At 38.2% G+C, this 134,137-nt stretch overlaps 3 protein-coding genes and 6 non-coding genes across 14 annotated transcripts; all 9 read left to right on the forward strand.

Annotated features, from left to right (window-relative positions):
* Nucleotides 1–12,317: 12,317 nt before the first annotated feature.
* On the forward strand, nt 12,318–12,532 carry LOC133570416 (small nucleolar RNA U3). The gene has a single exon (XR_009810184.2). It is a non-coding gene; the product is annotated as a small nucleolar RNA U3 (small nucleolar RNA).
* A 2,774-nt stretch (nt 12,533–15,306) lies between these two features.
* LOC133570444 (small nucleolar RNA U3) lies at nt 15,307–15,522 on the forward strand. The gene has a single exon (XR_009810211.2). It is a non-coding gene; the product is annotated as a small nucleolar RNA U3 (small nucleolar RNA).
* A 3,903-nt stretch (nt 15,523–19,425) lies between these two features.
* LOC133570419 (small nucleolar RNA U3) lies at nt 19,426–19,640 on the forward strand. Its single transcript, XR_009810186.2, has one exon. It is a non-coding gene; the product is annotated as a small nucleolar RNA U3 (small nucleolar RNA).
* Nucleotides 19,641–27,138: 7,498 nt separating this feature from the next.
* Nucleotides 27,139–27,252, forward strand: LOC133570317 (U5 spliceosomal RNA). The gene has a single exon (XR_009810093.1). It is a non-coding gene; the product is annotated as a U5 spliceosomal RNA (small nuclear RNA).
* A 4,340-nt stretch (nt 27,253–31,592) lies between these two features.
* LOC133570316 (U5 spliceosomal RNA) lies at nt 31,593–31,706 on the forward strand. The gene has a single exon (XR_009810092.1). It is a non-coding gene; the product is annotated as a U5 spliceosomal RNA (small nuclear RNA).
* Nucleotides 31,707–35,475: 3,769 nt separating this feature from the next.
* Nucleotides 35,476–35,690, forward strand: LOC133570305 (small nucleolar RNA U3). The gene has a single exon (XR_009810082.2). It is a non-coding gene; the product is annotated as a small nucleolar RNA U3 (small nucleolar RNA).
* A 5,636-nt stretch (nt 35,691–41,326) lies between these two features.
* Nucleotides 41,327–62,922, forward strand: vps37a (VPS37A subunit of ESCRT-I). Of its 4 annotated transcripts, none has more exons than XM_061922781.2 (12): nt 41,327–41,759; nt 44,509–44,586; nt 44,959–45,076; nt 53,336–53,439; nt 53,571–53,793; nt 53,874–53,944; nt 54,078–54,205; nt 54,296–54,354; nt 54,447–54,515; nt 56,846–56,989; nt 57,087–57,175; nt 61,614–62,922. In XM_061922781.2, the coding sequence occupies exons 1-11, from the start codon at nt 41,650–41,652 to the stop codon at nt 57,165–57,167; spliced, it is 1,185 nt and encodes a 394-aa protein (XP_061778765.2). In that variant the 5' UTR covers nt 41,327–41,649; the 3' UTR covers nt 57,168–57,175; nt 61,614–62,922. The 4 variants fall into 4 exon arrangements, with proteins under 4 accessions (XP_061778765.2, XP_061778767.2, XP_061778769.2 ...); XM_061922783.2 differs by having other exon boundaries at nt 53,574–53,793; XM_061922785.2 differs by having other exon boundaries at nt 44,512–44,586; nt 53,574–53,793.
* A 3,269-nt stretch (nt 62,923–66,191) lies between these two features.
* On the forward strand, nt 66,192–73,108 carry nsmce1 (NSE1 homolog, SMC5-SMC6 complex component). The gene is made up of 7 exons (XM_061922778.2): nt 66,192–66,585; nt 66,656–66,777; nt 70,261–70,338; nt 70,465–70,608; nt 72,539–72,655; nt 72,805–72,931; nt 73,014–73,108. Exons 1-7 carry the CDS (start codon nt 66,468–66,470, stop codon nt 73,046–73,048), a joined length of 741 nt encoding a protein of 246 aa, XP_061778762.1. The 5' UTR covers nt 66,192–66,467; the 3' UTR covers nt 73,049–73,108.
* A 2,590-nt stretch (nt 73,109–75,698) lies between these two features.
* Nucleotides 75,699–105,448, forward strand: caly (calcyon neuron-specific vesicular protein). Of its 3 annotated transcripts, none has more exons than XM_072916382.1 (6): nt 75,699–75,765; nt 83,557–83,731; nt 95,389–95,541; nt 95,884–96,009; nt 97,866–97,979; nt 103,206–105,448. In XM_072916382.1, the coding sequence occupies exons 2-6, from the start codon at nt 83,618–83,620 to the stop codon at nt 103,437–103,439; spliced, it is 741 nt and encodes a 246-aa protein (XP_072772483.1). In that variant the 5' UTR covers nt 75,699–75,765; nt 83,557–83,617; the 3' UTR covers nt 103,440–105,448. The 3 variants fall into 3 exon arrangements, with proteins under 3 accessions (XP_072772483.1, XP_072772482.1, XP_072772484.1); XM_072916381.1 differs by having other exon boundaries at nt 75,708–75,765; nt 103,203–105,448; XM_072916383.1 differs by lacking the exons at nt 75,699–75,765; nt 83,557–83,731 and adding an exon at nt 90,505–90,941 and having other exon boundaries at nt 103,203–105,448.
* Nucleotides 105,449–134,137: the final 28,689 nt, after the last annotated feature.

Genomic DNA, 134,137 nt, shown 5'->3' on the forward strand with positions numbered 1-134,137 from the left:
CAGCAAATAGGGTGAACGCGAGTCCCTACACAGCTCTGTGCATGCAGTACACCAGGCAGTGAGTGACTGACACAACGCCACAGTCAGCACAGTTCAGTATGTGAACCTGAATCACTTCTGCAGCAGCAGTTCTGTGTGCAGGTCGGCGAATCATGAGTCAGTCAGTAACAGCTTATCCAGCGGCAGATCTCGGTGTGTGTCAGTTAGGGATGTCCCGATCCAGGTTTTTGCACTTCCGATCCGATACCGATATTGTTTTTGCATTTCCGATCCGATACCGATACTGCCCTATCCGAGCATGTATTAAAGTTAATTAGCCAACTTAGTTGTCAGAATCATGTTGAAAAGGGTTTTAGTACTCTCAGGCCCTAACCAATCTGGCGCCCTAGGCAAGATTTTAGGTGGCGCCCCCCCACATCGGCAGTGAAGTGTATATACTCACAAGAAACCGAATAGCTTTGTCTTTGACCTTTTTTTTTTACTTACAACTATATCTAATATATAAAGGGGTGGAAAAGTGACTATTACCTGCATGGCAAACATTAGCTAACCAGAAGGCAATAACAATGTAAACAAAAAACACCTGCTTAAAAGATCTAATACAATTGTCCCTAACGTTACATTATTATTTTCCATAACAATTTAGCCCCCTCCACAATATTAACCCGACGTTTAAACAGATTATAGATTAGCAATTGCCGAATCATGTAACATTAGCTTAATGCTAAAAAGCCAGGTTACTATCACATTCTGTAACAGACAAATAATTTCATGTAGGCTAACGTTACCTACCTGCTACCTCTGTCTTTTCTCGTTTCTCCTCTTCTTTTCTCTTTTTTCTTCCCTGGGCACCTGACAGTTTTGACATCTTGTGTTGATTTTTTGATGTGGTGACGTCCAAAAAGAGTCATGATACGGGAAGGGAGGGGCGCACCGTGCGGGGGGTTCCCCCCGGTGTGGGGGGGAGGGGGGGGGGCGTAATGTTGTAACAAATAATATTTCTATTAAATAGGCTTTACTTTGCATTTTAATTAACGTGGGATTATTTTTTGTATTTAGAAATAATAGTACCAACTTCCGCCCGATTGTAGCTGAGATAGGCTCCAGCGCCCCCCGCGACCCCAAAGGGAATAAGCGGTAGAAAATGGATGGATGGATGGAGTACCAACTTTTATTTTATTATTTTTTTCTCCAACATTTGTGGCACTGGCGTGGCGCCCCCTGGTGGACGGCGCCCGTAGCATTTGCCTATACGGCCTATGCCACGGGCCGGCCCTGAGTACTCTTGATAACAACTAGCCAGCTGAATTTCGGGGAGTTTGAATAATACACAATGGTTGGTAACAAGAAACTGACCTGTTTATTCAAGGATAAACACAAAATAGACAAAATTATACATGACAAACAGAGATGGCATCATTGAACTAGGGCTGGGCGATGTGGCCTTTTTTTAATATTGCGATATTTTAAGGCCATATTGCGATACACAATATATATCTCAATATTTTGCCTTAGCCTTGAATGAACACTTGATGCATATAATCACAGCAGTATGATGATTCTATGTGTTTTGATTGATTGATTGAGACTTTTATTAGTAGGTTGCACAGTGAAGTATATTCCGTACAATTGACCACTAAATGGTAACACCCCAATAACTTTTTCAACTTGTTTAAGTCGGGGTCCACTTAAATTGATTCATGATACAGATATATACTATCAGATATATACTATCATCATAATACAGTCATCACACAAGATAATCACATTGAATTATTTACATTATTTATAATCCGGGGTGTGGAGGGGGGCGCCGGATGTAAGTGTCTAAAAGACAGCCAAAAGAGTTTGATATGAGAATAAAGTTAAAATATAGGGTAGAAATGCACCCATTTGCAGGAAATGTAGTCTTGATTTTCAAAATTTTCTTTCAAGGCTTGCATGTCTACATTAAATCATTCTTCTTCATACTGCATTAATATATGCTACTTTTAAACTTTCATGCAGAGAAGGAAATCACAACTAAAAAAATCACAAATTTTTTCTTACGGTGTTGATGTGGAAATTTTTGCCTTAGCATTTTGATGGTGTGGACGTGTGGCACCGAATGGAGATAAGCGTCTTGACAGACGTCACAATATTTGAACAATGATGACGAAAACTGTTTTCTCTGTCGTGTCGGTGTGTCGAAAATTGTTATGCGCTTATTTTTTTATTTGATTTTGTGCGTGGCATAGATTTGCTATGCGCAGAGGACGCTTAAACAGTGCGCAATTGCACAGGCGAGCACCTTAGAGGGAGCGTTGCTCGCACGGCTGCGCTAGCATCACAGTTAGCCATGCTGCTACCTCTCTGCTCGGGGAGGGCGTATACGTATGTGACGTATGTCGTGACAGTATGTGACGTATGTCGTGACAGTATGTGACGTGTGTAAGAAGGTGCACTTGCTGTCTGTGAGAGGGAGACACAGGAAAGAGTGAGAAGAGCCTGTCGTGTAATGCCAGCAGCTAAAAGCAACTGCGTGAGAATCCACAGACCTGTGGATGTGTTGAAGGTGTGCTGGAAAATGCGGAACGGAAATTAGGGAGCAGCAGAAAAGTGGAATGTATTATTTAAATCGGTGCATTGGAAAACACGGACCGCAGTATTTTTTAAACTGGATCTGGATCGGCATTTTCCCATGCCTTGCCGATACGCAATTTTTGGCAAATATCGGCAGCCGATCCGATCCAAATATCGGAGCGGGACATCCCTAGTGTCAGTTCGCAAACGACACAAGCCCGCAGCACCCAATGAACGACGCACACAGTGACTGAACGAGAGCCTCAATGTGACGTCCTCCTCCGCGACACAGTCAGTTCTCTGTGTCAGTAGATTCGCGAGTCCTGATTCTGTCGTTCACTGAGTGATTCATGTCGTTAATCCGCGGTGAACGAATCGTTCGCTCAGTCCCTCCCCCGCCCCCATGATGAGTAGCTGGCTGCGTCGTTCGCCGACGTCGAGGGTTCAGTGAGTCACAGAATGCGCCAGTTCCACTCATACCGGCATGGTCGCGGCGGAGCTCAACTGAACTGAGAAAGGAACGAATCAGTTCATGAAGTGATTCGGTTCAGTACGTTCACTCAAAAGATTCGTTCATTCGAACGAATCGTTCGCGAACGACACAACATCAGTTAGTGCATCTGCCTCACAATATGAAGGTTTGGGGTTCGATCCTGCGCTAGGGATCTTTCTGCGTGGAGTTTGCATGTTCTCCCCTCGACTGTGTGGGTTCCCTCCAGGTACTTCCTCCTACCTCCAAAGACATGCGCCTGGGGATAGGTTGATTGGCAACACTAAATTGGCCCTAGTGTGTGAATCAATCAATGTTTATTTATACAGCCCTAACTCACAAGTGTCTCAAAGGGCTGCACAAGCCACAACGACATCCTCGGTTCAGAGCCCACATCAGGGCAAGGAAAAACTCAATCCAGTGGGATTTGATTTGATTTGATTTTTATTAAGGATCCCCATTAGCTGGTTGCCTCAACAACCCACTAGTCTTCCTGGGGTCCACAATTCAATACAATTACAAGTAAAAACATATAATTATAACTACACAATACAGAAAAAAATAAAAGCATCTAAGAAAACAAGCAAACAATTTACAGTCACAGAATAATAATTACCATATAAATATAACTACACAATATAAAACCAAACAAATCATCAACGAGCAAACTAATTTAAAGACTTAAGTTAAGATTTAATGACAATGAGAAACCTTGGAGAAGACCGCAGATGTGGGGGTTAAATCACCAAAAATGATTCCCAGGCGCAGCCACCGCTGCTGCCCACTGCTCCCCTCACCTCCCAGGAGGTGATCAAGGTTAATGGATCAAATGCAGAGAATAATTTCGCCACACCTAGTGTGTGTGTGACAATCATTGGTACTTTAACTATAAGTAATGTTGTATGACATTAGTATAATCAAATATGTATCTAATTTAAGTTATGAGGTGGCGACCTGACCAGGGTGTACACCACTTACCCCCCCGAATGCAGCTGGGGGGCTGGGACAGGCTCCAGCACCCCTCAAGAGGGACAAGCAGTAAAACATGGATGGATGGATGTTAAAATAAATCTGTTGCAGAATTATGACATGATTCTATCATAAGTTCAGTATCATTGATGAATGTTCATTGCCCCCTTTTGGGGCTTTGAAGGAAGGGATATGTTCAGAGTGGATAGATTTAAAAGCTGTTAAATACAATGGTTCATGTTACTAGCTAGGGCTTGATTTTATAGTAAATTAAGACATATTGAGACGACCAGCTATAACAGGGGTGTCAAACTCAATTTAGCTTGGGGGCCACATGGAGAAAAATCTACTCCCAAGTGGGTCGGACTGGTAAAATCACTGCACGATAACTTTAAAATAAAGACAACTTTAGATTGTTTTCTTTGTTTAAAAATAGAACAAGCACATTCTGAAAATGTACAAATCATAATGTTGTTGGGTTTTTTTTACACTTACATGTTGTGGTTGATAGTATTCTATCTTTATTTGTCGTTATTTATACATTCTGAATAAATTATGTGATAATGTTCATCAGTGAAAAAATAATATCAAAATCAAATTACAGCATGTTATTTATGTAGTTTGCTCATTTTCCTTGACTGGTGCACTAACATCATGTGGTTATTTATTTTATTGTTTTACATATGTAGCATAATCTACAAAGATACAGAGAATTGCTATTGCGACATCTAGTGGACACATTTAGAAACAGCGGTTTCTTTCATTCCAAAACTTTGGCTCATTTTTGTACTTAGCAAACTCGTCACGCGGGCCGGATAAAACCTGTTTGTACGTTTGACACCTCTGCCTTAGATGAAGAATTAATCATAATCTACCCTGAGGTAAATAAATAAAAATAAAAAAAAAGGTGCTGCAAACTAACATCTTTCTGTGTCTTTCTCGATCGTCATCTACGGGTATAAATTGGCTGTCAAAGTCGACCAACTACTCTGTTTATGTCCAAAAACTTCTACTGTAAAAATGCCCCTGTGCCAACTTTTTTGCAATGTGTAGCTGCCATTAAATTCCAAAATAAATACAATATCCAATCTTAATGATTATTTGAAAAAAAAAAAAAAAAAAGTTTCTCAGTTTGAACATTAAATATCTTGTCTTTGCAGCATATTCAATTGAATATAGGCTGAAAAGGATTTGCAAATCATTGTATTCTGTTTTCATTTATGATTCACACAACGTGCCAACTTCACTGGTTTTGGATTTTGTACATGTCCTTTAAAACTGACTTTAAAACAACGTTTCAAAATATTAGTATTTATAAATTGAGACAACGTTGATGTCTAACGTCTCAATTTATGTTGTTGGTTGGGCAATGACCAAATTTCAATGGTCAAATCAACATCACAAACTGACATTGAATAAACGTTGTTTCAACATTGTATTCGTGTTGGAAAAAAATGGTTGGAAAATGACCAAAATTCAACGGTCAAATCACATCAGAAACCAACATTGATAAAAGAATGTTGTTCCACCGTTAGGTTTGAGTTGCTCAAGGACCTAATTGAACAAGTTCTCAGCGTTCTTTTAATGTCTTGTGCCTGCTGGAAGTCTCAGCGTCATCAGAGACTCGCACATGCGTAACAAGTAATCCCATTTAATAACGCCCACAGAAATTAATGCGCCACAATTTTAGAGGTAACAATATTGATTGAACAATTAAAGATAAGTTAATTTAGTCTTGATAAACTGCAGCCTTTATTGATTATATCCCCAGTTGTAGTTTTTGCCAACCACTCCTAATGTTATTTGAATGAGATCGCTTTATCGCCATTGCAGCATAAATAAAAGTCCACCTCTGATGTGACGGCAGAAGTGGTGCAACAGCGCTGGTTGCTGGTTAAAAGGTGGTTAAAAGGAAATACTTACAACTGTAAGGGGAGGGAACTGCACTTTTTGGGGAATTTTGCCTGTCATTTACAATCATTATGAAAGACATGACGATAGATGTATTTCTTTTTAAATGCATTCTAACTCGTAAGTAAAATCCCGATTACAACGGATGGTAGGTCCTCTATTCCGCCCATAAACCCCAATAAAAAAAACACCCAAAAAGCCCCAACAATACTACATTTACATTTCATGACTTGAATATTAACCCCATGCATCCATCCATTTCCTACCGCATTAGTCATATTGTTATTATACGCGCTATTAACGCAGATAAACTAGTTATAGCAGCGCTGGGATCACTAGCGTGTGTGGCGACGTTGACATCAACGGCTGGTAAACTTCTTTCTCGTGTCTGAGCTCGTGGAAGTGTATTCTAGATCACAAATTATGCCTCTCACCTTGATTGTAGAAGGATGAGGACATAATCCGACAAGTTGGTACATTTTGACAGCTGATTTAGACCCGGGAATGGCGAGAACGACACGAAAAGATGCCTGGTTCTCTTTTCCTCGCAAGGATTATGAGTCATTCGTCTTCAAAAAGGGAATATAACAAGATGCTATTAGTCGGCATCTGACAGCAGACATTAATACAGTAAGCGATGTTTTAATGTTTGTTGGCTTTCATGCAGTCTGCAGTGAGTAATATTCTGGGATGTTGTTGAAGAAAAAAGCAAAACTTTTCTAATTAATGCTCCGTGTATGTTTAAAATGAGCAAAATACGTAAATATTACATGTTATTATAAATGTTCATGTGACTACATTACATATATACTTGTAGCACTTATATAAAACCTCAATGGAGGCGTTTGGATTTTGTGTTAAGGGCTTTATACACAGAATAGTGCAATTCTAATAGGCTCAATTGTAAGCAGACATTTGATTGCATTTGAGTTCAAAAAACATATGTGGTCGTGTCTTAAATAAGGATTGTAAATGATAGCAAAATTCCATATTAAAGTGCAGTTCCCTTTACAAGCTTTTTGAGAGATTTCCCTGACTGACTAAGTTAATGGCGACGACAGTTTTGTGAGTGCTGATTCAGCAAAAAACTTGCGGGTTATGAACGATTCGTTCATGACCCACATCACTAGACTGTGTTAATCATCATGAAAATGTTAACCCATTTGAAAAATGAGATAAGTGAATTTGTCTCATGTTATCTATTTATTTAAGAGTATGTCATTTTTCATATATCCATCTACTAGGGGTGTAACGGTACACAAAAATTTCGGTTCGGTACATACCTCGGTTTAGAGGTCACGGTTCGGTTCATTTTCGGTACAGTAAGAAAACAACAAATTATACATTTGTTGGTTATTTATTTACCAAATTTGTAAACAATGGCTTTATCCTTTTAACATTGGGAACACTATAATAATTCTGCCCACGTTAATCAACATTAAACTGCCTCAAGTTGTTGCTCAGATTAAATAAAATGACAAAACTTTTCTTCTACATATAAAAAGCTTAATTGATTACAGCATTTGGGAATCTTGTAGTTGTTTTTTATTATGTAAATGTTACATTTTTATCAACATGTGATAGCAGAGACCCTGCCATTCAAAACTAGGCTGCTGCATTTCTAATGATGAATGTAACCAGCTGAAAAAATAGTACAATAGCAATAGGAGAGAATATTCATCCCTGAACACCATGGAGTTCATGTAGGCTTTATGATGCACTTACATTATTATATCAACTATCAGAGACAGAAACTCTTCATTTAACATAATGTCCTTTTTTGCTGCTTCAACACAGCTCAATCAACACAGAAAAAATTAAAGTGAAATAACAGACAGGCAGGGCTTTGCTGTCCGTAACACACACACACACACCGCAAAATGAGCTAACGTTACGCTAAAAGCTAATTAGCCTTCACCTCAAGCCAGGACTGCGAGCGAGCTGAGCTGCAGTTTGTTTCTAGAACGTCAACGGGCTCATAGTGATGTTACTAGTAGTTGACTGGGAGGTGTTTATTTTAATTCGGGGAGAGTCCGCTGCCTGATGCTCACCTGCTAAACACCTATCTGCTAACCCCACCGCAGAAGCACTGACTCCATGCGCTCTGAATACGCACTGCTGATTGGCTGTTACCGCTCTGAATACGCACTGCTGATTGGCTGTTACCGCTATGGTTGTAACTAATCAGATGGTTGTGTGGGTGGGACAATGCTGGGTGTTGTGTAGGAGACAGAGGCAGAAAGCAGAGCAGCTTGTTAAGACAGATTTCAGGATGAGTCATTGTTGGAATATGGAAACTCGTTCGGTACACCTCCGACCTGAACCGGAACCCCCGTACCGAAACGGTTCAATACAAATACACGTACCGTTACACCCCTACCAATTACCCATGTATGTATCTGTTTGTGTTGCAGTTTGAATACAGGAAGTGAACAAAGTCATGTGTAAGAAATTGCTATGAAAGAGGATTTGAATAAACTTCAATGGGAGTCGCCAAAAAGCACTCTAAAAATATCTGTCCATCATTGTTTTTTATGTACATGCTGTAAGTATATATGTAATGTAGTAACATTTATGATAACATGTAACAATTACCTATTTTGCTCATTTTAAGCATACAGCAGCGTATTAATTTCACAGGGGCATCACAACGTTCACTTTTCCTTCAACAACAACATCACTACTAATCATGACAGACTTCATGAGAGACAAACATGATAAAATAATCACTTACTGTACATTGCCTGCTCTCACTGGGATGTTCATATCTTCCCCTTAGATGAAGAATTAATTGTAATCTACCCTGAGGTAAATAAATAAAAAATAGGTGCTGCAAACGAACGTCTTTCTGTGTCTGTCTCGTCATCGCTGGGTATAAGTTGGCTGTCAAAATTGACCAACTACTCTGTTTATGGCCTAAAACTTCTACTGTACAAGTGAGAGGCATGATTTATAATCGAAAATGAACTTTTACCAACTCAAGCGATGCAGCAGCTCAATATAGCAGCATAAGCTAGTCAGCTCTCTGGGATCACGCCGCCGCTAAAAGTAGTTTGTCTACGTTGTCGCTTATAAAAAAAATATATTGCTAATACTTGGTTGATATTCATGTAAGGACATATAAATGGGGTATTGCTGATGGTTTTTAGAGGGCTTTATGGGCTCAGTAGAGTTCTTATATTAGCTGCATTGTTAGCCATCTCCTACTAGCCAAATTTTACAACTTAAAATGCATGAAAAAAAGAAAAACATTTGTGTCCTTGTAATTATGAATGGTATGGGCAAAATTGCTAAACAAATACAGTACCCATTTAAGTCCTGTCAGGGTTTATTTTCAAGTGAAATTCAGGGCTCCAAAGTAAGCACTGTCGCCTCAAGGTAAAGGAACAAGTACAGTCAAAATAAGTTGCGGGATTCATCTGTGTTTATGTTTATACATGATTGATGCAATAATGTTCTGAGAATAGTCCCACGATAACCTTGGCAGTTTTGATAATTATATTCAAAGTAATATACAACATTTTAATGAAATGATCATTAATAATATTTTTTTTCTAGTTGCCTGCCTACTGCCTGAAAGCAGCTGGGCTAGGCTCCAGCCAACCGTGCGACCCCAACAGGGACAGGTTGTAGAAAATGGATAAATGGATGGATAATCGAATCATAGCCTTAGAATGGTGAGTTGCCCAAAGATTTTTACATTTAGTCCATACTGAATAGAGGACCAAGAAAGTAGTGAAAATGAGCAACAGGAAACAAAAGATGACACACTAATGTCCATCTTTACTCAGTAGCAAAAACTGATGCCTGGATGCCCATTAATTAATATTACATTTGTTAATGTTTTGGTGTTCTAATGTTATTAGTTGGAAAATCAAAAATGACACAATTGGATTAGAGCTGTTTTTGTGTTTTCTTTTGTTGTTGTTGTTGCTATCTGGTCAATTTTCAGCATTTAATGACATAAAAAAATGTATCTTACTATATTTTCACATTAGTAATTCATTTTACACATTTGTAATAAATTAATTGAAATAACAACAAAGAATCTGAAGAGCCAAAAGAAGTGGCTCCCTTCTAAATTGTAGAAATTCCAATCGCTACAGTCGATCAATTCATTTTGGGGTTTTTTGGAGTTTGTGTCTTTGTGGTGTTATTCATTTTATACACCAAAAAAGTCTCCTTTTGAGTCGTGACATTCAGGACACAATCCAGAGAGATGATAGCGAACAGGAAAATGTGAGGATTGTAGAATTATGCTCTTGATCTTAGCTCCCCAGACTGCCTCAAGTACTATTTTGGATGTTTTCAAAAGATTGTGATGAATTTGAATGCCCACAAGTTAAGTTCAAAGATCCAGCAGCTGAAAATCTAACTATTTGCTTAATAGGTAAAGACTAAAAGCATTGTGATGTTCTCTACTTTGCTTTTTAGGTGGAATAGAGCGACTTCCATTGAAGTTTATTCATTCCTCTTTCATAGCTATTTCTTACACATGAGTTTGTTCACTTCCTTGAATTGTTAACCTAATGAGTCATTTTTTGAGAGCATCCATGATACTTCTGAGGCCAAGAGAAAGTTAGCTGGTGCATGTTAAGAGAAACAATACAGGTAGGAAAATGGATGACGAATATTGATAAACCAAGTCTGAAGTTTTACAAAAGGAACATTTCAACAGCTGAATAAAAACTGAAATATACTGTGTTTCAGTTATTGTCTATTGATGTTGTTTATACATATACTGCACTAATATATTTGCATTATAATCCTGCACGCAGTTTATTTCCTTATCCTATGTCATGCTCATCGCCATTTGTTTATACATTATCTTGTTTGCTTTTAATCTATTTTATGCACACCGTATGTTTAATGTTATAACAAATGTTAACATGTCATGATTGTGTGCAGTGCATATTTAATGGGACTATTAAACAGAAAAGTACTTTTTGAAGTGTGAAATAATATTTTCCAAGGTAATACATGAATCATAATATATTTTTACATAATAACTTTTATTTATTTTTTGTTTGTCATATTTGACCTACTTCAAAATATTGGACAATCAACATACATCTACAATGCACTAACATATTGAGGCCCTTCCAATACAATACAATTTAATATTTTTGTTTCAATATTTTAGAACAAGTTGAGCCATTTACATAATACATCAAATTAAATACAATATCCATACAAACAAAGCCTGTTAAAGTTAAGTAAATATGAGACAGTACAAATTAGATTAAAATAAAATATATATAAATATACAAATAAAATAAATTAATTAAGAAAAAAAAAACCGTAAGAACTTTTATTTTGGTGGCAAGTACAGGCTTTTGCGCATGCCCAGTGAACACCTTTATGTAACCTCTTCTTTGGACAGCCATTTTGGAGGTTAATTAACCCAACGTCCAGGTACATTTTCTTACAGGAGTTTGCATGTTGGTCATGGCTTTGTTATACTCTGGTAGGTTAATAATCTCCCTTTTTACTTGTGTTAAGTAAAGAAATGTTAGTTACAAGCGCTCTAGTATTTCTAGAGGTAAAAGTTCTGGCCTCGCTAACTCGAGCATTAATTGCACTAGTCAGTGTAGTAAACTTGACGATGCAAATGTCAGCTACGTCCCTTAAATTATTTGTCTTAAACATGTACTGCGTTTGTTTTGTGTTTTATTGCGGTGTGTTGAAAAATAATCGTATTGTTTCGTTGTTTTTATTCGCTTTTTAAAATGTGTTCAACTCTTCCGCGGTATTACCTAAATGCTGCCCTCTAGTGTCTGAGGTTAGCTCAACCTTAAACAACAGTCTTCGGTAGTATAATGCAATGTTATAATGTATTCGGTTTGAGGACACAGTCCGAATGTTTCCACGATGTTTGCTCAAACCTGGTCAGTCTAATGTGCACTTTGCAGGGTTCACAAAATGTTTTACCCACGCGGAACATTATAATGTGTTAATCTTGCATCGGAACTAACGCGCTTCGCTTTGTTTCTTTGGGAACATTTTAATAGACGGACCGTATATTCTGCCTGTTCACCGTATTTAACATATAGCGTCGTTTAAAGCCTGACAACTATTTGTGTAATTAAATGATTTTTACACTGCTTCGAAGTTGTCAAGCGTTATATAAGCGCGATTTCGTTTAAAGTAAAAACAACTATTAAAGCACTCCAGATCTCGCAATGCATTCTGGGGCGTACATGCACTAGCGTTCTAGATCATTATAAATAATATAAAGGGTTATAATCCGTCAATAATGACATACACGTACCTGCTTTGTTATTTGTGTATGAACTGTTATTTTACAGGAGTAAACAGCAAGAGCGCCCCCAAGTGAAAAAAGTAGCCCTGTAGATGACCTGCCGTTGAAATCCAATGTTAGGTTAAGACTATACTTTCAGGGATCATTTCTATAGTTCTTGACTTGAGGAATGTGTTTCTAAAGTGTTTGGTCTCGCTAACCACGATGAAGAGACGAGATATCCCTTCCTGAACGTGAAGCTGACTTCGAATAATGATTCTATCATACGTTCGATGTCATTGATGAACGTTCATCGCTCCCTTGTGGGGCTTTGATGGAAGGGGTATGTTCAGAGTGGTTATTCTTAATCTTGTTAAATGCAAATCAAGTCAAAATAGAAACTAAATCTAACAGTGCATGCTTCATGATGATCTGTTAACCAAGATACTAAGTAAGTTGACATAGTTGATGTTACCCAATTGAATCTGTCTTCCATCCATCCATTTTCTACCGCTTGTCCCTTTTGGGGTCACGTGGGTATGCTGGAGCCTATCTCAGCTGGATTCGGCCGGAAGGCGGGGTACACCCTGGACAAGTCGCCATCTCATCACAGGGTCATCGGAGACTTGCATTACATTAAAAACTTGTTAAATGCGATGCCCAGGGGCATTATAATTGTAATACAACTGTAAGACTTGCGATCATTGAGAAATTGTTACGTTTGTCTTATTTTCTTCGTTTTTGGCTTAGAAAAAAGGGAAATTGCACTTTTTTGGAATTGTGCCTATGATAATCATTATAATCCATTCTAAATATTAAATAAATTCAATCAAAAGTCCACTCTCAATGGAGCCTTTGGAAGCAGTTCAATTCTGCCTATAAAGCCCCTAAAAACATTCAAACACCTTCATTGGGGTTTTATATACGTGATGTAAGTATATATATACAGGTAAAAGCCAGTAAATTAGAATATTTTGAAAAACTTGATTTATTTCAGTAATTGCATTCAAAAGGTGTAACTTGTACATTATATGTATTCATTGCACACAGACTGATGCATTCAAATGTTTATTTCATTTAATTTTGATGATTTGAAGTGGCAACAAATGAAAATCCAAAATTCCGTGTGTCACAAAATTTGAATATTACTTAAGGCTAATACAAAAAAGGGATTTTTAGAAATGTTGGCCAACTGAAAAGTATGAAAATGAAAAATATGAGCATGTACAATACTCAATACTTGGTTGGAGCTCCTTTTGCCTCAATTACTGCGTTAATGCGGCGTGGCATGGAGTCGATGAGTTTCTGGCACTGCTCAGGTGTTATGAGAGCCCAGGTTGCTCTGATAGTGGCCTTCAACTCTTCTGCGTTTTTGGGTCTGGCATTCTGCATCTTCCTTTTCACAATACCCCACAGATTTTCTATGGGGCTAAGGTCAGGGGAGTTGGCGGGCCAATTTAGAACAGAAATACCATGGTCCGTAAACCAGGCACGGGTAGATTTTGCGCTGTGTGCAGGCGCCAAGTCCTGTTGGAACTTGAAATCTCCATCTCCATAGAGCAGGTCAGCAGCAGGAAGCATGAAGTGCTCTAAAACTTGCTGGTAGACGGCTGCGTTGACCCTGGATCTCAGGAAACAGAGTGGACCGACACCAGCAGATGACATGGCACCCCAAACCATCACTGATGGTGGAAACTTTACACTAGACTTCAGGCAACGTGGATCCTGTGCCTCTCCTGTCTTCCTCCAGACTCTGGGACCTCGATTTCCAAAGGAAATGCAAAATTTGCATGGTTGGGTGATGGTTTGGGGTGCCATGTCATCTGCTGGTGTCGGTCCACTCTGTTTCCTGAGATCCAGGGTCAACGCAGCCGTCTACCAGCAAGTTTTAGAGCACTTCATGCTTCCTGCTGCTGACCTGCTCTATGGAGATGGAGATTTCAAGTTCCAACAGGACTTGGCGCCTGCACACAGCGCAAAATCTGCCCGTGCACATTTGCGTACATTTTGGGAGTGAACAGAGTTGTTAGAACGCTGGTTTTTAATATATTATTAAAGTTTGACTGACCTATCTGACTGTTTTTTTGACATTCCTTTAGTGCAGTTAGATGCGGCTTACAACACCGGGCGGCTTATAGGTGGACAAAGTTTTGAAATATGCCGTTCATTGAAGGCGCGGCTTATAACCCAGGGCGCCTTATGGTGCGGAAAATTCGGTATGTTTCTTTTCTTCGTCTTTGGCTTTTTAAAGGGAAACTGCACTTTTTTGGAATTTTGCCTATCGTTCGCAATCATGACGACGGATGGATTTATTTTTTTAATCCATTCTAAACAAATAAATTCGATCAAAAATCCACTTTCAATGGAGCCTTTGGAAGCCGTTCAATTCTGCCTATAAAGCCCTTCAAAACATTCAAACACCTCTGTTTAATGTAGTAACAGGCACATTTATAATAACATTTAATTATTTTTGATAATTTTAAGCATATGCGGCACATTCATTTCAGAAACGCATCACAACAATTTTGCTTTTTTTTTCTTGATCACTGATTTCTGATCACTGCAGACTTTATGAAAGCCAACAAACATAATGAAACATCACTTACTGTTCAACTGTACAAGGTCTGCTGTCATTAGGATGCCGACTGCTGGGATGTTCAGATATTCCCATTTAGATGAAAAATGGGGGAGGGAGTTAAAAAAGGGAATTCTGTAGACAAAATAAAAACTAAATGTGAAAAAACAACCTGAACAATAGTGCAACATTTGAATAAGATATAACGGTGTAATATTGATTAAAATAACAGAGAAAAACAGGATCACACAGACGCAAACTGACTCACCGATGTTGATGGCCCCTTACGACCAGAGAATTTCAGTGATTCATCACAACAATCAATCACAACAAATAATAGCAATCCAGATCTTGCAATGCATTCTGGGTCATACATGAACTAGCGTTCTAGATCATTATAAATAATTTAAGAGTTCTTATCCGTCAATAATGACATACACGTACCGGGTTTGTTTTTTGTGTATGAACTGTTATTTTACGGGAGTAAACAGCAAGAGCGCCCCCAAGTGAAAAAAATAGCCCTGTAGATGACCTGCCGTTGAAATCCAATCTTAGGTTAAGACTATACTTTCAGGGATCATTTCTATAGTTCTTGACTTGAGAAATGTGTTTCCAAAGTGTTTGGAACTCGCTAACCACGATGAAGCGATGAGATATCCCTTCCTGAACGTGAAGCCGACATTGAATAATGATTCTATCATACGTTTGATGTCATTGATGAACGTTCATCGCCCCCATTTGGGGCTTTGTTGGAAGGGGTAAGTTCAGAGTGGATATATCTTGTCTACAATAATGAAAGACTAATGCTTTATTATAACTTACTATTGAAGTGATATACAAAGTAGGTATGTGTGTTTGCCATGATTAAGATTAGATAAGAAGACAAATGTAATTATTATCATTAAGGTTTTGGTGGGGCATTAGCACGTGTAACAACTTTAACAAGTAATAGAGTGTATTCTGTTAAAATAAATGAGGTGTCGACTTGTCCAGGGTGTACCCCGCCTTCCGCCCGAATGCAGCTGAGATAGGCTCCAGCGACCCCGAAAGGGACAAGCGGTAGAAAATGGATGGATGGATGTTAAAATAAAGGCCTTAATGCAGTGGTTCTTAACCTGGGTTCGATCGAACCCTAGGGGTTCGGGGGAGCCTCCACCGCAGAGTTCAAGACACACCCGACTCATCGTGTAAATAAAAACTTCTCCCTATCGGCGTATTATAGATACCACCAAACAATGTTCCCTCTAATTTTCCATCTGATTTGCAAGTGTGTAATTTGTTGTGAGTTCATGCACTGTGTTGGTTTTGTTCTTTGAACAAGGTGATGTTCATGCACGGTTCATTTTGTGCACCAGTAAAAAAAACAGCTTTGTCTTGAATTTGAAAAAAAAAAAGGTTTTATTTTTCACTAAAGATGGGTTCAGTGAATGCGCATATGAAACTGGTGGGGTTCGGTACCTCCAACAAGGTTAAGAACCACTGCCTTAATGGCATTAAAAAACTTAAATGCTTAAATGTAATACAATCTGGACATCATAAATGTAATACAATTGTAGGTTGTGGCCGATAGTCAACACGTCAATCCATCAAACAATGAATGAAAATTAACTTAAGAACTTTGCGTTCATTGATCAATTGCTACATCCATCTTGTTTTTTTCTTCGTCTGTAGCTTTAAAGGGAAACTGCAGTTTTTTGGAATTTTGCCTATCGTTCGTAATCATTATGAAAGACATGACAACAGATGGACTTTTTGAATAAATCAATTCTAAATATATAATAAATTCGATCAAAAGTCAGCTTACAATGGAGCCTTTGGGAGTCGTTCAATTCTGCCTGTAAAGCCCTTAAAAACATCCAATCACCTCAATTAAAGGTTTTATATACATGATGTAAGTATATGTGTAATGTAATAACGGGCACATTTATAATAACATGTAATATTTATGTATTTTGATCATTTTAAGCATACATTTCAGAAACGCATCACGTTTGCTTTTTTTTCTTGATCACTGATTTCTGATCACTGCAGACTTTATGAGGATGGCGTGGCGCGGTTGGGAGAGTAGCCGTGCCAGCAACCTGAGGGTTCCTGGTTCGATCGCCACCTTCTACCAACCTCGTCACGTCCGTTGTGTCCTTGAGCAAGACACTTCACCCTTGCTCCTGATGGGTTGTGGTTAGGGCCTTGCATGGCAGCTCCCACCACCAGTGTGTGAATGTGTGTGTGAATGGGTGAATGTGGAAATAGTGTCAAAGCGCTATACAAATATAACCCATGTGCCATTTATGAGAGCCAACAAACATAATAAACATCACTTACTGAACAACTGTACAATGTCTGCTGTCATTAGGATGCCGACTGCTGGGATGTTTAGATGAAAAGGAAATTCTGTAGACAAAATAAAAACTAAATGCAAAAAACAACCTGAACAATAGTTACAATAAGATTTGACGGTGCAATATTGAATAAAATAACTAGCTATGAAATAGAGAAAAACAGGCTCACACAGAGCCTGACAACTATTTGTGTAATGACATGCTTTATACTCTGCTTCGAATTTGTCAAGCGTCATATATATATATATATACGTGATTTTGTTTATAGTAAAAAAAATAATAATAATAATAATAATACAGTTTTTTCCATTTGCTTACACACAATTTTAATAACTGTGTGTCTTTTTTCAAAAGGATTTACACACTTTTCCAAACACCACATTAAATTTTCTTAATTCCTAGATTATTTGTAAAATGACACACTTCGGTCAAAACATATGCCCATTCATCAAAATAAAGCAAGCATTGGTAAAAATGCCGTTTTATTGTCATCTCACTCACACAGACTTCAAATGATAAGACACTATTGGAGTGAGTTACCCAGAACAGTGATAAATACAAAACACATTTGTAAAAAAAAACCTATTTTACGATAAGAAATCACATGTTTGGGGCATTTTGCTCGACCTTTTTAGCATATGTGATGAATGATTACTGTAACTTGACAAACTATATTGGCAAATCCACAGCAATCGTCATTGTTTACTTTAAAGTGGGCCTATATGTAAGGACCTAAAGAGAAAGTAAAAATATCCTGTTATCTTTTCATATTACATATCACAGTAGTCAACAATGACATGCAGTACAAATTAAAATCTGAGACAAATAAAAAGGTTTGAAAAAAAATTTGGAGATAAAGATGTGTGTATCACAATCCTAGTGTGTGTGTGCAAGATGTGAAAATGTGTGTATCACAATCGTGATGGGAAGGTGTGTGTAATATTTCGCAAAAACTGTGAAGCAGAGTCTATGCCTAATATTACAGTTTTTTTCCCAATTGCTTACACACTACATTTTAAATGTTGACACAGTTAACAAAGTCTACATACAGTAAACAAAACCACTGTGCAGATTTGCCTAATATTAGGCATAGACTCTGCGTCACAGTTTTTGCGAAATATTACACACAATGCTTTATACACACCTTCCCATCTTGCACACATATAAGGAGTGTGATACACACATGTTCACACTTTACACACACACTAGGATTGTGATACACACATTTTTACACTTTACACAAAGATAAGGATTGTGAAGTTACTTCCTGGTCAATCCAAAGGAAGTAACGACCACACAATTGAACACATTGGATAATCATATCTACCAGGTGTAAATACACACAGGTGACGAATTAAAAGTACAGCTTTCAAGTGGGTGCTACAGCTATATTGTTTTTTCCATTTGTAATTTTTATCTCTAGATTTTTTTTGCAAACCTTTTGATTTGTCTCAGATTTTAATTTGTCCTGCATGTCATTGTTGATTACTGTGATATGTTACTTTACCTGACTGGTAAAAATATATATTTTTAGTTTGCAGCATCATTGTTGAGCAGTTGTTTTGAAAAGATTACAGGTTATTTTTACTTTTGCTTTAGGTCCTTACATATAGGCCCACTTCAAAGTAAACAATGACGATTGCTGTGGCTTTGCCAATATATTTTGTCAAGTTACAGTAATCATTCATCATATATGTTAAAAAGGTCGAGCAAAATGCCCCAAACATGTGATTTCTTGTAGTAAAATAGGGTTTTTTACAAATGTGTTTTGTATTTATCACTGTTCTGGGTAACTAAATCAAATAGTGTCTTATCATTTGAAGTCTGTGTGAGTGAGATGACAATAAAACGGCATTTTTACAAATGCTTGCTTTATTTTGATGAATGGGCATATGTTTTGACCGAAGTGTCATTTTGCAAATAATCTAGGAATTAAGAAAATTGATTGTGGTGTTAGGAAAAGTGTGTAAATCATTTTGAAAAAAGACACACAGTTAGTAAAATTGTGTGTAAGCAAATGGGGGGAAAACTGCACAGTGGTTTTGCTTACTGTGTAGACTTTGTTAACTGTGTGAACATTTAAAATTTAGTGTGTAAGCAATTAGAAAACACTGTAATAGCACGCCAGATCTCGCAATGCATTCTGGGTCGTCAATGCACTAGCATTATAGATCATTATAAATCATTTAAGAGTTCTAATCCGTCAATAATGACATACATGTACCTGCTTTGTTATTTGTGTATGAACTGTTATTTTACAGGAGTAAACAGCAAGAGCGCCCCCAAGTGAAAAAAGTAGCCCTGTAGATGACCTGCCGTTGAAATTCAATGTAAGGTTAAGACTATACTTTCAGGGATCATTTCTATAGTTCTTGACTTGAGAAATGTGTTTCTAAAGTGTTTGGTCTCGCTAACCACGATGAAGAGATGAGATATCCCTTCCTGAACGTGAAGCTGACATCGAATAATGATTCTATCATACATTCGATGTCATTGATGAACGTTCATCGCCCCCTAGTGGGGTTTTGATGGAAGGGGTATGTTCAGAGTGGTTATATTTCTTAGCTGTAATTAACAATAATGTATATTTAGATACCTTTAATTAATTTTGAAGTTATTCACACAGTGTGACTGTCAATAAATATAACGATAGATTAAATGATGGACGAACCTGCTCTCATTAGTGGTCGGCAGGACATTATAAATTCATTAAGTGTATTATTATAAAATTAAGGCCTTAATGGCTCCAAAAAGATTCAAAGTGATGTCCAGAGGCATCACAAATGTTTTACAACTGTAGGACTTTGCCCATAGTCAACCCGCCAATCCATCAAACGATGAATGAAAATAAATTTAAGAACTTTACGGTCATTGGACGGCGTGGCGCAGTGGAAGAGTGGCCGTGCGGCCGTGCGCGACCCGAGGGTCCCTGGTTCAATCCCCACCTAGTACCAACCTCGTCATGTCCGTTGTGTCCTGAGCAAGACACTTCACCCTTGCTCCTGATGGGTGCTTGTTAGCGCCTAGCATGGCAGCTCCCTCCATCAGTGTGTGAATGTGTGTGTGAATGGGTAAATGTGGAAGTAGTGTCAAAGCGCTTTGAGTACCTTGAAGGTAGAAAAGCGCTATACAAGTACAACCCATTTATCATATTTATCATTGATAAATTGCTACATCCATCTGTATGTTTTTTTTCCTTCGTCTGTGGCTTTAAAGGGATTCTGCACTATTTTGCACATTGTTCGTAATCATTGTAAAAGAAATGACGACGGATGGGGCAGCACGGTGGAGAGGGGTTAGTGCAGGGGTCGGCAACCCGCGGCTCTAGAGCCGCATGCGGCTCTTTAGCGCCACCCTAGTGGCTCTCTGGAGCTTTTTCAAAAATGTATGAAAAATGGAAAAAGATGAGGGGAATTTTTTTTGTTTGTTTGTTTTAATATGGTTTCCGTAGGAGGACAAACATGACGCAAACCTCCCTAATTGTTATAAAGCCCACTGTTTATATTAAACATGCCTCACTGATTCGAGTATTTGGCGAGCGCCGTTTTGTCCTACTAATTTTGGCGGTCCTTGAACTCACCGTAGTTTGTTTACATATATAACTTTCTCCGACTTTCTAGGACGTGTTTTATGCCACTTCTTTTTCCGTCTTATTTTGTCCACCAAACTTTTAACGATGTGCATGAATGCACAAAGGTGAGTTTTGTTGATGTTATTGACTTGTGTGGAGTGCTAATCAGACATATTTGGTCACTGCATGACTGCAAGCTAATCGATGCTAACATGCTATTTAGGCTAGCTATATGTACATATTATAATAATAATAATAATACCTGGGATTTATATAGCGCTTTTCTAAGTACCCAAAGTCGCTTTACATGTAGAACCCATCATTCATTCACACCTGGTGGTGGTAAGCTACTTTCATAGCCACAGCTGCCCTGGGGTAGACTGACGGAAGCGTGGCTGCAATTTGCGCCAACGGCCCCTCCGACCACCACCTATCATTCATCATTCAATTCACCGGTGTGAGTGGCACCGGGGGCAAAGGGTGAAGTGTCCCGCCCAAGGACACAACGGCAGTGATTTTTTTTTAATGGTAAGAGGCGGGGAGCGAACCTGCAACCCTCAGGTTTCTGGCACGGTTGCTCTACCCACTACGCCATGCCGCCCCAATATTGCATCATTATGCCTCGTTTGTAGGTATATTTGAGGTCATTTAGTTTCCTTTAAGTCATCTTAATTCAATTTGTATCTCATGACACACTATCTGTAGGTAATATGGCTTTTAATTTTTTGCGGCTCAAGACAGATTTGTTTTTGTATTTTTGGTCCAATATGGCTCTTTCAACATTTTGGGTTGCCGACTCCTGGGTTAGTGCGTCTGCCTCACAATACGAAGGTCCTGAGTAGTCCTGAGTTCAATCCCGGGCTCGGGATCTTTCTGTGTGGAGTTTGCATGTTCTCCCCTTGACTGCGTGGGTTCCCTCCGGGTACTCCGGCTTCCTCCCACCTCCAAAGACATACACCTGGGGATAGGTTGATTGGCAACACTAAATTGGCCCTCGTGTGTGAATGTGTGTCTGTCTATCTGTGTTGGCCCTGCGATGAGGTGGCGACTTGTCCAGGGTGCACCCCGCCTTCTGCACGATTATAATCAATTCGAAATATTGAATAAATTCGATCAAAAGTCAGCTTACTTTGGGAGCCGTTCAATTCTGCCTATAAAGCCCTTAAAAACATCCAAACACCTCCATTGATATACATTAGCGGTAAATATATCCTGCAATAAATGTAACTGCGCTAAAAGGAAATAAAGACCCCTCAGTTGCATAGCAAGCAGCGCGTGCACTATCTGCGTAGACAAGGAGCCTATATATTCCTGCAAAAAGCATCAAAAAATCCAACTATGCAATGGAATAGATCCCTATACTTGATTAAAAATATATATTTTTCGCGTGATAAAGGATAATTCGTCGTCAAATATGTCGGACTATTGTGTGCTACAGACATCATTCTACACGACAAAACAGATGGAGACTTGGAAAAGCCCGGAGGTCTACAACTTCGTTTTGTGTGGCTGGATCAAGGACATTGGTATCAAGACTCTCCCACATTGATCGGCATCGTTTTTCCTCAGGTAAGGTTGCATTTCATGATTAAACTTTGTGTCTCCTGTCATGTTTGATGCCTGCCATTGCTGTTGCACGCCCCATTTACAAGAATGCGTGTTGTTCCCCGTCTTTATCAAAATATAACTATAAATGTCAACTTATAGCTTCATTTATGATCAGTGCCTTTGGTAAAAGCTTAACTCTGTTAGGTTTGCTCATATTTGATTTCTTTTATTTAGACTCACTGAGTTGGTGCTTAGGGGCAGCACGGTGGAAGAGGGGTTAGTGCATCTGCCTCACAATACAAAGGTCCTGAGTAGTCTTGGGTTCAATCCCGGGCTCGGGATCTTTCTGTGTGGAGTTTGCATGTTCTCCCCGTGACTGCGTGGGTTCCCTCCGGGTAGTCCGGCTTCCTCCCACTTCCAAAGTCATGCACCTGGGGATAGGTTGATTGGCAACACTAAATTGGCCCTAGTGTGTGAATGTGAGTGTGAATGTTGTCTGTCTATCTGTGTTGGCCCTGCGATGAGGTGGTGACTTGTCCAGGGTGTACCGCGCCTTCCGCCCGATTGTAGCTGAGATAGGCTCCAGTGCCCCCCGCGACCCCAAAGGGAATAAGTGGTAGAAAATGGATGGATGGAAGGAGTTGGTGCTTAACGAAACACTCGTAGCAACATGTGTCTTAAGGAATACAAATAATGTCAAGATAATACTTAAATTGGAAACAGTAGACATTAAACGTGTATCAAACAAACCTTTAACAAAGTGGTCACCACAAACTCGTGCCTTCTTCGACTCTGGTCCCTTGTACTGGAGTGTATGGTACTTTTGTCGTCTTTTTTAATAAAATCTTGCACTCTTTTGCCGTTCTTGATGACCTCTTGAGAAACTCTGAAGAAACGTTTATCCATTTCATGATTTAAACGGTTCGTACAGCTGAAAACAACGCAAGCATAGGGCATTTTTATTCAGGAAAAGGGTAAATGTTGCCCAGTACCTATTGAGAACAGACGCTGGCTTGACCACCACACATATTTAATTTAATGAGCCGGACGTGACGTCACATGAGAGAGAGTGCATAGACACTGAGACTTCACATGTAGGTGTGAAAATACAGAAAACTTAACTATTTCAGAAATCAGAGCAATTTAGTGTATGCATGGAAACGTAGAGAGTGATACCAATCAAATGTAATAATAAAACAAAACATTGTGTATATTTTATTTTCAAAGCTAATTTATTTCAAAAACCAAATCACAAATGTGAACTATCCAACAAACCTAGTAATCAAGTCCTATGATGCAATAAATAAGATGCAGATGGAAAAAGTATGTGGAAACACAAAGGCTGCAAGTGTCACTCAGTTAAATAACAAATGTGTACATCCCTTTGTTCAGCAGTCACAATGTTTATTTTCTTTAAATCACAGAAACCATTTTTTTTTTTAAATTATATTCTCATCCCTTTATTTTGTAGAATAATATAAGTATTACCTCTTGTTCCTTCCATTGCAGCTGCTTTCCCCTCATTATCTTAATAAAGATGCTAGCAGATGCTGAGCAGTTACTGCTGATGATATCTACTTAGTTATCAAAGCCACTGTTGGATTAAAAAAAGAACAATTAAAGATCAAACCTGCAGCATCAGTGCAAGCACACACTTAAAATGTCCAAAGAGTCTATTTAAAACAGTTGTTCTTAACCTGGGTTCGATCGAACCTTAGGGGTTCGATGAGTCGGCCTCAGGGGTTCGGCGGAGCCTCCGCCACCGAGGTAAAGACACATCTGACTTATCGCGTAAATAAAAACTTCTTCCTATCGGCGTATTATGGACAGGGGCGCCGAAAAGGGGGGTAAAGGAGACGGATTCTCGGGGCCCATGATGGAGGGGGCCCAGAGAGGCCCCTAATGATGATGAAATTATAATACAGAAAAAATAATGACACTGTGTTGGGGGCCCTGTAAAGATTATTTTCATAATCAGGCGCCCCTGATTATGGATACCCCCAAACAATGTTCCATCTGATTTGCAGGTTTTGATTGATCGATTGAAACTTTTACTCGTAGATTGCAAAGGACACAGTAGTACATATTCCGTACAATTGACCACTAAATGGTAACACCCGAATACGTTTTTCAACTTGTTTAAGTCGGGGTCCACGTTAATCAATTCATGGTAATGTGTGTAAGGTGTGTAATTTGTTGTGAGTTCATGCATTGTGTTGGTTTTGTTCTTTAAACAAGGTGATGTTCATGCACGGTTCATTTTGTGCGCCAGTTAAAAAACATATGACTTTTTCTTGAATTTGGAAAAAAATAACATTTTATTTTTCACTAAAGAAGGGTTCGGTGAATGCGCATATGAAACCGGTGGGGTTCGGTACCTCCAACAAGGTTAAGAACCACTGATTTAAAACTAAAGTAAAACTGCTTCAAAAGCTGAACTTCATCTATTAAAACTTTAGCTCAATAACTTGAATCTTCCTGATCAGAATTCCATGTTTGTGTGGAGATCCTCTGCAGGCCATCACATTGTAAAGATCATGTTTGTAAGATCAAGTATATTAAAGGGGAACATTATCACAATTTCAGAATTGTTAAAACCATTAAAAATCAGTTCCCAGTGGCTTATTATATTTTTCGAAGTTTTTTTCAAAATTTTACCCATCACGCAATATCCCTAAAAAAAGCTTCAAAGTGCCTGATTTTAACCACCCGTCCATTTTCCTGTGACGTCACATAGTGATGCCAACACAAACAAACATGGCGGAAAGAACAGCAAGCTATAGCGACATTAGCTCGGATTCAGACTCGGATTTCAGCGGCTTAAGCGATTCAACAGATTACGAATGTATTGAAATGGATGGTTGTAGTGTGGAGGCAGGTAGCGAAAACGAAATTGAAGAAAAAACTGAAGCTATTGAGCCATATCAGTTTGAACCGTATGCAAGCGAAAACGACACAACAGCCAGCGACACGGGAGAAAGCGAGGACGAATTCGGCGATCGCCTTCTAACCAACGATTGGTATGTGTTTGTTTGGCATTAAAGGAAACTAACAACTATGAACTAGGTTTACAGCATATGAAATACATTTGGCAACAACATCCACTTTGAGAGTGCATACAGCCCAATTTTCATCAATATATTCTGTAGACATACCCTCATGTCAGCAGGCCAGGGAAGCTAGGGTCGATATTCTTCTCTTGATCATCTTCGGGACGGTGTGAGCCAAGACATCCAGGGGGTTTAGCTCGCTCGTCTGCGGGAACAAACTGCCGCCATTGCTTGCCGTGCTACTGAGGTCCTTTGTCCCTGAATTGCTCACACACTCTGCCAGATTCAATGGGGGTCTGGCGACAGATTTCTTTGACTTTATCGTTGGAAATGCATCTGCTTTGAGTGTCGCAGGATATCCACACATTCTTGCCATCTCTGTCGTAGCATAGCTTTCGTCGGTAAAGTGTGCGGAACAAACGTCCAATTTCTTGCCACTTTCGCATCTTTGGGCCACTGGTGCAACTTGAATCCGTCCCTGTTCGTGTTGTTACACCCTCCGACAACACACCGACGAGGCATGATGTCTCCAAGGCACGGAAAACAGTCGAAAAAACGGAAAATAACAGAGCTGATTTGACTCGGTGTTTGAGAAAATGGTGGATTGCTTCCCGATGCGACGTCACATTGTGACGTCATCGCTCCGAGAGTGAATATTAGAAAGGCATTTAATTCGCCAAAATTCACCCATTTAGAATTCGGAAATCGGTTAAAAAAATATATGGTCTTTTTTCTGCAACATCAAGGTATATATTGACGCTTACATAGGTCTGGTGATAATGTTCCCCTTTTAAAAAAAGAATACTTGCATTAAAGTGTAGAGGAACTCTGTTCTGCATAAATGATCAACACTTTTTAAAGAAAAAATCTCAGGCAGGGTCTCGACTTAAAAGTGAATCCTGGACAATGTCAGCTGAGTAAAGAAATACTTTTTACTTAATATTTGTCTTGATTATAAAATACTTGAAAAAGTTGAAAGTGACTTAACTCGGTCAGTGGCAAATGTTTAAGTGTAAAAAACAAACATCAGCATTTAGGAACTAAAATGAGGTGAAAGAAGAAAAGGAAATACATTATAGAGCTTCAGAGAACGTTATACATAACTTCAATTTTCAGCTATCTGAAATATATACAAAATATATATGTTGATCTATGTGGGGATTTAGCGCGCCCCTGTGTTGTGTGGACACTCCTACGACAGTCCATGTCGAGTTCAGAAAATAAGTGTCTTAGTAAAGAGTTTGTTTTTGTGTTTATAATTATTATTTTTTTGTTGCTGTCTATTCCATGTTGAGCATATTCATAAAGCCATTTTAACACATTAATTTGATACAGTAAAAACTCATTTTAAACGTAATGTTGTAAGAAATCATTTTAAACAAACATTTGAGGAGTCGATTGAGAGCTGTATGAGTAGACTCTTTTCGGATGGCGAACCTACAGTGACGTCTTGTTGTTCCTGTCATTACTGATGGACGCGATCCATCAGATGTTTATTATGTCTGCTTATTAAACGCTAACAACAAATACTACGACTATTTAAGTATGTTAACACATACAAACGATTATAGGTGGCACTAAAACATCCATACATGCTATAATAGGTCTATTTTGAAATAAATTTAAAAAAGCACATTTAACCGATGCCTATTGGGTGTTGGTTAATACCCAGAATCCTTTGCGTCCAACCCACCAAATAGTAAAAATAGGGCTCGAAGTTAAGCGGCTAAAATGTGGTGATTTAAGGTGACACGGCGTTGACTGTGAATGTGAATGGATAACATCAGTGTTTGTTAGGTAAATAAAGTGGGCCACCTCAGGACCGTGTGTTACTTTGTTGTGGCCGGGAATGGCGTCAGCCAAAGTACTCTGTAATGTCAGATCACTCTTGTTTCTCTTCAGATCGCATAAATCTTTCGCCTTTTACTAAAGATTTCCGTGGGGAGGAACAACAAGAGTATAACTCAATTTTTTGATGCCCTGCGAAAGCGGGGCTTCCTTTACTTGTTAAAGAAAATAACCAATGCCTTACTTCTTATGACCGGCATGTGTTTGAATTGTTATGACGTCTGTACTAGTAATTATCATGCGGCTGAGACATTTAAACAGCCATGACTGCTACATACTTAAAATCCAACTTTTGATTGCTCTAAAGAAGTTAAACATGAAAAGTAAAACGCCAACTCTGAAGTGAACAACATGCGTACCGTAAAGCACTGATAGCTGTCGCAGATGCACATGCTCTATAAAGCCAGCTTTCCCAGCGTGCGCAATGTTACATGATACAAGAAGACTTAAAAATATATGTGCAAATAAACACAACGGGGTACCTACCGTGCAATGTACAACCATGTGCACCAGGGGTCATAGTAACCCAGCAACACAGTTTACGACAGTCGTATTCATAGTCTTCACTACGGGTGCTTCCGGGGCCCATAAAGCCTATTATGTCACAGAAGACGTCAGTAGTTTCATAAGAAAATACAATCATGTGTGCTTACGGACCGTATCCCCGCTGACTGTATTGATATATAATGTAGGAACCAGAAATATTAATTACAGAAAGAAACTACCCTTTTGTGGGAGAGGGAGGTTTTTGGGGTTGGTGCACTAATTGTAAGTGTATCTTGTGTTTTTTATGTTGATTTAATAAAAAAAATAATTTATTTGTATTTTTGTTAATTTCTTGTGCGGCCCGGTACCAATCGATCCGCGGCCCGGTGGTTTAGGAACACTGTAGCTATTAAAATTGACCCATTTTAACTTTATACGATATACTGTGTTCAAATATGACATATATATATATAATAACAAATATTGCAATGTCAAGGGCAAGCAAATTAAAATGTTCTTTGACTGAAGAGAAATTATACTTTTTCACACTTCATTTAGTTTGTTCTTTAAACATAATTTTGGTGGATGATGTCATTATTTATAAACATTAAATGCAAACTATTCTTTAGAATGTTGGTTTAGTTTAGTTTAGTCTTTATTTGAAGGGACAATGCACAGAAACATTAATAAGCTCAGAGACAGATATGTTCTGTACCAGATTATAGCTAAATAGCTCATTTCCAGCTACAGTCCCTGGCTACCTAAATTAAAAGGATACAAAAATCATGGAATAAAACTAGAACAGTAAAATCATACTATAGCATGTAATCAAATTAAGAAAAGTCATAAATGCTCTTTCATTGACACATACTTATTATGTATTACAACCACACCTCATTTACATCATAACACAGACAATACATGCTTTAGAATGTTGGTGTGAATGTGTAAATAATTGTGAAAAATATAAAACATATACATTAAATGTGTTACTATTATGAATACAAAATATTATTCATATTTCAAGTAGTTGTGCTATTAGTATAATAATACAAAACTGCATACTTTCTAAGACTTTATCACTATAATGATGAGTTAAAGTGTTAAAAAATGCAGTTGCGCTCTAACAATGTCTGAATGCAACATTATTATCTTTGTAAAGGCTAATTTCCACTAGGCCACATTAGAAAGTGTATCTAATGACATGTTTCGGTGTATATTTCCTACTTGCAGTTCCTAAATTAGCCACACCGTGAAACTGTTTCTCATAATAAGTGCGTTCTGCAGCATTGAAGCAAATAATAATAAAACAAGATATTGTGGATATTCTATTTTTAAAGTTCATTAATTAAAAAAAACAAACCAAAAACGTGAAATAACCAACAAACCTCGTAATCAAGTCATATGATGCTATCAATAGGATACACATGGGGAAAAATATGTGGAAAAACAAAGGTTGCAAGTGTCACTCAGTTAAATAACAAATGTACACATCCATAATTAACATTTGTTCAGCAGTCACAATGTTCATTTTCTTTAAAAATCGCAGAAACTACATGTGTTTTAAATTATATTATCACTCCTTTATTTTGTTGAATAATAGTAATATTACCTCCTGTACTTTCCTGGATTGCAGCTGCTTTTCCCCTCCTTGTCTTAATAAAGATGCTGCCAGATGCTGAGCAGTTAGTGCTAATGTCATCTTCTTAGTTATCAAAGCCACTTTTCTGTGAAAAAGAAGAACAATTGAAGATCAAACCTGCAGCATCAGTGCAATAAAACACTTAAAATGTCCAAAGGGTCCAATTAAAACTAAAGTAAAACTGCTTGAAAAGCTGAACTTCATCTATTAAAACTTTAGCTCAATAACTTGAATTTTCCTGATCAGAATTCAATGTTTGTGTGAAGATCAACTGCTGGCCATCGCATTTTAAAGATCATGTTTGTAAGATCAAGTCTATTAAAAAAAGACCTGCATTCAAGTATAGAGGAACTCTGTTCTTCATAAATGATCAACACTATAATATATATATATATATATATATATATATATATATATATATATATATATATATATATATATATATATATATATATATATATATATATATATATATCAGGAAGGGGGCGAGACTTAAAAATAAATTCGGGACAATGTCAACTGATTGAATAAATACTATGTACTTGAAATATTTGTTTTGATTCTAAGTGATTTAGAAAAGTTAAAATTAAACTAACCCAGGCAGTGGCAGTTTTAGATATGAACCACCATTATCTAAGACAGTGTTCCCCAACCTCGGTTCCATGACTAGTACCGGTCTGTGACACATTTGCTACTCGGCCACAGAGAAACATTAAATAATTTATAAATGACTGCATTTTCTACGACTTAACCTTCGCCTGTCCCACTAGACACACCAATAAGCTTGTTTATAGATGTACAATAAAACTCCTCATAGGAAGTTGCCATTTGTTATATATGTTATAACTTTGTGACATGATACAATGTAAAATATAAATGTGACAGATTGTAGCCAAAGGCTGATTTCCATCTGCTTATTTCCCCGGCAGGTTGATGGTATACACCAGTGGTTCTCAACCTTTTTTCAGTGATGTAACCCTTGTGACATTTTTTTTAATTCAAGTACCCCCTAATCAGAGCAAAGCATTTTTGGTTGAAAAAAAGAGATAAAGAAGTAAAATACAGCACTATGTCATCAGTTTCTGATTTATTAAATTGTATTACAGTGCAAAATATTGGTCATTTGTAGTGGTCTTTCTTGAACTATTTGGAAAAAAAGATAGGTTTTTATTTATATTTATAAAGGATTTTTGAATTGTTGCTATTTTTAGAATATTAAAAAAAAATCTCACGTACCCCTTGGCATACCTTCAAGTACCCCCAGGGTTGCGCGTACCCCCATTTGAGAACCACTGGTATACACTATCATCAACCTGCTGGGGATCTCATTGCAAAGAAACAAGCCCAGGGCTCCCACTAATTCAGCGTTATAGTGAGTTGTAGTTTGCTATATTTATTTGGCCACAAGTGGAAAGCCAGTCCCTGAAAACAATAGAGAAAATATTCATTTGTACTTTACACGCAAGTGGTTAAAACAGACATCAGCATTTAGGAACTAAAATGAAGTGGAAAAAAACAAAAGGAATAATACACGACTTTGTTGGAGCGTCAGAGAACGTTATATATAACTTCCAATTTCAGCTCTCTCAATATTTGCATTGAAAAATATATAAAAATATATATGTTTATATATGTGGGGTTTTAGCGCCTCCCTGCGTTGTGTGGGCACTCCTACGACAGTCCATGCTGAGTAAATAGTAGTGTTTATTTTTGTGTTTTAAATTTATTTTTTTTGTTGCTGTCTATTCCATGTTGAACATATACATAAAGCCAATTCAACACATGTATTTGATAATATTTGTGTATTTACATTAGAAACTAATTTCAAACTTAATTTGATAAGAAATAATTTTAAACAAATTATTAAATTTGAGGAGTCGATTGAGAGCTGTATGAGTAGACTCTTTTCAGATGGCGAACCTACAGTGACATGTTCCTGTCATTACTGATGGACGCGATCCATCAGATGTTTATTATGTCTGCTTATTAAACGCTAACAACAAATACTACGACTATTTAAGTATGTTAACACATACAAACAATTATAGGTGGCACTAAAACATCCATACATGCTATAAGAGGTCTATTTTTAAATTTTAAAAAAAAAAGCCCATTTAAGCGATGCCTATTGGGTGTAGGCTAATTCCCAGAATCCTTTGCGTCCAACCCACCAAATAGTAAAAATAGGGCTCGAAGTTAAGCGGCTAAAATGTGGTGATTTAAGGTGACACGGCGTTGACTGTGAATGTGAATGGATAACATCAGTGTTTGTTAGGTAAATAAAGTGGGCCACTTCAGGACCGTGTGTTACTTTGTTGTGGCCGGGAATGGCGTCAGCCAAAGTACTCTGTAATGTCAGATCACTCTTGTTTCTCTTCAGATCGCATAAATCTTTCGCCTTTTACTAAAGATTTCCGTGGGGAGGAACAACAAGAGTATAACTCAATTTTTTGATGCCCTGCGAAAGCGGGGCTTCCTTTACGTGTCTAAATCAACAAAACGAGCAACTAGTATATATTTTGCATGATACTGTGGTGACGTCACAAATACTATATCCAAGGAAGGATACGAACGTACCAACAGCCATGACTGTTACATACCAAAAGGCCAACTTGTGAATGCTCTAAAGAAGTTTTGACATGTGAAATTTAATGTTAACTCTAAAGTTAACAATTTGAGCAGTGATAGCTGTCGCGGATGCACATGTTCTATAAAGTCAGCAGTACACGCTAGTCAGCTGTCCCAGTGTGAGCAATTGTACATGATACAAGACTTAAAAATATATGTACAAATAAACACAACGGGGTACCTACCGTGCAATGTACAACCATGTGCATCAGGGGTCATAGTAACCCAGCAACACAGTTTACGACAGTCGTATTCCTATGCTTCCGGGGCTCTTTAAAGCCTGTTATGTCACAGAAGACGTCAGTAGTTTCATTGTGTAGCTATTTAAATGGACCAATTTTAGCTTTATACGATATAGCCTACTGCAGGGGTCGGCAACCCGCGGCTCTAGAGCCGCATGCGGCTCTTTAGCGCCGCCCTAGTGGCTCTCTGGAGTTTTTTCAAAAATGTATGAAAAATGGAAAAAGTTGAGGGGAAAAAATATATTTTTTGTTTTAATATGGTTTCTGTAGGAGGACAAACATGACACAAACCTCCCTAATTGTTATAAAGCACACTGTTTATATTAAACATGCTTCACTGATTCGAGTATTTGTTGAGCGCCGTTTTGTCCTACTAATTTTGGCAGTCCTTGAACTCACCTTAGTTTGTTTACATGTATATCTGTCTGCGACTTTCTAGGACGTGTTTTATGCCACTTATTTTTCTGTCTCGTGTTGTCCACCAAACTTTTAACGTTGTGCATGAATCCACAAAGGTGAGTTTTGTTGATGTTATTGACTTGTGTGGAGTGCTAATCAGACATATTTGGTCACTGCATGACTGCGAGCTAATCGATGCTAACATGCTATTTAGGCTAGCTATATGTATATATTGCATAATTATGCCTCATTTGTAGCTATATTTGAGCTCATTTAGTTTCCTTTAAGTCATATTAATTCAATTTATATCTCATGACACACTATCTGTATGTAATATGGCTTTTAACAGATTTGTTTTTGTATTTTTGGTCCAATAAGGCTCTTTCAACATTTTGGGTTGCCGACCCCTGGCCTACTGTATTCTAGTATTACATAAATAAACAGACAAATATTGAAATGTCAAGGTCAAGCAAATTAAAATGTAATTTAAATGAAGAGAAAATGAAAATTGTTCAAACTTCATTTAGTTTGTTTTTTAAACATCATTTTTGGTGAATGATGTCATTATTGAAAAATATTAAATGCTACCGTATTTTTCGGACTATAAGTCGCAGTTTTTTTCATAGTTTGGCCAGGCTCCAGTGCGATTTATATGTTTTTTTTCCTTCTTTACTATGCATTTTCGGCAGGTGCGACTTATACTCCGAAAAATACGGTAATTGTTTTTTATAATGTTGGCGTGAATGTAAAAAGAACAGTGATAAATATAACACACATACATTAAATCTGTTATTCTTATTATTTGATTGAAGTATTTATTTCAAACCTGCACAATACAACAGCACACATTTTTTTTAATTTTTTTTTTACATTTTGGCAGAGACATTTATGCATGGCTTGAAAAGGGGTTGGATGAAGCAATTGCTTATAATATCCCAACCCCTCTCACTCACTCCCTATTTAACATAAACAATATAATACAAGAACAATGTAAAATTATTATTTATAGTATGCATATTTTAAGTAGTAGTGTTAGTTAGGGGGTGCTGGAGCCTATCCCAGCTGCACTCTGGCGGAAGGCGGGGTACACCCTGGACAAGTCGCCATCTCATCGCAGGGGCTACACAGATTTCAAATATTATATAAATATAATAAACAGACACATATTTAAATGTCAAGGGCAAGCAAATTAAAATGTTATTTGACTGAAAATATATATATATATTTTTTAACTTAATTTAGTTTGTTGTTTAAACATAACTTTAGTATCTTATGTCATCATTTAGAAACATTAAATGCAAACTATTTGTCAGAATGTTGGCGTGAATGTGAAAATAATTGTGAAACATAAAACTATAATGATAAATTAAATCATAAAAAATGCAGTGGCTCTCTAATAATTTCACTCAAAATGCAATATTATTATGTTTGCAAACTTGCAAAGGCGTATTTCTACTAGACCACATTAGAAAGTGGATCTAATGTCATGTTCGGTGTGGAATTCCAACTTGCAGTTAGCAAGTTAGCCACACAGTGTAGATGTTTATCATTTAAAAGTGTGTTCTGCGGCATTGAAACGAATAATAATGATTAAAAAAAGACTTTGTGGATCATTCCTCTTTAAAGCTTATTTGTTTCAAGAACCAAATAAAAAATGTCAACTATACAAAAAAAAAAGAAAAAACAATAAATAGGATGAAAAAATGTGGAAACATAAAGGCTGCAAGTGTCACTCAATTAAATACATGTTTACATCGTTAAATAACATTTTGTTCAGCATTCACATTAGTGAAGTGCGATACCACTGATTTTTTTTCAGAGCCAATACCAAGTAAGATTCAGGCTGTTGTCAGGCATAATAATCCGATACTGATACTTTGTGCAAACGTGTCTGCTAAAAATGAGTACATTGGGTATTGTCTAATAATACTATAGCTATCTAAAAAAAAAAACAACAGTAACAATCTAAGAAAACTGACCAAAAAATCAGGATGTAATAAGAAAAAGCTGAACATACTCACCGTTTTGTCTATAAATATGTATATATTTTTAAATAAAAAAAATATATATCAAATGCACCAAAATAAAGGTTATGTCATATGTTCTCTGTCATTAATGATTGTAATTGACTTCTTCAGGAAGTGTTGGTGGAAGGAATATGTTCAGAGTGGTTAAATTAGCTGTGACGGCAAAATTATGTTTTAAAAAGCTACCATTGATCATTTTTCTGATGCTAATTCACCCGGCATGTATCCTCCTGTGTTAGCATTCTTGTATAGTTCCAATATATAAATGTACTTTTTAAACAATTAGACTCACATGTTATAGAAATTAGTGAGAGTGATTAGATTCATCAGAGTTGTGTGCTTCACTTTATTGGTAGATTGACAAGTTCTGTTTGTTACTCCTTTTTAAACTTCTTACGATCCACTTGATTTGTCGTCATTGGGTGGAAGTACATTTATTTGAACTGTTTTAGTTTCTAAATTCAAAACAGTAGAACTTTAGAAATGATAATGAGATTAGATATTTTTTTTACTGAATGTGAAACTGACATAGAATAATGATTATATCATATGTTCTCTCTCAGACTCATTGAGAATCGTTGTTTGCGTCTTAACGAAGCTTTGCTGGAAGGAATTTGTCCAGAGTGGTTGACTGACCTGTCAGCATACACAAGTTTAATAAGAAAAACATCAAATATCTATGGCTATTAGTTGTATCTACTTTCTTGACTGTTGGTTGATAAGGTGCTTTCGAATGAACACATTCCCAACTAGAGCTGCACCAAATGCAATTTTTGGGTAGAGAGAAGTCTGGGCTTCTCTGCTTAGGCTGCTGCCCCCCTGACCCAACTTTAGATAAGCAGAAGAAGGTGCATTGATGGCTGGACATATCTGCCAAAATGAGTGCATCCTCTGAGTGAAAATAGTAGTCTAGTAGATGACTTCCTGTTAGAAATTGCTTGAAAGTCAAGACTATACTATCAGGGATCATTTCTAAAGTTATTACTTTGAGAAATGTGTTTCTAAAGTATAAGGTTTTGCTAACCATGATGATGAGATTAAATGTTTCTTCCTGAACATGAAGCTGACATAGAATTATGATTCTGTCATGTGTTCTTTGTCATTGATGATTGTTCTTTGCTTCTTAATGAGGCTTTGATGGGAGGAATATATTCAGAGTGGTTAACTTCATGTTTAATAAGATTGTAGTCAAAAACGTAATGGCTATATTTGCTCTGTTTGACGTTGGCTGCTAAGGTGTTACTTTTATTAAAGCATTCTCAGAGTGAAATGAGAAGACTAGTCTTCTTATGAATGGTGGCAACTAATCCGACAAACACCCACACTTGTTAGAACGTGTATGTTAAGAAAGAAAAAAAGGAAAAAATTAAACCGATGCATTTTGTGTTTTGGCTAATTCCCATAATCCTTTGCGTCCAACCCACCAAATAGTAAACTAAAGCGACAAGATACTCGGCTAAAATCTGTGGACATTTTGAAGGTGCTATGGTGTTGCCTGTGGATACCATTAGTTAAATTGATTATGTCACCTTAAAACCATGTGTTAACCTGGTGCGACCAGGAATTGGTGGCAACTAATTGTTCAAACTCCCCGACATAATTTAACGTGAATGTCAAGAAAGATCAAAAAAGAAAAAAAGAAACTTAAATATTTGTGTTTTAGCTAGTTCCCCTAATCCTTTGCTCCAATACTTCAAATAATAAAGCGAGAAGATGCCCTGCTAAATTCTTTTGCCATTTTAAAGGTGCTATGGCGTTGCCTGTGAATGTAACTGGATACCCATCCATCCATTTTCTACCACTTGTCCATTCTGGGATCGCAGGGGGTGCTGGAGCCTGTCCCAGCTGCACACGGGCGGAAGGCGGGGTACACCTTGGACAAGTCGCCACCTCGCAAAATTCGACACAACACCAGATCTTAAAGGGGAACATTATCACAATTTCAGAAGGGTTAAAACCATTAAAAATCAGTTCCCAATGGCTTATTTTATTTTTCGAAGTTTTTTTCAAAATTTTACCCATCACGCAATATCCCTAAAAAAAGCTTCAAAGTGCCTAATTTTAACCATCGTTATATACACCCGTCCATTTTCCTGTGACGTCACACAGTGATGCCAATACAAACAAACATGGCGGATAGAACAGCAAGATATAGGGACATTAGCTCGGATTCAGACTCGGATTTCAGCGATTATTGAAACGGATGGTTGTAGTGTGGAGGCTGGTAGCGAAAACGAAATTGAAGAAAAAACTGAAGCTATTGAGCCATATCGGTTTGAACCGTATGCAAGCGAAAACGACGAAAACGACACGACAACCAGCGACACGGGAGAAAGCGAGGACGAATTCGGCGATCGCCTTCTAACCAACGATTGGTATGTGTTTGTTTGGCATTAAAGGAAACTAACAACTATGAACTAGGTTTACAGCATATGAAATACATTTGGCAACAACATGCACTTTGAGAGTGCAGACAGCCCAGTTTTCATCAATTAATATATTCTGTAGACATACCCTCATCCGCGCTCTTTTCCTGAAAGCTGATCTGTCCAGTCCAGTTGGAAATGCATCTGCTTTGAGTGTCGCAGGATATCCACACATTCTTGCCATCTCTGTCGTAGCATAGCTTTCGTCGGTAAAGTGTGTGGAACAAACGTCCAATTTCTTGCCACTTTCGCATCTTTGGGCCACTGGTGCAACTTGAATCCGTCCCTGTTCGTGTTGTTACACCCTTCCGACAACACACCGACGAGGCATGATGTCTCCAAGGTACGGAAAACAGTCGAAAAAAACGGAAAATAACAAAGCTGATTTGACTCGGTGTTTGTAATGTGTTTGAGAAAATGGCGGATTGCTTCCCGATGTGACGTCACAACGTGACGTCATCGCTCCGAGAGCGAATAATAGAAAGGCGTTTAATTCGCCAAAATTCACCCATTTAGAGTTCGGACATCGGTTAAAAAATATATGGTCTTTTTTCTGCAACATCAAGGTATATATTGACGCGTACATAGGTCTGGTGATAATGTTCCCCTTTAAGTAGACGTTCCTTTCAAAGACTGGCCAGTTAGTATATAGCATATTATAAATATATATATTTTATGTCACTCTATTCGTGGGCATTAATCAGATCTAATGAGTTTAGTTGTATTTTTGCTGTGTTATCATAGTAAACACTCCATAAGGTGGTGCCATATCTCCATACTTTGACAGTAATGTCACTACTTAGAATTTTCCCTTACCTAAAAAAATTTTAAGCTAAAGAGCATTTTGACAATACAAACAAAAAATAGACAAAAATGTAAGGATAAAATGTGTATAAAAGTATAAATAAAACAATAATTAAAATAAGGATATAATACATTTTAATGAATTTCAAAAGTGTACTACCCTACCTGGTGTGTCTACGCTTGAACTACTTTACTTGTCCTCATCAGAACAATGAACCAGAAGAGTGAATCCAAAAGTTGCTACATTTTTGATGACTCAGGCTCATGGTTTCGTACAGTCAGTTTGCACGCATGCATGGGTAATTGTTGACGCACATAAAAAAAGGCTCCCAAAAGAATGGCCTGCAACTACGAATCGGTTCTCATCGTTCACTTAATAGAACCAGTCAAAAAACTTGATTAATTCCTGAATGTCACTCCTCTACTAATATTATTGTTAATCTTGACTCACATCTTTCTCTAATGTTAACCTTATGTTAGCTCCTCCCATGTTTATAATTATATGTCATCAATTTTGTTTCTCTTGTCTTGGCAACATTGTTAGGCTTCCTTATCCTTGTAAATATTGTTGTTTTTTTAGAATATTTGGAATAGATCTCTGGGCCTTTTATTTCCAGTGTACCCCTTAATTTCAATAATATAGATATATATATATTATGAACCTGAAAAAAATTAGATAAAGAAATATATGTTAGCTGACTATTACTAAGGAGTTACTGAAACACATCTATTAAGTCAATGTATCTGTTAATGTGAATAGTATTAGATATACTAACATCTATGATGTTTTGTTTCAATTTTGACCCATTTTTATTTAAAAAGAAAGGCAAAAAATGTAGCAAGTCACAACACAAAATAGAGATTTTAACCCAAAATATAATATATATATAATGTTTTTAATGCTGTACTTCCTTGGACTACTGGACATGTATTGCCAGAATGAGCATTTTCCATATATATATATTTTTTTACTCTTCACGTTCATATTTCGCCGTGTTTGTTGCACTTTCATTGTGTTTTGCTTGGTTGTAAATAATGTAGATCGAGAAGGGGTGTGAGAAGTAAAAGAGGATCGACGTTCATATGTTGTCAATATTCAGTGTTTTATGCTTCATAGTTAATATTGTAAATCCCACATTATTGTCATGTACTTTCTGGGTGTCTCATTCAGTAGAAAATTTAAAATTCCATCCTGTTTTTTAAGGCGGTCTGTCATAACATTTTTAGCATTCAATCAGACATTATTGTGAGGTTTTGTATTAGTGTTAGGACCCAAACACACATACTGTACAGCACATTTTCACAGCTCTTATGTGTGTGTGTGTGTGTGTGTGTGTGTGTGTGTGTGTGTGTGTGTGTGTGTGTGTGTGTGTGTGTGTGTGTGTGTGTGTGTGTGCATATATATATATATATATATATTTATATATATATGTATGTGTGGGAAAAAATCACAAGACTACTTCATCTCTACAGGCCTGTTTCATATATATATATATATATATATATATATATATATATATATATATATATATATATATATATATATATATATATATATATGTATATATATATATATATGTATGTATATGTATATATATATATATACATTATAAATATATATATGTATATATATATTTATAATGTATGTATATATATATACATATACATATACATATATATATATACAGGTAAAAGCCAGTAAATTAGAATATTTTGAAAAACTTGATTTATTTCAGTAATTGCATTCAAAAGGTGTAACTTGTACATTATATTTATTAATTGCACACAGACTGATGCATTCAAATGTTTATTTCATTTAATTTTGATGATTTGAAGTGGCAACAAATGAAAATCCAAAATTCCGTGTGTCACAAAATTAGAATATTGTGTAAGGCTAATACAAAAAAGGGATTTTTAGAAATGTTGGCCAACTGAAAAGTATGAAAATGAAAAATATGAGCATGTACAATACTCAATACTTGGTTGGAGCTCCTTTTGCCTCAATTACTGCGTTAATGCGGCGTGGCATGGAGTCGATGAGTTTCTGGCACTGCTCAGGTGTTATGAGAGCCCAGGTTGCTCTGATAGTGGCCTTCAACTCTTCTGCGTTTTTGGGTCTGGCATTCTGCATCTTCCTTTTCACAATACCCCACAGATTTTCTATGGGGCTAAGGTCAGGGGAGTTGGCGGGCCAATTTAGAACAGAAATACCATGGTCCGTAAACCAGGCACGGGTAGATTTTGCGCTGTGTGCAGGCGCCAAGTCCTGTTGGAACTTGAAATCTCCATCTCCATAGAGCAGGTCAGCAGCAGGAAGCATGAAGTGCTCTAAAACTTGCTGGTAGACGGCTGCGTTGACCCTGGATCTCAGGAAACAGAGTGGACCGACACCAGCTGGACTGCAGCTGAGTGGTCCAAAGTCATGTTTTCTGACGAAAGCAAATTTTGCATTTCCTTTGGAAATCGAGGTCCCAGAGTCTGGAGGAAGACAGGAGAGGCACAGGATCCACGTTGCCTGAAGTCTAGTGTAAAGTTTCCACCATCAGTGATGGTTTGGGGTGCCATGTCATCTGCTGGTGTCGGTCCACTCTGTTTCCTGAGATCCAGGGTCAACGCAGCCGTCTACCAGCAAGTTTTAGAGCACTTCATGCTTCCTGCTGCTGACCTGCTCTATGGAGATGGAGATTTCAAGTTCCAACAGGACTTGGCGCCTGCACACAGCGCAAAATCTACCCGTGCCTGGTTTACGGACCATGGTATTTCTGTTCTAAATTGGCCCGCCAACTCCCCTGACCTTAGCCCCATAGAAAATCTGTGGGGTATTGTGAAAAGGAAGATGCAGAATGCCAGACCCAAAAACACAGAAGAGTTGAAGGCCACTATCAGAGCAACCTGGGCTCTCATAACACCTGAGCAGTGCCAGAAACTCATCGACTCCATGCCACGCCGCATTAACGCAGTAATTGAGGCAAAAGGAGCTCCAACCAAGTATTGAGTATTGTACATGCTCATATTTTTCATTTTCATACTTTTCAGTTGGCCAACATTTCTAAAAATCCCTTTTTTGTATTAGCCTTAAGTAATATTCTAATTTTGTGACACACGGAATTTTGGATTTCATTTGTTGCCACTTCAAATCATCAAAATTAAATGAAATAAACATTTGAATGCATCAGTCTGTGTGCAATTAATAAATATAATGTACAAGTTACACCTTTTGAATGCAATTACTGAAATAAATCAAGTTTTTCAAAATATTCTAATTTACTGGCTTTTACCTGTGTATATATATATATGTATATATATATATATGTGTATATATATATATATATATATATATATATATATATATATATATATATATATATATATATATATATATATATATATATATATATATATACACATAGATAGATAGATAGATAGATATACCGGCCCCCAGACACGTTTTTTTCTCTAAATGTGGCCTCCGAATCAAAATAAATGCCCAGGCCTGCTGTAGTCCAATGACCAATTTACAAAATGTTTTATTCTGAAAGAGCATACCGGATATTGCGCAATACGTAGCTTTACCGTGACGTGTTACGTAAATAAGTTGCTAAAGCGTCAAATTCAATGTTGATTCTCCTTAGCTGGAGTTAACTCACGTTTCGGTGGCGTTAGTTTGGAAACGGAAACTAAAACACTGTAATTATTTAACTCGTTACCGCATGCTAGGCCATATTATTTGGTATATCCGCAACAAACGCATGTTCGGCCAGGAACGAGGTGTTAATGGCGTTTCCTAGCTAATGGGGTTAGCCATACAAAGCTCCGTTTAAAGTGGGTCGCCTTGTTACCGGTTTTAAACACTCTGTCGCCAAATTCAGTTTAGCGTTTCGTTAGGATAGGATGAACTGGCTTTTCCCCGTCTCAAAAGGCTCCGGACCTCACCCTCCACTCAACAGCCTTCAGCAACAAAGGCAGCGGCAGATTGAGTCACTAAAATCTGCTCATCCCAGGTAACAGCACGGCCATCGACGGTTTAAAACCTGTCATGTGTTTCGGTTCACTAACGATATGCTAACTTGGCGGCATCAAGGACTAACACGTGACTAAGCTGTTTAGTTAGCTACCTGGTTAGCAGTTAACTATCAGTGCTCACGTCCGATAACATGGAGTAAGGTGGAAATCAAGTGTTGTGTGTGGGCTGGTTAGTGGGTTTTGTTTTCGTGGCTAATACGTGCTAACACTTCCTCGTAGCTCAGTGTTTGCTAATCCAGTTGGCTATCTTTAGACTTATTAACACGTGTTGTCACCCGCCTGTGATAATAGCGACGTTTGTTGTGTAAGAATGCTGTTTATACAAGGACATTCAAGGAGCAAGATCACTGGTAGCAATCACCTGTCTAGTTTGATGTACAGTCGCGGTCAAAAGTTTACATACACTTTTTTTAAAGAACATAATGTCATGGCTGTCTTGAGTTTCCAATAATTTCTACAACTCTTATTTTTTTGTGATAGAGTGATTGGAGCACATACTTGTTTGTTACAAAAAACATTCATGAAGTTTGGTTCTTTTTATGAATTTATTATGGGTCTACTGAAAATGTGAGCAAATCTGCTGGGTCAAAAGTATACATACAGCAATGTTTATATTCGGTTACATGTCCCTTGGCAAGTTTCACTGCAATAAGGTGCTTTTGGTAGCCATTCACAAGCTTCTGGTTGAATTTTTGACCACTCCTCTTGATAAAATTGGTGCAGTTCAGCTAAATGTGTTGGTTTTCTGACATGGACTTGTTTCTTCAGCATTGTCCACACGTTTAAGTCAGGACTTTGGGAAGGCCATTCTAAAACCTTAATTGTAGCCTGATTTAGCCATTCCTTTACCACTTTTGAGGTGTGTTTGGGGTAGAGATGTCCGATAATATCGGCCGATGAATGCTTTAAAATGTAATATCGGAAATTATCGGTATCTGTTTCAAAAAGTAAAATGTATGACTTTATAAAACGCCACTGCACGGAGTAGTACACAGACGTAGGGAGAAATACAGAGCGCCAATAAACCTTAAAGGCACTGCCTTTGCGTGCCGGCCAAATCACATAATATCTACGGCTTTTCACACACACACACACACACAAGTGAATGCAAAGCATACTTGGTCAACAGCCATACAGGTCACACTGAGGGTGGTTGTACAAACAACTTTAACACTGTTACAAATATGCGCCACACTGTGAACCCACACCAAACAAGAATGACAAACACATTTCGGGAGAACATCCGCACCGTAACACAACATAAACGCAACAGAACAAATACCCAGAACCCCTTGCAGCACTAACTCTTCCGGGACGCTACAATATAAACCCCCGCTACCCTATTCCCCCACCTCGCCCTCCTCATGCTCTCTCAGGGAGAGCATGTCCCAAATTCCAAGCTACTGTTTTGAGGCATGTTAAAAAAAATAATGCACTTTGTGACTTCAATAATAAATATGGCAGTGCCATGTTGACATTTTTTTCCATAACTTGAGTTGATTTATTTTGGAAAACCTTGTTACATTGTTTAATGCATCCAGCGGGGCATCACAACAAAATTAGGCATAATAATGTGTTAATTCCACGACTGTATGTATCGGCATCGGTTGATATCGGAATCGGTAATTAAGAGTTGGACAATATCGGAATATCGGATATCGGCAAAAAAGCCATTATCGGACATCTCTAGTTTGGGTTCATTGTCCTGTTGGAACACCCAACTGCGCCCATGACCCAACCTCCAGGCTGATGATTTTAGATTGTCCTGAAGAATTTGGAGGTAATCCTCCTTTTTCATTGTCCTATTTACTCTCTGTAAAGCACCAGTTCCATTGGCAGCAAAACAGGCCCAGAGCATAATACTACCACCACCCTGCTTGACGGTAGACATGGTGTTCCTGGGATTAAAGGCCTCACCTTTTCTCCTCCAAACATATTGCTGGGTATTGTGGCCAAACAGCTCAATTTTTGTTTCATCTGACCACAGAACTTTCCTCCAGAAGGTCTTATCTTTGTCCATGTGATGTCAGATGAAACAAAAATTATTCCCTGTTGTTTTACTATGGACACACACCACAACCAGCCATAGATTGATACAATTGTACAGTGCTTTAACAAAAGGGTCATAACACAAACACCGGCAAATTATCTAGGCCAAAAATAACACTTCTCGTGTTCCAATGTTTCAATTTAATTCAAATTTGATGACTAAGTAGTTAAGATCAGACAATCACAGAAAGGGCAATCTCCATTTGTTCCCCAGGCTGGTACCAGGTATCTAGAATGACATCATATTGATTATCCGATGGGCAGTACCTCTTCAAAGCACATATAAAGCACTTCATATTACAGATATACAATCTTACCACAAACACCCATGCATGCAAAGTAGTGACATCCCTACCACACCAAGTGCCCCGATTTAAATATCTCTTTATTGTGTTTAGTTCCTAGTGATATCTATTAGTTTTGTAGGTCACAAATATTACATCAACTTTGGTAGCGCAATTATGCAGGATAATTAGGTTGATCGTAAACTACTAGTCAAGAATTTGAACACAACGTCTTAGAAGGAGAACATCTGTACAAATGATTGACAGCTATTGTATATGAAAACACTTTTTTTATGAACAGACATGCTTATTTTTGTAAAACTTTACACATTAATCATTGTTTCTCCCCACTCATCTTAGCTATGATGCTTTTCCTGTTTCTTTCTATCCCAAGCAGCATTGCAGAAATCCAGAAAGATGTGGAGTACAGGATCCCGTTTACAGTCAACAGCTCCACCATCACTGTTAACATGTGAGTTTTTATTAGCAGTCACGGTCACAGTGTTTGAGGATCATGAGCTTTACAATTTTACAGGGTTCACACTAATCTTCTGTATCTGATGCTGGTTCTTCTTCGTTAGGAGCAGCGCAAGCTAACCTCTAACTGTTCAACATGTGATAATGTTAACAATATGAGTATTAGAAGCGACCAATGTTTTTAGGGTATGCCTTATTAGCTTTTTTCGCTGTCACCAAATGACTAAAATCAAATGTTTCCCAAACACCTACTGCCTTACAAATGTCCATGACATCGTATCACAATATTATTGTCTTATATTTGGAGTTCTGTAAAAGCTTTCCATGTTTGCTTTAAACTGATGTTGTCAAAATCTTTTCTCTCTAGTCTTCTTCCTCCTCAATTCCCTCAGGATAAGCCGGTAGTTAGTGTCTACCCTCCTGTTGGTCATCACCTCGTTGACAGCAATAATGGCACTGTGATAGCAAGCCCCCTCATCACTAATGTAAGTATAACTGATTTGTTCATATCGTGTATTGCATTATTATAAGGTAGGCATGTAACGATAAACAATATTAATTATAACCGCAGTAAAACTCCTGACTGTTAGTGTAACCGTTTAAAATTAAAATGATTAAAAAACCGTGATTGATAACTTCACTTTGATAAACTTACAGAGTGACTGGCAACAGCTCGTGAGCTTAAAGGGGAACATTATCACCAGACCTATGTAAGCGTCAATATATACCTTGATGTTGCAGAAAAAAGACCATATATTTTTTTAACCGATTTCCGAACTCTAAATGGGTGAATTGTGGCGAATTAAACTCCATTCTATTATTCGCTCTCAGAAGCAATCCGCCATTTTCTCAAACACATTACAAACACCGAGTCAAATCAGCTCTGTTATTTTCCGTTTTTTCGACTGTTTTCCGTACCTTGGAGACATCATGCCTCGTCGGTGTGTTGTCAGAGGGTGTAACAACACGAACAGGGACGGATTCAAGTTGCACCAGTGGCCCAAAGATGCGAAAGTGGCAAGAAATTGGACGTTTGTTCCGCACACTTTACCGACGAAAGCTATGCTACGACAGAGATGGCAAGAATGTGTGGATATCCTGCGACACTCAAAGCAGATGCATTTTCAACTGGACTGGACAGATCAGCTTTCAGGAAAAGAGAGCGGATGAGGGTATGTCTACAGAATATATTAATTAATGAAAACTGGGCTGTCTGCACTCTCAAAGTGCATGTTGTTGCCAAATGTATTTCATATGCTGTAAACCTAGTTCATAGTTGTTAGTTTCCTTTAATGCCAAACAAACACATACCAATCGTTGGTTAGAAGGCGATCGCCGAATTCGTCCTCGCTTTCTCCCGTGTCTCTGGCTGTCGTGTCATTTTTGTCGGTTTCGCTTGCATACGGTTCAAACCGATATGGCTCAATAGCTTGAGTTTCTTCTTCAATTTCGTTTTCGCTACCTGCCTCCACACTACAACCATCCGTTTCAATACATGCGTAATCTGTTGAATCGCTTAAGCCGCTGAAATCCAAGTCTGAATCCGAGCTAATGTCGCTATAGCTTGCTGTTCTATCCGCCATGTTTGTTTGTATTGGCATCACTGTGTGCCGTCACAGGAAAATGGACGGGTGGTTAAAATCAGGCACTTTGAAGCTTTTTTTAGGGATATTGCGTGATAGGTAAAATTTTGAAAAAAACTTCGAAAAATAAAATAAGCCACTGGGAACTGATTTTTAATGGTTTTAACCCTTCTGAAATTGTGATAATGTTCCCCTTTACATGCTCAAACACACAACCCCCATTGAATATGTGCGGCGACTTTTTTTAAAACTCTTTGGCGTCTTTTCGTGTTGTCCTCGCCAGTTTTGAGTACCTAATGGCTGTCAAAGTGTACCAACTTGTCGGAATATCTACTCAGACGTCTCAAAATCAGGTGAGATGCATGATTTATGATCGAGAATAAACTTAAAGGGAGCTCGAAGCGAGGAAAGCAGCAGACTACTCGGTGATGTAAACATTGGGAGACACGGAAGTAATCACGGCGCCGCTATAAATAGTTTTTCTGCGTTAGCGCTTATAATATCAATATCACTAATACTTTGTTGATATTCAAATCACAAAATGTAAATTGAGTATTTTTGGCGGTTTTTTTGAACGGTTATTTATTGGATTTTAATGGGCGAAATAGAGGAGCTCCCATTGGCTCCGCTGTAAGCTGACTTTTATTTACAAGTCAGAATGCATTTTAAAAATCCGTCCGTAGTCATGTCTTTCATAATTATTGTAAACGATAGGCAAAAAAAAAAAAAAGTGCAGTTCCCCTTTAAACTATATGCAGTTTATTGTTGTTTATTATTTTTTAACAAACTTAATTTCAATACGAGTAGTGGGCGGAGTCTTTTAAATGTATTTACGGAGGAGTATGAAGCCGGTTTCGAAGCAACGACTTCAGCTGCTTACTACTCTGACTACCCTCCATCCATCCATTTTCTACCGCTTATTCCCTTTGGGGTCGCGGGGGGCGCTGGAGCCTATCTCAGCTACAATCGGGCGGAAGGCAGGGTACACCCTGGACAAGTCGCCACCTCATCGCTGACTACGTTGGACAAATATGAAATAAAGGAGGCAGTACACAAATATTAACTGTTTGCTTCATTACTTGTTGTACAGTAGTCAGTAATACTCAATTTGTGTAGTTATAAGCCTCAACCTGACGAAACAGAATACTAATGCTAAAAAGCAAAAGCTAAGTGTTTGTGTGGTCAGCGTGAGATAAACACTGACTTTTATTATATATATATATATATTGTTATTTACGCTGTAATGGACCAAAATGAATCGCCTGAACCTCATGAATTCATAATTTACTGAGAAGACGACTTTCTGACTGTTGGATGTGGCGGACACAAGCCTGACTTTTTATGAACAATTCGATATTTTTAAAATCATATTATTTTGGACATTATTGCTTTGTATTTAATTTATTTAGACTTTAGTAAAAGAACTTGGTCCTAATATTGTCTGTTTATTTACTCTGAAGTGTGAAACTAATTATTGTTATTATTGAATAGCTTAGTTGCTCAGACAGTAACTTGTTTATACAAGTTTAGATTGGGGTATGTCGTTTTTTAATGGTGAAAGATGTTAATAGGCCCTTTTCCCCAAAACGTTTGGTTCCTGGAACCTATATTTTCTGGAACTATTTCCACCGCATTTCACAGTTCCGTGTAGTTTATACAAATCAGGCTGATGACGTATGGTGGAGTTGTTTAGTATATTTTTACACTGATACCATGTAAATAACAGACACTATTAGGTCACAGTTATTTTACTAAAAAGTAAGTAAATGAAATACAACACAATAATATACAGAGCGATATGATAAATAAAAAAAGAAAAGTGTACCGAATTGTTCATATAAAGTCAGGCTTTTGTCCGCAATGTCCAACAGTCTGAAAGTTGTCTTACTAAAGATACATTCATTAGGGTCAGGTGATTCCTTTTGGAATGGAGTGTCACTGACTACTTTCACAACATGTAAATACAGTGTTCCCTCGCTACAACATGGTTCACTTTACCCGGCCTCGCTGTTACACAGATTTTTTTTTGTGTGTAATTTTTTACAGTGTTGCATGCTTTTTCTTTTTTTACAGCGTATGAATGCGTTTTGTGTTCTGCATCCTGATTGGCTAAGGGACTGTAGACCATTGTCAATCAATCTTCTTCATGCCATGTGTCCTGTATAGTACAGAATGTGTATTGTGGGGGGGATATAATCCTGAACAAGTTTTTAATATGGATGAGACAGGCTTATTTTGGAAACGAATACCCTCTCGCACCATTATAATCCAGGACAAAGCCAAAAGCGCGTGATTTAAGGCCCAAAAAGATCGTGTGACTCTGGTTATGTGTGGAAATGCTGCGGGCTTTATGATAAAACCCGGGCTTATTTATAGGTCAAAAAAATCTTAGAGCCCTAAAAAACAGGTTTTGATCTTTGGATTGATTATTTAATACAGTAATGCACTGTACTTTTTTTTTTTAAATCCACGAAGATTTGAACTTTAAGAGTGTTTTAACGAGAGAAATGTGAGAAAATGTAAATGCCTGTCTGAGAAAAGTTTATAAAGTGTGTGGTTAAGATTTTACAAACTTAAAACATAAGAAACGAAAAAACATATACTGTACAATACTGTAAACAAAAAAAACATGATAAAAAAAACAACCTGTAAATGAAAAAACATATAGTGTAAACGAAAAAAATATATAATGAACAAAAACATGTAAAAAAAACTAAAAAAAAAAAAATCAACTTCTACTACACGGATTTCACTTAAAGCGGGTATTTGTTTGAACGTAACCCCAGCGTTAAACGAGGGAACACTGTCGTTAATCTTTCATGTCATTTACCGTCGTTCCGCTCGTGTACTTCCTCCTTTATTTTACATTTCTCCAACAAAGTTTGAGTAGTAAGCAGCTGAAGTCGTTGCTTAGTCTGGCTTCATACTCCACTGTAAATACGTTTAAAAGAGTCTAGCTTTTTCTCGCATCTTTTCGTATCAAAATGAAGTTTGTTCAAAATAACAAACAACAATAAACTGCATATAGTTTAAAGACAACGGCTGAGTAAAACACAGCAAGATAGTTCCACTGTTCAGCTTTCCTCAGCACAAAGGTGCCCCACAAAAATTCCTGCAAGTCGAAAGTTCTTTTTGTTCTTCTTTCTTTCCATTGTAAAGGTTGTTGTAATAGAAATACCAAGAAATAAACATGTCGTCCTCGCATACTTCGTTATGACGGTTGTGTGTTTGAAAAATAAGTTTTAGGAACGCCCCGAACTGTGTTCAACCAATCAGCGTTCAACAAAACAGCCCACCCACGATAAGGTTCTGTGAACCTTCCAAAAGTCCCACCTAGCTGGCAGGAACTCCCAAAAGTTTCTGAAGAACGAAATCTACCGAGGTAGCTTTTGGTGCAAACTCGGGCCGGGTGATTATATGATTGTGATCGTGATTAGGGCTGCAACAACTAACCGATTAAATCGATTATAAAAATAGTTGGCGATTAATTTAGTCATCGATTCGTTGGATCTATGCTACGCGCATGCGCTGAGGCTACTTTTTTTTTTTTAAATAAACCTTTATTTATAAACTGCAATGTTTACAAACAGCTGAGAAACAATAATCAAAGTAAGTACAAAAACAGTACAAAACAGCGCCAGGGGGGCGCTGAGGCTACGTCTCATGAGGTGGCAGTAAGCCAGCCAATGTTGTGTCTTGTGCAGCTCACATGACGACGAGGAGATTTTTTTAAGGAAGCGAAGTAGCAACTGTTGTGTATTAACTTTCAGAGTGTTAGGAACTTTTTGGAGAGTGCATTTTCTGTGTTGTTTTGAGTCGCAACAGGCATTCATGAGTTCAGCTTTTTTGTGAGTAACGTTAACGGCACATTTGACTCCGTTTTGAGAGAGAAAACGCACGGTTACCAATTTCGAAATAAACGTAACGGACAGAAATATCTCAGGTTCGTTTCATAATGGATCAATGTAGCCGGGCAGATAAAGCTATATAAATCTATTTAGATTTGAGTGACGCTTTAGTATAACTAAACGTTATGAAGGTGCTGGAATATTTCATGCTATTATTCAGAGGCAGCCTAAAATGAATCCTTTATTATTCACAACAGAAACGTGTACAATATCTGATCCAGTTCTGATTTGATGAGTTACATTTCTGTGTTATTATTGGTGTGACGTGTGGACAAGTGTAGCCACGGAAGCCTACCTTGGCAATACATGCCGTTACATTGGAGACGAATGGAACATGAAGTCAATCTGCCTTACGACCATGCCACTAGAGGAAAGACATTCAGCATCCAACATTGCAGAATGGTTGGAATAGGTAGTAGCCAGGTTTGAAATTCCCCCAAGCAAAATTATTGCTATTGTGCATGACAATGGTGCACTTTATTAAAAAAACAAAACATTTTTGCAACATTTTCCTTGTTTTATTTGGCAAATTGAAAGAACATGGTGCCAGTATGCTGTTTTTTTCAATAAAATACTGGAAAGGATAGAAATGTAGTTTGTCTCTTTTATCCGATTATTAACCGATTAATCGAAGTAATACTCGACAATAGAATATGTCCAACAAAATTCATTTTTAGGAGTGGTAATAGATGAAAATATATCATGGAAGCCTCATATAATTTACCTGAGGACAAAAGTTGCTAAATGTGTTGGAATGATGAGGAGATCATGTCATTTATTGAACACCAATGCTCTGCTGTTATTGTATCATTAATTTATTATGTCATATTTAAACTATTGTGTTGAAGTCTGGGGAAATTGTTATAAATCTCATCTACAGCCTTTAGTCACTCTGCAGAAAAAGGCCATTAGGATTGTGTCCAATGTTCACTACAGACATCATTCAAATCCACTATTCATGGAGTTAAAACAACTTAAACTGCACGATGTGATCAATTTTAAAACTGCTCAAATTATGTTTAGGGCATCCCAAAACTCTCTACCATCCAATATACAGAACCTATTCCAGGATAGAGATACTCACCATAGTTACAGTCTAAGAGGAAACAACAAATTATATTTTCCTAAATTTAGAACAACTTTAAAATCAATGTGCATTTCAGTGCGTGGAGTCAGTCTGTGGAACAACTTAGGGGACGAGTTAAAAACCTGTTCTAACATGATTCAATTTAAAAGACTGTTTAAAAAAGAAGTACTGAAGAAGTACGAGGAGGAAAGAGAGTGATGCCCTCAGCACAGAGCGATGAGAGAGAGGTGTATGGTCAGAGAGTGTTTGGGCCCGTGCGTGCGTGCGTGCGTGCGTGCGTGTGTGTGTGTGTTTTGTCTTGTCTTGTCTTGTCTCATAGTAACAGTGGTGCTATTGTATTGTTAGTGTACAGGAGCTTTTCTTGTTTTTCTTTGTATAGTATTGTTCTTGTATTATATTGTTTATGTTAAATGTGGAATGAGTGAGAGGGGTTGGTATATTATAAGCATCTGCTTCATCCAACCCCTTTTCAAGCCTTGCATAAATGTCCCTGCCGAAATGTAAATGTTTTGTTGTACTGTGCAAGTTTGAAATAAATAATTCAATCAATCAATCAATCAATTAATCGATTATCAAATTAGTTGTTAGTTGGAGCCCTAATCGTGATCGATGATTGCGATTCATTTGAGTTCGATCACAGTGATCTGCTGTTGGCATTTTTACCTCAATCAAACATGGTGGAAATGTCTGTTGGAAGTTACCGCAGTTGTAAACAGTAGGGAATTAACAAACTTGCTATTACCCTGCACAGAACAATTTGTCTTTATTAACCGTGATCATGTGTTTGTCTGTCTGTCTGTCTGTCTGTCTGTGTGTGTGTGTGTGTGTGTGTGTGTGTGTGTGTGTGTGTGTGTGTGTGTGTGTGTGTGTGTGTGTGTGTGTGTGTGTGTGTGTGTGTGTGTGTGTGTGTGTGTGTGTGTGTGTGTGTGTGTGTGTGTGTGTGTGTGTGTGTACGTTTGCGTGTGTTTTTGTGAAAGTGTTTGTGTACTTGTGTGTGCGCGACCTCCTGTTCCACCGTCGCAAAAGTCAAGCTCGTCACGACGTAATTAATCAGCGTTGTGCCTCTTCCCTCTTACACAGCTGGAAGTGCAGCCCAGAAGAATAAAGTAAAGAAAAGTGACTAACACTAGTATAGAAGTTGAAACACAACATTGAGAAAGAGCAGCGGCTTTAGTGACAGAGTTTAGTCTCACTGCAGCTCACTAGTAATCCTGCCCCGAATGTGTACTTGCAGACACTCAAATGACAGTTATCAGTTGTTAGCATATATTACCTCGATCAAACATGGCGGAAATGTCTGTTACAAGATACTGCAGTAGTAAAAATGAGAGATGTAACAATACTCGCTATAATTCTGCACGGGACAATCAGCTTTTAATTAAAAAAAATCATGATAATAATCAAGGTCAGATGATTTGAAAAAATTAATTGTGATATTTTTCTGCCATATCGCCCAGCCCTTGTAGAAACACATGGGGAACTTTATTTAACAGTAATAGTTCCTGCTTTGGAAAAGGGCCTTTTAGGACCAGTTTCATTTAAAACACAATTTTATACATCATATAAAAGTAGTACATCCCCGCTCCATCTCTATATCAGTTTTGGGGGTCTAGCGACTAACCTGCTAGTTGTCAGACTTGGAGCTCTAGTTGCCAGCTAGCTAATAGTGCTGTACTGTATTTTTTGAATTGCTTGGATTTAACGGGGCTCTGTACCGCGGATGTCGTTGTGGCTTGTGCAGCCCTTTGAGACACTTGTGTTTTAGGGCTGTATAAATAAACATTGATTGATTGATTTACATGACGTCACGTCTGCCTCACGTCTAGCTAATTAAATATACGTGGTGGTCATGCAGCGCCTGTTCTCAATGGGTACTCGGTACCATTTAGTTTTTCTTGAAGAAAAATGCCCTATGCTTGGGTTGTTTTCCTCTCGACAAACCAAAGTGGAGTGCCGATAAAAAAAGAGATGGCTCAAAAAACAAGGATGAAGTGGAAAGGGAGCAAAGGGCCCTGAGAAGATAAGGGGGAGGGTTTGCGATCATTTTAAAGTGAAAAAGTGTTGAAATGTTTGCACTGTCAAACGAAATTGATATTACACAATTTCACTACAACAACAATTTGAGAGTAAACAAAAGATGATCTTTCTGTTCTTTTCATGTTGTAGTTTGGAATGCACTCGGACCTTGGGAAAGTCATTCAAAGTCTGTTAGATGAATTCTGGAAGAGTCCTCCTGCCCTGATGTCCACCGGCCCGTCTGGCTTTCCATAGTGAGTCTGCTCTTTTTTTATGAACAATTTTAAAAAGCGGCTTTGACACAGCAAGCTAAAATATTTTAAATAAAACAATATTTGAGAAAACAGATGCAAATAATATTAACTGTATTTGACATTCTCAACAGCAGCATATACAAGCAGTCAGGCATGCCTCCTTACCAGTCTCAGGGTTACCACTATGGTTCTCGCCATGTTGGCCCAAGTCATACGCCGCCTCCTGCACCATGTCCAGCTGGACCAGGTCCAGTGCTACATCCAGGGGTTGACGTCCATGGGTGCATTCGTGGTCCAGCTCCTTATGGACTTATTACTGACCTGCCATTGCCCGTACCCATTGGAGATTTACAGGTACACCGACAAGAAAAGCAGGCAGAAGCTGCCTTTCTGTTAAATGATTTGCTTTGATGTAAATTAATGTTTCTTTTCAGGCTGGACTAAATGGACATGTGTATAAGATGCCTGAGATTCCTGAGTCTTTTGCTGAACTCTGTGACTTCAAGTAATACAACTTCAATTATCAAAACATTAAAAAGGTTGTGTGATTTTGATTGAATAAAAATATACCTTCTATCTTTTTCCTCTGTTACATAATTGATTACTTGTACGCCCACCCTTGCTGCATCGTGCTCCAGTCTGACGCAGCTGTCCGAAATGTCCGAAAATGAGGATGTGTTACTGAGGTTCTTCGTGACATTGCCACAACTAAAGCAGGTCACAAATGATAAAGAAGAGTCGGTGACTAACATAGTGGATATGGCAAGTACGTTCCTCTTCCATCACTCAACTGTAAGGTTTGAGGAAATCTACAATGACAACTTTTGAGTTGACCGGCCCATACGTCTTTTTACAGAGAGAAATCTTCAGATGGAACCACAGCTGGAAGAGAAAAGACAAGAAATGATATACAAGGTTGCATACTAATAAATCAATCTCATTCTCAAACACATAACCCCTAAATCCATGTAGTAGTGCAGCAGCTCACATGTGTTTTGTGTTGGCAGTTTGAACAACTGACTCAGCTGAAGTCCGCCTTTGAGACAAAAATGCAGAGGCAGCATGATCTCAGTGAGGTAAGTCATAATGGAGCGTGTGCTAAACCCAAACATCACAAACGTGCATTTTAACGTCCACAGGTGGGAATGTGTGTGTGATTGCTGATTTGTTGTATGTGCCCTGTGATTGACTGGCAGCCAGTCCAGCGTGTACCGGCTGGAATAGGCTCCACAAAGCTGCCAACTTTGTTGGATTGTGCTGGAGATTGTCCTTGTTTACCAACAAAAACACTCCTGAATTCTGATGCTTTTGTGTTGAACTGTTGATATAAAATAGCAGCTTTGGACCGTACATTGAAAAGATGCCAAAGGGGTGGTCGATCAACAATCTCTTTATTAAAATATTCTAGTTTCTGTCAGCTGCAACCGCTCCAAAATAACATTGCAATCTCCACTTCTCAAGCTGGCTCTCTCACTGCATACACATGCACACATGCTCCCATTTCCTTGCCTTATTCACATTCATCTAATCACTAGTCAAGACTCAGCCTGTGCACATGGCCTCAGACAGTTGTAAATAATAAAACTCTTAAAACTCTACTCTTTCCAAAAGTACCATAATTTATCTTGTAAAAGATTTATTGTTTAAATATATATTTTGAAGTCGTCGCCGGTATTTTTTTTCCCCAAACACCATACTTGCCAACCCTCCCGGATTTTCCGGGAGACTCCCGAAATTCAGCGCCCCTCCCGGGACAAATTTTCTCCCGAAAATCTCCCGAAATTCTGGCGGACTCAGGTCCTCCACAATATAAAAAAGCGTACCTGCCCAATCACGTTATAACTATAGAATGATGGAGGGCGAGTTCTTGGTTTCTTATGTGGGTTTATTGTTGGGTAGTTTCATTAACGTCCTCCCAGCGTGGCAACAACACACAACAACAGCAGTCACTTTTTTGTATACTGTAAAGCAGTTCGTCTGCCGTAAACAGCAATGTTGTGACACTCTTAAACAGGACAATACTGCCATATAGTGCATTTGATGAAAGCACTTTTGTGCATGCCACACATCAATGCATCATCAGAGAGGATGTTCAGCATGGTTCGAAAAATAGTGACAGAGAATAGAACAAGGATGGACAATTCAACCCTTAACTCAACAATGAGTAGATGAGTGTTATGTGTGTGTATCCATCCAACCCTTAACTCAACAATGAGTAGATGTCTTATGTGTGTGTATATGTGTAAATAAATGAACACTGAAATTCAAGTATTTATTTTAGTTATATATATATATATAATTCACTGAACGTCAAGTATTTCTTATATATATATATATATATATATATATATATATATATGAAATACTTGACTTGGTGAATTCTAGCTGTAAATATACTCCTCCCCTTTTAGCCACGCCCCCATCCCACCACGCCCACCCCCACCCCCCTCCCCCCACCTCCCAAAATCGGAGGTCTCAAGGTTGGCAAGTATGCCAAACACAGTCGAAAATAAACTGATCACTACATTAGGTACACCTGCGCACTCTGTTCAAACTAAACAGCAGCATTTATGTTACATGTCAGTGTTAATTTGCGCATGCCAAGATTAAATGAAAATAACACTTTAGCCTACCTTTATTGTCTTTCCTCAAAGCCTGAAACCTCTGACTGCGCGTTTTACTAAATGTACAAAATATAAGTATGTCCACCTCGCTGTGACCACCCTATGTAGCCAGATTGCAAAACTACCTGCAAACACACTGCAGAATGTATGAACCTTATAATTTGACTATTTGACATTGTTTAACACAAGTATCCAATATTTTAACAACATTTATAAAACAGAAAAGACAAAAATCATCTTAGGTCCACTCTAATGATATATCCACACAAACATGGATATTTTCAAAAACGCAGCTTATCTCCACTCCGGTGTTAAAAAATCTTCTTTTTCTGCATGAGTGGTATTAAACTGCTGCACAAAATGAAACCAACCAATCATGATGAGGAGTGGATTGTGTGACATGTGCTGCTTGAGTCTACTGTATGCTGTATTCACCATCTACAAAAAAGTAGTATTCTTTAGTCTGTTTATATCTAGGAGTGGAGACGTGCATTTCAATTAACAGTTATGCTATGTGAAATGCTTTGATTCGAGCATTTCCTTTAATGGCAACAAACTAAGAGTGTACATTGAATATAGGCACAAGTCATGAAGAAATTACAGGGACGATTAGTGCAGAACTATTTTTAAGAAGTATTATTTCTCGCTGTTTTTTTTTAGATTAACACACATTTGGTATTTCATTGTTTAACATCTTGTCAGTGTTAATTATCATTGAATCAAATAGTACAATGAGAAATTCAAATTAACTTGCCACTAAATGTACTACTTTTCCACACTAGAGCTGCAATCTAAGCACTCTACAGGCTCGATTGAAGGTCGCAGCACACCAGGCCGAGGAGGAATCTGAGGAGACAGCTGAAAACTTTCTGGAGGGACGCACTGATATAGATGAATTTCTCAATAGCTTCATGGAAAAAAGAACGGTGAGCATACCCAGCATGCATGGAATGTCTAATTTGAGTGGCTGCTATGTAAGAAGAATGCGTGTATTCATTCATTACCTTTTGTGCTACCTAACAGCTTTGCCACAGCAGAAGGGCCAAAGAGGAGAAGTTGCAACAGTCCATTAACACCCATGAACAGTTTCCCACCAGCCACTAGAACACCAGGTACACTAAAGAACAAATGAAGGACTGTACTTATAATGTGATTGTATTTTCATGTCATGATTATAATTGTATATTTAGTAGGGCTGGGCGATTACATAATCATGATCGATGATCGCGATTAATTTCAGTTTGATCATGGTGATCAGCTGTTACCATAATTACTTGGATCAAATATGGCGGAAATGTCCTGCAGTAGTAAACGGGAGAGGAGCAATGGTGTTTGGTGTGATCCTGCACGGGACAATCCGCCTTTATTGATCATTGTCATGTGCGTGTCTGTGTACGTGTGAATGTGTTTGTGTGCGGCCATCCCTGTACAGTGTTGCGAAAGCCAGGCTTCTTACGACATAATTAATGTTCAATCAGCTTTGTGCCTCTTCCCACTTACACAGCTGAAAGTGCAGCCCAAAATAACAAAATAAAAATAGAACTAAATAAATGGCTAACACTAGCATAGGAGTTAAAAGGAGTAGTGGCTAGTGACAGACTTTAGTTTCACTGGCTGCTTGAGTTCACGTTGTGGTGTGTGCAGTAATACTGCCCTGAATGCGGCCTCACAGGCAGGCACAGAATATCTTTGTCTATTAGTCCCCACTGGGAGAATAAACACACCTACTCATTCAATCAGGAACAAGAAATGTTGTATCTAAATATATTTGAATCAAATGTTTTGTTTTGTGTTTGCTCTGATTCAACTGATCAGGTTTAATGTGTACTAAAAACACAGAAAAACTGCAGACACTTTGTTCAAATCATTTTTGAGTTTGTGGATAAAAACATTTTGTTCCTGAAATAATCATTAAACATGTTTTATGTGTTGGTACCTCAAATTCAAACTGCACTTTAATGTATTTTCATTAAATATAAGATACGGATTTTGAGTTTTACAAAACTCCAAAATCTGGCTCATTTCTTGCCCTTTGCCAAAGCACTTGTGAGAAGCAATGATGTATACAAGTAATCAAATAATACAAAATAATTACCATTTGAAAGTGTTGTTTAGTAAATATTAACTTGAAATAAAAGCCTTATAGTATTCAGTATGCCACTTGTTTACTGAGAATGAAGTTTTTAATGACAAGCAAAATAACAAAATAAATTTGAGTGGGAAAAAGTTGTCTTAACCCCCCATAATGTACAGAAAAGTGAAGTGAATTATATTTATATAGCGCTTTTTCTCTAGTGACTCAAAGCGCTTTACATAGTGAAACCCAATATCTAAGTTACATTTAAACCAGTATGGGTGGCACTGGGAGCAGGTGGGTAAAGTGTCTTGCCCAAGGACACAACGGCAGTGACTAGGATGGCGGAAGCGGGGATCGATCCTGCAAACCAAAAGTTGCTGGCACGGCCACTCTACCAACCGAGCTATACCACCCACCAAAAAAAGCAAAACTGTGGCCTTAAAACAGAGGTACGGGCCGTAGTGTGGGTTACCTGTACTGTTTGCATCTCTGGTAAGCACAATCATAGATATGAACAAAAGTGACAGTTGTCAGCTTTAAGTATATATTACCTCAACCAAAGATGGTGGAAATGTCTGTTACAAGATACTACAGTAGGGATGCAATGGTACTCTGTATAATCCTGCACGGACAATCCGACTTCAATACAAATAATTTAGGGCTGCAACAACTAATCGATTAAATCGAATACAATTGATTATGATTGTAAGATACATCCTCAGATGCATTGGGACACATCCTCAGTGATGTGCCTGAGATCACCGGGGGTTTCGGGTCTTTCAACTATTAAAACCGATTATAAAAATAGTTGGCGATTAATTTAGTCATCGATTCGCTGGATCTATGCTATGCGCATGCGCAGAGGCTACTTATTTATTATTTATAAACTGCAACATTTACAAACAGCTGAGAAACAATAATCCAAATAAGTATGGTGCCAGTATGTTGTTTTTTCCCTCAATAAAATACTGGAAAATAGAAATGTAGTTTCTCTTTTATCCGATTATTAATCGATTAATCGAAGTAATAATCGACAGATTCATCGATTATCAAATTAGTTGTTAGTTGCAGCCCTAAAATAATTACAAATCTTGATATTAATTGATCGAATTATATGGAAAAATTAATCGTGATAAATTTTTTGCCATATCGCCCAGCCCTAATATTTAGTATTGTTTGTTTAGTAATTAATTATTTATACTTTGTAGTGGGTAGAACACATAGTTCAAAGTTTTGACATTACTTTAAGTTAAGAGTGTCCCGATACAACTTTTTCACTTCAGATACCAGAGCCTTAAATTTGGCTGATATGGATATTAATCCCATACAATATCAGCAGGAATCATATTGCATACTTTTATTATTTTGTAGTGTTGATGTTTGAAACGTTTTAATCAAGTGGAATTACTCAAAAGAACAATGCTACGTTTGATAACACTAACCTTGTGACACATTTATGCTTTTGAAGTGGAATGGTAATTTGTCTTTTAGAGACACCTAGTGGTCAATATTTATTAAATTAGAGGGAAGCTCAGGAAGCGGAATGATCTAGAGACCTTTGTTTGTGAGTACTTTCTAATACGCCTCTGCCTTGGAAACTTTGTATCTGTAAGTAAAATGCAACTATAATTATTTAATACTTGTTTATATTGACAAATGTTCAAGATTCAAGATTGTTTATTGTCATATGCACAGTTAAACAGACAGTTTGCCGTACAATGAAAATCTTACTTTGCTAGTCCACCCTTCAACAAGTCACACGGTACTTAGCTAAAAATAAAAAATAAAAATGTATATACAAGGCACAGTAAGTAACATAATATTGCACATTCTGATTGACAGTCAACAGTATAAATATGGAGGTGACCTTGGGTCACAGCAGCAGTTAGTGTCTTTAGTGATCAAAAGTGAAAAGTGTCTACAGTGATGGTTCACAGTTCGGGGGTGGTCATGGTTAGGGATGTCCCGATCCAGGTTTTTGCACTTCCGATCCGATACCGATACTGACCGATACCGATACTGACCGATACTGGCCTATCCGAGCATGTATTAAAGTTTAAAGTTATTTAGCCTACTTAGTTGTCAGAATCATGTTGAAAAGGGTTTTAGTACTCTTGATAACAACTAGCCAGCTGAATTCGGGGAGTTTGAATAATACACAATGGTTGGTAACAAGAAACTGACCTGTTTATTCAAGGATAAACACAAAATAGACAAAATTATACATGACAAACAGAAATGGCATCATTGAACTAGGGCTGGGCGATATGGCCTTTTTTTAATATTGCGATATTTTAAGGCCATATCGCGATACACGATATATATGTGGATATTTTGCCTTAGCCTTGAATGAACACTTGATGCATATAATCACAGCAGTATGATGATTCTATGTGTCTACATTAAAACATTCTTCTTCATACTGCATTAATATATGCTACTTTTAAACTTTCATGCAGAGAAGGAAATCACAACTAAAAAAAAAATCACAATTTTTTTCATACGGTGTTGATCTGGAAATGTTTGCCTCGGCATTTTAATGGTGTGGGCGTGTGGCACCGAATGGAGATAAGCGTCTCGACAGACGTTACAATATTTGAACAATGATGACAAAAACTGTTTTCTCTGTCGTGTCCGTTTGTCGAAAATTGTTATGCGCTTATTTTTTTATTTGATTTTGTGCGTGGCATAGATTTGCCGTGCGCTAGCATCACAGCTAACGTTAGCCATGCTGCTACCTCTCTGCTGGGAGAGGACGTATACGTATGTGACGTATGACGTGACAGTTTGTGACGTGTGTAAGAAGGTGCGCTTGCTGTCTGAGAAGGAGACACAGGAAAGAGTGAGAAGAGCCTGTGGTGTAATGTCCGCAGCTAAAAGCAACTGCGTGAGAATCCACAGACCTGTGGATGTGTTGAAGGTGTGCTGGAAAATGCTGAACGGAAATTAGGGAGCAGCAGAAAAGTGGAATATATTATTTAAATTGGTGCGTTGGAAAACACGGACCAGAGTTTTTTTTTTAAACTGGATCTGGATCGGCATTTTCCCACGCCTTGCCGATATGCATTTTTTGGCAAATATCGGCGGCCGATCCGATCCAAATATCGGATCGGGACATCCTTAGTCATGGTTGTGCTTTAGATATTGTTCAATAGTGTTAAAATAAGGACACTTGTTACATATGTCTTGCTGGTGTATTTAGATGTTAACTGGCTGTCCAGCTTTATACAAGTAAACACTGCTTGTAGTAGAGTTTATATCGGAGCGTTTAGATGCAAGCTGATATCATCAGATGCTTTTTTTTTCTTTGCTGAAATCGGACCCTTTGGATTTAGCTTAATGCAGGTAGTAAAATGTCTGATGGGATACACCATGGTGATCTGCATTTCTATTTACAAATACTGTATATTTCCTGACCTTTTGTATCAGTTACAGCTGACATTGTTTTCTTCCTCTCAATGGTTTCTTCTCAGGTTTGCTGTTTTCCCAGCTAAACTGCTGGCAACCAAAAGAATGAAGACATGGGACGTGCAAAGTCAGTTAAGAATTTGGAAAATGGGAGGAATTTGGAGGGACAGGAAGATGATAGCAGCCATTGTGGCTTTAACAAGAAGCACATTTGCTCAGAACTTGGGTGAAGTGACAGAAGAAACGCAGGAGGCCAGAAGTAATACTTGCTTTCAGGTTCCAGACAAACACTTTGTGTTGCACATGATGTTCTGTTGCGATCCATCAGTGGTAGGTGATGTAAAACCATGTTTGAAGTAACTACTGTATGATTAGCATAAGACAGTATTCCCATACACTATATTTTCTACCAAAAAAGAAACACCACCATCAGTTAAAATACTCAATTCTAGTATGTAGACTTTCAGAGATCACAGACCACGTCTTTAGCCTCTGTCCAAGAAAGATGTCCCATTCAACCTCTCGTTTACTTAAACTGAGGACCTTATTGTAGCCAATTACCCACATAATTGATATCAACATTGCGCTGTTGAGATTGAACTGAACAATCAGGGATGTAACAAGGTCAAACAATGTAGTCATTAATCTCATTTCAGGTGTTAAAATAGAGCATATACTGTCTGCAGACGGGCAAACCAAATGATCAGTGTTTTCTTTACATTATTTTACAACAATGAGGCAGTACTCTGATAACACTAATGTTTATGTACTGTATGTTGCTAATTTATTTCTTTTATTGAATCCAAGCAGCTTTTGACCAGATGTTGCGGAATTTATTGCCATTGATAATGGTTGGATAAGTCAATGCAAAAGGGTCAAATAGGCTGCACCATAATGGAGGAGCTGCTGCCTGTTTGTGTGTCATTCTTCATGCTTTGGCCTTCACTCACAAACTATAAGCAAGCATTGGAAACTTTAGATTGTCCTCAACGTTGACTGTGAAGGGGTTTTCCCTGTTCCTGTGATTCACATATGTCAGCATCCGGGTCATACTTTGACAATTAAAACCCACTCGCTTCAAGGTTTGAAATTGTACACATTATTCCACCTTTAAAACATTTTTGTTGGTTCTGATTTTAGGGGGAGTCTGAATACGGTATGAAGGTTGATCAAACATTGCCTTTAATGTTTTATTCCTGAGTTTTGGTGCATGGAAATAGAGTAGCTGATCTCTGATGTTGACCATATTTGACTTTAGTTGGTAACATGTTGACTAATGTCAAGGATGATTTGGTTAAATGCTGCAGTAAAAGTCAATACAATTGAAAACTGTATTTAAATAATGTTAATAATAGACTATATTGCAATCAAATACTTGGACTCCTTGTGGAATTTCTTATTTAATATGTTAGGGTATTAAAGCATTTACAAGATATCTTGTCTGGTGTCATTTTGTTCAACACTATATTGTGATCTTGGTGGTGAAGGGTATATTGTAATCATCTTCTCTATGCCATCTTTTTTGCCTCTTGTCTGAAATACGGACAGCACATATTAATGAACATATGGCATATTTTAGCCTAAGACTAGTTTCAGTCTGTAGTAATTTCTGGCCTGCTATTCACAAGTATTCATGGGTGTAACACCAAATTCTGGGCCCCCAATTCCACACTAAACCCAACATTGCCGCCCTGTACACACACATTTAGTATGTATACATGCACTAAAAACAAACAATTGCATGAATTTGGTGTAAACTAGCTTTTTAAAACAAGTAAAACCTTAGGTTAAACCCATCTTTTAAACTAAACAACTTATCTAGTTCTAGACTAGACATATTTAGATAACCCTTCCCCAAAGCAAACAGGTTTTATCCGGCCTGCGGGATGAGTTTGCTAAGTATAAAAATGAGCCGAAATTTTTGAATGAAAAAAAATGCTGTTCTAAATGGATGTCACAATAGCAATTATTTGTATCTTTGTAGATGATGCTACATATGTAACACAAATAAAATAAACCACATGTTAGTGCACCAGTCGAGGAAAACGAGCAAACTACATAAATAACATCCTGTAATTTGATTTTGATATTTTTTTATCATAATAGACTGAAAATGAACACCGATGAGTTGACTGATGAACATTATCACATAATTTACTCAGAAAGTATAAATAACGACAAATAAAGATAGAATACTATTAACCGCAACATGTAAGTGTAACACAAACCCAACAACATTATGATTTGCACATTTTCAGAATGTGCTTGTTCTATTTTTAAACAAAGAAAACAATCTGAAGTTGTCTTTATTTTTAAGTTATCGTGCCGTGATTTTACCAGTCCGGCCTACTTGGGAGTAGATTTTTCTCCATGTGGCCCCCGATCTAAAATGAGTTTGACACCCCTGTGTTACTCTAGCTTCTTTATTTAATTATTTATTTATTTTTAACTCATTTTGCTCATACTTTTTGTTACTTGACACTATCTGGCCAGCGTGCTAACTGTTAGCGTTTCAGTTCGGTTTTGGCTCTTCAGAAATCACATGAAATTTCTGCCAAAATTGCATTTTCTAGTTATTTGAAGAAAACAATCTATTTTGTGTTGGTTTTGCAAGTGAAAAATAGCAAAATGGCCCCAGCATCCTGTGGCCCTCGGTGGAAAAAGTTTGGGCTTCCCCGTCTTAGACCTTCTTCATTTGTTATTGTCTAATAATAAAGTTATACTAATTGTATCTTAACAATTATGATACATTTTTTTTTAATTTATATATTTAAATGACATGAAACACATCTTCAAACCTTGCAAAAGCCCTGGGGCCCTGGTACAATAACCCCATTATCCTTTTTTTTTTTTTTTTTTTTTTTAATTTTTATAAACCTTTATAATATGCAACATTTGTATACAATCAAAAAACTAAAATAATCAAAACAAGCACAGAAACAGTACAATAACAGTACAAAACAGCGCCAGGGGGCTGTAAATTCAATGAAGTAACTAAAATAGAATGCAAAATATATATATGTAACAAAATGTAAAGCCATAGGCTCACACATTTTTATAAACCTTTATAATATGCAACATTTGTATACAATCAAAAAACTAAAATAATCAAAACAAGCACAGAAACAGTACAATAACAGTACAAAACAGCGCCAGGGGGCTGTAAATTCAATGAAGTAACTAAAATAGAATGCAAAATATATATATGTAACAAAATGTAAAGCCATAGGCTCACACAAGTTCCGTAAATAATTTAAATACAAATTGTCCTGAAGGAATCAAAGTACTATTTGGAACACAGCATCATAGTCTTCACAGCTTTTTGGTTGTTAGAGGTAGAGAGTGTTTTAAAGTAGAGTTCTAATTCTTTTTTAAAGGCACAAAAAAACAGGTCAGGTATTGAGAAACTTACATTTATGAGTATTCATTTTTTTTCATTCGTTTATTTATTTATTTCAGGCAATGCCATAAAAAAGTACAAAGTTGACAACACATAATATAAATTAATATAGTGCAAAATGTAATGTATAGTATGTAATGCATAATTGTCCAGTATTGCCTGAAAGGGAGTGGGAAGAAGATACTTGATTTAATCCCACCCCCAGTTCTCCATTCAGTGATTATTCACATGAGTTTCACTCTTACTTTGTTCAAGGATTATAATACAGATGTTGTATCATAGTGGCATTACCACAGGTAACAATAATTATTACACTGTGACAATAATTTGTATCAACAATGTAGGAATAATGAACATACCAACAATGGTAATAGACAACATAGCAATAATGGTAAGGAAACATTGAGCACATGTTAATATAAATATAAAACTTAGCCAATTATATCCCCACTTTCCTCTTCCCTTAGAGCAGGGGTCGGCAACCCGCGGCTCTAGAGCCGCAAGCGGCTCTTTAGCGCCGCCCTAGTGGCTCTCTTGAGCTTTTTCAAAAATGTATGAAAAATGGAAAAAGATGAGGGGAGAAAAATATATTTTTTGTTTTAATATGGTTTCTGTAGGAGGACAAACATGACACAAACCTCCCTAATTGTTATAAAGCACACTGTTTATATTAAACATGCTTCACTGATTTGAGTATTTGGCGAGCGCCATTTTGTCCTACTAATTTTGGCGGTCCTTGAACTCACCGTAGTTTGTTTACATGTATAACTTTCTAAGACGTGATTTATGCCATTTCTTTTTCTGTCTCATTTTGTCCACCAAACTTTTAAGGTTGTGCATGAAAGGTGAGTTTTGTTGATGTTATTGACTTGTTGGAGTGCTAATCAGACATATTTGGTCACTGCATGACTGTAAGCTAATCGATGCTAACATGCTATTTAGGCTAGCTATATGTACATATTGCATCATAATGCCTCATTTGTAGCTATATTTGAGGTCATTTAGTTTCCTTTAAGTCCTCTTAATTAAATTTATATCTCATGACACACTATCTGTATGTAATATGGCTTTTATTTTTTTGCGGCTCCACACAGATTTTTTTTAAAATTTTTGGTCCAATATGGCTCTTTCAACATTTTGGGTTGCCGACCCCTGCACTAGAGTATTTGTCCCAACGAGTCAGCAAACTAAATTGCATATCTCACCTCCGAGCAGCAGGTGGCGCACAATGGGTCACTCAAATGAAAGTCTACCCGGCGCAGAAACCAGAAGAAGAACAAGGCGGAAACTAGTGTTTTACGCGTGTAATATTTCATCCAAGTTGTGGACTATTTACAAATAAATTTAAAGTTGTACATTTTAAGGAAAACTATTTGCAACGACTCGTCTTCGGGAGTGCGTTGCCTCCATGTGTCGAATGTTGCTACTGTTAACTGTGTGATATCGTCTGTAATACCAACAAGCATACCGAGCTTATTTTCCAGTTTTGACAAGTAACAATATTAACCATACCGGATTTATGGCATCGCAGATGGACGACAGCCATAGAAGGTTCCTGCAGTCCCTGATGCGCAGTGCTATTATTGACGAGCAAACTGCAAAGAAACTCCATCGCCATTGTTGTAGAGTACACGCTAGTAAGTCATTGCACAAAAGACTACCGACTGTCGACACTAACGACTACTGTCTGATTTGTTTACATTGCAGCACGTTATGCCGCCGACCAACTCGATGACTATTTAGACACCATCAACTCTCATCTGCAGCCGATGTTCATGCAGATTCGAAAAGGCATGTGCGAGGAAAGCGGCGTGCAGCACTACGCCTTGGTGAGCTGTTACAATTTTTTTGATTGATTGATTGGGACTTTTATTAGTAGATTGCACAGTACAGTACATACTATGTACAATAGACCACTAAATGGTAACAGCCGAATAAGTTTTTCAACTTGTTTAAGTCGGGGTCCATGTTAATCAATTCATGGTACGAATATATACTATCATCATAATACAGTCATCACACAAGTTAATCATCAGAGTATATACAATTAATTATTTACAATCCGGGGGTTGGGGCGGCGGGGTTAGGTTGGGTTGCTATCATCATACTTCAGTCATCAACAATGATATCATCTGAGAAATGGATATTGAAACAGTGTAGGTCTTACTTCATAGGATATGTACAGCAAGCAGTGAACATAGTGAGCTCAGAAAGCATAAGAACAAGTTAGGACTGGGCGATATGGCCTTTTTTTAAATATCGAGATATTTTCAATCAATCAATCAATGTTTATTTATATAGCCCTAAATCACAAGTGTCTCAAAGGGCTGCACAAGCCACAACGACACCCTCGGTACAGAGCCCACATAAGGGCAAGAAAAAACTCACCCCAGTAGGACGTCGATGTGAATGACTATGAGAAACTTTGGAGAGGACCGCATATGTGGGTAACCCCCCCCCCTAGGGGAGACCGAATGCAATGGATGTCGAGTGGGTCTGACATAATATTATGAGAGTACAGTCCATAGTGGATCCAACATAATAGTAAGAGTCCAGTCCATAGTGGGGTCAGCAGGAAACCATCCCGAGCGGAGACGGGTCAGCAGCGCAGAGATGTTCCCAACCGATACACAGGCGAGCGATCCACCCCGGGTCCCGACTCTGGACAGCCAGCACTTCATCCATGGGCACCGGACCTGTGTGTCTCCCCCTCCACAAGGGATAGGGGGAGCAGAGAAGAAAGGAAAAGAAACGGCAGATCAACTGGTCGAAAAAGGGGGTCTATTTAAAGGCCATATCGCGATACACGATATATATCTCGATATTTTGCCTTAGCCTTGAATGAACACTTGATGCATACAATCACAGCAGTATGATGATTCTATGTGTCTACATTAAAACATTCTTCTTCATACTGCATTAATATATGCTACTTTTAAACTTTCATGCAGAGAAAGAAATCACAACTTTAAAAAATCACTATTTTTTTCATATGGTGTTGATCTGGAAATGTTTGCCTCAGCATTTTGATGGTGTGGGCGTTTGGCACCGAACAGAGATGTTGACATGCGGAGTAAGCACTGTTCATTCTCTAGCAGGTGACTTAAATGATGCTACATATTAGCAGTAATGCTACTTTTTATAGCAACGCTTTCGTCCCACACTTGACAAGTTACGGTTGTCTGTTCGACATATTCCCACTTGAAGCCAAACCACCGCCTGCTGTTTTTTGGGGGAATTAATTATGTCTACATTTGTTACCAGATTCGCACCTTCTTTCGCTCGTATTACCGCTAGCATCACAGCTAACGTTAGCTATGCTGCTACCTCTCTGCCGCGCGAGGGTGTATACGAATGTGGCGTATGACGTGACAGTATGTGACGTGTGTAGAAGCTGTGCTTGCTGTCTGTGAGAAGGAGAGACAGGAAAGAGTGAGAAGAGCCTGTAGTGTAATGTCCGCAGCTAAAAGCAACTGCGTGGGAACGCATACTCGAATATCACGATATAGTCATTTTCTATATCGCACAGAGACAAACCTGCAATATATTGCGCATATCGATATATTGCCCAGCTCTAGAACAAGTATATACATTTGATTATTTACATTTGATTAATTACAATCCGGGGAGGTGGGATCTGGTGGGGGGAGGGTGTTAGTTTAGGGTTGTAGTTGCCTGGAGGTGTTCTTTTAGTGCGGTTTTGAAGGAGGATAGAGATGCACTTTCTTTTACACCTGTTGGGAGTGCATTCCATATTGATGTGGCATAGAAGGAGAATGAGTTAAGACCTTTGTTAGATCGGAATCTGGGTTTGACCTGGTTTGTGGAACTCCCCCTGGTGTTGTGGTTATGGTCATTTATGTTAAGGAAGTAGTTTGACATGTACTTCGGTATCAGGGAGGTGTAGCGAATTTTATAGACAAGGCTCAGTGCAAGTTGTTTTACTCTGTCCTCCACCCTGAGCCAGCCCACTTTGGAGAATTGGGTAGGAGTGAGGTGTGACCTGGGGTGGAGGTCTAGAAGTAACCTGACTAGCTTGTTCTGGGATGTTTGGAGTCTAGATTTGAGGGTTTTGGAGGTGCTAGGGTACCAGGAGGTGCATGCGTAATCCAAAAAGGGATGAATGAGAGTTCCCGTTAGAATCTTCATGGTGCTTTTGTTGACCAGAGAGGAGATTCTGTCGAGAAATCTTGTTCGTTGGTTGACCTTTTTGATTACTTTGGTTGTCATTTTATCACAGGGAAGATTAGCCTCTAGAATGGAATCTAGGTAGGTGACCTCATCTTTCCTGGTGATAACAATGTCACCCAGTTTTATAGTGAAGTCATTGACTTTCTTAAGGTTGATTTGGGACCCAAATAGGATGGATTCCGTTTTACCTAAGTGTATGGACAGCGTATTGTCAGCTGCTAAACGTAGGAATGCAACGATTATCATACGATTACAATCTTGAGTAGTAATCACGGTTTAACGATCATCGGCCGAGTCATACCAAAGACTATAAAAATGGGACCTATTACCTCCCTGCTTGGCACTCAGCATCAAGGGTTGGAATTGGGGGTTAAATCACCAAAAATGATTCCCGGGCGCGGCCACCGCTGCTGCTCACTGCTTCCCTCACCTCCCAGGGTGTGATCAAGCGTGATTGGTCAAATGCAGAGAATAATTTTGCCACACCTAGTGTGTGTGTGACAATCATGGGTACTTTAACTTTTGAACTTTAAATCATGATTACTGTGCATTAATTAATGTCACAACAAACATGTATAAAAGTACTTTTTCATTACTTAAAATGTTTCAATGTACTGTCAGAAATATCAGTAGTCAAATAACCGTACAAAATACAGTAGTACCTCAACTTAAGCCTGTAATTGGTTCTGTGACGGAGCTCGTAACTCAAAACACTTGTATCGCAAATCAACGACTCCCGTTGAAATGCATTAAATCCAGTGGTGTGCCGTCAAGGCCAGCCAGGTCTTCTCTGCTGGCCTCACATAACCAGAAATCATGATCATAATTAAAGATCAAATTATTTTCTAATTTACTTTCCCTAAATATCCAAAATTATTCATATTTATGCTCCTGTCAGTGCTGTTGTTTTTTGTTTTAGTTTTATCCAATCAGAATTCAGCTAGCTTATGTTGCCATGCTGTACCAAATCTGCCAGACGTCTTCAGATTCAGCAATGCAGCCGTCCGTGCACTGTAATCGAACGGGGACATACAGTGATAGACAGTTGCCATAGCCAATCAGATCACGTTCTAAACATATGCTATAAGAAGACTGTAATTGATCATCTAAATCCTGTCCAGGTTAACATGACTGAGACAGACGTCACCAGAATGACATCCGATTACGCCGACCATGAGTTGGAGCTCTTCAGGAAAATTGTGCGTTGAATTATTAAGTATACCAACTATTTTGTGTTCTATTTGCTCCCATCTCTCAAATGCACATGCATTCTAACCCAAGGGCTGAAACCTAAATTCTTACATGTAAACACCGTTCCTGTTAAGATGGATCTGATTGTGGACGCTGACTTTGGCACGGCATCCTCCACGGAAATTTTGAATTGTGCCCTCACACTGAGCAAAAAGCCGAAGAAGAAAGACACAGAACAGCTGCTGAATCGACTCGTGCATGACAGTTGGCTCACGGAGGTAAAAATCACACCACATTTTTGTAACTGATATAACTGTCATCTCTTGCTTCTTGTTTATTTTTCTTTGACGGACAACCTATTTCTCACTTCTTTCATAATACGGTCTTTATTACCTTTGTAAAGCCACGTTCTCTTGTACAGTTGGTCCTTGGGTTCCATTCCTATGCCAGAATCACAATCAGCTTTCAGGCTTAAAGAGTTTATTGTCTTGTGCACAATAGAAACATGTTTCATTTGTACAGTGAAATAATGTATTTGTTGTCCACACTATTGCACAGTACAGTAAAGAAGGGAGGTAATTAGGGATGTCCGATAATGGCTTTTTGCCGATATCCGATATTCCGATATTATCCAACTCTTTAATTACCGATATCAACCGATACCGATATCAACCGATATATACAGTTGTGGAATTAACACATTATTATGCCTAATTTGGACAACCAGGTATGGTGAAGATAAGGTACTTTTAAAAAAGAAATAAAAAATAAGATGAATAAATTAAAAATATTTTCTTGAATAAAAAAGAAAGTAAAACAATATAAAAACAATTACCGTATTTTTCGGAGTATAAGTTGCACCGGAGTATAAGTCGCACCTGCCGAAAATGCATAATAAAAAAGGAAAAAAACATATATAAGTCGCACTGGAGCCCGGCCAAACTATGAAAAAAACTGTGACTTATAGTCCGAAAAATACGGTACATAGAAACTAGTAATTAATGAAAATGAGTAAAATTAACTGTTAAAGGTTAGTACTATTAGTGGACCAGCAGCACGCACAATCATGTGTGCTTACGGACTGTATCCCTTGCAGACTGTATTGATATATACTGATAAGCATTGCAGGAACCAGAATATTAATAACAGAAAGAAACAACCCTTTTCTGTGAATGAGTGTAAATGGGGGAGGGAGGTTTTTTGGGTTGGTGCACTAATTGTAAGTGTATCTTGTGTTTTTTTATGTTGATTTAATTAAAAAAAAACAAAAAAACCCCCGATACCAATAATTTCCGATATTACATTTTAATGCATTTATCGGCCAATAATATCGGCAGGCCGATATTATCGGACATCTCTAGAGGTAATAATATGAAAAATGTAAAATATATATAAATACAAATAAAATGACAATATTTTATGCAAAAAATGTGCTGAGAAGGTGACAATGTTAATATTGTGTATAAGTGAACAGAAAAATGTAAGATAGATTTAAATTATTTTTTACAAAAATGTAAATGGAATCAGCACAACACAGTACAGTATAACAAAGTATCCATCCATTTTTTACCGCTTGTCCCATTCGGGGTGGCGGGGGGTCGCTGAAGCCTATCTCAGCTGCATTCAGGCGGTAGGCGGGGTATACCCTGGACAAGTCGCCACCTCATTATATATCGTAATAACTTTCTAAAACAAATACTTACATATGATGCTTTTGAAGGCAAAAATAACAAAAAGCTTACGTACAGTTGAAAAAAATGCAGCTTTCAGCAAAGATGTGACTGAGAAACTGATTTCCAACCCTGGCCATCGGCAGATTATTAATGCAGTTAGATTCTTAAAAAAGTTGAGTGCTGTCCTAGACATGATCTTTGGCTAACTTTTTTTGCAGAAGATAGATGGATAGATAGTACTTTATTGATTCCTTCAGGAGAGTTCCCTCAGGAAAAAAAAAAGGTCCTTTAAACAGAGATTGCTCCTGTAACTCTTGACAAAATAAAGAGACCAAAATCAATACTATCCTATAGAGGACGCTGGTGCTCTGGAATGAACAAAATAAGACTAAAAGTGAAGGGAGAAGTCCAGTCCTCTGTTCCTTGGTTTTCTGGAAACGTCCCTAAAACAATTTTGTTGAATATCCCTGGTGTACACACCCTTTTAAAGTTATTTGCTGTTGTTTTTTTTTCTTACAGTAGTTTTTCTCTTTAGAGACAGGGTGAATACTGCTTGTCCACCAAATGTATTATTGAGATGGACTCATACATTCGCACCATGTATCAGGATCAGGTCAAACAGTGTCACATCTGTCGCAACATCGCCTTCCAGGTGAATCTCTCCAATATTTTTGCATCTTCTATTATTTTAAAAATGACAAGAATATTACCTTTTGTTACATAGTTGCATTGAAGACTGTGGTCTTTAATACTTCTGTGTCAAACCTACTAATGAGCAATTGACTCGATTTCTTTTTTTAGTGTCAAATCTGTGAGAATCCAATATGTGGAATAAAAATACACAACCCATGTGTGGCCAGATTCTTTAGAGGAGCAACAGAGCCTCGGTGCCCCGCCTGTGAGGATTTTTGGCCGCATGAGATCCCCCGTGAGTGCATTATCATATACCGACAAACAGTACACACGCCATTTTTACATTGAAAATAATCATATTCTTTTATCAATTTCAGAAATTGAGGAACGTCCAGCCAATGAAGACCTGTGAATCACTTTTGTTAAAAAAAAGTTTATATTTTTAAACATACAATACACAATTTGGTTATGTCTTGTTTGTAATTTGTGTTTTAATAACATCTTCATCAACATATCCGAACCCCTTTTAAAATTGTTAAGAAAGCAATAAATTTCAAGTTTTAAAAAACTTAGTGGCTTGCAACATTTGTAGTAAAATACCTCAGAAATGTGCTAGCGTGTGCCCCAAAAGATGTTGATATCACCCAGCAACCTTTTATTCGCATTCCCTCTTGGTGGCAACATTATGTGCCGTATTTTTCGGACTATAAATCGCAGTTTTTTTCATAGTTTGGCCAGGGGTGCGACTTATACTCAGTAGCGACTTATGTGTGAAATTATTAACACCCATCCATCCATCCATCCATTTTCTACCGCTTATTCTCTTTGGGGTCGCGGGGGGCGCTGGAGCCTATCTCAGCTACAATCGGGCGGAAGGCGGGGTACACCCTGGACAAGTCGCCACTTCATCGCAGGGCCAACATAGATAGACTGACAACATTCACACTCACATCCACACACTAGGGCCAATTTAGTGTTGCCAATCAACTTATCCCCAGGTGCATGTCTTTGGAGGTGGGAGGAAGCCGGAGTACCCGGAGGGAACACATTAGCGTAAAATATCAAATATTATTTAGCTCATTCACGTAAGAGACTAGACGTATAAGATTTCATGGGATTTAGCGATTAGGAGTGACAGATTGTTTGGTAAACGTAAAGCATGTTCTATATGTTATAGTTATTTGAATGACTCTTACCATAATATGTTACGTTAACATACCAGGCACGTTCTCAGTTGGTTATTTATGCCTCATATAACGTACACTTATTCAGCCTGTTGTTCACTATTCTTTATTTATTTTAAATTGCCTTTCAAATGTCTATTCTTGGTGTTGGGTTTTATCAAATAAATTTCCCCAAAAATGCGACTTACACTCCAGTGCGACTTATATATGTTTTTTTCCTTCATTATTGTACATTTTCGGCCGGTGCGACTTATACTCCGAAAATTACAGTAGTAGTTTTACATAAAAATAACAGCACTGGAAATATGTTTTTTCTCGAAAGCCTCTCTTGGGGAGCTCAGGACACAATATTGCTGTCATGTAACAAAGATGCAAATACTAAACATTTTAAATTAATATCTACATCTGCCTGCCAGGTATTGAATGTGGCTGCTATGTGGCCTACTGCACGCATGATGGCGCTGTTGGTAAAATAGTTGATGGAACTAGCACTATTGACAGCGTTCTGAAGAGTAAAATAACACATAAATGGTTATGTATGATCTCTTTATGATTATTTATAGTCTCTCAATTTGTTTTGTAAATTATATTTTCTTAATGCTTTACCGAAAGCCACAATAAATGTAACACATAAGCTAATCTTTGAATATATTTACATTTCTATTCAGTATAACAATAACTCACCAGAAGATCATCAATGCATATGGAAATTGTATACAGTATTAGCAAGTTACAATATTTTACACTGCAGGTATTTTTCATTTGTTTTGTTGTTCCTCTTATTTATTTTAGGTATCTAATAACATTAGATAGCAATGATTGCCTAAATGTATATGTTTATTTCAACAAAAGAAAATTAGTCCATTGCCTAATAATATTCCCAACTATGCATTTATAAAATGTATACAACGAGGGATGAAATCGTCCACACTTTATAGAATATACTGTACATTGAAATTGTGATAAACGAAAACTAGTTTTTTTTAAACAAAAAACATGTTCGGTCAACTTCCATAAATTATTTTTTCTTTCTAGAAGCCACCAAGTTTTAAATTAACAGTAGGTAGTGGACTATTTTGCTCAATCACTCAATTGCAGGTATTGTATTTACATCTTCTTGTAATACTTTACAATGATGAGTATTATCTTGAATGTGTTAAATTCATATATTTTATTTTATTTTATTTATATATGAAGAAGCAGATAAACAGTTTTTGACCTACAAAATGGTCTGACTACACATAACTTATTAATGCTACTAATGTAAATTGCAGTCAGTTAAATTTGGGAATAGATAAAAAAACAAACTACAAAATACATAGTTAAAACTAATATGTTTGCAAATCAGCATGAATAAATAATTCTCAGGAAAAAACAAGTGTACAAATTAAAATACCTTATTTCCTTTGTCACAGTGTTTGTTATTCAGCCTAATTGTCATTTGAATGACTTTTGTCTGTGTGTGTTGTTTCCCTTGACAACAAACCAGGACTGTCGGCCTCTCACACTGTGTTCATGGCACCGCTGTCTCGGAAAAGACAACCACTAGACAACTCGCCTTGATGCCCCCCCTTCCCTCCCCCCCCCCCCACACACACACACACACACACACACCAAGAAAAGGTCAAAATAATAAATGTAGCCTCAATTGATGGTTTGGCAGAGGGGGGGCGTCAGTGCAAATTTTTGGACGAGAGCTCCTCCAAAGGACTAATGAATTCATATATCTGAGCATGGCCAATGAGGGGAAACAGCATGGCCTCTTTTTCCCAATGAAAAGGTTGAACTAAATCTACTGCAGTGCCTCTCAAAGCCATCACACTCCTAAACAAACTTGTCTGCTTAAACCTCTTTTTCTCTTGCAGACCTACATCTTTATACACACCATCTCCCAGTGAGCAGAGCCAGATTAACATGGATCAGTGCGTTGACTCGTCCCTTTGTGGTATGTCACTAAAATGTAAATGGTTGAATATGTTATAAAGTTTCCTGTCTGTTCACACATCAAGGACAAGTAGTTCTGGCTAAATGAGGGCCCTAAACAGATATTTATTTTGAGCTCACCCCTCTATTCCAAATTTTTTCACAGTTTTTTATTTATTTATGCGAAATGATTTATATTCAAACTTGAATTTAATTTGATGCATGATTTGTCACGGGGGAAATGTTTTTTATTAACTTTTATTTGGTAAAAAACCCAAAAAATACAATTTAACAATAATTAAAACTAGAGGTGGGTATCTTTGGTCACCTCACAAGTCGATCCAATATCCGATTTAACACAATTATTGATTGAAACCGTTTTTCGCAATGTTTTATTTGGTAAAGTAATTATAATAAAACTTTTTTCAGGTTAACGGTTACAAAACCTACTTTTGGTTGCTGACGTATGACGTACGAGCGCAGCGAGTAAGCATGGCAATGACATATAAGTGTCTTTCTAAAACTTGATTCTTAAAAAAAAATTTACACGAAAAAAAATTATATTAAAAAAAAAAAAGATTTAAGATTAAATGAATAGGAATGACGATTTGGATGAGCACCCCTAATTAAAACATACCGTATTTTTCTGACTATAAGTCGCAGTTTTTTTTCATAGTTTGGCCGGGGGTGCGACTTATACCCAGGAGCGACTTATGTGTGAAATTATTAACACATTACCGTAAAATATCAAATAATATTATTTAGCTCATTCACGTAAGAGACTAGACGTATAAGATTTCATGGGATTTAGCGATTAGGAGTGACAGATTGTTTGGCAAACGTATAGCATGTTCTATATGTTATAGTTATTTGAATGACTCTTACCATAATATGTTACGTTAACATACCAGGCACGTTCTCAGTTGGTTATTTATGCCTCATATAACGTACACTTATTCAGCCTGTTGTTCACTATTTTTTATTTTATTTTAAATTGCCTTTCAAATGTCTATTCTTGGTGTTGAGTTTTATCAAATAAATTTCCCCAAAAAATGCGACTTATACTCCAGTGCGACTTATATATGTTTTTTTCCTTCTTTATTATGCATTTTCGGCCGGTGCGACTTATACTCCGGAGCGACTTATAGTCCGAAAAGTACGGTGCATTTGCATATATTACTGACATATCGCTGGCAGCACAATAAGTATGTACAGGGAACTAGTGTTGTCCTGATACCAATATTTTGGTACCGGTACCAAAATTATTTTGATACTTTTCGGGACTAAATCTTACGGTACATTAAACATATGTTTCTTATTGCAAGTTTGTCTTTAAATAAAATAGTGAACATACAAGAAAACTTGTCTTTTAGTAGTAAGTAAGCAAACAAAGGCTCCCAATTTAGCTGCTGACATATGCAGTAGCATATTGTGTCATTTTCCATGCTATTATTTTGTCAAAATTATTAAAGACAAGAGGTAGAAAATTAATTATTAATCTACTTGTTTTATACTTTTAATATCTGCTTACTTACGCTTTTAAAATGTTCTATCAAAACTTCTGTTATAATGTAATAATCACTTATTCTTCTGTTGTTTGATACTTTACATTAGTTTTGGGTGATACCACAAATTTGGGTATCAATCCGATACCAAGTCGTTACAGGATCATACATTGGTCATATTCAAAGTCCTCATGTGTCCAGGGACATATTTCCTGAGTATATAAACATAAAATACATTTTAAAAAAAGGAAAGAAGATGTTGTGATGCCAAAAAATATTGACGTATTCATAGTAGTATCGACTAGATACGCTACTGTACTTGGTATCATTATAGTGGATGTTAGGTGTAGATCCACCAATGGCGTTTGTTTACATTTTGACGCACTGGTACCCTTCAGAGGCGGTATAGTACCAAAAATGATTCATATAGTATCGCGGTACTATACTAATACCGGTATACCGTACAACCCTACAGGGAACTATGCAATTATAATCTTATCACTGACGGAGTAGGAAGGGGCGAGGAATATGTTTGCGTAAAATTTCATATGATGTGCCCTGTCATTCATTAGTTGCCATTTTACGCTTATACACGCAAAAAACGGTCTCCACGGATCGCTATACCCTACATGCAGCGCGTGTTCAACGCCAAATTAAAGAAACATGTATTTTAATTTAGCATGTTTAGCCCCCTACAAAGAAATTAACTATCCAGAATTGTGATATACGTTTATTGTAACAAACAAACAGAATGTAAAAAAATCATTAAATAAAAATAACATTAAAAAAACGTTCATAAGATAATTTGTATTTGGAAATAAGCAGTCATGGGAGAGTGAAGCCTTTATGGATCACAAACGAAAATGTTGCTGCATGGTGACATCAATCAATCAATCAATCAATCAATGTTTATTTATATAGCCCTAAATCACAAGTGTCTCAAAGGGCTGCACAAGCCACAACGACATCCTCGGTACAAAGCCCACATAAGGGCAAGGGAAAAACTCACCCCAGTGGGACGTCGATGTGAATGACTATGAGAAACCTTGGAGAGGACCGCATATGTGGGTAACCCCCCCCTCATGACTTGTCTTGAAGGGGTCCTCAGTGTACGGTTGTGGTCTGATGTTTACATTTACTCATGGAAAGGGGGTTTTTAATGATGTATTTGAATTTGTAAAATGGTGGTTTAGAAACCAGTTACCACCGGGTGACTTCTAGAAAGTACATAACATAACAAGCTAGTCTTTTAAACGGTGTTCAGTACTGGTGTTCTGACGAGACATGCACCATGCGTTATTGTGTTAGGGGGCGTACCAGTCGACTGACAGAAAAGCAAGCCCTAATAAGCAACAACAGGTAAACAAAACGCAAACAAACTTTAATAACTTCGGATAAAAACAAGCCCAAAGTTGCTCATAATAAGATGACTTGACAATCATTCAAGCCATTTGTTTTGAAAATGGGTTTATTATTTTGACGCTTCAGTTTTAGTTACTTCTTCTGGCAAAGTGTAATTTTTCAGTCAATTTAGGCAGATTAGGCAATTTATGACATATAAAAATGTAAATGATGACTGAATTATTTTCTCAAAATGTTTATGGGAAAGGGTTAGGGAGACGCATAGGTTGGTTGTGTTTGTGTAACAGATGGGGAACTTGGATTATGAACACTTCTGGATTATGGACACTTCTGGAACATTGGCATTTCATAAAGATTTTTATTCAAGAACTTTATTTTTTTCTTTAGCTTTTGGATTGAGTGTTTTCTCAAATCAGAAAGACTTTTCTTGCTCAATGAAGATCCAAAAGGGTTGAAAATAACAGCAAAAAAACATCACACTTTTGGTACAGGATCAAATACTTATTTACATCATTAAGATAAAACTTATATTACATATTTATTCACATTATGTACAATAAAGATCAGTGTTCAAAATCAGCAGGGGGTCAAATACTCATTTCCCTCCCTGTATTATTAATGCATATACATAATGTAAAGTTGTTTTTACTATTACTATTGTTTTTACTAAATGTAGATACTTTTTCTTATGCTTTCTGATCTCTCTCTCTATGCCCACTACTTGCTGTACATATCCTACCAAGTAAGTCCTACACTGTTGCAATGTCCATTTCTCTGAAGATGCAATTGTTGATGACTGAAGTGTTGATAACAACCAAATCTAACCCCCCCCCCCCCCCCCCCCCCTCCCCCCCCCCCCCCCCCCACATCCCGGATTGTAAATAATGTAAATAATTCAATGTATATACTCTTAAGATTATTTTGTGTGATGACTGTATTATGATGAAAGAATATATCTGTATCATGAATCAATCAAGTGGACCCCCGACTTAAACAAGTTGAAAAACTTATTCGGGTGTTACCATTTAGTGGTCAATTGTACGGAATATGTACTTCACTGTCCAATCTACTAATAAAAGTCTCAATCAATCAATCAATCAATCAAAGGGTATATACAACCCCTGCACGACATATGGAATCACCAGACTTGAAGGATGTTCATTCAGTTATTTAGTTTAGTAGAAAAAAAAGATAACAGATATGACACAAAACTATAGTTATTTCATCTGGCAACTTTCTGGCGTTAAGAAACACTAAAATAAATCAAGAATATAACTTGTGGTAGTCAGTAACAGTTTCATTTATAGATCAAGCAAAGTAAAAAAAAATATGGAAACATCTTGTAAACATTAATCTCCAAAACTAACAGCTGTTATAGATTAAATCTGTCCATTAGTCTGAAGTTAAAAAAGAGTGTTCACACCTTGGAGAGCTGTTGTACCAGGTGGACTGACATGAATCAAGGCTCCAACGCAATTGAAACAAAAGGGAGAATTATCAAACTTCTTCTAGAAGGTAAATCATCAAGCGATGTTGCAAACGATGTTGATTGTTCACAGTCAAATGTGTCTAAAATCTGGACCAAGTACAAACAACATCTTTAAAAGGCAAGTACACTGGTAGACCAAAGAAAACATCAAAGCAACAAGACAGAAAACATAAAGCAATATGTCTTGAAAACAGAAAATGCACAGCAAAGCAAATGAAGAACAAATGGGCGGAAATTTGAGTCACCGTCTGTGACTGAACTGTAAGAAACTGCCTGAAGTAAATGGGATTTAAAGGGGAACTGCACTTTTTTTTGGAGTTTTGCTTATCGTTCACAATCATTATGAAAGACATGATGATGGATGTAACTTTTTTTTTTATGTATTCTAAAAGTAAATAAATGCGATCAAAAGTCTGCTTACAACGGAGCCTATGGAAGCCGCTCTATTCTGCCTATAAAGCCCTATACATCCAAACACCTCCATTAGGGTTTTGTATACATGATGTAAGTATATATGTAATGTAGTAACAGGCACATTAATACCGTATTTTTCGGAGTATAAGTCGCACCGGAGTATAAGTCGCACCTGCCGAAAATGCATAATAAAGAAGGAAAAAAACATATATAAATCGCACTGGAGCCCGGCCAAACTATGAAAAAAAAACTGCGACTTATAGTCCGAAAAATACGGTAATAACATTTAATATTTATGTATTTTGCGCATTATTTTGAAAAACGCATCGGCGACATTTGCTTTTTTCGAACTCCATCACTGATTATTTTTCAGTCCTTTTGTCATCCATAGTTGATTGTTTTTCTTTAGTTTCTTACTAAGTGGTTTCAGTGGATAGTGTTTGTCATAAAGCATCTCGAAAGTATTAAAAAAATTATCATATGCATCATCTACACAATTTTCACTGCATACATTGTTCGGTTCTCATCGATTCTTATTTGGAAAAAGGAAAACAAAAAGTTGGATTAGCATCAATTGTATGTAGTTTAGAGGTAACATGAGTCACATAGCATAGAAAAAATAACATTTGAAAATAAATATAACAAATACATATTCTGCTGTAGAATTGAATGAATGGGTTTCAGATCAGGGGATGTCATTGTGGTTTATGCAGTCATTTGAGGCACCTGTGATTAAGGATAAATAAACTTTGAACTGACTTTGTCGTCTCCCTAAAAAACATACTGGTGAAACTCAAAACATTGGTTTGTTTAGATTTACAGTACAGGGTGAAACTATCATATACATAAAATGCAACTCATTATTATGGCTTACAGCTTATGAGCACCTTCAATTGAAAAGCTAAAAAAAATGTGGGGTTTTCAAAAACTGTAAGCCGCGATCATCCAAATTATAATAAATAAAGGCTTGACATATCTCACTTTGCATTAGTTTATATCACATATTAGTTTCACATTTGAAGTTGAATTGCTGACACGAATGGAATTCTACACTTTTTCACCTGTATAATGGAAATGACTGAGTGAAAATGTGGTTAAAGGACAAAATGCAACTTTTGTCCGACTACAATTGAACATTCACCTCTTGAAAATCAGGAGCACTGTAGCAAATTGGTTTAAGCTTTCGACCACAAACGTATTCACTGCTTGTTCGTCTCGCGTGTATACTCTTCCCTGCCTGCAGACGTGTACTCGAGCTAGTACTTACTGCCCGCCTCTGAGCCATTTAAACTCTGTCTCTCGCCTTACGCATCTAAATGAGAAGGCATTCATCTCATTTTCACAAATAATAGCGCTAACATGATAGGGAGTTAGTACCTGTTGTATTTACGGCAGATGACATGCTAGCATTACTGCAGCTAGGATGATATTGGCGTGGTTCAAAACGCAACTTTCATTTATAGTTGTTGCATGCTGTGTGTTCAATCTTGCAATTATTACAAGTCGCGCTGTTGCAATGTATTATTGTAAAATGTAGCCAGACTTTAGAGAGTTTGTTCCGCCCAGGCGCTGCTATTTTGCTGTCTGACGCCGCTACGCGCAAGTTGCGTATAGACGTCATTCCCAACAAAACTGCCTATAACTCCCAGTAGGAATGTCGTAGAGACATGAAACAAAAACCTCTATGTAGGTCTCACTTAGACCTATATTTCATACACTGACAACCCCCAGCAAAAATCAACAGGAAGTTTGCATTTCCCCCTTCAAAACGAAAGTTGTGTAAAAACAGTCACCTTTTTGAAAAATTATCTCCTCTGAGCGCGTTTGTTGTGTCGGCTTCAAATTAGCACAGGAGAGAGATTGAACCTTCTGATTAAAAGTTGATGAAAGAGTTTTAATTACTGCTCCGGTTTGGATTTTATGAGCCCTCAAAGTCGGTCCCGTCCATCGCTGCTTGCAGCTTTAATTAATATTAATATTGTGCTGTTTTGGGCCAATGTTGTTCATATGTCACCTTTGACTTCCCGTAACCCTTAATTAATTTTTTTGTCCTGTCCTGCTACTCAGGCAAATTATATTGTTGACGTAGATGCCCATATCGGCTGTACAGATTTACTTTACAAAAGAGAAGTGTGGGATACATCTCTCGTTGCCGGATTTGTATTTGACTTTATTAAATGGATTTATATTATTATTTGGTGCAGTCGGGCCGTAGCAGGAGAGGATAGAAAGAGAAAAAAAAGGAAGACAGAGGGGGAAATTGCGGGGACAAGAGGAGGATACGACAGAGAGACAACAACAGAACACCATCAGTGAATAGGATATGTACAAATATGATGGTAAAGGTGATCGCAAAGAAGCAGTTAGTGAAATAAATACGAATGATAATGAGCATCATTACACTACAAATGGACCAATACAAATACCAATAGAAATAGCACTATTGATAATGAATACTAATAATTACCCTCTGTTATCAAGAATACAATAGTTTCAAATGCAACAATACATATATGTAATGATAACTTGAATTACAAAAGAAAGCAGATAAATGAAGTGGAAGAAAGAGAAGTGAACTATATTAACCTTGTAGATTGTTATAGTAACAATAGGTTAAGCTTTGTCAGTGTGCTGTGTTACCCAGTTTCCCCTAGGGGAACAACGTTAATATATGTTTGATGAAACGTGATTATATGCATGAGTGTATGTATGTATGCATATGTGCTTGCATAAGTACAGTATGTGTATATGTGAATGTTCAAACACCATAGAGGGCTGTAACATTTTAGGTTCTGAGGCAGGGAGAATGTTTTACTTTTAGACAGATAAGATACTGTAGATGTTCTTTATTCCTTTTAGCTATTAAGTTTTGTGTTAAATAACCACAATATCTGTTGATGTATGTTACTCTATGCCATTGTCCCTACAAATAGGGTAGGTGTTTTCTTTCACACAGAACGACATAATTTTTTATTTTAGCTTTGAATGCTGCCAGTTATTGAAAGACTGTTAACCTTAATATGGATATTATTCTTCCTATTAGATGACACTCACAGCTGCACTCAACACATTGAACATCCGGAAGCTTCTGCAGGCTGAGTGACATGCGCAGTGTGGTCACAACACATCACCACGGCAACCATCTTTCACAGCGAGTCCCCAGCAGCATCACTGGCTCGCGATCATCTCCCGTTGTCCGCAGAGCAGAGAAAACCGCAGTAAGTTCATTCTCATGTTTTTTCCATTTCTGGCTGCAGCAGATCGTTTTAGTGGACAAATAGAGGTTTAAATACAACAGGCGCGCTGGTGTCAATGTCATTATAAGGACATTTTTGTCTTCATAGATTAGTGCAGGTTAGTCATAATCATTTTATGCTGATAACAAGGTTGGTACCTACAGTGTAGATTTAACTGCATTATTTGAGGGTTTAAGTCCTTTAAAAAGTGGTAGTGTTGATGCTCTTTGTCTGACTGCGCCTCCTTATCTGTGTAGCTCTAATGCAGCAAGTTCAGATTGACATGAGCAGTGAACCTAAACTTGAGAGGCATACAGTAAGCAACACATCAACATTGGTGTCTTACTGTACATCTAGATTGTTGAACTGCTTAATGTCATCTTATTACCATCCTATCATTTTATGAAAGCTATTTACAGCGTTTTCATTTACCTCAAGCGTGAACGTGTGGTGTTGGAGGTTTTCAGCTAAGTTGTTAATCACAGATGCTGATCGCGATGATTCATCGCTCTCTCACTTCCAGTGGGGGTTAAAATCCACCCACACATGGAGAACATTGCATTCCTTCAGTGATGTCCCTCTTTAGAGAGCTATTGCTGACTGATTCTGTGCCTGAAGAATTTATGGGCATTGATTTTATTTTGACTTACCCCTTAAAGGGAACTGCACTTTTAAAAGAAATTGCCTATCATTCACAATGCTTCTGTGAGACAAGACCGCTCCTGTCTTTCTCTTTTTTGTGCATTCTAACTAGTGAAAAACCGCTAGCAAGAGGTGGATAACAATAGAAGTAATGGGGATTCAATCTATGCGACCTAAAAAGCGCTCTAAAAACCTCTAACAATGTTTCATATACCGTATTTTTCAGACAATAAATCGCAGTTTTTTTCATAGTTTAGCCGGCTTATACTCAGGAGCGACTTATGTGTGAAATTATTAACACATTACCGTAAAATATCAAATATTATTATTTAGCTCATTCACGTAAGAGACTAGACGTATAAGATTTCATGGGATTTAGCGATTAGGAGTGACAGATTGTTTGGTAAACGTATAGCATGTTCTATATGTTATAGTTATTTGAATGACTCTTACCATAATATCAATCAATCAATCTTTATTTATATAGCCCTAAATCACAAGTGTCTCAAAGGGCTGCACAAGCCACAACGACATCCTCGGTACAAAGCCCACATACGGGCAAGGAAAAACTCACCCCAGTGGGACGTCGATGTGAATGACTATGAGAAACCTTGGAGAGGACCGCATATGTGGGTAACCCCCCCCCTCTAGGGGAGACCGAAAGCAATGGATGTCGAGTGGGTCTGACATAATATTGTGAGAGTCCAGTCCATAGTGGATCCAACATAATAGTAAGAGTCCAGTCCATAGTGGGGCCAGCAGGACACCATCCCGAGCGGAGACGGGTCAGCAGCGCAGAGATGTTCCCAGCCGATGCACAGGCGAGCGGTCCATCCCGGGTCCCGACTCTGGACAGCCAGCACTTCATCCATGGCCACCGGACCTGTGCCCCCCCCCCCCCCCCCACCCCCCCTCAAGGAAAAGGGGAGCAGAGGAGAAAAGAAAAGAAACGGCAGATCAACTGGTCTAACAGGGGGGCTATTTAAAGGCTAGAGTATACAAATGAGTTTTAAGATGGGACTTAAATGCTTCTACTGAGGTAGCATCTCTAATTGTTACCGGGAGGGCATTCCATAGTACTGGAGCCCGAATAGAAAACGCTCTATAGCCCGCAGACTTTTTTTGGGCTCTGGGAATCACTAATAAGCCGGAGTTCTTTGAACGCAGATTTCTTGCCGGGACATATGGTACAATACAATCGACAAGATAGGACGGAGCTAGACCGTGTAGTATTTTATACGTAAGTAGTAAAACCTTAAAGTCACATCTTAAGTGCACAGGAAGCCAGTGCAGGTGAGCCAGTATAGGCGTAATATGATCAAACTTTCTTGTTCTTGTCAAAAGTCTAGCAGCCGCATTTTGTACCAACTGTAATTTTTTAATGCTAGACATAGGGAGACCCGAAAATAATACGTTACAGTAGTCGAGACGAGACGTAACGAACGCATGAATAATGATCTCAGCGTCGCTAGTGGATAAAATAGAACGAATTTTAGCGATATTACGGAGATGAAAGAAGGCCGTTTTAGTAACACTCTTAATGTGTGATTCAAACGAGAGAGTTGGATCGAAGATAATACCCAGATTCTTTACTGATTCGCCTTGTGTAATTGTTTGGTTGTCAAATGTTAAGGTGGTATTATTAAATAAATGTCGGTGTTTAGCAGGACCGATAATCAGCATTTCCGTTTTCTTGGTGTTGAGTTGCAAGAAGTTAGCGGACATCCATTGTTTAATTTCATTAAGACACGCCTCCAGCTGACTACAATCCGGCGTGCTGGTCAGCTTTAGGGGCATGTAGAGTTGGGTGTCATCAGCATAACAATGAAAGCTAACACCGTATTTGCGTATGATGTCGCCTAGCGGCAGCATGTAAATACTAAAGAGTGCAGGGCCAAGAACCGAACCCTGAGGAACTCCGCACGTTACCTTAACATAGTCCGAGGTCACATTATTATGGGAGACGCATTGCATCCTGTCAGTAAGATAAGAGTTAAACCACGACAAAGCTAAGTCTGACATACCAATACGTGTTTTGATACGCTCTAATAAAATATTATGATCGACGGTATCGAAAGCAGCGCTAAGATCAAGAAGCAGCAACATAGATGACGCATCAGAATCCATCGTTAGCAGTAGATCATTAGTCATTTTTGCGAGGGCTGTTTCCGTAGAGTGATTTGCCCTGAAACCGGATTGAAAAGGTTCACAGAGATTGTTAGACACTAAGTGTTCATTTAGCTGCTGTGCGACAATTTTTTCGAGGATTTTCGAAATAAAGGGAAGGTGGGACACCGGTCGGTAGTTTACCATGAGGTCAGGATCAAGGTTAGGTCTTTTGAGCAGAGGATGAATAACCGCTTTCTTGAATGCTAGGGGAACAGTGCCAGAGGAAAGTGATACGTTTATAATATTTAGCACTGATGGACCTAATAATACAAAAAGCTCCTTGATAAGTTTCCCAGGAAGTGGGTCAAGTAAACATGTTGTTTGTTTTATCCCACTTACACGCTGTAATAGTTCCTCTAATGTTATTTCATCAAAAAGAGAGAGACTATTTTGTATTGCAGTATCCGTCGTAGATACAGTTGTATCTGTGTTCATAGAACCCAGTTGTAGCTGGGATGCGTTGTCTTTAATCTCCTTTCTTTGTCTTTAATCTCCTTTCTAATGAGTTCAATTTTTATATTAAAGAAATTCATAAAGTCATCTGCCGAGTGGGTGGAGCTATTGGGAGGAGTCCCTTGTTGGGTTAGCGATGCTACTGTACTAAACAAAAATTTAGGGTCGTTTTTGTTGAGGCGGATGAGATTTGAGTAATATTTAGCTTTAGCTAAGGTAAGCATGCGTTTATACGATATTAAACTATCACTCCATGCTTGATGGAAAACCTCAAGCTTGGTCGCGCGCCATTTGCGTTCCAACTTTCTACATGATAATTTATGAGCTCTGGTTTCCTCTGTAAACCATGGGGTGCGCCTTTTAGGGGCCCTTTTTTGTTTTAGCGGTGCTATACTATCAATGGTTTTGCGCAGGGCATTGTCAAAGTTGTTAGTGAGGTTATCAATAGAGCCGACATAATTTGGGAATGGTGCCATTACCGAAGGCAGTAGGTCAGCAAGAGTCATCGTTGTGGCGGCATTAATGTTGCGGCTGCTATAGCAGTTATTATTATTATTAGTTTGTTGACAATGAGTCAGAACTTCGAATTTTATAAGGTAATGATCGGACATTACTTTAGTATACGGGAGTACCATAACTTTGGAGGTGGTGACACCCCTGACCAGCACTAGATCTATCGTATTGCCGTTGCGATGCGTAGGTTCATTTATTATTTGTGTAAGACCACAGCTATCAATTATAGTCTGGAGCGCCACGCACTGAGGGTCCGATGGGTTATTCATATGGATATTAAAGTCCCCCATTATGATTATATTGTCTGCGTGCGTCACTAGATCAGCAACGAACTCTGAGAATTCATTAATAAAGTCCGAGTAGGGCCCTGGGGGGCGGTAGATAACAGCCATATCGAGAGGCAGCGGTGCGACAGACCTCATAGTAAGCACCTCAAACGATTTGTATTTATTATTTAGGTTAGGGGTAAGGTTAAAGTTTTCATTGTATATTAGTGCGACCCCCCCACCCCTTTTAAGGGGACGGACAATATGCGCATTCGTATAGTTAGGAGGAGATGCCTCATTTAGCGCAAAAAATTCGTCTGGTTTGAGCCAGGTTTCGCTAAGACCAATGACGTTAAGATTGTTGTCTCTAATGACCTCATTAACTAATAACGTTTTGGGAGACAATGATCTTATGTTTAAAAAGCCCATATTATAAGTATTGGGCTGTTTTGACGAGTTTTTGTTTAAATTATCCGTAGTAGAAATATTAATAATGTTGCGTTTAATAATAATAATAATAATATAATATGTTACGTTAACATACCAGGCACGTTCTCAGTTGGTTATTTATTCGTCATATAACGTACACTTATTCAGCCTGTTGTTCACTATTCTTTATTTATTTTAAATTGCCTTTCAAATGTCTATTCTTGGTGTTGGGTTTTATCAAATAAATTTCCCCCAAAAATGCGACTTATACTCCAGTGCGACTTATATGTTTTTTTACTTCTTTATTATGCATTTCCGGTCGGTGCGACTTATACTCCGAAAAATACGGTACATGCTGTAAGTTAATATGTAATGTAGTAACAGGCACATTCATGATACCATGTTATATTTATGTATTTTGTTAATTAACAGCACCGCTAAGTGCTAAACAAAAAATACAAACTATGAATATAATAAAACAATCACCCACAGTACAATGTCTGCTATCGCTGGGGTGCAGACTGATGGAATGTTTATGTTTCAGCACAAGTTCTCCGTTTATATTATGAGTTCTTCATAACGCTCACGCCACAGATTAAAAAATGCTGGGAGCTTACGAGCGTCTTGTCATGTCTTCTTCGCGATGTCTTCTGGTCTAAATTGAATTTTAAAGTTGACTCATTTCTCGGCTTATGACCATAACCTTCTACTATACAGGTGTGAGGCATGATTTCTAATCTAGCACAAAGTTTTACCACCTCAGAGGCGATGCAGTATGTCAAGAGCTGCAGTAGCTGCGTTATCTCCGTGATTAAAGTAATGTGTTACTAAAAATAGTTCCTCTGCATTAGCTCTTACAATAATAATGAATACTTGGTTAATATGCAGGTTATGCATGTTAATGGAGTATTGTTGGTGGTTTTTGGATGTTTTTAGAGGGCTATCAGTGGAATAAATGACTCCCATTGGCTTCATTGTTGTTGTTTTTTTTTTACAATTTAGAATACGTAAAGAAGAGAAAGACATGTGTTCCTGTCTTACATAAGGATTGCGAATGATAATCAATCAAGAGTTAATCAAGACCTTATGCTTTCCCTTGACTTCCAATTTATCTACTGTATGTACAGTTTTGATGTGCAACTTGTTGGGGGCAGATTATTTCCTGTTTCAGCATGATTATACATCAGTGCACGAAGCTCGATCCATCAAGGCATGCTTTGATAAGCCATGACCTCAACCCCGTTGGATGAACTCCACCAGAATGTCGGTGTAATGTACAGGTTTATCTACACAGGCTAAATAAACCAAAAGTCTTCATGACGCGCAGCTATAGCATATTGGTTATTTGTCTTCTCTCAGTATGTAAAAATAGAAGACTATCAGTATGTGTGAATCAGTGGTGTTGTGTGTGTCATCAATGAGTCATGATGGCTCGGAGGCACTAAGGTTGTTTTTTTTCTCAAAAAAGTTGTTTGCACGTTATTATACTGTGTGAATGACGTAGGTAACTCATCACCTCTTCTCAACGCATACTGAATTGGATGAACACTAGTTTGAAGTCAGAAAACAAACAAATGGTAGAAAATGGATGGATGGAGAATAATATTAAACTGTGAAGATCAGAGCTTTGAATGAATTAAATATGGATGTTAGGCCATGGTATCAGAATCAGCTTAATTGGCCAGGTATTTTTAACACACAGAAAATTTGACTCGGTAGACTGTGCTCTCATTGTACAATGTAAACAATTAATATGAATAATGAACTAAAATGTAAACAAGTACTTAAATACTAATATGTGCGAGGCTAATAACATAATAGTTCAGTAGTGAATAGAGTAAAAGGATGATGAAGTAAACATGAGTTAGTACATTCACAGTGACAGATAAGTTCCAGGGTTATTTCACAGCAACAGGTCTGTCACCTTGTGACTGTTTAGCGTTCATCAGAGTGACAGCCTGGGGGGAAGAATCTGTTCATATGATGGGTTGTTTTGGCGTACAGTGATTTGTAACACCAAGGGGAGGGGTTTGAACAGTTTGTGACAAGGCTTTGAGGGGTCTGCAGTGATGCTACCTGCTTGTTTCCTGACCCTGGACCGGTATAAGTCCTAGGTGGGGTAAGGTCGATACCAATAAACTTTTCTGCAGTCCTGATTGTCCGTTGCAGTCTGTGTCTATCCAGCTTGGTTGTAGATCCAAACCAGTCAGTGATGGCGGTGCACAGGACAGACTGAATGATGTTGTAAAACATAACCAGCAGCTCCTTGGGCAGGTTAAACTTTTTAAGCTGAGGCAGGAATGACATCCTCTGCTATGCCTTTTTTCAGATCGTGTCTATGTAGGAGGTCCACTTCATAATCTTGTGGATCCCAGGAGTCTCAGAGAGTCCATTGTAGAGACTGTACTGGTCAGAATGGTGCAGGGGGGGGGACTTTATCCACTGTCATCTTCAGAGAACCAGCTGTTACACCTCCTTTATGGAAGTAGTCTCATTGCCGTCCTGGATAAGGCAGATGTCAATGGTGTTGTCTGCGAACTTCAAGAGTCTCACAGAAGGGTTCCCTGAGGAGCAGTCATTGGTGTAGAGGGAGAAGAACAATCGGTAGAGAACACACCTCTGGGCGGTGCCACTGCTGCTTGTTCGGCCTTACCTGCTGCCTCCTGTCAGTCAGGAAGTTGGGAATCCACTGACAGGTTGAGGCTGGCATTGTGAGCTGGGTGAGTTTACGGTGCAAGATATCCAAGATGATGGTATTAAATGCGGAGCTGAAGTCCACGAACAGCATCCTAGCATAGGTCTCTGGGGAGTCGAGATGATGCAGGATGTGGTTCAGTCCCCTATTGACTGCATCCTCCACCGACCTGTTTGCCTGATAGGCAAACTGCAGGGGGTCCAACTGGGGGACTGTGATGTCCTTCAGATGACTCAACACCAGTCTTCTGAAGGACTTCATGATTACAGACATCAGGCCTACGGGTCTATATTCTTAGAGTCCTGTGGTGCGATGGCTAGCTTATGTTACCATTAGTGGTTTAACAGAACACATTTGTTTGACAATTGTCTATATTTTTCACAATGACAAAGTTTATGTAATAAAAAAAATTTAGCGGCCCGACTATAACTATTGGTGTTTACGGCTGTCACTCACCCGGTCTCGTCAACACGTACTCGAGGAAGCGCTTGCACGTATACAAAAGTAATCCAAGAGAAGAAACGAACAATTTGCAGTCAAGTTGTTATGATAGAATATATAGTCAATGTCAGCTAACGCTAGCTATCCAAAACGCTATTATTAGCAAACAACACCTAAAGCTAATGTGTGTGTATGAGTTACGTATGTACGTAATTACGTCAGTGCGTAGGAGAAGCCGTGAGAGGGCAGAATATACTGTGTAAAATACATTGGAAGGTTGGGGCCCTCCAGACGGTTGTGTAAATGTTGCAAACAATCCCTCTAGCACAGGGGTTGGCAACCCGCGGCTCCGGAGCTGCATGCGGCTCTTTGATCACTCTGATGCGGCTCAGCTGCATACTTGCCAGCCCCCCCTCGATTTTCCCGGGTGACTTCCGGATTTCAGTGCCTCTCGCAGAAAACTACCGGGATTAATATTCTCCGATTTTCACCCTTACATTAATAATAAGGGCGTGCCATGATGGTACAGCATTTAGCGCCCTCTACAATCTGTATAAACAGCGTGCCAGCCAAACCTCTTGTTATTTGCATCTTCTGCTTGCACACGTAAGTGACAGCAAGACATACTTGGTCAACAGCCACACAGGTTACACTGACGGTGGCCATATAAAACAACTTTAACACTCTTACTAATAATGCGCCACACTTTGAACCAAAACCAAACAAGAATGACAAACACATTTCGGTAGAACATCTGCACCGTAACACAACATAAACACAACAGAACAAATACCCAGAATCCCATGCAGCCCTGACTCTTCCGGGCTACATTATACACCCCTGCTACCACCAAACCCCGTCCCCACCCCAACCCTGCTCCCTCACACATCAACTCCCCCCCCTCTGTGCGTCGGTTGAGGTGGGCGGGGTTTGGTAGTGGGGGTGTATAATGTAGCCCGCAAGAGTCAGGGCTGCATGGGATTCTGGGTATTTGTTCTGTTATGTTTATGTTGTGTTATGGTGCAGATGTTCTCCAGAAATGTGTTTGTCATTCTTGTTTGGTGTGGGTTTCACAGTGTGTCGCATATTTTTAGTAAGAGTGTTAAAGTTTTTTATACCGCCACCGTCAGTGTAACATGTGTGGTTGTTGAACAAGTATGCCTTGCTGTCACTTACGTGAGCAAGCAGAAGCCTCATACAACTGTGGTTGAGCCGGCAATCTGGTTGTAATGGGTGCTAAATGCTGTACCATCACGGCAAGTTTGAAAGAATAGTTTCCCTGGAATTCGTAGTCTGCCGGAAAATTTGGGCAGGTTGACAAGTATGACGCTGTCAATCGCCATACATATAAAACCTGCGGGCCGCACTAACATTCAATTTTCATATTAGGGTGTGGGCCGCGTGTCTGAGACCCTTGGTTTATACATAGCACAAAGCAAAAAAAAAACTTTATATGCAGTGTTATTTCATTTTAAATTTCAAAAGATTTTTGTGGCTCCCATTGTTTTCTTTAATTTGTGAAACTGGTCAAAATGGCTCTTTGACTGGTAAAGGTTGCCGACCCCTGCTCTAGCAAAATAAAAAAACAGATCATAAATATGCAGTTTCAAGGTAAGACTGCAGAAAAAACTAAAACAGTGTTGTGTTAAATCCTGCGTTAACATATATATATATATATATATATATATATATATATATATATATATATATATATATATATATATATATATATATATATATATTAAAAATAAAATAAAATAAAAATATATATATATATATATATGGCCCTGCGATGAGGTAGCGACTTGTCCAGGGTGTACCCCGCCTTCCGCCCGATTGTAGCTGAGATAGGCTCCAGCGCCCCCCGCGACCCCAAAAGGGAATAAGCGGTAGAAAATGGATGGATGGATATATATATAGATTCATAACCAAATTGATCCGTAATCATGACGAACAATACAACGACGCTCTGTTTTTCCCCCTACAGGCCAGTCCGTGACACTTCTCCTTTTTTTCCTTTCCGCTGACTGGTGATTCGAACTTTTGAGATATCAAATATAAAATGATATCCGGCCGTTTTGTAGATCTACTTACTGCTCTTCGACATTAAAAAAGAAAAACGCTTCGTTTTTCTAGGTTATTTATGTTTTCCCAAAAGGAAATTCAGATAAACCAATTGTTTTTTTTGCTTTTCAGTTCCCATTCATGAAACACAAATTCAATGACCAAATCATACACTGACCAAATTGCTAAGAGTCCATTTAACAAATCCTGCACGTCTGGCTAGTGTGATCTCACCCATGCTTAAGTCCAAAACGGTGGGTCAGGTCACAGGAAGATTGATCCTACGCGTGCACAACGTAGTAAAGTCTGTAAAATGACTGCCACGTGGCTCTTTGCCACTACTTATTGATAACCACCACATTTGATATTGCAAACAAATGGAAAGTCAAAACAAGTCAATTTGTGTGCGTAATAAAGACATGTCAGTTAATAACACTTTTTACGAATGCCACCTTGCACAACAGAAATAATCAGACCACCAGAACACCGGAAAAAATGCCAAAAGTCAGGGAAATTACAGACAGTAATCACTCGTTTGTCGCTGTTAATTGGTTCCAAACATGGCCGTGATAAATTAATTTCCACCAAGTAGTAATCACTCATTATAAATCAAATATTTCTATAACTAAAGCATAAACTGTAAACAGCCCTCAAAATTAGTTTTTCAACATTTTGAGACTACTTTAGACAAGAAACCACACATTTATATTCTTTTAAACAAATATAGTAATGCTGCCTCAGTCTGAGCCAATCAGTGGCAGTGGTATAATTTACTGTCTAATACTACTGTAGTACTGTTTATACTACAGTATTGGCCAAACAGCTAAATTTTTGTTTCAGCTGACCACAGAACTTTCCTCCAGAAGGTCTTATCTTTGTCCATGTGATGTCAGATGAAACAAAAATTGAGCTGTTTGGCCACAATACCCAGCAATATGTTAGAAGGAGAAAAGGTGAGGCCTTTAATCCCAGGAACATCATTCCTACCGTCAAGCATGGTGGTGGTAGTATTATGCTCTGGGTCTATTTTGCTACCAATGGAACTGGTGCTTTACAGAGAGTAAATGGGACAATGAAAAAGGAGGATTACTTCCAAATTCTTTAGGACAACCTAAAATCATCAGCCCGGAGGTTGGGTCTTGGGCGCAGTTGGGTGTTCCAACAGGACAATGACCCCAAACACATGTCAAAAGTGGTAAAGGAATGGCTAAATCAGGCTAGAATGAAGGTTTTGGAATGGCCTTCCCAAAGTCCTGACTTAAACGTGTGGACAATGCTGAAGAAACAAGTTAATGTCAGAAAACCAACAAATTTAGCTGAACTGCACCAATTTTGTCAAGAGGAGTGGTCAAAAATTAACCAGAAGCTTGTGGATGGCTACCAAAAGCGCCTTATTGCAGTGAAACTTGCCAAGGGACATGTAAGCAAATATAAACATTGCTGTATGTATACTTTTGACCCAGCAGATCTGGTCACATTTTCAGTAGACCCATAATAAATTCATAAAAGAACCAAACTTCATGAATGTTTTTTGTGACTAACAAGTATGTGCTCCAATCACTCTATCACAAAAAAATAAGAGTTGTAGAAATGATTGGAAACTCAAGACAGCCATGACATTATATTCTTTACAAGTGTATGTAACTTTTGACCACGACTGTATATAATATTTGAAGTGCGATGTTGATGGGGAACGACTGTAATACAGAGGTGGACGCTGGATGACACAGACAAAAGGGCTGAGGGGTAAGCTACTGTATCTGGGTCATTACAGTAAAAAGTGCCCTCTGTTGGATTGTACAGTAGTTCAGTCATACCCTTTTATTGCTTAAAACCTACAGTAGGCTAAGCAATGTTAATTATTTCCACAATGTTTAATATTCAAGAAGCAAACTGAATATCTGACTTCACCTTTTCCCTCAACTCACTGTTGTACGGAATGTAAGTTTGTTGTTTCTGGATTTTAGTCGTGTTCAAGCAGCAGTGCAGTCATGGTGAAACTGGGAACTAATCTGGCTGATAAGATGGAGAAACAGCCATCTGCAGATGATGGCTTTGATAACATCCCCCTCATCACACCCCTGGAGGTCAGCCAGCTCCAGCAGTCATTTGCAGACAAGGTACAGTAAGTATGATCTGTGAGGGCTGTTTTTTTGTGCTGGTAAAGTTGCACACAGACCATGCCATGCTGTCTATCAACCTTTCAAAAAAAATTACCGTATTTTTCGGACTATAAGTTGCAGTTTTTTTCATAGTTTGGCCGGGCTCCAGTGCGATTTATATATGTTTTTTTCCTTCTTTATTATGCATTTTCGGCAGGTGCGACTTACACTCCGGTGCGACTTATACTCCGAAAAATACGGTACCAGATTACTTTCTGCTCCTCTAGCTGCTTCCTTCTCTTAGTTGATATACTATGTGTACTACAAAGAATTGACATTGCATGTTTTGTTTTGCCACAGGTCATCGTGAAGACGTCCACTCATTACCAACAACAGCAGCAGAAGAAGAAGAAGAGCAAGTTGTTTATGCCCAACATTAACAAGCTGAACATCAGCCTGTACAAAGATGTCTCAGACAGAGCCAAGGTACATACATTATTTTAATGTACTCTATTGTCTTTTTAGTATCCTGTGAACTAAATGCTACTTAATTACCTTGTTCTGAAACGCAGCAGAAAAAGGTAGAATATGAACAATATTCAGATTTTTTTTTTTTTACTAGAAACTAAGGTTTCAGGGGCACTAAAAACAACTACATGAACTATAAGTACATTGTCATGCGTCTTGTAATCATGTTGTAGAGGTTGTTGTTGGCTTTTTTTTTTTTTTTTATGTTGTAACATCTGCATGCTTTGATTGGAGTACAAACCATTAAGAGACTTTGCCACACATGTACTGTTTAAAAAAAAAAAAATCATAGTGAAGTTAATGTGATTTTTTTTTTTTTTGGAAATAAGGTAGGAAAGTACCCATTGCAACAAAAATCAAAAAATTGAACTATTATTTTTGTATTTTTTTTTACTTTTTTGCCAAAAAGTTCCATGTTCAAAAAATAACTCTACTCGTTTTCAATACACACAGTTGTTATTTTTTATTTTTGATCAGAATTAACTGATCATAAATTAAGCATCTCTATGGGGAGTTTAATTATATCCCCAGAACCTCAAATGTTAAGTTAACTGGAGACTGTAAAGCAGTGGTCTCTAACAGGTAGCTCGTCATCTGTTTTTGAGTAGCTTACTAAAGGATGAAAAATGATTTGCTTCAATTCTTAGTACTTTTATAACTGTTTAATCTACACATTGTATTTTAATGACTGACAAATCATCGCAAAATACTGTAGCATAAAAACATTGACTGATTGTTAAAAGTTGAAGACTCCTACTCTAAATTGTCACTAAGTGTGAGTGTGAATGATTGTTTGTTTATATGTGTCATGTGATTGACTGGCGACAGTGTTTTCTCTAAATTGTCTGATAAGATTAGAAATATAGTAAATATGTACGGTGGAACCTCGATTTACATAACCCTCATTATACAAACTTTTTAAGTTGCGAACACCAGACCGAATAAAAATATGCTTTGTTGTGCGGACGTTGTATCATTTTACTATGTTTTATCCACCCATTGTATGCCTGGCAGCGCAGCCATGTTGTGCCTGCTAGTGTATGATCACGCTCTAGTGCTCATTCAGTCAGCAGAGCAGTGCTATCATTTGCAACTGTGCTAATTGGTACTTTGTGTTTTTTAGCCTTTTTACATTTTTTTTTTAGTTTTGCTAGCTCAATATGAGTCCAAATAAAGCAAAGGATCAAACGACGTGTGGTTTGAAATATTCAGGAATTATCCACAGCGTTGTCGACACTTCCTCCCCTTTTCTTCTGCTGCACACCAAGAAAATTGACCAACAAGGCAAATTACATTTTATTTTTTATTCCTAATCTGTTTAAAGTTAAGGAGTTTTGTGCACCACAAGACTAGTGACAGTGTGTCAGCAGGACAGCTACAAATGAGAACAGTTCATCTAGTTGTTGTTTTGGCTTTGTTATTAGACAGAAACTTGATCCATCGCTCCCATGTTATGTTGGTTTGATATACAGTATACATTGCGCTTTATTTTGTATACAAATATTTCCTAAATTATGGACTTATTTTGAGGCTGGAACCCATTATTTCCATTGTTTCTTATGGAGAAATTTGCTTCAATATACAATTTCTTTTTTTTGAACCCTGTTCAAGAACCAATTAAACCCGTAAATCGAGGTTCCACTGTATCAGTAATATCTCCAACAACACTTACTGGCTTTTGCCACTTTCTTGTCATTTCCTGACAGATGCCCATTCACTAAATGAGAAAGAAGTCACTATTAAATGTGTTCGGGTTCTGCTTGACTTTAGGTTTCTACTGTGCATCCTTTAAGTATTTTGTGTGTGTTCCTCAGATTACAGGACTGATTCTGATCATGTTGGCCTTCCTGACCAGCTTGCTCCTCCTGTTGATGTACAAAGCAATGTGGTACAACCGCCTTACCTGCCCAGAGGGGTTCATCCTTCAGGTACACACAGAAGTAGTTTAATAAGTCACCAACTGCAGAGCAGACTTTATAGCGGCACAACAAACTCGCAGGGTTCCCACAGTGTCTCCAATGCGACTCATCTGGCATTTTTTTTCCCGACACACCCTCACATCAGTCACTTGAGTAGAATTTTCTCAACACTGGCGCTGGAAAGTCATTATCCACTAACAACACCTCGGGGGCGTCGTGTACCAAGGCAGCCCCGCCACGCATGTTAGTTAAAGAACCTGTTTCGCAGGAGAAAATGAGAGGGAGGGGTGGGAGAGGTAGAGTGTAGTTTCTGGTCAGGCGTCAGCCGGGATGCCCGCCTGTGAATCGGAGGGGTCTTTAATTAGGGCTGAGCGTGACTAAACTGTGATTAAAGGCTTAACTGTGAGGGGGCAGCAAGGAAGGAGGGAAGGGGAACCTTTGAAGATTTTGCCGGATACAGTTGCTTTTCGCATTTTTCTGCATCTAATGCGTCGCTGGAGACATGAAAAGAAGGCAGAAGACGGGGGATAGTTGTCAGCACTGTGCTTTTCAGATAATGGGATAGCAACTTATAAGAGGTTTGATAAAAGATGCTCCAAAAAGACACGAACCGTAGCTTTCTTCCCTACATGTAAATAGCAAATATGAAGTCAAATTAATTGTTTTTCGTTTTTGAAAATAACACCCTCACTACATGCATTTTCTAATAGTAATGACACACAATATAATTACAGTTTTGCAGCAGCACACCACTGTGTAGCCCATAGGATTTTTATAAAACTAGACATTTATGACCAATATTTTAATTATGTTAACTCACCTTACGTACTGTAGTTTTCAACACTTTTTATGTACAACACTGTATAACGACAATATAAGGACCCATTAAAGTCCATTGTTTCCTAAAGGCTAACTGCACTTTTTTGCTTAAAGAGGAACATTATCACCAGACCTATGTAAGCGTCAATATATACCTTGATGTTGCAGAAAAAAGACCATATATTTTTTTAACCGATTTCCGAACTCTAAATGGGTGAATTTTGGCGAATTAAACGCCTTTCTATTATTCGCTCTTGGAGCGATGACGTCACATCGGGAAGCAATCCGCCATTTTCTCAAACACATTACAAACACCGAGTCAAATCAGCTCTGTTATTTTCCGTTTTTTCGACTGTTTTCCGTACCTTGGAGACATCATGCCTCGTCGGTGTGTTGTCGGAGGGTGTAACAACACGAACAGGGACGGATTCAAGTTGCACCAGTGGCCCAAAGATGCGAAAGTGGCAAGAAATTGGACGTTTGTTCCGCACACTTTACCGACAAAAGCTCTGCTACGACAGAGATGGCAAGAATGTGTGGATATCCTGCGACACTCAAAGCCGATGCATTTCCAACGATAAAGTCAAAGAAATCTGCCGCCAGACCTCCAGGAAAAGAGAGCGGATGAGGGTATGTCTACAGAATATATTAATTGATGAAAACAGGGCTGTCTGCACTCTCAAAGTGCATGTTGTTGCCAAATGTATTTCATATGCTGTAAACCTAGTTCATAGTTGTTAGTTTCCTTTAATGCCAAACAAACACATACCAATCGTTGGTTAGAAGGCGATCGCCGAATTCGTCCTCGCTTTCTCCCGTGTCGCTGGCTGTCGTGTCGTTTTCGTCGGTTTGGCTTGCATACGGTTCAAACCGATATGGCTCAATAGCTTCAGTTTCTTCTTCAATTTCGTTTTCGCTACCTGCCTCCACACTACAACCATCCGTTTCAATACATTCGTAATCTGTTGAATCGCTTAAGCCGCTGAAATCCGAGTCTGAATCCGAGCTAATGTCGCTATAACTTGCTGTTCTAGCCGCCATGTTTATGTGACGTCACAGGAAAATGGACGGGTGTATATAACGATGGTTAAAATCAGGCACTTTGAAGCTTTTTTTAGGGATATTGCGTGATGGGTAAAATTTTGAAAAAAAACTTCGAAAAATAAAATAAGCCACTGTGAACTGATTTTTAATGGTTTTAACCCTTCTGAAATTGTGATAATGTTCCCCTTTAATGTCTGTAAGCAAAATGTTGCACAATCACAAGAAATCTTTTTTTTTAATTAAAATATACACAACCAACAAATAAACAAAATGGCTCAATAAAGTAATGTTAACCAAAATTATCATGGGTATTTTTATTATCGTGGTATTGTTAAATGTGCTCAAAAAGTAATTATTCACTCACTTAAATTGTATTAAGTTGTATAGGTTGATTGGCAACACTAAACGGTCCCTAGTGTGTGAATGTGAATGTTGTCTGTCTGTCTGTGTTGGCCCTGAGATGAGGTGGCGACTTGTCCAGGGTGTACCCCGCCTTCCGCCCGAGTGCAGCTGGGATAGGCTCCAGCACCCCCCGCGACCCCGAGAGGGACAAGCGGTAGAAAAATGGATGGATGGATGAAAGTTGTATTTTTTTTTCTAACTAAAATAAATAGACACAACATACTTTCTTGACAGAGGAAACCTCAAATATTGTTCTGGCTTCATAAAAGCCATAGCCTTATTATTTGTGTGTTTAAATATGTTTATCTTCTTCCATTCTAAATTCTAAAGTGTAATTAGTTGTTTCACTTCTGGTTTGTGTGACATCACGCGAGGTTACTTACTGGGGAAGGGACGTCCGTCTGTTTCAACTCGAAACTGTCGAGGTTTATCGATAACTTTGTGCAAAAAAAACTGCACATCCTTTGTTTAACGAGAATACTGTAGTTCAGTTGTTTAAACACTAATGTGTTGGTGTAAGTTTAGATTGGGGAATGACGTTTTAAAGTGCAGTTAAGAATGACGGTTCTTTGATCATTTAAATGTTTTATGGTAACTAGGGATGATGTTTGATAAGAAATTATCGAGTTGGAGCCTATTATCGAATCCTCTTATCGAACCGATTCCTTATCGATTCTCTTATCGAATCCAGATAGGTTGTTGTATATGGAAAAAAACACAATATTTGGTTTAAAAAAAAAAAACACTTTTAATTTATAAGAAAAAAAATAAAAATAAATAAATAAATATTGACTGTTACCCCCCTAAAAAAAAATAAATAAAAAAAATATTGACTGTTGTTACCCAAAGTATATTAAGTGGGATTTTTCAGAAAAACAAATATATACAGTAACACAAAAACAACCTGTCTCTGTGATCACTATAGGTGTATAAATAATAATATAGTGTTAAATAAAATCAGTCCCTTGGGCACAAAACTGAAAATAATACAGCTCTCCAAAAAGTTGCTGCTATTGGAACATACTAACTACAAATACAGGCAGACAGCTAACAAACAATCCAAGACGTCTAATAAAGTTCCACAGCAGATTAATCCATTTAGGCTCTTTATTGTTGTTGCTCTTGCTTTGTCTTTTCCTATCTTTACTTTTGTCTTGCACTGGACTGTTATTATTTTATTTTTTTTAAACTGAAATACACACAATGACAAATGTATAAGCTATGTGATTCAATTAACATACTCAAATTTAATACGCAATATGTAAATATTAGCTTCACACAAATATACAGTACTATCATCAAACAAATACTTCTGAGTGTTGAAACTATTTCGATGGTGGAAATATACGACTGGCAGCCATTTTAAGTCCTCAAATCATCCATTGAAACAGTGCACAAAAATAGTTTTTCAATAAACATCTTAGTTTTAAATTTAACCACTTTCCACCTTAATATTGAGTTACAAAAACAAGTTAAACAGTTTACTTACAGACTTATCTTTTCCAAGGCTTGTAAGAGCTAACACAACTTGTCTACTTCTCATGAACTGAACTGACTCGCCAACCCGGAAGTGGCCAGACTAATGACGCGTAGTATTTTCATATCGCCACAAGGTGTCAGTAAGAGTCTACAATCAAATGGGCATAACATTGCCCATTTGGGATTCGTTCCCAGGCATTCGAATAAAGAACTAACTCTTTTTCTTTACTATAGTGGTCTCGCTAACAGGTACCGGTTCTCAAAAAGGGATTTGAGTCCGAGGACTCGGTTCTTTTCTTATCGAACAACCGGGAAAATCGGTTTCGAGCATCATCCCTAAAGGTAACACTAACCGTCGGGAGTTTTAAAGCAGTTATCATTATTACCGCATATTTATAGTACAAAGGCCCGCAGCCGCATGAACCGATGTGCGAACACGCACATTAAAAACCCGAACTTCGATACGAACGTAAGAACTGCTGCCCCGCCTGGCCTCACAGAATCCAAAACACTTGCTGAAGGAGAAGATGATTCACCCCATTCTTTTCATTCCGCTGGGGCACAAGTCCGCACAGCTGATGAAACCGATGAAAAGCGTGAATGCTCTTGAAGCATGCATATAGCGATTTATCGACGCTGGAAAACTTAGCGACTTAATTTTCATTTATCATTGGTTAATTGACTTATCAAATATCGGTCCAGGCCTATGGGAAGAGCCCTTCGATCTTCTAGCTGTCCATAGCATTTCTACTCATAGGGATTCTTCATTTATCACTCCAAGCAATGTTTGGAAGTTTTACAGTATAACTAAAACAAGTTTTACTTACTAAACAGTCCCATGTGTGATGTCTGTAGGAGTGTTTTCATACATATTTGTACGTAAAAGCTAGCGTCGTATCAGCTAATATGCGAACACATTTACGAGTGTTAACTTACAATATAATTATTTTTGTATTGTTTTAGTTTCGTAAATTCACCAAAATGTCACCGTGGACTTATTGAGTCTGTTTAGCTGATTGGAGAGCTAGCTTCTGCAGCTAGTGGGTCCATGATGATGACTTCTGTTTTGTTTGATCAGCCGTTTTACTGCCGTGTTAAGTATGTAAATAAACATTTACAAGATGTTTCTGTGTAAATAACTAATTTTACAGTGTATCTGCAGCTCATAGTCCGGTGTGGCTAATATATAGAAAAAAAGTATATTTAAAAAACAAAATACAAAGCAAAGCTGGTCCTTTGATGCTTAGAGAGATGATGTTTTTGTGCAATAGGCTGACATTTTACCTGATTTGCTGCTTTTTTGCTCAATTTTAGAGGCACATTTTTCCTGAGGCACATTCCACTGTTCTTTTATCAATGGCAGTTAGACAAACAAACTTGAATTTCTTGCATTCAGTTTCACAAACTTTTTTTTTCACACAAGAAAACAAAATCCATCATGTCTTGGGTGTGACTTTGCGCTTCACACGGTTCTTTCTCTGGGAACAGCAGAGGCACTGCACCCCGACCGCTCTGGAATTGTTCCCCGCCGAGCAGCCGAACCCACCTGATGTCCAAGGCGGCAACAACTCCGGGCTGTACACCGCCCTCAGCCGCCTCAACCAGGTGAAAAGGGCGGGGCCTGAGCTGCCATGGTTACCCGTCATCCGAGCGCTGAAGGAGACGGACAGAACCCAAGAAGAGAGCCATCAGCAAGCCAAAAGTGAACGAGCAGGAGATGAGTGAGGAGATGACAATCATTTGCTTGATTTCATGTATGTTAGTCAGTCATACTTCAGTGCAGCCCATGATCAATCATGTGTGTACAAACCCCGTTTCCATATGAGTTGAATGATTTGCAAATCCTTTTCAGCCCATATTCAATTGAATGCACTACAAAGACAAGATATTTGATGTTCAAACTCATAAACTTTATTTTTGTTTTGCAAAAAATAATTAACTTAGAATTTCATGGCTGCAACACGTGCCAAAGTAGTTGGGAAACCCCCATACCATCACAGATGCTGGCTTTTCAACTTTGCGCCTATAACAATCCGGATGGTTCTTTTCCTCTTTAGTCCGGAGGACACGACGTCCACAGTTTCCAAAAACAATTTGAAATGTGGACTCGTCAGACCACAGAACACTTTTTCACTTTGTATCAGTCCATCTTAGATGAGCTCAGACCCAGCGAAGCCGACGCCGTTTCTGGGTGTTGTTGATAAACGGTTTTCGTCTTGCATAGGAGAGTTTTAACTTGAACTTACAGATGTAGCGACCAATTGTAGTTACTGACAGTGGGTTTCTGAAGTGTTCCTGAGCCCATGTGGGGATATCCTTTACACACTGATGTCGCTTGTTGATGCAGTACAGCCTGAGGGATCGAAGGTCACGGGCTTAGCTGCTTACGTGCAGTGATTTCTCCAGATTCTCTGAACCCTTTGATGATATTACGGACCGTAGATGGTGAAATCCTTAAATTCCTTGCAATAGCTGGTTGAGAAAAGTTTTTCTTAAACTGTTCAACAATTTGCTCACGCATTTGTTCACAAAGTGGTGACCCTCGCCCCATCCTTGTTTGTGAATGTCTGAGCATTTCATGGAATCTACTTTTATACCCAATCATGGCACCACCCACCTGTTCCCAATTTGACTGTTCACCTGTGGGATGTTCCAAATAAGTGTTTGATGAGCATTCCTCAACTTTATCAGTATTTATTGCCACCTTTCCCAACTTCTTTGTCACGTGTTGCTGGCATCAAATTCTAAAGTTAATGATTATTTGCAAAAAAAAAAAAAAGTTTAACAGTTTGAACATCAAATATGTTGTCTTTGTAGCATATTCAACTGAATATGGGTTGAAAATGATTTGCAAATCATTGTATTCTGTTTGTATTAACATCTAACACAATTTCCCAACTCATATGGAAACGGGGTTTGTATGACAGCGGCTGTGGCCTAAAAGCAAGAATGGTAATAAAGCGTTGGAAGATGTAACTTGCCGTTTTTTAGTGAGTCGTGACTAAACTGCGTTTACACCACACAGTATTGTGTGTGTGCGCGTGCACATTTGTGTAAAGCAGTGGTTCTCAAACCTCAGAAAACACTTGGCTCTCCAAGTACCACCATTTTAACCAACATTAAAATACAGTAGCTTAGTAGGCCTAAGTATTCATCAAAAACAGTTTTTTTTTAAAACAAGCATATTCAATATTTTTGGCCACTGTAACATTACACACCGTTTGAACAGTACCACTGTATATAGGACAATAAAACAATGTACATTCATAAAGGTTTTTTTTTTGGCGTACGACAGTTGAGAATCACTGGTGTACAGTATGTGTGTGGGTACTCATTATTTGCTCTTACCGCTACCATTAAAGCTTGAAAATATATCTTGCAACCTCTTGTTCAAAATATATATTGTGAGTGTGAAAACTGGCCCCGACAAGAATTGTCCAAGTTATTGTAAATGCACTGACTGTAACACTATTTGGACAAATGTGAATGTATATTCCACTGTGGTGTTTTAGTTTTTATAGCATTAACATACTATATGTATGTTAAAGTAAGCAAATCTAGCATTGGCTATTAATAAAATACCATTACCATCTTATTTATTTGAACTGGTGGTTATGTCTTTTGTGTAGGAAGAGTGTGAAATCACAGCACAGCTTGTCCTTTCATCATTTCCATCACTTCCATCTGCTCTGATGTCACCGTCTCAACACGAATAAAGGTGTGGACTTCTTCAAGTATGTTTTCTTCACTTAAGCTCCTCTCGAATGATTCTTCGATCTCCTTAAAGACACACCTGTGTCGCTCTCACTCCATACTGATATGCCTTCATCCTAATCCTTATTCAATGTTTTGAAAGTGTGTGAGGCTATTAACCTGTTAATGCCAAGGGTGTCATTACAACATTAGCCTTTATTTAAGACCCTTATCCGATATTGGAGGCATAATCTGTATGCTGTTGGCCCTGGCATTAAAGTAAAAAAAATTGCCAGAGGAAAAATCATGTAATCATAGTATCGACTCGATACGCTCTTGTGCTTGGTATCATTACTGTGGATGTCAGGTGTAGATCCACCTATGGCATTTGTTTACATCCAGGCGCGCTAGCTTTTGTTAGCAGTGACGACGGTGAGCTATTGTATCCTCCTACAGTGGGTAGTGAAGCATGTTGAGCTATTCCTCGTCCTGCAGGGATGATACTTGTAAGAAACTTTGATCAATCAATCAATCAATGTTTATTTATATAGCCCTAAATCACAAGTGTCTCAAAGGGCTGCACAAGCCACAACGACATCCTCGGTACAAAGCCCACATAAGGGCAAGGAAAAACTCACCCCAGTGGGACGTCGATGTGAATGACTATGAGAAACCTTGGAGAGGACCGCATATGTGGGTAACCCCCCCCCCCCTCTAGGGGAGACCGAAAGCAATGGATGTCGAGTGGGTCTGACATAATATTGTGAGAGTCCAGTCCATAGTGGATCCAACATAATAGTAAGAGTCCAGTCCATAGTGGGGCCAGCAGGACACCATCCCGAGCGGAGACGGGTCAGCAGTATTGCTGTATTGGGGAATTTAAAGGGCCGACGATTTTGCACGTTTTGCCAAAAATTCCTAAAATCCAACAAGGGGGTGTCACGTAAATGCCACCAGCTCCATTTAGTTTCTTTCTAGTACAAACACATCTGTCGGCCTCCCCAGAAGAAGCCCCCAATGCTGTGCCAACGCTCATTTTGTTGTTAAAACTCAAAAAGTAGATCAACATTTCATTGAAAAATGTGTTTATCTGTACTATGATGGACTGTGGCCGTGCCTAAAGCTAATGCTTCTTAATTTGATTACATGCTAGAGTATAATTTTAATGTTATAATTCTATTGCATGATTTTTGTATATCTTTAATTTAGGTAGCCAGGGACTGCAGAATTAGCTATTTAGCTATAATCTGGTGCAGAACATATCTGTCTTTGAGCTTAATGTCTCTGTGCATTGTCCCTTCAAATAAAGACTAAAAAAAAAAAAAATTGTTAAACCAGGACCGTATCTAAACATTTGCAACTATCACATGACTTACTCAGTGGCTTAGTGGTTAGAGTGTCCGCCCCATACTTGCCAACCCTCCCGAATTTTCCGGGAGACTCCCGAAATTCAGCGCCTCACCGGAAAACCTCCCGGGACAAATATTCTCCCGAAAATCTCCCGATTTTCAGCCGGAGCTGGAGGCCACGCCCCCTCCAGCTCCATGCGGACCTGAGTGAGGACAGCCTTTTTTCACTACAGGAGGACAACAGGGTGACAATAACTAAATCATCCAGACTAGAGATAAATTCTATTATTATGTTTATCTTACCTAAAAATAAATATACTTATTAATTTAAAAAAAAAAACTAAATACATTTTTACTATATTTTGCTAAAAACATCAAAATTAATTGTATTTGTATTTGTATTTTTTCTGACTCCTTATTACATCCAGCCATAGAATTATACCGGTACATTAAAATAAACATATTTGAAATAATTAATTTTAAATTATCATAATAATTCATTTAAAATGACCATATTTATTTATTAAAATAATTGCTTGTTTATCAACAACTTTAGCATTTTATTCATTACATTTTGAAGCTCTCAGAAGCCAAGTTATGTTATATTCATGTTATATTTATGCAAGTTTGAAGTATCAATTATCTAAACACAGTTTTGTTTGCATATTTTCAGGAGATATATATATATATATATATACGTATATATATATATATATATATATACATACGTATATACATATATATATATATATATATATACGTATATATATATATATATATATGAAATACTTGACTTGGTGAATTCTAGCTGTCAATATACTCCTCCCCTCTTAACCACGCCCCGCCCCACCCCCAAACACCCCCCCCAGGTCTCAAGGTTGGCAAGTATGGTCCGCCCTGAGATCTGTAGATTGTGAGTTCAAACCCCAGCCGAGTCATACCAAAGACTATAAAAATGGGACCCATTGGCTCCCTGCTTGGCACGCAGCATCTAAAGTTGGAATTGGGGGTTAAATCACCAAAAATTATTCCCGGGCGTGGCCACAGCTGCTGCCCACTGCTCCCCTCACCTCCCAGGGGGTGAACAAGGGTGAGAATAATTTCGCCACACCTAGTGTGTGTGTGACAATCATTGGTACTTTAACTTTAACTTAAGCCTCGCTCTGTTTGGTAACACTTGCGTCTCAACTTGGACATGTTCATGCTTTGATTGCACACATTGACACACAAGTAATGATAATTTTTAGGGGTTGAAATCATAAATCCACTCACGAGTCGTTCCAGATTATTACAATGAGAATTCGATTCAACACGATGATAATAAAATGTTATTGGTATGAAAATTATATTTAGACATTTTCAAAACAGGTAAGAGGTTACAAAAGCTCCCCCTAATAAGTAATAAACATAGGAGGCTGTGTGTAACGTTCTGGTCGCGTTGACAAAGGTCGTATTTACTAAGATGCAATGGACGAGCAGGAGGCGATGTGCAGGTAAGTATATTTAATCCTTTAGAGCAGTGGTTCTTAACCTTGTTGGAGGTACCGAACCCCACCAGTTTCATATGCGCATTCACCGAACCCTTCTTTAGTGAAAAATAAAATGTATTTTTTTCAAATTCAAGACAAAGTTATATGTTGTTGGTAACACTTTAATATGGGGAACATATTCTAAGTAACAAAGAATTTAGAGTTATTTGGTTAGGGTTAGGGTTAGAGGGTTAGGGCCAGGGTTAGAGGGTTAGGGTTATAATAAGGCCATGCCGAATAAGGCATTAATAAGTACTTAATAATGACTAGTTAAGAGCTAATATGTTACTAATTTGCATGTTAATAAGCAACTAATTAACGGTGAATATGTTCCCCATACTAAAGTGTTACCATGTTTTTTTTACTGGTGCACAAAATGAACCGTGCATGAACATCACCTTGTTCAAAGAACAAAACCAACACAGTGCATAAACTCACAACAAATTACACACCTGCAAATCAGTCTGACTTCTGCTGTTGCCGTATCCGTAATACGCCGATAGGGAGAAGTTTTTATTTACACGATGAGTCGGGTGTGTTTTGACCTCTGCCGAACCCCTGAGCCTGACTCACTGAACCCCTAGGGTTCGATCGAACCGAGGTTAAGAACCACTGGCTTAAACCAAAAACAAACAAAAGGTGAGTGTCTCTAAGAAAAGGCATTGAAGCTTAGGGAAGGCTATGCATAACGAAACTAAAACTGAACTGGCTACAAAGTAAACAAAAACAGAATGCTGGACGACAGCAAAGACTTACTGTGCAGCAAAGACCGCGTCCACAATGTACATCCGAACATGACATGACAATCAACAATTTCCCCACAAAGAAGGATAAAAACAACTGAAATAGTCTTTATTGCTAAAACAAAGTACAAACGTCGATGTCGGAAACAGCGGTAGGCAGCGTGCAGGTAAAAAGGTGTCTAATGCTTAAACCAGTGGTTCTTAACCTTGTTGGGGGTACCAAACCCCACCAGTTTCATATGCGCATTCACCGAACCCTTCTTTAGTGAAAAATAAAATGATGGTTTTTTTTTCAAATTCAAGACAAAGTTATATGTTGTTGGTAACACTTTAATATGGGGAACATATTCTAAGTAACAAAGACTTAATTTAGAGTTATTCGGTTAGGGTTAGGGTTAGAGGGTTAGAGCCAGGGTAAGAGGATTAGGGTTATAATAAGGCCATGAAAAATAAGGCATTAATAAGTACTTAATAATGACTTGTTAAGAGCCAATATGTTACTAATTTCCATGTTAATAAGCAACTAATTAATGGTGAATATGTTCCCCATACTAAAGTGTTACCATGGTTTTTTTTACTGGTGCACAAAATGAATCGTGCATGAACATTACCTTGTTCAAAGAACAAAACCAACACAGTGCATAAACTCACAACAAATTACACACCTGCAAATCAGTCTGACTTCTGCTGTTGCCGTATCCGTAATACGCCGATAGGGAGAAGTTTTTATTTACACAATGAGTCGGATGTTTTTTGACCTCTGCCGATCCCCTGAGCCCGACTCACCGAACCCCTAGAGTTCGATCGAACCCAGGTTAAGAACCACTGGCTTAAACCAAAAACAAACAAAAGGTGAGTGTCCCTAAGAAAAGGCATTGAAGCTTAGGGAAGGCTATGCATAACAAAACTAAAACTGAACTGGCTACAAAGTAAACAAAAACAGAATGCTGGACGACAGCAAAGACTTACTGTGCAGCAAAGACCGCGTCCACAATGTACATCCGAACATGACATGACAATCAACAATTTCCCCACAAAGAAGGATGAAAACAACTGAAATAGTCTTTATTGCTAAAACAAAGTACAAACGTCGATGTCGGAAACAGCGGTAGGCAGCGTGCAGGTAAAAAGGTGTCTAATGCTTAAACCAGTGGTTCTTAACCTTGTTGGGGGTACCGAACCCCACCAGTTTCATATGCGCATTCACCGAACCCTTCTTTAGTGAAAAATAAAATTATATTTTTTTTCAAATTCAAGACAAAGTTATATGTTGTTGGTAACACTTTAATATGGGGAACATATTCTAAGTAACAAAGACTTAATTTAGAGTTCGGTTAGGGTTAGGGTTAGTGCCAGGGTTAGAGGATTAGGGTTATAATAAGGCCATGCCGAATAAGGCATTAATAAGTACTTAATAATGACTTGTTAAGAGCCAATATGTTACTAATTTCCATGTTAATAAGCAACTAATTAATGGTGAATATGTTCCCCATACTAAAGTGTTACCATGTTTTATTACTGGTGCACAAAATGAACCGTGCATGAACATCACCTTGTTCAAAGAACAAAACCAACACAGTGCATAAACTCACAACAAATTACACACCTGCAAATCAGTCTGACTTCTGTTGTTGCCGTATCCGTAATACGCCGATAGGGAGAAGTTTTTATTTACACGATGAGTCGGGCGTGTCTTGACCTCCGCTGAACCCCTGATCCCGACTCACCTACTACTACTACTGGCTTAAACCAAAAACAAACAAAAGGTGAGTGTCCCTAAGAAAAGCCATTGAAACTTAGGGAAGGCTATGCATAACGAAACTAAAACTGAACTGGCTACAAAGTAAACAAAAACAGAATGCTGGACGACAGCAAAGACTTACTGTGCAGCAAAGACCGCGTCCACAATGTACATCCGAACATGACATGACAATCAACAATTTCCCCACAAAGAAGGATAAAAACAACTGAAATAGTCTTTATTGCTAAAACAAAGTACAAACGTCGATGTCGGAAACAGCGGTAGGCAGCGTGCAGGTAAAAAGGTGTCTAATGCTTAAACCAGTGGTTCTTAACCTTGTTGGGGGTATCGAACCCCACCAGTTTCATATGCGCATTCACCGAACCCTTCTTTAGTGAAAAATAAAATGATGTTTTTTTTTCAAATTCAAGACAAAGTTATATGTTGTTGGTAACACTTTAATATGGGGAACATATTCTAAGTAACAAAGACTTAATTTAGAGTTCGGTTAGGGTTAGGGTTAGTGCCAGGGTTAGAGGATTAGGGTTATAATAAGGCCATGCCGAATAAGGCATTAATAAGTACTTAATAATGACTTGTTAAGAGCCAATATGTTACTAATTTCCATGTTAATAAGCAACTAATTAATGGTGAATATGTTCCCCATACTAAAGTGTTACCATGTTTTATTACTGGTGCACAAAATGAACCGTGCATGAACATCACCTTGTTCAAAGAACAAAACCAACACAGTGCATAAACTCACAACAAATTACACACCTGCAAATCAGTCTGACTTCTGTTGTTGCCGTATCCGTAATACGCCGATAGGGAGAAGTTTTTATTTACACGATGAGTCGGGCGTGTCTTGACCTCCGCTGAACCCCTGATCCCGACTCACCTACTACTACTACTGGCTTAAACCAAAAACAAACAAAAGGTGAGTGTCCCTAAGAAAAGCCATTGAAACTTAGGGAAGGCTATGCATAACGAAACTAAAACTGAACTGGCTACAAAGTAAACAAAAACAGAATGCTGGACGACAGCAAAGACTTACTGTGCAGCAAAGACCGCGTCCACAATGTACATCCGAACATGACATGACAATCAACAATTTCCCCACAAAGAAGGATAAAAACAACTGAAATAGTCTTTATTGCTAAAACAAAGTACAAACGTCGATGTCGGAAACAGCGGTAGGCAGCGTGCAGGTAAAAAGGTGTCTAATGCTTAAACCAGTGGTTCTTAACCTTGTTGGGGGTATCGAACCCCACCAGTTTCATATGCGCATTCACCGAACCCTTCTTTAGTGAAAAATAAAATGATGTTTTTTTTTCAAATTCAAGACAAAGTTATATGTTGTTGGTAACACTTTAATATGGGGAACATATTCTAATTAACAAAGACTTCATTTAGAGTTATTCGGTTAGGGTTAGAGGGTTAGTGCCAGGGTTAGAGGATTAGGGTTATAATAAGGCCATGCCGAATAAGGCATTAATAAGTACTTAATAATGACTTGTTAAGAGCCAATATGTTACTAATTTCCATGTTAATAAGCAACTAATTAATGGTGAATATGTTCCCCATACTAAAGTGTTACCATGTTTTATTACTGGTGCACAAAATGAACCGTGCATGAACATCACCTTGTTCAAAGAACAAAACCAACACAGTGCATAAACTCACAACAAATTACACACCTGCAAATCAGTCTGACTTCTGTTGTTGCCGTATCCGTAATACGCCGATAGGGAGAAGTTTTTATTTACACGATGAGTCGGGCGTGTCTTGACCTCCGCTGAACCCCTGATCCCGACTCACCTACTACTACTACTGGCTTAAACCAAAAACAAACAAAAGGTGAGTGTCCCTAAGAAAAGCCATTGAAACTTAGGGAAGGCTATGCATAACGAAACTAAAACTGAACTGGCTACAAAGTAAACAAAAACAGAATGCTGGACGACAGCAAAGACTTACTGTGCAGCAAAGACCGCGTCCACAATGTACATCCGAACATGACATGACAATCAACAATTTCCCCACAAAGAAGGATAAAAACAACTGAAATAGTCTTTATTGCTAAAACAAAGTACAAACGTCGATGTCGGAAACAGCGGTAGGCAGCGTGCAGGTAAAAAGGTGTCTAATGCTTAAACCAGTGGTTCTTAACCTTGTTGGGGGTACCAAACCCCACCAGTTTCATATGCGCATTCACCGAACCCTTCTTTAGTGAAAAATAAAATGATGGTTTTTTTTTCAAATTCAAGACAAAGTTATATGTTGTTGGTAACACTTTAATATGGGGAACATATTCTAAGTAACAAAGACTTAATTTAGAGTTATTCGGTTAGGGTTAGGGTTAGAGGGTTAGAGCCAGGGTAAGAGGATTAGGGTTATAATAAGGCCATGAAAAATAAGGCATTAATAAGTACTTAATAATGACTTGTTAAGAGCCAATATGTTACTAATTTCCATGTTAATAAGCAACTAATTAATGGTGAATATGTTCCCCATACTAAAGTGTTACCATGGTTTTTTTTACTGGTGCACAAAATGAATCGTGCATGAACATTACCTTGTTCAAAGAACAAAACCAACACAGTGCATAAACTCACAACAAATTACACACCTGCAAATCAGTCTGACTTCTGCTGTTGCCGTATCCGTAATACGCCGATAGGGAGAAGTTTTTATTTACACAATGAGTCGGATGTTTTTTGACCTCTGCCGATCCCCTGAGCCCGACTCACCGAACCCCTAGAGTTCGATCGAACCCAGGTTAAGAACCACTGGCTTAAACCAAAAACAAACAAAAGGTGAGTGTCCCTAAGAAAAGGCATTGAAGCTTAGGGAAGGCTATGCATAACAAAACTAAAACTGAACTGGCTACAAAGTAAACAAAAACAGAATGCTGGACGACAGCAAAGACTTACTGTGCAGCAAAGACCGCGTCCACAATGTACATCCGAACATGACATGACAATCAACAATTTCCCCACAAAGAAGGATGAAAACAACTGAAATAGTCTTTATTGCTAAAACAAAGTACAAACGTCGATGTCGGAAACAGCGGTAGGCAGCGTGCAGGTAAAAAGGTGTCTAATGCTTAAACCAGTGGTTCTTAACCTTGTTGGGGGTACCGAACCCCACCAGTTTCATATGCGCATTCACCGAACCCTTCTTTAGTGAAAAATAAAATTATGTTTTTTTTCAAATTCAAGACAAAGTTATATGTTGTTGGTAACACTTTAATATGGGGAACATATTCTAAGTAACAAAGACTTAATTTAGAGTTCGGTTAGGGTTAGGGTTAGTGCCAGGGTTAGAGGATTAGGGTTATAATAAGGCCATGCCGAATAAGGCATTAATAAGTACTTAATAATGACTTGTTAAGAGCCAATATGTTACTAATTTCCATGTTAATAAGCAACTAATTAATGGTGAATATGTTCCCCATACTAAAGTGTTACCATGTTTTATTACTGGTGCACAAAATGAACCGTGCATGAACATCACCTTGTTCAAAGAACAAAACCAACACAGTGCATAAACTCACAACAAATTACACACCTGCAAATCAGTCTGACTTCTGTTGTTGCCGTATCCGTAATACGCCGATAGGGAGAAGTTTTTATTTACACGATGAGTCGGGCGTGTCTTGACCTCCGCTGAACCCCTGATCCCGACTCACCTACTACTACTACTGGCTTAAACCAAAAACAAACAAAAGGTGAGTGTCCCTAAGAAAAGCCATTGAAACTTAGGGAAGGCTATGCATAACGAAACTAAAACTGAACTGGCTACAAAGTAAACAAAAACAGAATGCTGGACGACAGCAAAGACTTACTGTGCAGCAAAGACCGCGTCCACAATGTACATCCGAACATGACATGACAATCAACAATTTCCCCACAAAGAAGGATAAAAACAACTGAAATAGTCTTTATTGCTAAAACAAAGTACAAACGTCGATGTCGGAAACAGCGGTAGGCAGCGTGCAGGTAAAAAGGTGTCTAATGCTTAAACCAGTGGTTCTTAACCTTGTTGGGGGTATCGAACCCCACCAGTTTCATATGCGCATTCACCGAACCCTTCTTTAGTGAAAAATAAAATGATGTTTTTTTTTCAAATTCAAGACAAAGTTATATGTTGTTGGTAACACTTTAATATGGGGAACATATTCTAAGTAACAAAGACTTAATTTAGAGTTCGGTTAGGGTTAGGGTTAGTGCCAGGGTTAGAGGATTAGGGTTATAATAAGGCCATGCCGAATAAGGCATTAATAAGTACTTAATAATGACTTGTTAAGAGCCAATATGTTACTAATTTCCATGTTAATAAGCAACTAATTAATGGTGAATATGTTCCCCATACTAAAGTGTTACCATGTTTTATTACTGGTGCACAAAATGAACCGTGCATGAACATCACCTTGTTCAAAGAACAAAACCAACACAGTGCATAAACTCACAACAAATTACACACCTGCAAATCAGTCTGACTTCTGTTGTTGCCGTATCCGTAATACGCCGATAGGGAGAAGTTTTTATTTACACGATGAGTCGGGCGTGTCTTGACCTCCGCTGAACCCCTGATCCCGACTCACCTACTACTACTACTGGCTTAAACCAAAAACAAACAAAAGGTGAGTGTCCCTAAGAAAAGCCATTGAAACTTAGGGAAGGCTATGCATAACGAAACTAAAACTGAACTGGCTACAAAGTAAACAAAAACAGAATGCTGGACGACAGCAAAGACTTACTGTGCAGCAAAGACCGCGTCCACAATGTACATCCGAACATGACATGACAATCAACAATTTCCCCACAAAGAAGGATAAAAACAACTGAAATAGTCTTTATTGCTAAAACAAAGTACAAACGTCGATGTCGGAAACAGCGGTAGGCAGCGTGCAGGTAAAAAGGTGTCTAATGCTTAAACCAGTGGTTCTTAACCTTGTTGGGGGTATCGAACCCCACCAGTTTCATATGCGCATTCACCGAACCCTTCTTTAGTGAAAAATAAAATGATGTTTTTTTTTCAAATTCAAGACAAAGTTATATGTTGTTGGTAACACTTTAATATGGGGAACATATTCTAATTAACAAAGACTTCATTTAGAGTTATTCGGTTAGGGTTAGAGGGTTAGTGCCAGGGTTAGAGGATTAGGGTTATAATAAGGCCATGCCGAATAAGGCATTAATAAGTACTTAATAATGACTTGTTAAGAGCCAATATGTTACTAATTTCCATGTTAATAAGCAACTAATTAATGGTGAATATGTTCCCCATACTAAAGTGTTACCATGTTTTATTACTGGTGCACAAAATGAACCGTGCATGAACATCACCTTGTTCAAAGAACAAAACCAACACAGTGCATAAACTCACAACAAATTACACACCTGCAAATCAGTCTGACTTCTGCTGTTTCCGTATCCGTAATACGCCGATAGGGAGAAGTTTTTATTTACACTATGAGTCGGGTGTGTCTTGACCTCCGCCGAACCCCTGAGCCCGACTCACCGAACCCCTAGGGTTTGATCGAACCCAGGTTAAGAACCACTGCTTTAGAGAGACAGCAAGGTGCAAGTAAGTATGCTTAGCAGCAATATAGTGAATGTAGTAGCGTTTTGCATACAGCTAAAAGACAAGCTAAACACACGCAAACCTAAAACGTAACTTGTTGCGTGTAGCGAGCAATGATCCAGCGACTAAGGCTGTGTTCTGGAAGTATTATTGTAGCAAATTTATTTGCAAACGTGTATCTCAATCCGCAATCCAATTTGCGTGCGTGTGTACTAATTTGTGTGTTTGTACATCAATCTAAGTGTGTGTATTTAGATCTGCGTACGTGTTTTGAGTTGTCTGCCTGTTCCTAATCAGAAAACAACCCTGGATGCGCGCGCTCAAATCTTACACGGCATAAGTGTCGCAAAAGTCAAATGTAAGTACCGTATTTTTCGGAGTATAAGTCGCACCGGAGTATAAGTCGCACATGCTGAAAATGCATAATCTTAAAACCCATTTTTATTCACTGGCTTTTAACCCAGCATGAGACTTTGATCTGTTTTTAGCTTTTAACTTTTTGAACTGTTTTTAACTTTTAAACTGTTTTTATCTAACAAACTGTTCTTAGGGTAATTTATATTTGCTTTTTAATTGTGTATTTTTATTTCTGTTTTAAATGTTATTTTTTAGTCTGTCCTTTGCCTCTATTTCTTTGTGGTGTACAGCCCGTTGTTTTTCAACTGTGCTTGTTTTTAAAGGGCTTTATAAATAAAGTTGGTATGGTATGGTATGGTATAATAAAGAAGGAAAAAAACATATATAAGTTGCACTGGAGCCCGGCCAAACTATGAAAAAAACTGCGACTTATAGTCCGAAAAATACGGTAAACAACCCATTGAGGGTTCTTTCTGATTAGGAACAGACAGACAACTTAAAACATGTACGCGGATCTAAAACACACACTCAGATTGATATACAAACACACAAATTAGTACACACGCACGCTAATTGGATTACACGCGCACAGATTGAGCAACACGCTTGCATATAATTTTGCTACAATAATACCTCCGTACTGGGTGACCAAAGAATATAAAGGGGACTGATTAACTACTAATCATAAACTGGAAACAGGTGTGTGAGCTCAGGCAGTCCTAGCAACAACAATGTAAACAAAGGCAGAGTAGGAGTGCTGGCAACATAAATATTAGAGCTGTGAATAGACTTAGACTTAGATTTATACACACTTTATTGATCCACAAAAGAAATTGTTCCACACAGTAGCTCAGTTACAAATAATGGAAAGTGTAAGGATTGAAATGATAATGCAGGTATAAAGTAGACTAAAAATGTACTGTAGTAGCAATATAAAATATAACATATATGTAATGTCTACATATTATATATAGAGTATATAATATATACTGATATATTATATTATTATATAATATATACAATATATAACAAATCCCAATTACCATGTACAATATTAAAGTATATGTAACTGCTGCAACAAGAAAAGGGGCAGCATAAAATACAGAGTAGATCCAGCAGAAAATATACATCATAAACAAAGAGAGGTACCGTATTTTTCGGGGTATAAGTCGCACCGGAGTATAAGTCGCACCTGCCGAAAATGCATAATAAAGAAGAAAAAAACATGTATAAGTCGCACTGGAGTATAAGTCACATTTTTGGGGGAAATTTATTTGATAAAACCCAACACCAAGAATAGACATTTAAAAGGCAATTTAAAATAAATAAAGAATAGTGAACAACAGGCTGAATAAGTGTACGTTATATGAGGCATAAATAACCAACTGAGAACGTGCCTGGTATGTTAACGTAGCATATTATGGTAAAAGTCATTCAAATAACTATAACATATAGAACATGCTATACGTTTACCAAACAATCTGTCACTCCTAATCGCTAAATCCCATGAAATCTTATACGTCTAGTCTCTTACGTGAATGAGCTAAATAATATTATTTGAGATTTTACGGTAATGTGTTAATAATTTCACACATAAGTCGCTCCCGAGTATAAGTCGCACCCCCGGCCAAACTGTGAAAAAAACTGCGACTTATAGTCCAAAAAATACGGTAGTTAATATAGAAGCGGTCAGGTAATAGACTGATATCATCTGTTACTGTATGGCGAGTGATTATACAGCTAGATGGAGTGCGGAATGAAGGAGTTCTTTAATCGAACACTGTGGGAACGAAGCTGAAGGAGCCTGTTGGAGTATGAACTCCGCTGTCCCTCAATTGTCTGGTGGAGTGGTTGGGCAGGATTGTCCATGATGGCGAGCAGTATGTCCAGTGTCCTCCTGTCCCTCACTGACAAACGCCTCCAACTGCGTGCCAATAGTTTGGCCGGCTTTAAGTCCCTTCTGCTGGTGCTGCTCCCCCAACAAACCACTGCAAAGTACAGGGCACTGGCCACAACAGACTGATAAAAGATCTCCAATAGCTTGCTGCACACATTAAAGGACCTAAGCTTCCTCAGGAAAAATAGTCTGCTCATGCCCTTCTTGTATACAGCTTTGCTGTTGTCCTTCCAGTCCAGTCTGCTGTTCAAGTGGACTCCCAGGTACTTGTACTGCCCAACTAGTGCCACCTCCCGGCCCTGGATCTTAATGGACTCCACAGGGGTCATTCTCTTCTTGAAGTTGATGACCAGCTCCTTGGTCTTGTCCACATTAAGGAGCAGATGGTTCGCCTGAGACCTTTGGGCACCACACGATTCTTGGGGGTAACGATTCGATTCAGAAGCGATTCTCGATTCAAAACGATTCTCTCCTTTGCACTCTTCATCCAATAAAGTAATGCTGCTGTAGTCAGTGGCCATGCTACCAAACAGTGCCCTCTGATTGGTTTGGTCTCATCAGTGGCCAATATTACTGTAATTTTGAGCTTTTTTAGCCATTTATTTGCTTGAAAATGCTTGCATTAGGACCAAATAACTGCTTTAAAAATAAAATAAAAATCTGCAAATGTAGGTAGTAAACTGACATATAAAAGTGTATACACAAAGCAAACAGAGTGGTGCAAAATGTTGCGATAACAGGTCAGTGAGATAGGTAATTACCTGGCATATTGAAGTTTCCATACAGTGCAAACAGTATGGTGCAAAATGTTACAATATTAACAGTGAGGTATGTTGATATGTTCAATTAGGGTGCATGGTGAAGTGAATTACAATAATCTACTTAAGAAAATAGTATTTACCGTATTATTCTGACTATAAATCGCTCCGGAGTATAAGTCGCACTGGCCGAAAATGCATAATAAAGAAGGAAAAAAACATATATAAGTCGCACTTTTTGGGGGAATTTATTTGATAAAATCCAACACCAAGAATAGACATTTGAAAGGCAATTTAAAATAAATAAAGAATAGTGAACAACAGACTGAATAAGTGTACGTTATATGACGCATAAATAACCAACTGAGAACGTGCCTGGTATGTTAACGTAACATATTATGGTAAGAGTCATTCAAATAACTATAACATATAGAACATGCTATACGTTTACCAAACAATCTGTCACTCCTAATCGCTAAATCCCATGAAATCTTCTTCCTCGGTGTCGCTTCTAAACAACTCTGCCAACTCCAAAGGTAGACAATGCGCCGCTTCCTCTTCTATCGGTACGTCGCTTACGTCAGAGTCATCGTCAGTTGCAGTTCCAATTATTCCAGCCTTTCTGAATCCGGACAGGATGGTTTCGGTTGTCACTGAAGCCCATGCTTTGTCGATCCATCCAATGACATCCAGAAAAGTTGCGATATTATTTGATATTTTACGGTAATGTGTTAATAATTTCACACATAAGTCGCTCCAGAGTATAAATCTCAAATTATGAAAAAAACTGCGATTTATAATCCGAAAAATACGGTAGTCCACATACTGAGACATTATTGTATTATTGTGGTTATTTAATACGAACTGCAACCGCAGTAATAAACATGTAGCTCAATTAAGACCTCAAATGGAACATTATTAACTTTCTCAATGCAGAATTAATTCAGTTGTCCTGGATCACATTAGACTGGGCAGGTCAACCTATTGAATTTAAACTTCATCTCAGTGTTAGAGAAGGAGGAGGATGGTGAATCCATGCTGACCCCTGTGTCTCTATGTGTTGTTGTGCGTCTCAGTGGGTTTCCTCTGCACTGGCGCCAGCTGGAAATGCCTTCACTAAGCAGAGTCAGTACACACATCATCCTCCATTCAACTCCTTCTGGCCTCTTTGATGCGAGTAACACTAGACATGCTCCGAGCACACAACAGATCCTATCTAGCGGCTGTTTAAAGGGCGGGAGTGGCCTGATCATAACTTATCGAGGGTTCAGAGCTACTATAATGCTTTTGTTGCCTTTTTAGGGTGCCCTTCACACTTTGTCTGTTTGCCCTGCTGGTACGGCTCATTTGGTGAAGTCCAGGACCAACAGGACCGGACAAAACAGAGGGAGGTGGTCTCAGTTCGCCCTGCCAGCGGACCTTGGTCCTGAGCGAGGCAAGTGTAAACACACAATAGGCCCTTTTTCCACCCAAGATTTAATAACTTTTAGTTCCTGGAACGTCTAGTTCCCAGAACTTTTGGTTCCTGTAGAAGTGTGTGGTTTGTGTTTCCACCACATTTCATCAGTTCGGGGTAGTTTATACAAATCAGGCTGATGACATATGGTGGAGTGGTTTAGTATATTTCTACACTGATACCATGTAAATTTAGAGGTGCCCACACTTTTTTTGCAGGCGAGCTACTATTCAATTGACCAAGTCGAGGGGATCTACCTCATTCATATATATAATTTATATTTATTTATTTTTGAAAGAGACATTTTTCTTAACAAGTTGAAGGTGTTTAATGATAATACACGCATGTTTAGGATAGGATAGGGATAGGTCTTTATTGTCATTGCACAAGTACAACGAACCCGTTCAAGATTAGACAAACAAACAGTGTACAGGGTTACAGAACAGGAACGCTGATGGGTCGCCACAAGGCGCCCCGTAAAAGATGGGGAAAAAGGTAAAACGCTGGGGAAGGATGAGTAAAAAAAAATATAATCTAGACTGGGCTCCTAAGGAGGCCCAGTCTGGAGTGGGAAAAAACCTCCAGAGCAAAGCACATATACATATTACAACATACATCTCGAGATATCTAGCAACAGAGGGAAGGGAGTGCGGGGTCATGGTGGTAGGCCGCAGCTCTCAGGCGGTGACCATCCTTTCATCACCCCTGTGGGATTTGCGTTTAACACATATAGATTCCTTTATTTCGTAAAGACAATAATATAAGTTGGTATATTACCTGATTCTGATGACTTGCATTGATTGGAATCAGACAGTAGTGCTGATAACGTCCGCATTTTCAAATGGAGGAGAAAAAAAGTCCTAGTTTCTGTCCAATACCACATGGAAGTGGTTGGTTTTTGGCATCTTATTTGTCCAGCTTCCATACTAGTTTTTATACACTTTACAAGAAAAACATTGGCGGCAAACTCCGTAGCTTGCTAGCTTGTGCACGGCAGCTTTCTGAGACTCTTATTTTGTTAGCGCAGGCAGGATGAAGCAGCGCTTTTATTGTGAAGACAGGAACTGTGCAGGTACGGCGCGAGAGTCTGTTGAAATAAAAAGTGTTTCTTGCCTTCCCGTCGGTCATTTTTTCTTAATAATGATCTCACAGCAGCCAGCGTCATCTCAGGGTGCCGTGAATATCAATCAAATGACGAAAGTGACGTATTGGTGAAGATTGATGATCGCTAGTTTTTAGGTCTATTTTTTTAATGCCTGGCTGGCGATCGACTGACACACCCACCCTCCGTTATCGACATAACGGGCACCTCTGATGTAAATAAACAGACAATATTAGGTCACAGTTCTTTTACTAAAAAGTAAGTAAATGAAATAGAAAGGAATAATATACAAAACAATATGATTTTAAAAATAAAGTGTACTTAGTTGTTAATACAAAGTCAGGCTTTTGTACGCAATGTCCAACAGTCAGAATGTTGTCTTCTCAGTAAATGATGAATTCATGAGGGTCAGGAGATTCCTTTTAGTCCATTCGAGTTGTATATAACTATATATAAAGAATAAAAGTCAGTGTTTCTCTCACACCGACAACATGAACACATTGGCTTTAGCGATGTACAACATGTAATAAAGTAAATAGGTAATATTTGATGTTATTTACCTTCATTGTACTCGTGTACTGCTGCCTTTATTTCACATTCCTCCAACAAAGTCAGAGTAGTAATCAGCTGAGGTCGTTGCTTCGAGTCCGGCGTCATACTCCATCGTAAATATGTTGAAAAGAGTCCCTCCATTTCTCGTAGCTTCGCGTATGGACAGTTTGTAAAAAATAATAAACATCGATAAACTGCTGAGTAAAAACACTGCAAGATAGTTCCACTGTTCAGCTTTCTTCAGCACAAAGATGCCCCACAAAAGTTTCTGCATGTCGACGCTTTGTTCATTCTTTTTTCTCTCCGTTGTCAAGTTTGTTGTAATAGAAATATACAAGAAATAAGAAATAAACGAGTCGTCCTCGCATACTTCGTAATGGCGGCCGTGTGTTCAGAAAATACGTTTTAGGAACGCTCCCTAGTGTGTTCTACCAATCAGTGTTCCATAGCACAGCCCACCCCCGATAAGGTTCCGGGAACCTTCCAAAAGTCCCACACAGCTGGCAAAAACTCAGAAAAGTTCCTGAAGAACTAAATCTACCCGGTTAGTTTTTGGTGGAAACATAAGGGGGGACTTTATTTACCCGAGTAAATGGGAAATTCCTGTAAAAATTCCTGCGATTGGACTCCAGCAGATTGCAAATGACCATTGTATAACACCAACACAATATCAGTGTCGTGTCAATACAGATAGTGAGTTTTCCACACAATCACAGAGGCCTCATTTACCCATCACCACCACCAAATATCTATTTTTATTATTTTGGTACCGACTACAAATGTGAACACACTTTTAATTTTATGGCATGATGTTAATTTTTATAGGGGATGATTCATGAGGTACGCTGCCACCTAGGGGTCGTCTCCAATGGCTGCAGAGGCCTCAATGTTTGCATATTTTGCAGAAATTAAAGAGGCTGTATCATTTTTGAACCAAAAAATATAACAAGAACACCACCGGCTAGTTTGTTACCATCAGTGATTTACTACAACGTCTATATTTTTTAAATGTCTGTACTTTTCACAATTAAAATGATGTTGAATAACAATTCGTCGGTCCGAGGAATTTGTCCGGCGTTCAGGCTTGTCACTCACCCGCTATCTGGTGCACAGACACAAATATAATTATTTGACTTTCTCAATTATTTCAATCGCTGTTATAAGATTGGTCACAGGTTGCTTTTGAAAATGATTCAGTAGCCATAAAATCAGTCAATAGTTTGTCATTCTGAAATAAGAACCACACGAGTAAAAGAAGTGCAGATCAAAGATCTAGTCTGTTTTTTTTATTTTATTTTATTTTATTTTTATTTTATTTTATTTTTTTATTTTTTTTGTCCTGTCCAGCTTCTCAGGCAAATCATGTAGTTGATGTAGATGCCCATATCGGCTGTTTAGATTTACTTTACAAAAGTGAAGTGTAGGATACTTATCTTGTTGCCTTATTTGTATTTGACTTTATTAAATTTATTTATTTATTTATTTTATTTTTAATTTTTTTAATTTAATTTTTTATACTGTTTTTAAATGTATTTATATTATCATTTGGTGCAGCCGGGCCAGAGCAGGAGGGGAAAGAAAGAGAAAAAAACGAAGACAAAGGGGGAAATTGTGGGGACAAGAGGGGGATTAGACAGAGAGACGCAAACACAACAATAACAACAACAACAACAACAACAACAATAGAGCAACATCAGAAAATACAATATGTACAAATATGATGGTAAAAGTGATAGCAAATAAGCAGTTAGCGAAAATAAAAAATAATATAGAAATGACAATGAGCACTATTACACTACAAATGGAGCAATACAAATACCAATAGAAATAGCGCTATTGATAATGAACAATACCAATAATTTACCTCTATTATCAACAATACAGTTGTTCAAATGCAACAATACATATACATAATGATAACTAAAGATATGAAAGAATGCAGAAAAATGGAGGGGAAGAAAGAGAAGCAACCTACATTAACCTTGTATATTGTTATAGTAACAATAGGTTAAGCTTTGTCAGTGTGCCATGTGTTGTACCCAGTTTACCCTAGGGCAACAACGTTAATATATGTTTGATGAAACGTGATTATGTGCATGAGTGTATGTATGTATATGTATATAGTCTGTTTGGTTTTGATATATTAGTCAACGTCCAAATCCTTTTACAACATCCTGCGATTAAACTTTGAACCAAGAGGTTCATCATGAGACAAATGGACTTTGACTGCAGTGAGTTGGGTTCCATCAAGTTTTTATGACAAACAGACTGGTTTGATTTAGGGTTTTGGGAAAAGAAGACTCTCTTGTATGCTCCCAGTTTAGACCTTCCAAACTGGGCTTAATCTGTGTTTTCTTTGAGACAATTGTCTACCACACAGAGCCCAGTGGCAAATAAGGATGAAAGACTGAATTATTTAGAAATTGGCCAGAAAAAAAAAAATATATGTGATTGGCTGGTGGTCAGTCTAAGGCAGGGATATAACTAAATTGTTTTGGGGGCCACATTTCCAGAAAACTAAGGACTGTGTGGGCAGGCTTCTCCCTTCACTATTAGTCTTATTTTGTATATTCCGGAGAACCAGCGTTCTCTCCAGTCTATTTTGTTAGATTTTCAGAAGCGCTCTGCTGTTTTTAAGGACATTTTGCAAAGATGTGAGTCTCTCACAAGTTGTTCCACATGTTCATTTAAATAACCCAAATAATGAAAAACGAGAGGACCTAAAATGGAACCTTGAGGAACACGACTAATATAACTAAAGAGTTTGAAAAAAAAAAAGACTAGTGGGACAAGCAGTACAAAATGGATGGATGGAATACAGACTGCATTTGAAGTAAACAATCTACAACACCTTAGTTCCATAAATCACATTACGAAAAGCAATTGTTACTGCCAAAGATTAGAGGACTTAAAGGGGTGCTTTGAGTAACGCCTCAGTTATGTAAATCACAAGTTTGAACCCCAGTGTTCCATGTTTGTTAGCAAGGTTAAAATGTCAATGCAAGGCCCTGCCATTATGTTTACAGTGGTCCTAGTTCCTTTATACAACAAGAGAACTCGACTGTTTTTAGGAATTTGCTGCAAAAATGTTTACAAAAATATACGCAACACTTTTGTTTTTGCTCCCATTTTTCAAGAGTCCAACTCAGAAATTTAAAACTTTTACTATATACACACAAAATACCTATTTCCCTCAAATATTGTTCACAGATCTGTCTAAATCTGTGTTAGTGAGCATTTCTTCTTTGCCAAGAAAATCCATCCCACCTCACAGGTGTGGCATATCAAGATGCTGATTAAACAGCATGATTATTGCACAGGCAAAAAAACATCCCATAATCACAAAACAAAAGATTACAATGCAGTACAACGTGATCAATAATAACATTTTGTATTACAAAAATAGCAACAACAAAAAACAATAACTTGGAGTTTACATAATAATGTTCATACCAAATATAAAAAAGAGCAATATAAAAAATATATATATATATGTTTTTTTCAAAATTAAAACAAAGAACCAATGGCCTACAATAAACACATTAGTGTACCAAAGACAAACAATATTCTAAGTGACGAAAAAGTACCATCCATCCATTCATTTTCTATCGCTTATTCCCTTCGGGGTCGCGGGGGGCGCTGGAGCCTATCTCAGCTACAATCGGGCGGAAGGCGTCGTACACCCTGGACAAGTCACCACCTCATCGCAGGGCCAACACAGATGGACAGACAACATTCACACCAGTGTTGGGACTAACGCGTTACAAAGTAACGCGTTACTGTAACGACGTTAGTTTCGGCGGTAACTAGTAATCTAACGCGTTATTTTTTTATATTTAGTAACTCAGTTACCGTTACTACATGATGCGTTACTGCGTTATTTTACGTTACTTTTTATGTAGTATAAAGTGTGTTTTATCGGAGCGCTGCTCTGTCATCGTTCTGATTCTTCTTGTGTCACAAGCCGGAGAAGAGAGAGAGACATGCGCTCTGTGTGGGTGTGTCTGAGTGTGAGTGTGGGGAGCGAGGGGGGGGGGGGGCGTGTCTGATCATGGCGGAGCCAGAAGTCGAGTTTGCTAACATGGAGATATTTTCACTACTTTTCTTTTGTCGAGCACAAAGAAAATAACATTTTAGTTAAATGTAAATTGTGCTTTGGATCAAAGATGCCATCTACTGCCCAAAACAGCAATTCAAATCTGCTAAAACAAGCTACATAGCAACATGCTTCAACGAAGCTAGTAAAGAGAGACAGAGACTCTGATGCCATTTCACCACCACCACCATCATTCACCGCTGAAGGTACACACTCTGTCAATCAATGTTCCCTCTAATTGTTCATGTGTGAGCAAATGCAAAAAGTCCCTGAGCATTGAGTGGAGTCCATGTGAGCAACTTTAGACGTGCACACTGTGGCTACACCAGCAGCACACCTGTCCCAAACCTCACTAAATAACAACTTACATCTCCATCCATCCATCCATTTTCTACCGCTTGTCCCTTTCGGGGTCGCTGGAGCCTATCTCAGCTGCATTCGGGCGGAAGGCAGGGTACACCCTGGACAAGTCCCCACCTCATCACAGGGCCAACACAGATAGACAGACAACATTCTCTTATTATTATAATCAAATGACAGCAGTCATTTCCATTTCTAATATAAGTGTTTAGGCCCACTTATAATGACAATAACAAAAAATATTGTTTTTCATGAACTGTGTACTTGTATTGTTTGTCTGGGTGGAGGTCCTGCTTTGGAAATAATTTGTACCCCTTTCAGACATTGCATTTAGTTCCCATATAAACATTCACATGTTGCACAATGAGATGTAAGCAGGGGATCATGTGTACATTCCTGCAACTTCCTGTTTGTAAAAAATATATTTTTATTAGTAATTATTTAATATACTAACAGCATTTAATGATTAATATTTATAAATTAAGATTCCTAATAAATGACACTAGAATAAGCACACATTTGATTGGTAAATCATAGTGTAACGACCTGGAATGACACTTTATGTGTGGTGTTGGAGTTGTCCGACTTTTTGTGTGGCTGTAAACGCATCACTGGCTAAGTTGCCATATGTGCAAGTGTTGGCGCACGTGAGAGAGCGAGCGGCTGCTGTTGATATAACAAAGTTGCTTTTGGTCTGGTTTGTACTGCAGAAAATGACCAGTTTTGCTAGATATCTTTTTTTTTTACTAATGTTTTGGTGATGTGTTTATGGCCGACAGTAAAGAGTTTTGCTCAGTAAAGTGATGGATGGAATTCATGTCCTCAAAGCGTCTCGACAGACGTTACAATATTTGAACAATGATGACGAAAACGGTTTTCTCTGTCGTGTCCGTGTCGTGTCGAAAATTGTTATGCGCTTATTTTTTTATTTGATTTTGTGCATGGCATAGATTTGCCGTGCGCAGAGGACGCTTGAGCAGTGCGCAATTGCACATGCGCGCTCCTGAGAGGGAACGTTGCTGTCAATTCTCTTATATACTCTTTCATTCTAGACTTCTAGAGTGTTTGATTATCACATCACTCTAAATGTATAGACTATAAAGTTCACAAACATAAAGAGGGATCCTAGTGGGCCAGGCCAATCTTTCCTTATCTCTAAACTAAAACTGGGGAAATGTGTAGAGTGTTCTGGGCTTCAGACATGATTTTGTATCAGAATTACTTGAGGAAGAAAATGCCTGGTTAGACTTTGTGTATGTAGTGTGTGCCTTTCTTGCTTTACAGCTATGCTGTTATTATGCTGTTTGTTACTTATGTATGTTATGTTGCAGCTATTTAAAATAGTTTTTTCAATTTGTTCTGGCCAGAAACAAATTGGCCTTTGTAACATATCTTTGTCTTTGTGTGTTGTATGTAGACCACATGGCTTAGCAGAGTTGAGTGATGCAAATGCATGTCAAGTTGATCAACAGATTGTATTATTCTCCAGTGCAATAACAGTACTGAAATGAAGGCTAAAAGGGCATTAATTGGAGCTTTAAAAAAAAAAGAAAAAAAAAGAAGTAACTAAATAGTTACTTTTCACAGTAACGCATTACTTTTTGGTGTACGGTAAGTAACTGAGTTAGTAACTGAGTTACTTTTGAAATGAAGTAACTAGTAACTGTAACTAGTTACTGCTTTTCAGTAACTAACCCAACACTGATTCACACTCACATTCACACACTAGGGCCAATTTAGTGTTGCCAATCAACCTATCCCCAGGTGCATGTCTTTGGAGGTGGGAGGAAGACGGAGTACCCGGAGGGAACCCACGCAGTTCCGGGGAGAACATGCAAACTCCACACAGAAAGATCCCGAGGCCGGGATTGATCTCACGACTACTCAGGACCTTCGTATTGTGAGACAGACGCACTAACCCCTCTGGCACCGTGCAGCACCGAAAAAGTACCATAATGAATAAAATATGACATAAAGTACATACAAAATCAAGATATCAATATAAAAACGATAACCAGAAACAAGAATGAATTTAAGCAAAAAATAAGTCAAAAGAAAATTATCAAAACATTTTTGATTTGAATTTATTTATTATTGATTTTATTAATTTATTTATTGTTTTTTTAATATGTATTTATTGATTTGAATTTATTATTTTTTTAATTCTTTTATTAATATTTTAATAATTTCATTATGTCATTTGCAAATTAGTTAGTAACGTGTGTTAAAATATTGTGCTTTTTGTGGTTGAAGTTATAAAGAACACTTAAAACATTTATAAAAAAAATACAATCACAAGCTAGTGCAATGTTATTGAAAAAAAATTGTGGAAAAAGCTGGTAGAAAATCTCAATAAAAGCCACAAATTACACAAAAAAGCCTGAAAAATCCTGGAAAGACTGTCTAACTTTGTTATATAATTATTATTAAAAGCTTCTCTTTTGGATATTTTTTTATATGCAAATGAGGAGAAAACAGTAAATGCATTCTAAGAATCTGAGGCGACTGAGCAACAATGTCATTAAAAACCAAAATCCTTCTTCCCACCACAAGCTTCTCCTGACGGGGCCGTGACAATAAACTGTCGTCTTTCGTCATTTCATTGCCACATTTAGCAGTGATTTATTTAAGGGGAGAAAAGCACCATGAGAATGCCTTTTCCAAGTTCAACAGCTTGCAGCAATTTAGGTTGTATGGGGGGAAAACCGCCGAAACAAATATTTGACCGGCGTCCACGATGAAATGGATATATTTATACACAACGAATTGAGTCAAAGGCTATGTAACGAATGCCCCACTTCACCAAAGGAACTTGTTGTAAACATTTTAGTGATGCCGCAGGGGGTTGGGAAGGAAAGTTATTAGAAGTTGAATTCTCTGTGAGAGATAGAAGGATAATCCGCATGATGAAGAAGAAGTCTGAGAAAACATTTTCTAATTACTGAAGTCTGACGTAGTCATAGAGATGTTGTGATCATTTTTAGCTCCACAAAATGTACATCTGATTCCTACAACATGTTGTGGCAGGACAGTGCGTGGGCCAAATAAGACAAAAACATAGTTTTTTTTTAAATCAATTCTGTTCATGCTTTTGATGTTTTCCATGTTTTATTTTTCATTGTTCAGTATTATCTTGGCTTGTGCTTTACTGCCGAGTTCCATTCTGTTAAATGGCTCCTTAAAGGGGAACATTATCACAATTTCAGAAGGGTTAAAACCATTAAAAATCAGTTCCCTTATTTTATTTTTCAAAGTTTTTTTCAAAATTTTACCCATCACGCAATATCCCTAAAAAAAGCTTCCATGTGCCTGATTTTAACCAAAATAGGCATAATAATGTGTTAATTCCACGACTGTATATATCGGTTGATATCGGTATCGGTAATTAAAGAGTTGGACAATATCGGAATATCGGATATCGGCAAAAAGCCATTATCGGACATCCCTAGTTTTCACCTGACAAGCTTTTACAGACGATTCTTGTTTATATAAATGTATTATTGGCCAAATTAATCTTTTCACTTCTCATAAGAAGTTTCGGTACAATTGTATTGTTTTAATGTGATGGTGTGTGTTTACATCCTGTCAGTCACACAGCAAGAAATGAGCTTCTGCATTTTGAAAACTGACACTTGGTGCCTTTTCTTTTAATAGATTTGTGGTGAATCGGGGTTTGGAAGGACATGTCAGCAAGATTAGGAGCAGTGCAAGATTTTCATGGTGGTAAGTTACATAAGAAAATACTTCAAACTCAAATTTGTTTCTGGAAAATGAGGTTTTATCACTTACTGCTTGTAGCAAAAATGATCAGGTTATTATTATATAATATTCCTCGCAGGGAGAGGATGCAGCAGTGCAAAGCTAATAAATATCATTGAACTCATCCTGCATCGGATCATACTTAAAGCTGTATCTCATTGCAGTTGAACATGACTCTAAAAAGGCCCCTTCTACACTAAGCCGGCTAAGGTTATCCAGGGTAAATCCCACCTAACCTTATCCGTGTCTACACACACACAATGGTCGTTCGCCAGCGCAACGCTACCTAGTACGCATGCGTGGAAAATGCGCACGTCATAGTCACCTCCAGTGTTGCTTTGTGTGCATGTTCTTAAATTAAATTGAACTTATCTGAACGATATCCAGTGTTGTGGTATTACAGTTAACTGAAACCCAGTGTGCTGTGGGGCCCTATTGTAGTGAATCACACCTAAGACATCATAAATTAATAAAATCTTTAATGGACACGTGAAAGTAAACAATGTGATAAAGAACATTTTGCATCAATCAATCTAGGGATCTAGATATCTGGCCAGGACACTCCTCACTCTTTTGCCTCCACCTTCATTGTCCATTCGTTTTTGGTGACTTTATATACTCAGGATCTAGACGTTGAGTCGGCGACATACATGGCGGACAATAACCGATACAGTCTGCTTTGCCAGTCCAAAAGCATTCGCCGTTTTCCGTAATCTTCCCTCAACGACAAGGTAATACAAAGCACACGGGAGCCCGCATTCTCCTTTTCTCTCCTTCGACAAATGGACAAAGTTTTTCGATAAGTAAAATCCCAGCTGATCTGGACATTCGAAAATGTTCTTGCCGTCTGAGAAGTGTTGTATCCCAAATAGCTGCAATCGCTTTCTCTTAAGGTATTCATGTGTGATTTCCACAAGCATCTGTACATGTAGAAGAATGAGAAACACGGGCATGTCTGGATGACTCGCCTCCATATTTCCAGTGGTTAGCTCCGAGTTACGAAACCGCTTTATTATGAAGCTGGCTGTGGCTCGTTATTTCTGACGTCACTTCCTGTGTGGGCCACGGTCTTTCTGGCATCACTTCTTCTCTGGACTCAGTTTGTAAACGATCGATGAGTCCATACAAAGCTAAGTGCCGGAGATTCAAGAAATACACGGCGCACTTACCCGTGTAAAAAATTATCCAAGGAGGGGGACCTTAAACGATGGTTTAGTGGGGCTGACACGGTGCTTAGACTAAATATTTAGTCTGGAGTGGGAAAAAACCTCTATGCAATGCACATATAGACATGTTACATTTAATCACGACAAACTCGCAACAGAGGGGCGGGGAGTTGGGGCACTGGAAGGCGACCGCTGCTATGAAGCGCTGCCATCCGACCATCACCCCGAGGGGAAAGAAGCGGTGGTGAAAGCGTGGGGTGAGGGAGGGGTGCGTGCCCAATTGTCTTGGGTGTGATGATGTAATGTTTTTTTATAGACTGAGGCCGATCTGCAAAAGTTCGACTCCAGGTGTAGTTGAATAGGGAGGGAGGTCAAAAGCGTCCATCATTGAGGTGTCCTCGGGGGTGTTTTTCAGAACAGCCTGGTCCTGTTTTTCACAGCGTCAAGGCCATTCGAGGGAGTCAAATCGTAGATTAGGATGTTTGTTTTCCGCGAACAGACAAAACAATGACTTGTCTGTTCTATTCGTCCATGCTGGCTGCTCTCAAATTCAATTCAATGTTCCTTTTCAGCAAGCTTCTCCATGATGTGATCCATCTTGCGATTCATTTCAGAAATCACCACAGTCTGTGTTCCCACAGCCCTGCCCAAACCATCCATTGCGACGAACAGCCTTTGGGCTCCTTGAGTGGCTGCCATCGTCTTACGAATTTGACGATACACCAGAGCAATGACCAGCCCAATCAGCAGGTGCTCCGCGATCACGGTTCCAAATAGGTAGATGTCTTCCACGTCCTTGATGGAAAGGACTGAGAGGCACATGATTCTCCATTTATCCCAGGAATCTCTCACGTACCCTGCAGCAAAGGTTCCATCAGGGCAGCCAGGCTCCCCCAAACCTCTTTTCCTCGTCGAAAAGATTTTGTCAATTGCGTCGAGAATCCAGCTGATCATATCCATGTCTGATGTTTATATTTGAGGACAGCGCAAAGAAAGAGGCTTCAAAAAAGTTCAGACAATCTGGCTTAATGGAGACAGGGCCTAAGTTGCGGATACACATTTTTTTCAATGGATACCTCTTTAACAGTGTCAGACTGTCCATTTTGAGGCAGCTTTTGTGTTGGAAATCACTAGATTGTGAAAGTGTACCTAATGTTAAGACGTCAAATCCTATTATGTGTCATCCATCTTAAAACATATTGTGGTTACATTTGGCTTTGTGGTCTGTTTCGGTATAAGAAAGCAAACTTAAACTGTCTTTAAAGGACTTACTGTGTAAACTTGTGTCTTACAGTCCGTAACGTAGCATGCGTCACTGGTAACGAACGAATGAGCCTCTAATTAATATGTCGCATTGGAAATATTTTAATAGCTTACAAATGGGGCTAAGTGCACACTGCCCTGTGCCATTTATTTACAGTGAGGCTGAGACTTACTGGCACGAAGCAGCCAATTCTGAGACGTCTTAATTAGAAGGAACCTTCTGATGCATGTGTGGAACCTCTGTGGTCCCTAAACACCACCCCTTCTCAGAAAAGAAAAAATGGCCTCGGTCTTAATCAGTACCAAATGGAGACCCCCTCTCTTCTTTCCCATCATGGGTGATAGAAGGAATCAGGGAGGAAGGAAGTGATTGCGTTCAATGGGAACCTTCCATTTTTATGTTTTACAGGCGAGTCACATCACCCCCACAACGCTTACAGTTACCGATGCTTTCATGTGTCGCACAATTGCTTATAATTAAGAGCTATTTGTTTGCTGGCCGCAGGGTGTTACATTCTTTATCCACATGGCTCTTCTTTTTTACACGTTTTTGTCCTGCGGCTTCATGAACGTTTCGCAATTACACGTTGGGCCTTATGAGATTTTTTATGTGGTTATGAATATGAAACATGACTTGAAGTCATTATTCCACTGTTATTTTATCCCATTCACACCTTATGTCTCAGTGAAGAATTCCATGCTTTCTACAGCATGTGCTTGTGATTATTAATTAGCGTTTCACTCGCATTTAAGGGTAATAATGGGGAGGGCTAGTAAAAATTAAAAGACTTTATTGCCCAGGCCTGCAATTATGGTTTACTACGTGTTTGTTTTTCAATACGTTTTAATGTTGGACTGATGCAACAATTGGCACGCACACTCTCAGCCTTGACAGGGATGTTGTGTTGCAACATGAAGTGGACCGCAGTGCGTCTAGCCACCAAGGCAGGAAACTGAAGGACAGTGTCACCACAAAGACACAAACCTCACTCACGCACGCACACTTTGAATTG

This window comes from Nerophis lumbriciformis, linkage group LG27, assembly GCF_033978685.3.
Source record: "Nerophis lumbriciformis linkage group LG27, RoL_Nlum_v2.1, whole genome shotgun sequence".
In the NCBI taxonomy this organism is placed as follows: Eukaryota; Metazoa; Chordata; class Actinopteri; order Syngnathiformes; family Syngnathidae; genus Nerophis; species Nerophis lumbriciformis.

Excerpts from the sequence above, each read along its gene's own strand:
- vps37a (XM_061922781.2), top strand. The coding sequence starts at position 41,650 with ATGAACTGGCTTTTCCCCGTCTCAAAAGGCTCCGGACCTCACCCTCCA. Across the intron at positions 44,587-44,958 it reads TCCACCATCACTGTTAACAT|TCTTCTTCCTCCTCAATTCC; the intron begins GTGAGTTTTTAT and ends TTTTCTCTCTAG. Across the intron at positions 54,355-54,446 it reads GACAAGAAATGATATACAAG|TTTGAACAACTGACTCAGCT; the intron begins GTTGCATACTAA and ends TTGTGTTGGCAG.
- nsmce1 (XM_061922778.2), top strand. The coding sequence starts at position 66,468 with ATGGCATCGCAGATGGACGACAGCCATAGAAGGTTCCTGCAGTCCCTG. Across the intron at positions 66,586-66,655 it reads TTGTTGTAGAGTACACGCTA|CACGTTATGCCGCCGACCAA; the intron begins GTAAGTCATTGC and ends TTTACATTGCAG. Across the intron at positions 66,778-70,260 it reads GCGTGCAGCACTACGCCTTG|GTTAACATGACTGAGACAGA; the intron begins GTGAGCTGTTAC and ends AATCCTGTCCAG.
- caly (XM_072916381.1), top strand. The coding sequence starts at position 83,618 with ATGCGCAGTGTGGTCACAACACATCACCACGGCAACCATCTTTCACAG. Across the intron at positions 96,010-97,865 it reads ATGTCTCAGACAGAGCCAAG|ATTACAGGACTGATTCTGAT; the intron begins GTACATACATTA and ends TGTGTTCCTCAG. Across the intron at positions 97,980-103,202 it reads CAGAGGGGTTCATCCTTCAG|CAGAGGCACTGCACCCCGAC; the intron begins GTACACACAGAA and ends CTCTGGGAACAG.